At 34.9% G+C, this 144179-nt stretch overlaps 3 protein-coding genes across 30 annotated transcripts in view; 1 reads left to right on the top strand and 2 right to left on the bottom strand.

The window, feature by feature from the left end:
* Positions 1-15776, bottom strand: part of MACIR (macrophage immunometabolism regulator) — a 16508-nt gene extending 732 nt beyond the window's left edge. The window contains exons 1-4 of one of the 5 annotated variants that reach the window (XM_033110543.1): positions 15604-15776; positions 9427-9516; positions 3502-3551; positions 1-1725 (exon numbers count right to left, since the gene is read on the bottom strand). The exon at positions 1-1725 is cut by the window's left edge and continues 732 nt beyond it. In XM_033110543.1, the coding sequence (XP_032966434.1) occupies positions 1079-1702 (624 nt within the window). In that variant the 5' untranslated portion in view covers positions 1703-1725; positions 3502-3551; positions 9427-9516; positions 15604-15776 and the 3' untranslated portion in view covers positions 1-1078. Of the gene's footprint in view, positions 1726-3501; positions 3552-9426; positions 9517-10557; positions 15249-15603 lie in introns of those variants that run through there. The other 4 variants (XM_033110545.1, XM_033110542.1, XM_033110544.1 and 1 more) reach the window with 4 other exon arrangements.
* Positions 15777-50630: 34854 nt separating this feature from the next.
* On the bottom strand, positions 50631-111644 carry PPIP5K2 (diphosphoinositol pentakisphosphate kinase 2). 21 transcript variants are annotated; one of them, XM_033110287.1, is made up of 32 exons: positions 111382-111644; positions 106308-106693; positions 103844-104039; positions 101322-101412; positions 100005-100090; positions 98793-98947; positions 97462-97563; positions 96118-96279; positions 95628-95749; positions 94347-94448; positions 93150-93236; positions 92325-92400; positions 92130-92239; positions 91304-91389; positions 89146-89271; positions 88882-89003; positions 88422-88604; positions 81808-81949; positions 80830-81053; positions 75970-76097; positions 75323-75437; positions 70289-70396; positions 70084-70200; positions 67340-67507; positions 66015-66131; positions 65156-65329; positions 63783-63855; positions 62058-62177; positions 61103-61165; positions 57550-57690; positions 53817-53942; positions 50631-52346 (listed from the first exon to the last, which is right to left on the bottom strand). In XM_033110287.1, the coding sequence occupies exons 2-32, from the start codon at positions 106419-106421 to the stop codon at positions 52234-52236; spliced, it is 3849 nt and encodes a 1282-aa protein (XP_032966178.1). In that variant the 5' UTR covers positions 106422-106693; positions 111382-111644; the 3' UTR covers positions 50631-52233. The 21 variants fall into 21 exon arrangements, with proteins under 21 accessions (XP_032966178.1, XP_032966177.1, XP_032966179.1 ...); XM_033110286.1 differs by having other exon boundaries at positions 111435-111644; XM_033110288.1 differs by having other exon boundaries at positions 106308-106634; positions 111435-111644.
* An 83-nt stretch (positions 111645-111727) lies between these two features.
* On the top strand, positions 111728-141779 carry GIN1 (gypsy retrotransposon integrase 1). 4 transcript variants are annotated; one of them, XM_033110308.1, is made up of 9 exons: positions 111728-111863; positions 115988-116101; positions 121463-121608; positions 123234-123427; positions 125016-125321; positions 133296-133487; positions 133585-133761; positions 134243-134528; positions 141053-141779. In XM_033110308.1, the coding sequence occupies exons 3-9, from the start codon at positions 121470-121472 to the stop codon at positions 141325-141327; spliced, it is 1569 nt and encodes a 522-aa protein (XP_032966199.1). In that variant the 5' UTR covers positions 111728-111863; positions 115988-116101; positions 121463-121469; the 3' UTR covers positions 141328-141779. The 4 variants fall into 4 exon arrangements, with proteins under 4 accessions (XP_032966199.1, XP_032966200.1, XP_032966202.1 ...); XM_033110309.1 differs by lacking the exon at positions 115988-116101 and having other exon boundaries at positions 111729-111863; positions 141053-141414; XM_033110311.1 differs by lacking the exons at positions 111728-111863; positions 115988-116101; positions 121463-121608 and having other exon boundaries at positions 123300-123423.
* The last annotated feature ends 2400 nt before the right edge of the window (positions 141780-144179 follow it).

Genomic DNA, 144179 nt, shown 5'->3' with positions numbered 1-144179 from the left:
CCAGGATTAACCTATTAAAACTGTAGAAGCACTTTAGGCTCCTATACTAATCCTAGAAACTGGAATTTCAACGAGTGCTTGTTCTGCACCAAACTAAAACTGGAATGACCCAATGCCATGCTGACTGGAGTCACTTCATACTTCGGTTAAGCATTCAATAGTAGAAATCATGAGTTCCTCTATTAAAGTTCCATTCACTTATAGAACATTCAGATGCAAATAGTATTATGCCTAGAATCCACAACTAAAAGAATCCTTTCCATTTTAAAGTTCCAGATGAATTTTAAATTAGAAAATAAGCACGAAGGAAACTTTTTCAACTTACGAAAACTTCATGTTGGAAACTTCCTGGAAAAGCTTCCCCCGACCCATTGTAAAATAAATACTTTGTATCCCAAATTGAGTTTTATTAAGACACACGTTAATAACGCTATAAAGAAATATCTTACAGCCATAGAGATCAATAACTTTCCATGCGGAAATTAAAAAATTCATTGCTCAATAATATTATTGAGGCAAGTGAAGAAACATTATTCTCTTGTCAATCTGAAATGTTAATTTTTTTCAGTGCAAAACCAGTTATAAAATATTTAAACTCAATATTTAAAAATAAAAAGTGGTCCAATTCAGCAATGTTCAAGTTCTAAATTTCATAAAACAAATCATTACATACATTTTATAGTAAAATACAGAGATTAAAGAAGTACTTGAGGACTTAAGATATAAATTTCTAATCAACCAGACCAAGTCAGCAACAACCAAGCAGATAACATTCCCAATTCGCGCGCCAGAATCATAGATGACCCCGCGGTACCAAAGCCTTTTATCCTAGCTCAAAAGCCACATAAACTAATGGTCAACATTCTGCTTTCTTTGCAGTTGCGTGCTCTAGAATTTCCCCCCAAGTACCTGTGATTTCATTTCTGTATCCAAAATTTGACCCCAACAATTGTTATGTTCCTGGAGCACTTAGCTGATATAACCATCTATAACATGAAGAGTCCTGTACAGAGCACAACAGTGGGTTTTTCTAGCCCAGTGTAGGCTGACCTCAACTGCTTTACACTCTGCAGGGCATTCATGTGTTATTCCGAGCAAACACGCGGTCCCCTCTGAGGGTGAGGTGTTGAAGCTGGTACTGTAGCACTTCTGTGTCCGCCGGCTCCTTGATGTTCATTTTATCTAGATTGAGGTAGTCCAGAGATTTGGAGTGAGCCCTCTTACCTTTAAGAAGACAAAGAGGCAGGGGCCCATGGAGGGCCTTATAAGGTTCATACGGTAAAGATTTAGTGCACTTGTCTCCTGAGCTGGGCATCCGCCTTCGCCTCCTGCCATTGACAGCTGGAATCTCGTATGGCTGGTAGTACCTACTTCTGGTTTTATACAAACGAGAGGAACGGGCAAGTCCTGCATCCAGCTGTTTGGAGCGCAAGGAAGGCACGGCTTCGCCCTTACTCTCTTCCCCTCCTGTGCACTTCTGGGCTAACTTCAGGAGTTCCTCACCAGTTGTGAAGCCCACCAGATAGTTCGAGTCCATGTGCAGGATCTGGTAGCCTGACACAGTCCGGCGCATCGGGGAGCACGGCGTGCTGGAGCAGCGGGGCTTCTCTGCCTCCACCCTTCCCGGGGAGCTCCCCTCGGCCACGGGCAAGGGCAGGGTGCTCAGGGCACTTCTGGACTCTCCATTAACATCTACTTCCATTTTAGGCACCAGTCTGCACACTCCTAAAAGTAGACAGACAGATTAGAAGAGTGGAACGCGCAGAACCTAGGGCCAAGCTGGGTCATTTTAGGAGGCTTAGGGAGCGTGAAATAACACTGGCCTTGAAAAACAGCCAATGTACAACTGACAGATTTTTATCTATGTCTATTTAATGTTCCAGAGCAGGCATGAAATGACTACTACTTCGCTGCCTTCAAGAACTCAAAGGCAGATTAAATTAAAGTCTGGAGTATCACTCAAAGGGAGTTCAGAAGGAGAAGCCAGCAGAAAACAACACTTCTCTCAATACAGCACTCTATGCAATCATACAAAGTTCATTCCTTGATGCAATATTAAGCAAATCAAATACACTTCTTAACATTAAGCAAGTAAAAATAATCATACACATTTTCACAAGAATCCACAAAATCTTTCTGACATGAAAATTAATCTTTACATTGCCCATCATTTAATTTAAAATATGTGCTCAGCTCTTCCACCTGCAATTCTTTTCAACTGTGTTTAAGGAGCATATAATAAAAGATAAAAGCTGATCCATTTCTGCAAAGCATCCAATTTAGGCCTAAAATTTTTTTCTTACAGTATGGAAGAGTCTTTCTTAAGGGAAGTTTCCCCCGAACATTGTAAATGTTCCTACCTGAAGATCCCCAATGCATTATTTAAAGGAAACCATTTTTGTAGTTTAAAAGTGAACCCTAAATCCAATAGATCAGGTCATTTTTAATACTAAACATGAAAAATATCAGACGTTATTTTATTTGACTATTTAACCATAAATATACCATCTAAGACACTGCACTTTTGAATAGTTGAGTAAATGGCACAACAATTCATAATGAATACTAATATTATTCATTACAATGATCGCATTGCATAGTTCAGAAAGCCCCACTGACAAGAAATAACACAAATCATGGCCAGGTTCCTCGAAAGCTGCAGACAAATACAATTTTGAAATATAAAATACTAAGGGAAACTGAGTTCCAATGTCATTTTAGAAAATTTATTGCTACTTGATTCTCATCTAGAAGTAGAGAACACAGTTTTAAGTATCTCAGATCACTAAGCAAAATAATGTCAAATAACGGATTTTAAGATGAAATATTTATTGGAAATGGCTATTATATGAAAAATTCGTATGACTCCTTTGGTAAAACCTTTCCCTAACTGAAGCATGTCCTGATGTTTGGGTATTCATGTAAAATGAAGGAGCTATAGAAAAGCCACAAACTTATTCCTTCATTTACATGCTACATTTCTTTCATTAGAAAATAAACCAAGACTATGAAGTTACCAGAGACCATCCTGTCCTCGTTACAGCCCTCATCTATAGCACGAATGAAAACTAACATTAATAACGATTCCTGAAATCAAACAATTACTAAAGGGATCACTAGTTTTACTTACTTCGTACTCTAAGTCTTAGACTATTTCCAATTTTAATTTAACCAAAATACCTTAGCCCCTCAACCCTTCCAGATTTAAAGTAATTGGCTTTATTCTATTTTATGCATATAAAAATAAATTTATATTTGTGTAATTTATATGTCTATAGAGAGGATAAAAATAGTAGGTGACTACCAGCTACTTTGATATGCATACAAAAACCGAAAGATTTCTCATCTAATAAACTGTAGAGGGCTATATGACGCTTCATCAAATTTTAGGCTGAACAAACAAATGTTTAAGCCAAATGACAAACTAATCCTTCCTTTCTCACTAATTCTGTAGCCCAGAAAGAGCACAAAAGCACAGCTTATGGAAGACCTCCAACCTACCTAACCTGACAGGCAGCTACAGGCAGGAAGTGATTCTCTGACACTTCATTCTGAAAAGACAAGGAGAGAGGAGGGTCAATGAGGCCAAAGGAAGCAGAGCTGTGGAGGAAATGGAGCATACACACAGACTGGGGGCCCCACCCAAGTAGAGTTACCCAGGAGGTGACACTCAAGGAATCAGTCACATTACGTGACACACTGGTCTAGGTCTCTTCCAACTCTGGCAGTCCAAGACAGTCCATGCATTTCCAGCAGCCACCTTACTGCATTCCCATTTGCTATATTATAAACCTCCTAAAATCCATGAATTCACACCCTACCCACCCTGAACTGGGTAAAAATGAAAACAGAGGCTAGGCTGAAAGTCATCATTTTTTGCCTGTGAGGGATAAAAAGTGCTAAGCAAGCTAATAGTGTACAAAGTCACAGTAAAGAAGAGTGAGCAATAGGTCAAAAATTTGTTCCCACACTAAGCCAATCATGTTGCATCAAGGCAGGCTATCAGGATTCTTAGAATCTCTAGGGGTTGAGGATAAAGGATGGTAGAATACAAACTTTTGAGAGAAAAAAGGCAGAAATTATGTATTAGCTAGAAAATAAGGACCTAGAAAATTAGAAGAGTGAAGTGAGTGAGGCAACATATAAAGATCAAAATTTGATGTGACGTGAAATAGACACTACTGTTAGGTGAGTAAGTATCACTGGTTAAGTTTCCAGCAGGATCTTCAGGCAGCTACCTGATAGACAACCTGCATCGTTAAGTAGATGTGGTTTAAGAGCTCTGGAAATTTCAACCAAGCAGCCTGGTGTAAAAACCCTACATGCTTTGCTGATGTAAAATACACCCTATAGAAAACACTACTTAACCAGAAAGTTAACGAAATAAGCATTTCTACTGTCCTCTAACACAAATCTTTAACCTAGTAACTCAGGTTAATCCTCTACATAAAATTTCTGAATGATAGTCACTGCACTCGAACATGAAAATGCTCATTTTACATATATTGCATACATAGCTGTTACATGCGGAACTTCTAATGAGTAATTCTAAGGGTGGAAAATTGTTTGTACTTTTTAGCTATATAACATCAGCACTTCTGCTTCAAACAATAGCACAGTCTGAAAACAGATCTTTTGGATGGTTTCATTGATCTCTACAGTGTATTGTCATATGTACAAGAACATCTTCAGATCTTGATATTCAAGTAGGAATGTGAATGGTGCTACAAGGACTCTTGCAAATTGCTTAGATTTTTTTTTTCTTTTCCTTTTTACTTATATATTGCGTTTCTAAAGAACATCTATTGTGTGGAACTAAGAAACCTTGGTGGGGGCTGGCTTTCAGAGAAGAAAGAGAGCACTGATTGGCAAATATTTCAATTTCAGCTGGGTGGAATGCTGACTAAGCAGCATACCTTCCATTCTTCAACGTGACTGAAAACAAAACTTTTTATGCTGTTAAATTCCTGAGAATTTCCTGACTAGATTTAAATACTGGATTAAGGTCCTGAGAGCAGTTATAGAATTAACTTTTCCAGGATATCTTTTACAAACATTTTTATTTATTTATTCATTTATTTGTTTTTTCATTTCTTTTTTTTAAGGAGGGCGCAACTCACACCAGCCCATGCGGGTATCGAACCAGCAACCTTGGTGCTACCAGCTCAGCTTATCTTTTAAATGGGCCGAAGTGGTGCAGATACTCTCCTACGGAGGATAGTCTAGGTACTTTCTAATTCTGGAAATCTACACACAAAAAAGGATGATGCTAAAAGCAATAAAGACTGAGCGAGTCTCATAGTCAACATATTTTGATATATGGATGGTCAATATTTTGCATTGAAAAGTTTCTTACTAAAAGTCATTCATCAGGAAACTTGGCTCTCATGACTAGAACTGAAGATGGCCTGTTGTGAGCAGTACATTCTTTTTATTTTACCATGAAAAATCTGGTTGTTATTTTCAACCAACTTATTCATGACTAAACATTGTGCTCCATATCCTCAAATAAATCTTGTAACGAAAAAAGCATATTTCTAAGATAAACGACGACAAAGCACTTTCATATATATCGTAGGTATATGAAACAGGCACCATTCCCACCACATCAATAAAAAGAAATGTGAACTGAGATATCAGGTCCAGGTTAATTCAGGTCCAATGCCAACTTCCGCATTGCAGAGCACGGAAAACCAGAAACCAGCAACACCCTTACTGCTTCCATCAATGCCTTTCAGATATAGTTTAAAGCAAAACTAAAGACTGGAAGCAGAAAACAGAAAAAACAAAATGTTATAATAACAAAAGCAGCAAAATTTCAGTCGCTACAAGAGTCTAGAACAGCAAATGCAACAAGAAAAGTCAACATCTAGTTGAACAATGCTTTGAAAACTGAGTTTCTGAAACAAGTACCAGGAACAAATATAATTTTTTAAAATAACACCTCAGGGTCTTGAATATCTAATTCTCTCACAACCCAATCAGTAACACTGGCGCTGACGTATACTTAATAAAGCACATGTAAGACCTGGAAATGTCATAGGCGCCACTGTATTTCTTTGAAATACAAGAGGATTCAAATTAGACAACACCTGACAAGGTACCACTTTAATAGTCACCAGAAAAATATACACAGTGCACATTTTAAAAACACTGGGTACAGCATGCAATTATGAATTTTGGCTAAAACTAAAGCAAAAAGGCCCAAACCACAACACGCATGCAGGGGATCCCAGCGCACCAAGATGAGCATATTCAAAACACGGTGACCTATATGGAATCTGCTCAGTTTCGAACACTCTCCAGAGGCCAAACTTCTCATACATTTGGCAAAGGGAACAACATTTTGAAAATATAACCTAAATGCTTTAGCTCCTTAGACCAGCTCTGAAAATAGCTGGTAAGTTTCACAACTGCTATACAAAGAATTCTTTTGAGAAGTACTGCATTCTGGGAATTTTTTTTTAATCAAGCTTATCAAAAAAAAGTCACCCTCAGCAATCAAAACATTGCTCCATATGCTTGAACTGTTTTTAGAAACATACAGCAATACCATTTAAGAGAAAACAGATATAGCATAACTGTCTAAACAGACAGAACAAAAATGTCAAGTGAATAAAATTCTTTTCAAGAGGTACCTGAAACATACCATTCAGAACAGAGCCATTCCTTTGGAAGTAGAGTCTCCTAAGCATGGCTATTATCTGTCTAATAATATCTAGAACCACCTAATTTTAATGCAGAATCATCTTGGAGTTCACCTTCCTGGAAGCTCTGATTGTACAGAAGACGGCACTGAAGACCCCACGAAGGCAGGGGCCACGCAGGCAGTTCCTGGTCTCCTGGCTCCAAGTTCAATGCTCCTTCTATATATTTCATCATGCTACCGTGTTTCCCCGAAAATAAGACCGGGGCTTACGTTATGCTCCAAAAGACATATCTACTTAACAAGGCTATATCTACTTAGTAAGCCAAAGTGTTTGGTTTTCCCCATCGCTCCTTTGGGCTTATGTTCAGGGGATGTCCTCCTGAAAAATCATGCTAGGGCTTATTTCCCAGTTCGGTCTTATTTTCGGGGAAACACGGTATGCTTCTAGCATGTGGTGGCAAACCTGTCTACACACTGACATCATTCAAGGAGCTTCAAAAAACACTGATGTCTGCGCTCCATCCCCAGGTTTATGATTTTTTTCATTTGGGGTGTAGCCTGGGGTCTGAAACTTTTAAAAGATCCCCAGGTGACTCTAATATGCAGACATGTCTGGGAACTTGTCAGAACTTATCAGATAAAAAAATTTCACCCCTGTAAATTTCTGCCCTTTTTAAAAATCAATAATTATAGTAATATTAGTGAATATCATTCTGGGCTACTTCCAAACTTTCCCTAAAGCATTCTAGTTTACTGTTGCTACTCCACTGTGGGCTATAAAAAAAAATCTGCTAACCAAACTTGTTAAAAATGGACATAAAATAAAAATAAACCTGTGCTGAATGTGAATTGAGTTCCTTCATTTGCATACACTTTGGTATAGTTATTTTAGCTTCTTAGAAGCCTTCATCAGGTATAGCCACTTTGGGAAACAGTTTGGCAATTTCTTATAAACTTAAATGAATACTCATTAAATAATCCACCTACCCTACTTGTAGGTATTCACCTAGGAAACATGAAAATATGTTCACACAAAGACCTGAATGTGTTTATAGCAGCTTCATTCAATATCTGGAAACAATGCAAATGTCCACCAACAGGGAAATGGAAACAGAAACTGTACTCACTCCACCCATATAACAAAATACCACTCAGCAATGAAAAGGAGCAAGCTAGGATACCAAATGAAAGAAGCAGACAGAAATGCTACATACTGTGTGATTCTACTAACATGACATGGAAAAGGCAAAACTATTGGGACAGCCATCAATCAGTGACTGTCAAGGACGGGGGCTGGGAGGAGGGGACAGACTACAAGGAACACAAGGAAATTTTGGGGTGGGGGTGATGAAAATATTCTATATATTCATTGTAGTGGTCATTACACAACTAGATACATTTGTCAAACCTCAACAAACTATACACTTAAAGTGGTGAATTTTACTGTGCATAAATTGTACCTCTCACATATTTCCAAGTGTCTGATGGTCCTCCAAATTTTATATTCCTGTGGCTACAGGAATGTGTGTATCTATATCTTCCCATGTGTACATATGTATCCATACATAGTCATAGATATATATGTAAATAAAAGGACATTCTAGCAGAGCTGCAAAAAGGGAAATGAACCAACTTGAAAGGTAGTAAGTCACCTGTCATTTAAGGTGTTCGAACATAGACGGGACGACCATTAAGATTCCTTCTGATTCTGAGAACATACAATTTGAAGAATTTTAAAAATTGGAGGACCAAATTTTGTGCTTTATTTACTTGCATGAGTTAGTGACCCAGCCACATTCTTATTCAACATCCCCAAAAGTACTTTCTTTGTATTTATGGTTGCAAACTTCTTGCTCTTTTCTTCAAAACTGAAAATTTAATTAATGTTTCCATTTTTCCAATGTTTTAAAATGTATTTTCATAAGTCTGATTGGCTATATCTACTTAACAAGCAAAAGTGTTTGGTTTTCCCCATCACTCCTTTGAATCATTCTGCTGCTGACTGCTAATCTGGAAATCACTTTTCCTGAAATTTTTTCCCAAGGATTATGATCACAGTAATTCAAAGGACCTAGAAAGATATTGGCCAAGGAGAATGATATACCAAAGCATGAACTCACGCTAATCTAATTTTCAAAACGCTAGTTTTAAAGATCACAATTAAATTTTTTTTTTCCCTTTCAAAGACTTGGAGCCACATGAACAACTGTGTCAGCACAGATACAAAGATGACACACTGAAAAAAGACAACGAAAGGAAGACAACAGCACTGCATATTTTTAACAGTTTAAATTCATGGTGTGATAAAAGGCATGTCACACTTACAGTGAACTGATATTTGACTAAGTGAAAATGATGTTCCTCTCAGTCTCACCTGTTTGCCATTCTTTATGTGTGATAACACACAACTAGCACATTTTGCAAATTACTTTGCCAATCTTTGGAGATTAATGTTTTTACTAAAATGTCTCTGAAAATAGGGCAACTACCTCTTAACTACTATATTTTGAAATATCATTCCTTTATCTTACAGGAATAAACAAAGGAAAATCTACTCAATCAAAAGGTCAAAAAAATTTAAATATAATGTTAGCGTTTTGCAACAATTTGAGTTCTCATGATTAAAAATTTCATAATTGTAGTATATATATGTATATACATATTTGCAATAATATACTGACATTTGACACTTATCTGTTTATGTATTCATTAAAACACAGAATAATATTATGTTCATACTACTGGTTAACAAACAGAAAGAGCAAAATATAACTCACCAGGCTAAATCCCAGAAGATGTCACTGTACAATTTCCAAGGAGTCCCAAGGGAACACAGGCATAATAATTTTTCTGCTCTACTCCAAATACTAAACATGAAATACAAAAATAAACCTTTAATTTAACAAGTAACACAACTTAGGAAGCAATTATATCAATTCTAGCTGCAGAACAGGATGAAACTATTAGGAGGTAACGTCGGGTACAGGTTATATAGGATACAATATCAATTAATTTAATTAAAATAATTTTTTAAGTTTATGCAGCTAACTTAAACCTCAAACATTTTATCACACTTGTTCCTCTGTGTTCTGTTGTTTAAACTCTACCTGGAGACTATGAGTAGCTAACTGGGCTAAATATAGAGACAAGAAAACTTAGGGATTTAAATGTTGGTTCCACCCCGCTAGCCCTATTCATGTATCCTATGGGAAAAAATAATGCTGAGGCTGGGGTCAAAAGAACAGGTCTTAGTCCTGGCCTTGCTAAGAACTCTCCTCTCGACCTTGTATAAATAGCAATCTTTAAAATGAGGACAATGGCATCCTTCCTCCCTCATACAGTTGTTCTGTGGATCAAATGAGAAGAGGTAGGTGAACGTGTTCTGCATGCTACAAAGCCTTTACAGATGTGTGACATTATTATTATGCAATTAATTTTTGGTGTCTACTCATTTTAGCCATAAAATAGCAACAATAAAAATCCTTCGTAAGACTGCCCTGGGGCAAATGATTAGAAGGCTCTTGGGGGGAAAAAACACTTGGAAAAAAAAAAAAAACACTTCTTTAGAGTTATCACACTGCTTTATGTTTCTAGCATCTCTTCTGCCTTCCCCTCTTACCAGGGAGGTATGGTGTAAGAGAACCTATCTTTATCTCCCACCTCCCCAGTTAATTGGGTTAATTTCTTGAGATCACAAAAACTCCCCAGAGTCCTTTCCACCTGTAAAGGTTCCTTTGTTTGGTTTTCTGTTGTGTTTAACTCAGTGGTGTGGAGGTGAGGCATTCAAATGAACTGAGTGGACACATTTTATCTACATATGTGCACAGAGGCCAAAAAAGTGGCAACAGTATAACAGAATACAAAGGGCAAGGGGAAACACGAGTTTGCCACTTTATTACTTTCCTTACCAGTCCAGAAGAGTTTTTTCCAAAGGAACCGGATAATCACTGAATTAAAGGTGTTGGCTTTTATAGCTTGAGAAACTGGAAGCAGTTAATGCACCAAGAACTGTCATTCTGAGAAGCATGTTTCAGCCTTTGGAACTTCTTTAGATTTATGTAACAGATACACTCCCTTTCATTTCTTTGCCACAAACTATTTTCAAATGGAGTAAGCAAGAAACCTAGATAATTAAGACTTGGTTCTACTCCACCAATGAAGAAGCCTCTGGTTTTAACATAAAGTGAACTGCAATGTCACACAAATGTTTACCTAACAATAAAAGCTTTTATTTAATATAATCACCCCTGAGAATTTCCCAAATAACGTCATAAAGTTCAAGTTGATTTATTTAATATTTAAGTAAATGGACTTTTTCATGCAGAAGGAAAATAAAAAGAAACTAACATTTTTGAGCACTTTCTATATGTCAAAAGCTATATGCAATTTATACCATTTAATCTTTACCACTCCATGAGGAACATATCCCCACTGTAAAGTATGTGATCGACGAGTATTATCTGAAGGTCAGAGCAGGAAGCTGAGCCCCAATCCATCTGACTCCAAAGCCCACTGGCATTGCTTTATACATGAAACTTCACCCTAGATTTGAAAGCAGAGGAGTCTTAAAGAAATCATCTAACTCTTGCACGGGAGCTTATGTTGAAGTCTAGGGCATGGCTGGTAATTTCATAGTAAACAAAGTGTAGTAACTGATTATCCCTATTATGCCAGTGCCAAGGCAAAAATAGAATACAAACAAAGTCCAAGGCAGTGAGTGACACAGGGCGAAACCCAGAAGCTCTGTTCCATTTCTCATTTTTTACTATTTTTGACTCTGCTTACTATTTTGTGTATTAATTTCCTACTACCCGTGCACAAAGGTTAAGAAAATGATGAAGATGGTGAAAAAGAGAACATTTTTTTTTTAAATTAAAAGAACAAGGCCAGAAACTAGTATAAGAATATTCCCTCTTTAAAAAGGAACCCAATAAAAAATTACGGTAACCCCCATCTCCCATTAGAAATAATTAACACATTATAATATGAAAGTTCCCAAAATACACTTTTGAAATGACATTTTTAGAACACTTTAAAAAAATCTATAAATCTCTAACATTTGAAATTGATTCTGGCAAATGTTTTGAACATGAAGGCATGGCAAGATATCAATGGGTCTCCTCTCAAAAACAGCAAGAACGAAAAGAACTCACGTGAATTTCTTACAAGATGGACCAAATGCTGCATAGAAAAAGAGACCGAAGTAAACAGAGCAAAGGCTAGAGTATATATATAATGCTTCCAGCTATAAGCAGCTGAAGCAAATATAAAGCCCTGTGACAATACCCTGTAAGCAATGAAAACAAAAGTTAAGCATGGCCAAGAGCTGTCCACAGGCCTCTGGACTGGGAAACCATGAGTGACTAAGCAAAAGACACCCAACATTTGACTGCATGAAGTGTTTACAAATAGAAAAGTTTGCAAACGTTAAGGAGCAAGTATCAAATTTCTCAGGCAAGATGATAAACGTCACAAGTAAATAAAGGATGTCCTTCAGAAATGGGGTGGCTATATGTCTCAGTTCATAGCCCTCAGTGCCCTGGCATAATTATTTACAGCACTCCCTGTATGTCTCAGAAGTATCCCAGTTTGGCCACTATATTGTTATCCTACTCAAAAGTAATCTGTAACAGTGGAAAGTCAATGGATTAAGAATGGAAGGGAAAGAGGGAGGAAGGACCTCTGCTTGCATAATAGTTGCAAATACAGATTTAAGGACCATTTCTCTGGGTGTATCCACTCAGCCATTTAATTAGTCGTTTACTCATTCAGTCATTCAACAATATTTCAAGTCTTATTATGGCCCAACACTGTACAGACACTGGGGCAAATACAAAAAGTGAAGCCTGAAGCCAGGCAAGAGGAGAGGACAGACAGACATGAAAATACAAAAATTTAATACATGTAACAGTAAACCTGAATGCACTGGGAACCCAGAGAAGGGAGTGGTTTTCCAAAAACATACAAAGCTCCATATGGAAATGTTCAAGCCCACACAAAATCTCTACACACAGAAAAGCCACAAAACTCCGGCTTCAGCATAGATCTACTAACAAAATAGCAATAAGAAAAAAATTTAACAAAATCAATCACTTCCAAATCATAAGGTTATAAATACAAAGGCCAGCACATAGTTCTTGTGAATTTTGGTAAATAAAGTCCCCTAATCATCAGAGATTACATTATGGAAAGCAAGATAAATTTTAGGCAAAAAATATCAGTAGAGTGTAAGTTTTGGGCTCTAATTCTAGCTCTCAAAACACGAAGGAAAAAAAATGGAAACAGGTAGTATTTCTCAGAATGGCTATCTGAGGAGAGACCAATAATGAAAAAGCATTGGGGGGGGGCAAAAAGCAATTTTCAAAAGTCCCATTCAGAGTAATGAAAATATTTTGCAACCACTAGTCTCAAAGATTACAATAAAAACAAGTAAAAGAGAGAAGATCCAAAACATCTCTCCAGTAACATCTCTCTGAACAGAAATAAAATGGTTTAACACACACAAGGAACACAAAATGCTTAGCTGTACCTACATGCTCATCATAAGAGTTTAACATAATCTTACTTTTCCATTTGCAACTCATAAGAACTAAACCATCAATAAGTTTTAAGAAGAGTTAAGTAGGGTGTGACTTTCCTGAAACCATCCTTGATGTTACCAATGTGGTAAGACAACCTCTAATTGGCTCAGTAAGACAAACATGTGTTTCTCTTTCTAATATCAGTTCTTTTAATAGCAACTCCCTTAAAGTGCAGCATTCACTTTCTTTATACTTCCGCGAAGTAGAAATTAAAGCTAAATTATCAATGTTTTATCATTAGGTGAAATCACCTTTCTTTTAGAAAAAAATTCAGTTTCACCACAAATATGACGGAAGACAACTGGAACTGCAGGTCTACTAGCTGTCTTTACAAGAACTTTGCCTCCCTGGAAACATAACAGAAATGGGACAGGTGTACACAGAGAAATTGGCTAAACTTCCACATGGAAGCTTAAAACCAGGAACTTGTTTTGATAGAGCAGTGATGAAATCAGAGTTCTAGTTGGAGGGCAAGAGCTGACTTCCCCCCAATAGGATATATATCAGCAAAGAAAATTTAAATCCTTTATATCAAGTTTTATTACTCCCACCACACTAAATACTTTTAAAGGTTAATGTGTACAATAGCTTTCCAAAGTATACAAAATTACACAGGAAAACTAAACAAATGCACTGACCTTATGTAAGGTCAAATACATACCCTCTGTCTTATATACTGGAATAGTTACTACTAAACAGTCTCATTTGCAATAAACTGTCGGCAGGAATACATTCTATACGTTAGTTCTTATCAAATCAAGAGGTCTCTGGGCTCATTAATCCTTATATTTCATCCTGGCCATTTTTTTTTAATTTATAATGCGTACACCGAGATATCTGTGATTCATTAAACATAATTATGTAAGCACAAATTATGGTTTTGAATTAAAATACCAAAAGCTTCTGCAATAATAACCAATACTGTATTCTCAAATGATTAGGAAAATAAACTTTGGGAAGAGATCATTTCTATCTCCCCAGTGTCTAACCTGCTCTACAGCGTTAAAAGAAAAAAAGAAAAAAAAGCAACAACTCTAAATTGTAGGGTGGCTCATCTAAGAAAAACAATGTAAAAGGAAGAGTCTAGTACGTCAGAAATGTTGTGCAAGAATTGTTCTTTCGGCTAGGAGTGAAATGCTTCTGCCTCCATTTTTCCAATTCTTCAAATGATTACAAAGTTCCCAGCCCCCGTCTCACCTATGTACCACAGCCACACACATACACGCTCAGCATCTTCGCTCCACACAACCCACTGGGTGAAACTGGCGTGGGTGGAGAAACAGGGAGACCCTAAGGATGTGGAACACTTGCAAAGGGAAAAGGACAGGGCCATCATTCCCTTCGTGTTCCCTTCTCCTTTCTGGCACAGATTCGCAGATGCCACCACTAGAGTTTGGCATTTTCACAATGGGACCGCCTGCTCAAGGTCTGACTGACGCCCTCCTGGAAAGCCCTTTCCTCCGCTTCCTACCTGCCCCAAAGTCTACCCGCGACAGGTGGGGCGAGGGCGGCGATGCCCAACGACATCTGCCCCTTTCGGTTCTGGCCAGCTCCCAGCGCCCATCCACACGCGCGTTCCCGGCCAGGGCCGGCCCGTTCGCCGCCGCCGCACCCGCAGACGCGCAGCCTGCGCGAACTGCAGACTCCCGAGCGGCCTCGCCCCCCAGATTGCAGCGCGGGCAAGGAGGGCCCGCGAGATAAGGCGGCCGCGGCTCGCCGGGAGGCCCTATCTGGTCCGGCCAGTCGCACCCAGCGCGCGGCTGGGCACGCGGCCAGAGGCGCAGCAGGCCCTGGGAAGAGCCACTTCTGAACGAAGCCCCAGGCCCGCTGCCCCGCGGCGCGGGCAAGGCGTCGGGGCAGCGAGTGCGCGCGCCAACGCGCCCCGACTTCCGCACCGCAGCACCGCGGGAGGGACGCTCCGGGTCGCCGAGTCCCCGCAGCTCCCCGGCGAGCGCACGCCGCGCACACACGGGGAGCACGCCCCCGCACACGCACTCACACGCGCTGCACACTCACAGTGTCTCGGGCCCCACCCCTGTGCCAAGAAACCGCAAGCTCCCCGCACCCGGCCAGGGCCCCACCCAGTTCACCAGACCCCAACCCCTGCTCCGGCGCCCAGGGACTGGCCATCCGAGGCTGGGGGTCACTAAGGCCGCCTCTCCCGGAGGCCCGCCCGGCCGGATTCCCCAGCACCGCGCGGACACCGCGCGCCCGGCCCAGACACGAGGCAGGGAGGAAGGGGCGGCGCCGCGACTGGGGCTGGCACCCGGGATCGGTTACTGGGGCACCCCCCCACCACCACCACCCATCACCACCACCTTTCTCTGCAGCACAAAAGGTTGCAGACGGAATCGCCTTCCCCGTGCAACCTACCGGTCGTTCACGGCTTCGCTGCCTCCGCCGTTCCTGGAGCCGCGGAGCCGGAGACCAGGGCGGGAGAGGCGCAGGGCTGCGGCGCCGAGCTCCGGGCAGAGGCCGCCAGCCCAGCCAGCCGGGTACCCTCTCCTCTCCCACCGCGCTCCGCGCCAGCTACCGCCCGGCGTAGTCCCCGCCTCCTCCCCCGCCCGCCTTCCCGCCCTCCTCCCTCGGGCTGCAGAGGCGCAGCCTGTCAGTGATGAGCCCGCCTCCTGCGCCCAGCTCCGACACCCGGTGGCAGGGCGGACTGGCGAGAGCGAGGCGCTAAGAGGCCTGATGAGGTTGGCGCGCGGGGCGGAGTTGCTGACTGAGGAGGCGAAGGAGGAGTCGTAACCCCCCTCCCCAGTCCAAACGCGGCGCTCCAACTCCAGAACCTCAACAGCACCAACAGCACCAACTTGCAGGCCTGGCAACACTCAGGTTTCCCCAGTTAAGCGGTGTGATGATGTTTGTCGTTTGTGAGTCTCTGCTTAAAGGATTCAGCACTGAGCAGAAGTAGAGAAGACTAGAGCCCAGAAGCCCATGAAACTACAAATTATAAAATAAATCTCAGAAAACTGCTAAATATCTAGGCAAAGTGGGGGGGGGTGGGAGACAAAATTCAAATTGATTCTGATGGGCTGTTCTTGAATCTTCAGACTTGATCTTTTCCATTCTTGTAAGAAATTCTTTTTTTTAAAATCAAGATTTGTTATTCTCAGTTCCTGTACATCTCCTCTGCCAAACCAGTTCATAAACTCAGCACTAAGAATTTAGTACTTTAATTTAATTTAGTGCTTTAATAAAAATTTGATATTTATTCAGCTCTTACTATGTCCCAGGCCTTTTTACATGTATTTCCAAATTGACACCTGTCAACAGTTCTATGAGGGAGTGACCAATTATGATCCGTATTTTAAAGATGCATAAAGTTTAAGTAACTTCCTCGAGGTCACACACCTACATAGTTAGTGGCGGAGCTGGTTTTGAACGCAGGCAGTGCAAGTTTAGAATTATTTATAAATGTTGCTAATTTACGTTCCAGTCTCAAGCCAAGAGTTTGTTGTTCTTTTTCTTAACAAAGTGCTTTAACTGAACATAAAAGGTATAAACTTGGTGTAAATTAATAGAAATTTAGGCAAATCTTGATTCAAACTTGTTCCAAAACCGCTCTGTGCACCCTTACTTGGACAGCCTGATGCCTGGAGGCTCCTCAGCTAGAAGACATTTTTACTTCTCTGTGCCCCTAAAATAACGGCAGACAGAGGGAGACGGAAATTTTAACTAATATCCTCTAAAGAACAATTTTAGCAAACAAATCATTTTATTTCCAACGTAGATATGTATGTAACTTCTCCAATATTGAACCTGATACAACATGTGTTGAATAAGTGAATGGACTGTTTTTGCATCACTAATGTAAGAGAACACACTGAAAGTTATTCCAAATTACAATCTGTTTGATACAATAGTGTATTGTTCTGATGATCGTTCTCATAAAACCACAGGAAACATTGAATATTTGTATATTCACAAATGTACTTTCATTCTGTCCTGTCTGAAATTTTATAACCCTTTCAGAAGAATGCCTTGTACTTGCCCTTTGCTCTGAAAGTTTGGCAATATTCTTTGGCCAAAAGCAATAAAGTTCTTCTTTACCTTTAAGTTTGTTAGGCTCAAGGCTAACCCTTGACAGGGCATTGTCTCCAAATTGCCTCCCTCCGTGGGTGGTACTCCATGCTCCCATCCTAGCCTTGACTCCTCACCCAATCAAAACTTCAGTCAGTTCTTGAGTGTCACAAAGAACACCTAATAAACCAATTCACCAGGCAGTTAATGGCTGATAACAGCTTTATGTGTGGCCTCTCAGTGACGTGTCTATGCCACCTAAACTCTGAATGGGTACTGTCTTAATTTAGATCAGCTGTGACTTGCAAAAGCTGTTGCTGAGGGGTATGGAGCAGGGAGGAGGAATGCAGAAGCCTTTCCCAGAGCTTTTCTGTGTCTGTGAAAATCTAGTCAATCTATTTTTTAATGGCATGCTTATAAAGAATTAGGCACAGACACAGATAGACCTTGGGATCTGAAAGGCCTTCTAAGTCTGGAAAGTCAGACACTCCATCTCAAATGCCCCTTGTGTAAGTTACATCTATGCCTCAAGATATCCTTCCCAGAAAAATCACTTTAAAATGATGGTTTTCTGGAAAGGATTATACCTTTTTTTTTTTAATTCCCCATCTCCTCGCCCTCTCCCCTTTGGCAACTATATCTATGGGTCTATTTCTGTTTTGTTTTGTTTATTCATTTATTCCATTATTTTTAGTTTCCACATATAAGAGAAATCATACAGTACTTGTCTTTATCTGACTTATTTCACTTAGTATAATACCCCTCTAAGTCCATCCGTGTTGTTGCAAGTGGCAAGATTTCATTCTTTTTTATTACTGAATGATATTCCATTATATGTATATGTATATGTGTGTACTTATATACTACATCTTCTTCATCCATTCATCTACTGATGGACATTTAGGTTGTTTCCATATCTTAGCTATTACTACTAATTCTGCAATGAACATAGGGGTACATATATCTTTTTGAATTAGTGTTTTTGTTTTCTTCAGATAAATACCCAGAAGTGGAATTGCTAGATCATATGGCAGCTCCATTTTTAATTTCTGGGGAATATCCATACTGTTTTCCATAGCAGCTGCACTAAGTTACGATCCCTCCAACAGTGTATAACTGTTCCCTTTTCTCCACATTCGCACCAACACTCGTTACCGTATTTGTTGATTTATTGGTGGCAGCCATTCTGACACGTGTATGGTGATATCTCACTGTGGTTTTATTTTGCATTTCTCTGATGATTAGTGATGTTGAGCATGTTTTCATATGTCTGTTGGCCATCTCTATGTCATCTTGGGAGAAATGTCTATTCAGTTCCTCTGCCTATTGATGTAAACCTACCAAACAGCCAGCTAGAAAGAATAGGATTGGTAGATTTGATAACAACATAGTGAATATAAAACATAAAGTATCAAGCCAAGTGTGCAAGAAATACCACATCTCTACCTTTTCTCTAAACCCATTTGTTTCAGGCAGAGTATAACCAGGAAATTGGAGACCACTTCACATATTTACAAAGATAATTGAATGAAAGGAATTGATAACACAGGCTATGAGGAACTCAGAAGCTAAACAGGGATTGGTGAGGTAACCCAGAAATTAGCAAGCACAGTGCATAGCTGGAGTACAAAGGGGAGGAGGCAGCATTACTGGAACTTAGGGGCCAGGCAATATGGCCAACCTGGTGAGAGCCACTGCACAGAGGAGAGACAATCACTGCTAAGAAGCTGTCTATGGCAGAGAACAGGGGAACATAAACCACAAATTCTCCTCACCTCTTGCCCTCCAGTCTCCTGCCAATGCCTTCCATTTTGCCAAACCTAGACACCTGCTGCATGAGAGCCAGGGAAACAGCCAACAGGGGTCACACCCTCTGCACATAGAAGCAAATAGGGGAAGGGCATGGAACGTGAGTCTGAGGGCAAACGGGCCCCAGATCAGCACATCATTTATTTTATTTTCAAGGCATCAGTCTTTCTGAAGGTTTCTCCCTACTCTGTTGTGTAGGGTCAAAGTTCCAAGAGCATATGCCAGGCCAGGCCATGGGTAGGTGGTGATGACAGGGAGTGGGAGGAGGTCCTTTGGTTTATACTCATCTGTCCACAGAGCTTTCTATTGTCCCTTCCCAGAGCTGCCACCTACGACTACATATTGCAGTACACAACATGTGCATAGATGGGAAGGTCCTGCCCTATACACTTGGTTCCTCCCTTCGGCTATTTCCTGCTACAGCACCACACTTGGACTCAGAGAATATTTCCAAGGACTGGAGCCATCCTGCTAAGCCTCACACATTATCAGTCGTTTATATTTAGGGTCCTATCGCAAATGTAATGATATATGCAGGTAGAAAGTAAAAGGATGGCAAAAAGATATATCATACAAATACTGTTGAAAACAAAGCAAGAGTAGCTACATTAATATTAAATAAAGTGGATTTCAGAATAAAGAAAATTACCAGAAACAGAGAGGGACATTGTACAATGATAAAATGGTCAAATACCCAGAAGACCAATGTATATAAACCAAACAGCAGAGATGCAAAACATGTAAAATAAAAGCTGATAGAACTGAGCAGAGAAATAGGCAAATATACAATTAGAGCTGAAAATTTCAACACCGCTCTATTAACAATTGATAGAACAACTAGACAATAAATCAGCAAGGATCAACAACACCATCAACCTACAGGATATAATTGACATCTATGGAGCATACCACCCAAGAACAGAAGAACACACACTATTTCAAAGGCCCATGTGACATATACCAAGATAATTCACATCTTGTCTCATAAAACAAATCTCAACAAATTTAAAAGAATTGAAATCATACAGAGCATCTTCTCCATTTACAATCAAACTAGAAATAAATAACAGAAAGATAACAGGAAAATGCCCAAACACTTGGAAGAAAACAACAAACTTCTAAATAATCCATGAGTCAAAGAGCAAGTGTCAAGGAAAATTTTTAAAAATACATTTACTTAACAGAATGAAAATGAAAATACAACATGTCAAAATGTGTGGGACACAGATAAAGCAGTGCTGAGAAGGAAATTTGTACCACTAGAAGTATACATTAGAAAAGAGGAAAATCTCAGATCAACAACTTAAGCTCCTATCTCAAGAACCTAAAAAAGAAAAAGAACAAAATAAACCCAAAGCAAGCAGAAGGGAAGAAATAATAAAGATAAGAGCAGAAAAATCAATGAAATTGAAATGGAAAAACAATAAAGAACATGAACGAAAGAGAAAGCTAGTTCTTTGAAAGAATCAATAAAATTGACAAACCTCTAGGAAAACTAACAAAAAAAGAGAAAAGCCATAAATGACCAATATCAGGAATGAGACTGATGTCACTACACACACTGCAGACATTAAAAAGAAGGGGGCAATAAGGAAATATTATGAACAACTCTGTACTCATAAATTTTGCAACTTAAATGAAATGGACCCATTCCTTGAAAAATACAAACTGCCACAACTCATTCAATATGAAATAGATAATATGAACAGCAATATAACTATTAAGGGATAACTATTAATTCACAATTTTAAAACTTCCGAAAAAGCAATATCTGGGCCCAGAGAACTGTTGAACAACCCTACCATACATTTCAATAAGAATTAACACTACCTCTGCACCATCTCTTCCAGAAAGTAGGAGTGTGATACTTCTCAATTCATTTTATGAAGCTAATGTTACTCTAGTATCAAAATTAGAAAAAGACATTATTAAAAAAGGAATCTACAGACAAATATCCTTCATAAATACAGATGTAAAACTCCTCAACAAAATATTGCAAATACAATTCAATAATATATAAAAAGAAAAATGCACTATAACCAAGTGAGTTTATTCCAGGGATGTAAGGCTGGTTTGATATTCAAAAATCAATCGATGCTATCCACAATAGTAACAGACTAAAGTAGAAAATTTATATGATCTTATTAATTAATAGAGAAAAGGCATTTGACAAAACCCAACACCCATTCATGATAAAAAAAAAAAACTCATAGAAAAATAGGAATGAGGAAGTTCCACGATTTGATACAGAGCATCTATGTAAAAGCTATAGCTAACATTATACTTAATAATGAAAGAGTAAACACTTTCCCTCTAAGATTCGGGAAAAGGCAAATAGTTTTTTCTCACCACTTGTATTCAAATTCTGATAGAATTTCTAGCCAGTTCAATGAAGCTCCCCCCCCCCAAAAAAAAAAGGCAGACAAATTGGAATGGGAGAAGTAAAACTGCCCTATATTGCAGATAACCTTTCTATATAGAAAATCCCAAGAAATCTACTAAAAAAACAAAAACAAAAAACAACAAAAAAGCACTCGTAGAACTATTAAGTGAGTTCAGCAAGGTCTTAAGCTACATGATAAACATACAAAATCAAATGTATTTCTATGTACCAGTAATAAATATGTGGAAAACAAAATTAAAAATACAATATCATTTATAATCACTGAAAAAAGAAAAAGGGAAATACTTAGTGTAAATCTAACCAAAGAAGTATAGGACTTGTATGCTGGAAACTACAAAATACTGATGAAAGAAATCAAAGAAGATCTAAATGAATGGAGAAACACACTGTGTTAATGAATTGAGACTCAACCTAGTAAAGATGTCAGTTTTCTTCAAATCAGTCTATATGTTTAATGCAATCCCTATCAAAATCCCAGCAAGGTTTTTGGTAGACACAGACAAGCTTATTCTATAATTTGTCTGGAAAGGTACAGTCCCTAGAATAGCTAAAAAGAAAAAAAATCTTAACAAAAAAGAATTAAAGTGGGAAGAATCAGTCCATTCCATTCCATTGCAAGACTTATTATGGACCTATTGTAAACAAGACCAGTGGAATAGTATATAGAACCCAGAAACAGACTCACACAAATATGCCAAGCTGATTTTTGACATAAAAGCAAAAGCAATTCAATGGAGGAAATAGTCTTTACAACAATAGTGCTTGAGCAATTGGACATCTATTAAAAAAAAAAAAAAAAGATTAAACCTTAACCTATGTCTTACACTTTATGTAAAAATTAACTCGAATTGAAACATGGACTTAAATTTAAAACATAAAACTAGAATACTTTTATAAAGAGGTAAACTTCTTAGGTACAACGTGAAAAGCATGATTCATAAAAGGAAAACCTCATAAATTGGACTTCATTAAAATTAAAAATATTTGCTCTGCTAAAAACCCATTAAGAGGATCAAAAGACAAGCTGACAACTGAGAGAAATATTTGCAGACCATATAGCTAAGAACTAGTATCTAGAACATATAATAAATGTCTTAAAACTCAACAGTAAAAAAAAAAAATCAAGTCATCCAATTAGAAAATGGGCAAAAGATAGGAAGAGATATTTCACCAAAGAGAATATATGGATGGCAAATTAGCACATGTAAAGATGTTCAAGATCATTAACCATTAAGGAAATGCAAAGTAAAACCACAATGAGATATCAATTCCCAACACTCATAATGGCTGAAATAAAAAATAATGACAACACCAAATGATGGTAAGGATGCAGAGAAACTAAATCACTCATACATTGCTAGTAAGAATGTAAAATGGCAGAGCCACAAACATTTTGGAAAAACACTCTGAAAAAAATTAAATATGCAGCCACCAACAACGCAGCAATTATACTCCTGAACACTTTTTCCAAAGAAATGAAAACGTATTTTCACCCAACTACCTATGTATGAATGCTCAGAGCTTTCATTACAATCATGCTGAGCTTTATTCACCAGAGTGAAAAATAGGAAACAACGCAGAGGTCCTTCAATGGGTGCATCCACACTATGGAATACTACTCAGCAGTAAATAGGAACTAATTATTAATACACCGAGCAACCTGAATGAGTCTCCGGAGAATGAAGCTGAGACAAGAAAAGCAAATCTCAAAAGGCTACAAACTGTATGATTCCAGTTATAGAACATTCTTGAAATGACAAAATTATAGAAATGGAGAACAAATTAGTGGTTGCTAAGGATTAAGGGAGAGAGAGGGAATGGGGGAGGAAAGGAAGTGGATGTGGCTTCCTTCTGAAAAGGACAACATGAGGGATCCTTGTGGTTATGCACGTGTTCTGTATCCTGGAGGTAATACTGCACCACAGCATAGTACTATGTACTACTATGTAGTATTATACTATATTTTAAGTTACCAATGGGGAAAACTGGGTAAAGGGTTTATGGGATCTCTGTATTATTTCCTACAACTACATGTAAACATATAATTTTCTCAAAGTATCAAGTTTTTGACCATTGAAGGAGTTTATTAGGTTGGTGCAAAAGTAATTTTATGCAATTATTTTTAACCTTTTAAACTGCAATTACTTTTGCACCAACCTAATAAAAGTAGCATTATTTGCATATTTAGAACATATCTCTAGAAGCATACCAAAGAAGTGGAAAATGTTAGTTGCCACTAGGAGGAAACGATGATGGCTGGGAACAGAGGTGGGAGGTAAAAATTTCCTGTATATTCTGTTGTATATTTTGAATTTTAAACTATACAAAATTAATATCAATTCAAAAAATAAAATTTTAAATATAAATTTTAAAATTCCTCAACGAATCAAAGCTTGATGCTTTCTAATTGTTAACAGTCTTGATTAGTCTGTCATTCAGAAATTATCTGATGTGGCTTTTTTACTTTTCTAATCATTAACCTACTGCAGTATTGAAACTAATTTTTCCTAAACACTTAGCCAAAATCCTTATATGTTTTAATTATAAAGACTCACTTCTATATGTTCACTTTTTTCCAGAATAAAAGGCAGTTAATGGAAAAATCTTCGTTCCTATTAGTTACTATGGCCGTGAACTATTTGCATACTTATGGGTCAGTTGGAACAGCCTGACATCCTGCCTTGTCACTGAATTACTTTACAAGACACAGTGTGATAAAATATAGAAAGCATGGACTTTGAAATCATACAGCCCAGGATTTCTAGCCATACGACCTTGTTCAAATTATTTAACCTACGTACCCCTGTGTGTTTCTTCACCTATAAAACAAACATAATAACACCCATTTTTCCAGATTGCTTTGAATACAACTTATATACAGTACCTGAGATGTGGTAGCGGCTCAAGAGCTAAAATTACTGAAAGAAAAGTTTAGTTGCCAAAAACATAAGTCTACCAAAATAACTAAGGATGGGAATATTTTATGGACACATAAAACACAGGCAGAAAAATGAAATGCAGCCAACCTTGTGGAACTTAACAGGAGCTTAAATGTCTTTTCTTTTTACTAGAGGCCTTGTCAGAGGCAGGGTCCCGCTCCCCACATAAGAACACAGGACATGGTGAGGCCAAAAAGGAATACCCACGGAGCCATAGATAGGGGAGTCATACTATTATATTCTCGCTGGCAGCTGGGCTGGACACACAGGAAGCAGGATCCACACTATCTGCCACCCGCCGTGCTAACTGCAATCCGCACTTGCCAGCGCAGCCACCATCTTCTTGCCAGCCCCCATTTTTCTGCTAGCATGGCCACAGCAGTTATATTAGTGGCCAGTGGCTCACTGGTTACAGCTGACAGCCAACTAGCCACAGCTGATGGCCATGCAGTCACAGTTGATGGCCATTTACTACCTGAGCCAGCACCTTTCCACGTGAGGCTGAGAGCCTGGAAACTGCACTCCTGGCTCTGTCCCCACAGGCCTCATGGTCTGTGTCTCTGTTATATTCAACTTTTCCTCCAGGAACAATATTGGGGGGGTAGCGGCTCCTCCTGCAACAGGATGATATGGGAGTCTGTAGGAGGGGCAACCTATCATCACCTTGAGGAAACCACTGTTAAGGTAACACGATGATGACACTCTTCTTGTACAGAGGAGACCTCTCTAGATTATTGTTATGATATGGCAAACACATATTGTTCCATGTAGATCTTCATGCTTCTATGTATAGTCACTGCTGGCTCTTCTTTAATAAAATTGTTTTCACGGGTATCTATAAATGTATCATTTTCCAGCAGCATAGTATTTTCAAACTGCAGTTCTCTGCCATCTCCAGCAACTGCATATCTCCTTTCTTGTTTTGTTTGTCTTCAATGTATTTATGGCATTCGACTCATTCATTTCATTGATCTTGTTTAGCATTTATTTTCACCTCTAAAATGTAAGCTCCATGAAGACAGAGATTTTTATTCCTTTTATTCACTGCTGTATCTCCTAGCACCTTAAATGTTCCTGGCACACTTTGAATACTTGATAAATATTTGTTGATTAGATTAAAAAAACTCCTGGACTTTAACTCCCACTTCTCATTCATCATAAACAGAAACCTCTTCTTTTATTATACACACACACACACACACACACACACACACACACACACACATATATCAGTCCTTTAGAAATCATGTGCCATAATGTATTTCTTTGATTCTAGATTTACTTCTCAAATTTTCTTTCAGAATTGTCCTTCTGTGATCTTCAGTAGTTTCTTCTTTTTATTTGTTAACTCAGGCTATCTGATGAAAAATCACTTCCACATCTCTGAACTACAAATTATACTTTTTTATTTTTCAACTTAATGACTGCCCAGTTATTAGGCCTACGCATCTCAAGTCCAAACCCACCCTTCACCCTTTGCTCTGTGATGCGGGTAGGCTGCAGACATTTCTGCTTTGCCTGATGAGCTCTGCCAGTAGGGGGCACTAACAGGAGATTGGCAAACAAAAGGAGGCAGAGACTTGCTGCTTCCTGATTGGCTTTTGTGCCTGTCAGTATCACTGCGGCAGCAGCTCCTCACCCCAGTACCATCAGTTGTTCCAGCGTCCAGTTGTGCCCCCACACTTCCCATGAGCAGCTCTGCCAACCTCAGAGGAGTGAGTCCAGCTCCATAGGGCACCTTCTCTGAACTCCCAGGTTCCACGAACCCCAACCACCTTCTCCCTTGGTCACCCCAGTCATAGGGGTGACAGCTGCTTCCTGTAGTTGCTCTGTATTATTACCTCAAGCCTCCCTTTTTGCCTTTCCAGTCCACAGGTTGACCTATTTAAACAATTCTCCCCTTTTAAATGATCTCTGTTAAAATAAGTGGTATGATTTGTTTTCCTAATTGAACTCTTCAAAACTTAAAAAAATTAACATTTTGAAACTTCAAAAATTAGCATTTTGAATTATTACCTGCTGGCCATTTTTAGACACATGTTGAACAGATCACTGTGCTTCTGTTTGTCAAAATATTTTGAGCTACAATGTAATAACTGTATAATTGTAAGATCAAAACCTCCTCTCCTTAATGTGGGCTCAAGAAATTAAAATGACCTCAGGTTTAAAAAAATGAAACATAAAATTATAAGTTCAAAGCTGTTCCCAGAACCCTACTGCAGCAAAGAAGTGGGCCTTGAACGTTAGAAGGCTCTGTAATGCACGTGTTGAGGTACGCTAGAGGAAACTGAATGACTGCATAACAACGTAAAATGTATTTCAGCATCCTATTTTATATTACAGCCAGGAAATGTTTCTATTCCTTAATATGAATTTAGACACTTATGCTCTGAAATGTATTGTTCATCCTTCTGTGTATATGTGTGGACGTGTGTGTGTGTGTGTGTGTGTGTGTGTGTGTTCCATTAGTTACCCCTAGGAAGGATGAAAAGGCATAGCTTTACCTTAAAACCTTAGACTATTCCAAAGGCCCCCTGGACTTTCTGTTGAAGTCCCCTCGATGTTGTTTCTGATTGAATATCTCATTGAAAATATATAGTTGTAGCTGATTTCATTTTCTGAATTGCACTGTTTAGAGGAGGGGGATGGAAACTAGGGCAAGATAAGTCCCTACGGGGGCCAAGCAATAGATAGCATTCTACTAAAAAGGGGCAGGGTGAACATTGGAGGCAAGGAAAAGGAAGGCAGGAGAACAAGACAAACGGTGTGTTCCCTCCTGAGGGGGTTGTCATTTTTTTCTTCTCTTGGACTAGGGGAACAGACGTATTTGGGGTATAATATTAAAGTTGTTTCCTCTGTTGTCATTAATTTTCTTTAATTACTCCCACTTCTTCAGGGAAAGCTTTTTCACTCATACAACCTTGACTGCTGGTGCTGTGAGGGGCTTAAGATCACACAGTAATAAAAGAAAATGTGGAATTTCCATATTATAGCAACATGGAGTCCAGCCCAGAACCGGAGCCTGGAGGAGCTCTAGAAGGCGATAGCCTACAGTGGAGAAGATACAGTGTGGAGAAGCAGAAGCCAAAGGGAGGCAGCAGGAATAGGTGTGAAATGAACCTTCTCCATTGCAGACCTCAGAGAGAGAATAGTCTGTGAAATGGGAGGAGGCTGCAACATAGACTACACTTGGTAGACACAAAGTACCCTTACTCACACATGAAAACCACAGTTCCCACATTTGCCTCTCCCTTCTTACTTCGGGGGCTTTCTTGCATTACAGACAAACTTCCAGTGTCAGATAATTATCAGCTGCATAGCCACCTAACCAAATAAGACAACAAAATCAATCCGAGCTCATTTTAACAGGTGAGTTCCTATTAAATCAGAAGATTAACACCAGTAAAATGTTATCTACCTGCACGTCCATCTTAATGGATGATGGCACCAACAGAGCTGCAGTTCCCAAAGACACCAAACTAGTGTACATCAAATCAAACTTATGAATATACAAGTGACATTTTCCTTTCTGTTTCCATATTTCTGTATTGCTTCAATAGCCATATGTCAGATGTGTTTCTGAGATTGTCAGAGGTAAAGAATACATGTTTAAGATGCATCTTTTACCATAGCTTTCCAGTTGCCATTCTGAAGTCCCCAGAATAACACATAATAACTCTGACATTCACTTCTCAAAGCATTGTGCCTTTGGTTGATGTACAATTTGCATGTACTAAGTTCTTAGTTCAAACTATAATTTCGTCAAAAGGACCATCAACTCACAGAACTTTCATATACTCTTTTCAATAATGGTACACATGTTAATGTGCACCACATGGGTGATTATAATTTCTTAGTCTTTTTTTTTTAACTCTAAGAGATTTTTATATTGAAGTCATCACCGTACCTAAGTATTCAGCAGAATTCATGAAGAGAAGACTCACAGAAACAGGCTAGTATAGATCCCATTGCTCACTTATGTCAGTCTCACTACATTCGTTTATAAAAAAAGGTAGTGTTATTTATTACAAGACTGAACTTTCCTTCTGCTTTACAGGACAAAGGTTTTGAAGTGTTGCTGAGAGGTATGTAGTTACGAAGGATAAACTGGTATTCAAAAAGCATCAGACAGTTCTCTTTCTCTTATCCCATGCCACAGTATGTTTCACAGTTCTCCATCTATAAAGATCAACTTCTCCATTCCCTGGAAAAATTCACTACCCAAAGTCCCATAAGACGAATTTGGAGTAGAAAGTCCATTTAATTACTTCTCAAGGGAAATATTGTTTCCTGGTAGAGAAACCCATTAGTTATGAAAAGCCTACTTATTTAGATTTGGGTAGAGACTGCACATCCCATGGAAGGCTTGGGCTGGTTATCCAGGTCCCCTTGTTGGCCCCTTTGGACCGTTCCTGGCTGGGCAAACTTGAAGACAAGAGCCCTCAATTGTTCCGAAGCCCAGGTTTTCACTCCTCCAAACTACCCTTTTTGTTCTTTGAACATCTAAGTATTGGAAAAAACACTTGACTCTCTTATTATGGAGAGAGCCTTTCTGTATTTAACCTCTTTTAAAACATCTGACAGCTCTGGTCGCTTAAGGAAGTGGTATCTCCACCCACCACAATTTAGTGAGTGTAATCAACATGTTATCGTGTTAAGGACCATTAGCAAACAGTAGGACGATTGTGATTTCCTTCTAAGGCACTGTGATTTTACACTATCACTTCATTGATTATTTTTGAAACTCAAGCCCATCGTTTATGTCTCATCAGCCAGAAATCATAAATCTGCTCCTTGGTTCCTTGTGCCTCAGAAACATAGCCATCTCAGAGACACTATGTTTTTAACCCTATCATAGTCACCAGGCAAATGAAAGCCTTTGTTTCTCAGTGCTAAATCATCAGTCAGTTAGAAAGAGTTGGTTCTTAAAATCACAATATGTATGCTTAAGGTTGGTCCTTAAGTCCTGGCTTGTGTGTGCGTGCGTGAGAGAGAGAGAGAGAGAGAGAGAGAGAGAGAGAGAGAGAGAGAGAGAAAGGAGACATTATTACATTTCTGGAGGGGTTGCTAATCATCCTTTCTTCCCTAAAACCTAGCATATCTTTCTCATATCTCTGTAGTCACATTTTTTTTGTTCTTGCTTTTCCATTGCCACAAATCTTGGACTAGCAACTTTATTCATTCTCTCATCCTGAAAACATATTTGTGACATACAATTAGTACGTTCGTGGTCCAGATTCTCTACTTCCTCAAATCTCCTGGCCTCCGGGACATTCAGCATAGGATTGCCTAGCATGGCTCACCAAGCCTTGAGGTCTTGCAGGAAGCATAGGTCAGGGATGATAGCTTTTTTTTCTCTTTTATCACCAACATCATGTAGTTCTGGTACAAAGTAAAGGCTCAATAAATGTTAAAGGAAGGCAGGAAGGAAGGAACGAATGAAGGAAGGAAGGAAGAAAGGAAGGAAGGAAGGAAGGAAGGAAGGAAGGAAGGAAGGAAGGAAGGAAGGAAGGAAGGAAAGAAAGATTTTGCAAATGATTTGGCAAAAAACAAACCAACAGACAACTGGGCACTTACATTTTAAGGCATGGTACAGGCATTCTATTCCTTATAGGATGTTGGTAGCAAGAAAATCTCAATACTTAGACAATCAGAAACAACACTGCCATTTTATTTGTGTGGTAGAGAGGAGATGGGCAGGAAACACTAACACCTATGAGGGTGGTGATGAAAAAGATGATGACGATGACAAAAGCAATGACAATCTTACTTAAAACTTACTGATCTTTAACTGGAGGACCGAAAAATGAGAAGAGAATAAACATTTCGGTCTGCTGTAATAACATCACTTTACAATCATTTACATGAACTATTTCCTATCTAAGCCATGTTACTTTGCAATATGATAATGGTGATAAACACTATAAAATAGATAGAATTACTTTTATTATAATTTTATCCCATTAGACTAGATATATATATATACATATATATAATATTTCATCACAGTTGTCATGTAACATGATGATATATTCATTCAGAATGCTGTATACTTAAGACTAAAAGAATCAAAGGAAATAGTGCACCTATTCAAGAAATATATATTTTCCCTTGTCTTGTTGAATAGGTTGTTTTGCTCTTATATTAATTATTAATGTACTCAAACCAGGTTGGATTACCTTTATAATCAGCCTTGGCAAACAAGAGCTATTTTGTTTCAATTAACAGGCAAATTGATAGCTTATAAATATAATAATTTCTTAAGAACAATAAAAACGAGAATAATTAGAACCACACAAATTAATAGCTGTCAGTGTATAGGGGTACTTCATTTGCATTTTTCTGAAATTTACGAAAGATTTTGTCCTTGATATTTTTAAATTTTATATAATATGTCTAAATGTGTTTCTTTTCTCTCTCTCTCTCTATTTCTCATGTTTGTCACTCTATAGGTTTTTTCAAACTGAAAACATTCATGTTAAGTCTGGAAAATTTATCTCCATTATTACCTCAAATATTAACTCCTCTCTATGTTTATTTCTTTTTCTTTCCTGGATTCCTAATATCCAGATGTTAGCTCTTCTACTTATTGCCTCCACATTGCTTAACTTTTCTTTCACATTTTCTGTCATTATATTTTCCTGTTTCCTATGGGAGAGTGACTCAGTCAAATTTTCCAATGTAGTAATTAATTCCTCAGCAGTGCCAATTCTACTTTTTAGTTCATCTATTGGGCTCTTCATGTCAACTACTATAGTTTTTACACATATTTCCACTTGGTTCTTTATTTACATTATTTTATTACTATATCACATTGCTAATATTTTTCTTTATCCATTTTAGTATATTTATAATGTATATTGTGAATCCTTGTCCCATCCGTTGTAAAACTTAGTCTTTTAATGGACTCTAGTCCAATGTGCTGTTTTCTTTGGAAATAGCTGTGCTCCTCAGGTATCTCCTTATTTTAGCCCGCCAGTTACTGTTCCTTTTGGGGTATTCTTTGCTTACCCAGCAACGTGGGGGAAGCCCAAGGCTCAAACTCCAATCTGGCTCAGACCTGATGACCTCACATTGTTCATGGAGCAGGAGGGAAGTGAGAGCCTAATGGTGGAGTGTCTTACACACCAGAAAACACTCTTAGTTTGTGTCAGCAGTCCTGGAGGTTGGGTAAGGAGGCACAGGAAGACGAGAACTCACTGTTCAAGGCTTATCAATCTCCACATGTTTTTTGAAGCTCCCAACCAGCACTTGTGCTGCCATGATGTTACACCTGGGGACACCTGCGCATGTGTGGACTCTGGCATCACTGATGGTTCTGAGGCAAGGTAGAGAATAGTGGTAGCCAGAGCAAAGTGCCTTAGATCATCATCCCCTTACACAACGTTCAAAACATCCCTCAGTCTTCCTAGGAGTTTCTGAGTTCCATGTTTAGCTTGATGCTTCTCTCTAGTTCCACTAAAGTTGACATTGGAGGAGTGATCAGGTGGTACTTCATAGTACATAGTCTTGGTAGGATGGGAAGAAGTGATTAAAATTCACCTTACTTCAACTCTGTAGAAAATCATTTGTAGTGCTCTCAATGCTTCATGAAAATTGTTAAGATTTTGTGTAGGTCCACAACGGTGAGAAGATACCTATCTGCATTGTGCTGATAATTGCAATGCGGACCTTTCAGGTATGTAAATGGTGTTCCCTGATAAAATACATTAAGGATGGGAGACTGGAAATAGTAAATCTGTACATACCATCAAAAAATGTTGTTATATGCTTGTTTTAGCTCTTCGATCTGAGCTGTATAGGTAATTACGTTGTTTTTCCAATCTAGACAGAGAAAACCCTTTAAGGTAGCATCATACCTATTGTTTAACACCTACAAGTGAATTTCTCCCTCAAGTTATATGTCGTAGCAAAACACTGTTCTTCATAGGGTCACTCAAGGACATGCTGATGATTCCACCACCCCAACACATGGCAGAGGAAGAGAATGAAAGGACATCTTATATCTGCTCTTCTCTGTCTGAGCACAGAGTTGACACCTGCCACTGCTGCTCAAAGCTCATTGGCTAGAACTAGTCAAATTGCCATGACTGCCTGCAGGGGGGCTGGAAAATGTCATTCTCCACCTGCCTGAGAGGAGAGAGAGCACAGGAAATTGATGAGCAGTAGGAATGTCTACCACATGTCCAAAATGTCTGTCAATATATTAACGAAATAAACTTGACTGCCAAAACGACACAGTACTCAGATTTTCCTCTTATTCTTCTTATTCTTTTTTTTCTCTTTTTTTTTCACTGGAATACTTCTTCTATACCCCTTCTTCTACATTCCCAAGGTTCAATTTCTAGCCTTATGGTCCCTTGTTTATATACTATCTTTCCTGGAAATTTAAGAATTATCCATCATGGGGGCCGGCCCAGTGGCTCAGGCGGTTAGAGCTCCATGCTCCTAACTCAGAAGGCTGCCGGTTCGATTCCCACATGGGCCAGTGGGCTTTCAACCACAAGATTGCCGGTTCAACTCCTCAAGTCCCCCAAGGGATGGTGGGCAGCAACCCCTGCAACTAAAGATTGAACACGGCACCTTGAGCTGAGCTGCCTCCTGGATGGCTCAGTTGGTTGGAGTGCGGGCTCTCAATGACAAGGTTGCCAGTTCGATTCCTCGAGTCCAGCAAGGGATGGTGGGCAGCGCCCCCTGCAATTAAGATTGAACACCGGCACCTTGAGCTGAGCTGCCGCTGAGCTCCCGGATAGCTCAGTTGGTTGGAGTGCATCCTCTCAACCACAAGGTTGCCGGTTGGGCTCCTGCAAGGGATGGTGGGCTGTGCCCCCTGCAACTAGCAACGGTGACTGGACCTGGAGCTGAGCTGCGCCCTCCACAACTAGGACTGAAAGGACAACAACTTGAAGCTGAGCGGCACCCTCCACAACTAAGATTGAAAGAACAAAAACTTGACTTGGAAAAAAGTCCTGGAAGTACACACTGTTCCCCAATAAAAGTCCTGTTTCCCTTCCCCAATAAAATCTCAAAAAAAAAAAAAAGAATTATCCATCATGGTCTTTCATAGTTCCTTAAGTATAGAAGTTTAATAAATATTGATTGATTGATGAACTAATTAAATATTAAAGCTAACCAGTGATTTTTTTAGAAATCACATGTTTAGTGATTTTTCACACCCACATAGTAAAAATCTTCAGCATTTTTCCTTTTTCTCATACTTTTTCCCTATCCACCTTTTTTTCACCTTAACACCTTAACTCTACTATAAAAAAAATAATAATAAGTATTAACTCTACAATGAGCTCTGTCCTTTAATAAACCAGAGTTTGTAAGTAATAATAGCAGGAGGATATTCAAGTTATGAAAAAGCAGACAAGAAAAAAGATAGTATTATTTTCATTTCCTGATATTAAATCATTGCATGACTATCTTCCTTTTCTGTTGTCTCTAATTAGTGTTACAAAAATAATGCTAACTTTAATGCCAAAAAAATTTTGTTACAACATTTATTTTATTTATCATTGTCAATTAGAAACTATTTAAAAGTCGTGGGGTTTTGTTTGTTTGTTTTTATACATATAATAACAGCAAAGTTTAGGGCTACAGGATCCAAACAAACTGATTTTTTAAATATTAGAAGTTAATTTCATTAAAAGGTTTTACATGAATATGTAACTAATTAAAGGCACACTATTGTTCATTGATTCATTTTTAAAAATATGTATTCAGCACCAACTGAGCTTTAGGCGTCTTGTTAATAAACTGAAACTTCTGACGTCCAGGTACCAACAAATAGATTCCTAAAAATCTATCTAATCCCCTTAGATGTATTGAAATTTGCACATTTCTTCGTATGTAATATGTCTTTATGATTACATATGTGTGTGTGTATATATGTATCTCTAAACATATATATATAATGTATATATATATATACACACACACACATATATATACACACACACAGAGAGTGCCAAAAAATGTATACACATTTTAAGAAAGGAAAAAACTATTAAAAGTGTACTACTCAATATATACCGATAACAAAAGATGAACCCAAGTTATGTGTATATATATTTTTGGCACCCCTGGTATATGTTAAACACATACACATACACACACACAGCAGACGAGTGTGGCTGCTGTTCTTGCTATTCTGTCATTGGGTTCTATTGGCCAGGAAAACATTTTCTTGCATTTTTTTGGTTTGTTTAGTCCAAAAATATATCAAAAGGAAACTATGATTGTATATGGAATTAGAGATAAAATTTTTACACTATACCATAGAAAAAATTTTACATAACTCAGGTTTATTTTCAACTAACATAATGACTGTCTACTATAAGTGCCTACTATAGTGCTAAATGCTTTTGTATATCTTTTATATGTGTTTTAAAGAGCCAGAAAACAGTACCTGATATAAAAACAATACTATACAAGTGTATGCTGCTATGAATTGCTACAGATTTATTGAAGCATAGTTGAAATACAACAAACTGCATTAAGTTAAAAAGTACAATTTGATAAGTATTAATATATGCACATACTTGTGAAGCCATCCCAACAACCAAGATAATGAAGCTATTCGTCAGCTCCAAAAATTGTTTCGTCCCTCTGTCATCCTTTTCTCCCACACCTCCCTGCACCATTACCCCCATTCTCCCCCCATCTGGGCAACTAGTGATCTGCTTTCTGGTATTAGATTTGTTTCCATACAGCACACATTCTTTTTTGCCTGGCTTCTTACACTCATCATATTTACATGGAAACACATTCAGTGTTGCTGCGTGTATCTATAGTTTGTTCTATTTTAATGCTAAGTAGTATCCCATAGTACAGATATATCACAATTTGTTTATCTATTCACCTGTTTATAGACATTACAAATAAAACTGCTAGGAACATTTATGTTCAAGTATTTGTGTGCATATGCTTTTTTTTATCTTGGGTGAATATCCAGGAGTGGGATAACTATCTCATAAGATAAATATATGCTTAATTTTTTAAGAAGTTGTCAATTTCTTTTCCAACGTGTTCATACCATTTTACATTCCCACTAGCCGTGTATGAAGGTTCCAGTGATTCTGCTTCCTTGCTAATGCTTTGCATAATCAATATTTTAAATTTTACTCATTCTAACAAGGGTGCAGTGGTATCACTTCATGGGTTTAATTTACATTTCCCTAATGACTAATAATGTTATGCATTTTTCGTATGATTATTTACCATCCATATGTCTCTTTGGTGAATTATATATTGAAATATATTGAAACATTTTGCAAATATGAGTGAAGGTTATAGGAGTGTTTGTTCTTTATACTATTTTGATTTTGCAATATTTTGAAAGCCTGAAATTTTTCTGAATAAAAAGGTAAAAAAGAAAAAATTTGTTATAAATATGGTCACAAGAATTATTATAAATTTAACAAATCATCTCTAAACATATATTATTATATTGTTATTATATAACATATGATTACTATATTATTATTACTATTACTATATTATTATGTCATGTCATGTCATGTCATTCCATATTATAGTTTCAATCCCAGATAATGTTAACAAAGATCAAGAAGTGAAGGAGGGCAAGTATGAAGAAATAGAAATATAGAGAACCTCTCATTTATTCAAGAGGGCTGAGTCAAAAAAAGTTAGTTTCAATCTTGACTTGCATAATTAGAGATCTATTTGTTCAATGCAAATACAAACAAGAAGTGAAAACCATACAAATCACTGCAGAAGACAAAGCAAAAGAAACTATTCCTCATATTGAAAGACAGAGAACACAGGACATGGCACCAAAATACACAAAATAAAGAACTTAAAACAAGATGACAGACAGAACAAACATTATAGTTATACAGAGATTTTTTTGAGATGTGGGGAAATAGCTACATTATAATGTTAAGTAAAATGTGCAAAATGTAAAATGTATTCAGAATGACCTCAATTATGTTAAACACATACATACATATGAAACATGGAAAAAAAGAAAGGAAGCAAATACATCGAAGAACTTGTCTTGCGCCAATGAGTGAAATTATGCGTAGTTTGTATTTTCTTAATTATAATTTTCTTAATTATGTTTTTTCAAAATTGTCTGCAGTGAGCATCAATTATTTTCATACCAAAAATATGAGTTATATTTTTTAAGAAGAAAACCATAACTTTCCATCTCTCCCTGTTTCCAGAGTGAAATCTGATGAAATGGTGCATGAAATGACATCAAAACCTCCCGCCTAATGTTTTTCATGAAAAATGTAATTCTGCCCCTTGGGCAACATTGCTGAGGCAACAGGTTTTATCACTTTAGTTGTTTTACCTGGAACGCTATCTCTCACATCAATTTTAGTTTCATCTTGGGTATATAAAAGGTCATATGAAGACGTTACAGGAATAAACATTAATGTCAGTCAGTTTTGATTAAAGTGAAAAAATTTCTCCCATTTCAGAGGACCTAGATGAGAGAAAGTTTTTCCTTTATATTTGCAATTGTTGTTTGTACTAGTGAGTGATTTGGGATCACCTCCAGCAGTGTCGTGTTCTACTTTATGGATTCACAAAGACAGCATAGAGCAGAGATTAAGAGCATGGACTCTGGAGACAGATGATCTGAACGTGAGTCCTGGCCCTTGAGCAAGTTAGTAAATATCTTTGTGCCTTAGTTCCCTCATCTGTGAAATGGGGATGATATAATAGCACCTACCGTATAGCTATTTTGAGAATTTAATGAATTAATATTTGTAATAGTACCGGGCACATAGTAAGTGCTATAGAAGTTTTAATTAAATAGGTAAAATTCACCCTCACTACATTACACGCTATGGCACTTTCATCTTTCTCCAGTTTTTCGTTCCCTATAGTAACATAACATAGTATTTCTGTATTTTGTCATACACAGAATTGTGAAATATACTGTATTTCTCCACTGGGCTCCTGCTCCCTTTTGACCTCCCAATCGTCCAGAAAGTGACATTCAATCTTTTCTTGATACTCCATCACCTCAACAAAAGCTCCCTTCCCCCGGGAATCCTTCCTCCTTGCAGCCCTGCTGTCTGCTTTGCAGAATCATAACGGGGTAATTTCCACACTAACTTACTTACATGTTGTTCCTTCTACAGGGCCTCTTGGGAAACAATGCCTCCACCCTATGTATCCAGAATGGTGTGACACAGGACATGGGCCAGAGGGAGGTTAACAAGTATGCTGAGAGGAAAGTGTTCTGCACTCCTATAGAGTCAGTGAATATGCTGGGTTTAGCAACATTAACCTATGCGATTTTGAGGACTTTACAATACGCTCATATGTATGTCCTCATGGAAAGGACAAAGTGTGCAGCATTTCCAAAACGTATTTGACTAGTTAAACCTTTTATTTTCTCTCTATATTCCTATTAACTCATGAGTTGGCAGAACACCTCTGAAAAATGCTGCCTTTAAACCACTCTGTGGTTTAAACACCCCACAGTCTTGGGGGAAAGAAACGTCTCTGACGGCACCATTCAAATTACACTATTTGTTTGGGTGGCCAGAATTGGTTCACCACTCAAATCCCAGAAGTAATTCAATCCTCTTCATTGTGCTGCAGGCCTTCAGGCAAGTATTCATTCTCCGAATACTTTTGGAGGACCTATCCAAGCTTTCTTCCATGCTTCAGACAGGTATTGAGCTGAGGTTTGCCACTTTTACCACTCCTTTTGTAGGTACTGCACCAATGGTTTATTGAATACCTTGCTACGAAATGTAAAGACACTTGAACTTACTGTTTTGTTCTAGCCTTTGCGGATTCAATGAAGACTAAGGTAGAGAGTCTCCCTTTAATATCCTGGTAAACAACCAGTATCTGATTTTAAATGATAGAGGTTCGCTGATTGTTCACTAGATTCTAGTGATTTAGAGTACAAACATCATGAAGGCAACGATTTTTGTCCTTTTTAAAAAGTGCTACACTTACAGCTCCTACTGTGTTTCCCTGAAAATAAGACTTAGCCGGGAACATCAGCTCTAATGCGTCTTTTGGAGCAAAAATCAATATAAGACCCAGTCTTATTTTAACATAATATAAGACCGGGTATAATATAATATAATATAATATAATATAATATAATATAATATAATACAATACAATACAATACAATACAATACAATACAATACAATACAATACAATACAATACAATACAATACTGGGTCTAATATAATATTGGGTCTTATACTAATTTTTGCTCCAAAGGACACATTAGAGCTGATGGTCCAGCTAGGTCTTATTTTCGGGGAAACACGGTAGAATAATGCCTGATATACAGTCAAAGATCAACAAAATTTGGTTACATGTATGCATTACTTTACAGATAAGAAAACTGAGGTTTATAAAAGGTAAGTAACTTGTCCAAGGTTATTTAGCTAGTAAACCAGAAAGCAACTAATGATAATCAGAGGTGGTTTTTTAAAGCTTTTCTTTTATGGATATTACTGTGACCTTGTATATAATTATTTGCATAGAGGTTTTAAATTAATCTTATTTTCATAGAAATCCTCTACAATTTGGTTATCCTTCTAAAATTTGGTTCAGATGTATATGCTAGCTCATCGACCTGACAACACAGTGACCTAACCTTGGATGGCCACACTGCCATCTGGTGTTGGATATATGAATTGCAAGTTCAATGTCCCTAGAGCATTATAGGCCTTTAGGCCCTATAGCTTTCTAAACTTTACATTAGAAACCTATAGCTTTCTAATCATAGCTTTCTAAACTTTACATCCATTAACTTATTTAATTTGCACAACAACCCTACAAAATAGGTACTATTTGTATACCCATTTTACAAATTAATTTATACAGTAGCAGGACCAGGACTTGATCCCAGGCTATCTAGCTACAAACCATACTCTTAACTATTATATTCTACTAATTCTCTAATGTAGGAGCATTTAAGACTTTCAGGTTCAGGAACCCACTTCTGAATAAGGCCCATAAACTTTTATTATATAGCAATGGTATGTAAGAAGATAAATTTGATTAAAACATGAATCATTTAAAAGCATATAGAAGAATTATTTATGACTATTTTCTTTTGTCCTTCCGAGATTAAGGGGTCATCAGGTGTGGTTTCTTCTAAGGCCTCTCTCCTTGACTTATAAGTGACTGTCTTCTCCCTGTGCCTTCAGAGGGTTTCCTCCTGGTCTGTGCCATGGTCTGTATCCTAATCTCCTTTCCTTGTAAGATTATCAGTCATACTGGATTAGGCCCGCCCATATGACCTCATTTTAAGTTAATTACCTCTTTGAAGACCCTATCTCCAAATACAGTCACATTCTGAGGTACTGGGGGTTGGGGATTCAACATATGAATTTGTGAGGGGATCCAAGTCAGCCCATAACAACTATCTTTCGTTTTAAGGGAATATTATCTATCAACTCACTCTATTTCAGTAATGCTAAATGTCTTAGGACTTCTGCTTCCTCACTCTTCTACAACCTGCTTATTGTTAATTTATGGGGTTATTAATATCTCCACTAGGCACCTGGTTGATACGAGGAGGATGAAACACAAAATCATTTTATTATTAACTCATATAATTTTTCTTCCTAGTTTCTTAATGTTTTGCTGCTAATCCAAGTGAGAAAAATGATAGTCTGGTATTTCAACCAACCATAATGAAGCCTACTCTTTAACATTTATCATCTCTAGTTCAATAAGCACTATGCAAGAATTCACATGATATTGTTATAAAATAATGAACCACATGGAAACATTGGCCTCAAATAACTCTATAGTTATTTCTTCTAAAGTTAATATCTTACTAACTGAATGGTTTGGAAGAGAACAGCTCTCCTTTGCTGAATCAGGATATCTGATTATTACACATCATTAATCTAATGTCAAAGCCCATTTGGAAAAAAAAAGAGTAGGTCAAACTTCTTAGTGAGACCAACTTTTAATGCTGTACCCATTATTTTCACAATGCTTATATCTTTAAAATGCCTTGTAATTTACAGGGCATAGTCACAAAGTTTCTGCGTGTTTTTTTTTTAATTCTCACAATTACTATTTGAATTCTCATTCTTATTCTCGCTTACAGATGAGGAAATTGAGACTCAGAAAGCTTTTTGTGACACATCAGTGACATAGTTAATAAGTAGCAGAGCCAGGACTAGAACCTCTAATTCTAATCCAGAGCCAGCCTATAGTAAAGGCTTTTCTAATATCCATACTAATGTCAATTTCTAAATTATCTTTCTTTCCCAAGAGATGTCTTCATGAGAAAAGGATTTCATGATCAAATACATTTGGAGAATACTGTCCATTAAATTCCTCACTGGAAGAATCACAGACTCGTTATCATTTCTAAAGGCTGTGAGGATTCCTGCATTAATGAAGCCCCCTTAACTTTGTTTAATCTAAGCTTATTCTCAGATTTAATTCATCATTGAACTTTTTTCCGCAAGTAATTGCTACAACCATTCAGAAGATCTGCATTAAGAACTATTCTAAAGGAACAGTTTATTATCAACCATTTAAACAGAAGTGCTTACCAGTACGTCATGTGGACAGGCCATATTTTGGATGAGAGTTTAGCAAAGATTAAAGCAAGAAGGTGGTCTTAAAAGAACAAGAAGTATATACTTTGTTTTTTAGTTTTTAGTCAAAAGGACTTGCTACACTATAAATGCCATGAAAGTAAAAACCATTTCTAAACTTTTTGTGAAATGTGTAAATCAATCCATTATCAAAAATATGTGTTTGATGGAGAAAAATGGCATTAATTTCTCAAGTCAGTTTTCTTAACCATAAACAATTATATATCAGACAATTGAAGAAATGAAGCCTATGTTTCTGCTTAGCAAGTGGCATAGCACCAAGGTATTTTGATGTCGAAAGATCATTTGAAAAACTGGCATATGTTTAAAAGACTTTAATAGACTTCTCAACATCATCACTTGATGACGTGACCAATGATGTCCCATATAGAATTTTCATAAAGGGCCACGTTGATGCCAATATATACTAGAGGGTCATCAAATACCGTATATTAAAAATATAAGTTATCTTGCAATTGGAAAAAGGACTAAGTATTTTTTTATGGTACTTTTTTGAATTAAAGACAATCAATTCCCTATCCTTCCCCCGCCCTTTTCTATTTACCCTCATTCGTCTACTTTCATTGATCCAACTTCCTTATGTCAGAACTACACAGTAAAGGGATTTCAAAAGTCGCATGGAGTCAGTAGAAATGGGTAGGGTGATGTACAGTGATGTGTATCTTCTTCAGTGCAACAAAAACACTGGGACATTTGGACAACCACAACTACAATCCACCACACAGATGCATGTTAATTTGGCAGATTCTGCTCCCCTCTCCCTCCACCAAAATGGAACAGAAAACTTACATCTAAATCTTCTAAGATACCGCATTTCCGTCAGGCCTTTTACGTGAGCAGTCTGTGCTGGACAGCAGACTATAGTCTTAGCTCCATGAATCTTCCATGAGTGATAACTCTTGTGTCAAAAGGTCAACAACAACTTTGAACCATTCAGTTTTTCTCTAAACATTTAGTTCTTGCCTGAATGAGTACCCATGTGTACACACACACACACACACACACACACACAGTTTACTAATTTCTCTTTCAAAAAATGCTGTTCATTGGTAAGAGAATTTGAAAACTCCGAAGCCAGAAAAAAAGTCTGAAAACAACTAGTAAGCTATGAAGTCATGGTGAACTTGGATTTAATCCTACAGCCTAGTACTGATCTCTGAAGACTAGGGATTTCATCTTGCTCTAACTGGTGTGCTTTTGTACTTTGAAAAGAGACCCCTTGCCTATTGTAAACTGCCACCCTTGAATTGCTTTCAGAGTGGAAATTTTCACTAAAGGTCAACAACTTGTATCATTCACTCGGGCAAATAAATCCTAAGAACACCTGAGGCTGACATGTCTTAGGTGGCCTGTCATTTTCTCCCTTATATTAGCTGAAGAGGTATCTCTTTACCTGGTCCGTGGTATTGGGGAAATAATAGTATCTTACCTTGGCGGTATGCTTCACAACTTACCAAGCACTCTCCCATGTTATCTTATTGTTGTTTATCACAAAAAGCCTGGTAAAGCAGGAAAATGAGATGTTGTTCTCAGTGTTACCTATCAGACAAGACAGAAGAGGGTGACCAATTTGCCGAGGGTCATGTACCAGTAGAGGACAGGGCTAAGACAGACAGACCTGCCAGATTTTCATCCTCTTCTCTCCCCATGATCGCACTACAAAGAGTGGAGACATAGGCTGAATAAATAAAATACAAAATTGAGCGATATTTCTTGAATGAAGACTCCTGGAACCCAGTCAAGAGGCCAGAATTTCTATGCACTAACTAAAATACTTCTTCTGATTTGGAACATAGAGGTTTCAATAACTGCATCATGAATTACAAAAACCAAATGATATTCTCTGAGAGCTACAGCCACTCAGCAAGGCTAGATAGTAAATAGTGAACACTGACAGAGCTAATCCTTGAGAGATGGTTCCATGAGAAACAAATGCACCAAGAGTTGGGACACCTGAATTCCTTTTCTAGCTTCATCACTGACTTGCTGTTTCCTCTGGCAAACTCTAATGTCAACTTTCTTATCTGTCAAGCAAGAATAATAATTCATGCTCTGCTCACCTCCCAGGGCTCTTGGAAGAACTCAACGAGATAATTTATGATGAAGTTGGAAAGAAAATGTCTCCATACAAATGAAGGGCCTGTAGTGGAACTACTTGACTAGAACTTCAGCTGTTTAAAATTATGTGAATAATAAATAGGCTTAGCATGCTTTAATTGTGTATTTTAATTCTGATAAAATGTATAACATTCAAAAAAATATAATTAAATTATTTCATGTTCCTTTCTGATGTCCTAACGACTACTCCCATCTACTCTGATTTCACTTATATTCTTTTTTTAAATAAAGGTGCCCTAGAAGGTGAGATGTATACTCAAGAGACTATTTAATGGCTCATCTTCAGTTTGAGGGAAGTAAAGCAGAAATCAAAAATTGGGCAGGATTCAGTCCAAACAGATTTTGTAGTAAATTAGTCTCGTCAAACTGAAAACAGAAACAGAAATGCTAGGGATCTATTCTGTGCAGTTTTTAGAATCCTGTTTATAGGAATACACGTAGGACAAAAAGGCAAGGACACCATCCTCCCATTAGTACTAGTCATTATCTAAAAGCTGGCAAGATTCCAGAAAGATATAATAATGCCGTATATGGATTACAAAAAACTGTTAGAGAACTCGTTTTTATTATAATAGTACTTGCTAAGCTCTAATTACGTGCAAAAGTCACTGTTCAACCTTCAGATGCCTACCCTAGAAAGCCTTGAGGGTGTGAATAGTGATGACACATAACATTCAGAAAATGTGATACACCTTAGAAGTGATTTGATACACAGACATTTTCAAAACTAGAGACTTTGTCAGGGTGGAATATGGTAAATAATAAAACTAAATCTGTGACAGAGGCTACCACCACAAATCTGTGACAGAAGAGACACCAGGGGGTCTATTTTACTTTTTATGTTTAAGCCATATTTATAACTACTTTAAATTTTATTTATTTACCTTTATTGTACTTTATTTACTTTGCAGATTATTTTGATTTTTGAAAGCAAAATTATGTCTCAATCTGAATCTGGGTATTGAGACTCAGGTAGATAAAAAATAAGTAAATAAATAAATTGATTACCACACAGAATTAAGAGTTGAAATGTACACCAGAGGCCACACTCTTTCTAGCCCACACTGTACGTTTCTATGACTTTTTACCCCATCATTCCACTTCTTGTAACTTACTGCAAGAAAATAATTTATCATAAAAAAAAAACCAAACTGATAGGACAGAAACAGAAGGAATTTAAGTGCTCTACCATAAGGGACATTTGAACAAATTATGGCAGATCAATTAATAGACTATATTACACATATCTTTAAAATGATGAGAATTCCCACTAATGAACGTTGAAATCATGCAATTTATATACACCTCTTACCCAAACCACTCTAAAATGACAAGAAAGGAAGAATAAAAAATAATAAACCATGAAGAGTATGAATGAAAAGAACATCAGATAAGGGGTGTCAACAGACTTTTGCATAGTAGAAAGCATACAACATTGTGTCACTGGATTTAAAGAGCAGAGACACCTGCAGCCGAAGGCACTGAAGATGGGGACACCAAAGCAAAGCAAACCAGTCACCCCAGAAAGTACCGAAGGCTTGGGGCATTTGGTACTAGCAGAGGCAGGACAGGATGAGTCTCGGCAGGAGTGGGGTGGGGTCGGGGAGCAGGGAAGGGTGGATGCTAGGTAACAGACACCAGTGGTGTTCTAGTCAACCTCTATTCCTCACCCAGCCCCTTACATGCTCTTCCTTCCCCCTTCCTGGAAGAACACTGGGTCCTTCTCTGAGACTGACCTGTGGCCATGATTCAGAGGAGAACTTGGGCATACACTCTGGGAAAGTCGGAGCTAACGCAGGGGAAGCAGGCTTACCCAGCAGTAGACCCAGACCGGAGCAGAAGGGCAGGAGATTCTGTTAAGTGGAAGAGTGCTGTGATGCCCTCAGGCAGCCTGGAGGCACAAAACCATTATTCAGAGAGCACTTTGTTTTTAAAATGCTCAATTTAATAAAGCTACAAATTCAAAATTCCTAAGCACTTAAATTGACTTAAAGATAACATTATTTTATTTGTAAATCTAGCAAATTTTAATCATTTTGAGTGGTCTTTTTATATGTAGTTCCATTTGCAAGTTGTTTGTTGATTGCAAGATTTTCTTTACTGTGACTTTCTATTGTGAGAGTGCCCTGTGTGTGCCCTGGATTGTGAAAGTGTCCCCATGGTATGTTTTAACATATGCTTCTTTTTGTGGATCTCCGGGGCTTATCAAGAGAATGAGGAGGCATAAGGTTTGCCTCCTCTGGTTGCCAGTTCTGGTTGCAGAGGCTTTGGGGCTCTCTCCTTCATGAATGGAGCCCAGCTCCAGCAAGCTGCCATACATACCGTCTGCAACCTCAACCCATTACACCTCCTGAAGAGTGAGTACCCTCAGCAACAGCTCACGCTGACCAAATAAACTATCTCTGAAAAATCAGGGACTGAGCTACCCTTCGAATCCTTTGGAAAGAAAGCCCGTAAGCTTCATTTAGCTGTTGATTACTTTTACGTTTCTGATACCTTCTGGTTTTGATTTCTTTGCTTTGAAGCTGTTACCTGTATTTCCAAAATAAATATTTTATCCAGAATTTTTCAGCGTTTGGAATGGAAGACTGCCATGGACTCTATGATTGCTTTAGAGCACTTGGACCCTATAAGAAAGTAAATTCCTTTGAATGGAAGCAGGGCTTTTCACAATTGTATTTTCACCAGGGCTTAGCACAGAGACTGGTTTATAATTGGCACTCAGCACACATCTGCTGAAGGAATGCCTGATCTCCAACTGTGAGAAAAGCATTTGATTAATTATGGGGTTTATGGCCGGGTTAATGAGGTAAGCCTTCCAAGGGCATTTGCATTTTAAAAGGGGCTATCTATATCTCCTGACAGGGAGTTCTCTAAGGTTCCTTAATGACTTTTTCCCCCCTTAGGATCGCCAGTGTTGACATTTGAGACACTAGATCTAGCAAATAGGTGAGATATTTTGAGCAGCTAAATTCCTCCCAAATTCCACACCTGATTGGCCATCATCGTTTCTGCTTATGACTCCTGGCCCAGCCCGGTAATATGAGGATTCCTATGGATCACCCTGTTTTTCTAGGGATAATTCTTTTTTTTTTGGTCAAAATGAGTTATAAGCAAGTGCTACTAAACCATAATATCAGGCCTAATCTTACTCATAAAGCAAGATAAATACTTTTGGTTTGCAGCATTGGTCAGAATGCAGAGGGCAGAAGATAACAAGAACTTTCTTAGAAGCAGAACATCATAGACTGTAAGAGAGAGGTCAGAACCTAGATGTTCAATATACAGATTAATTTTACAGATGTCAGTTTAAACAACCAAAGAGACAAGGGTAATAATGCATATGTAGTAGGAATATGAAACATATTCTATATATTCAAAAATTTCTCCTCACAGTCAACTGCTTTTACACAAGTCTATAGGACTACATTACCCGTATGGATACTGGGTGTAAATAATTTTTCATTGCTGTAAAAACATGTTCATTTAGGCTAAATGAAAAACAGTTTGCACTTACAACATGAACTACATTCAGAACTAAACACATTCTGGGTAATAAAGAGAAGATATTACATAAATATTCCTATGTTGATAATTTTCAGAGGTATCATTGTAGAAATTGTAGCATTGACTGTATTAACAGTAAATTCCTCGGCAGAGACTCCGGAGAGCAAAAGGGAGTAGTCATCAGACTCAGGACCACTAATCCTTCCTTCAGTATCGCTATCTATCTACATCCGTGTTCAAAAAGCACTTGCTGACTACTATGAGGGAAGAAGGAGCTAGTGATAGAAGGAATGGTTCAAGTTCTAGAATTCTGAGGAAAAAGGGAAGAACAAGCAAGTTTCTACAAACTTTGAAATGAAGTGGCCAGTGGATGCAGAGATTAGGAAAGTGGGGCCCAGCAAAGTCTGGAGCTTCATAGTCACCGAGACAGCCAGTAGCAGAACTGAAATTCAAACCCAGGTCTCCTTTCTCCCAATCCCTTCTCATGCCATTTACAGCAATCACTTTGCTTTCCTGAAGAGGCTGTGAAAAGTGTAGAGAAAACCCACTAGAATCAGGCAACTGAATAGCAGGTTTTCACATGCACAAATTTAATTGCCAAAAATGGAATTAAAGCATCTATCTGCTCAGTGCTCTCTTCCCTAGCCCCGCCTGTGTAATGAGCACATGGCGGCATTTCAGTCACATTCCACACTGGACATTCACCATTTCTTACAGGGCTTCTGAAAGGACTCCATACTTCCCGTAAGCTGTGACTCATTCAATTTGCATATTTTAAAAAGTGATTGCATTTCCAACAGGTGGAGCACACTGTTCTCTTCCAATATGAGTACTATTGTGTGGCTAATTCTTTCTTTGTGGCTTTTCTGTCTATCCCACTGGGAGGTAGGTATGACATATGGGACTTTCAAAAATGTTTCCAAATGACCGATAAAGAATCAGTTATATAAAATTGTGGTGAGTTATAACATTTGGGTCTCCCAGGTCTCATTTTATTATCATGAATTTTGAGCCAGGCATTATAGGACAAATGAGCATTTTTGTGTGTAGTGAAAAGGACAGTCTAATTATTTGGCTTCCAATTTCTTCACATCAGCAATGATGGTGTTTGTTTTTTTTTGATAATAGTAGAGCCTGTATTCTTTTATTTTCTCTGCCCCACCTCTCCCTCACTTTCTTTTATCTTCATTTTTCCATCCATCCATCCATCCATCCAACCATTTTTATCACTGAGTTTTCTATTCAGCACTGCACTGACAAGTTTGAGAAAAATCTATGGTTTCTAAACGCAGCAAACACTTTCAGAAGGCACATTGGTTTTTCTTTAAAAAAAATCATCCTTCCACATACCAAGTAATCGTGAAGCACCTTACATAAAATGATAAATAGCCCCCTTTCTTCATCAAGATACATTATTAAAAGTGCTTTAAAATGGGTATCTAAACTGCCTATCCATTGTCACACAACTGTGTCATTCACATCACACACAATATGAGATGTATGGGTGGGAGGGCAGGCATGATTTTGTTAACCATGTTGTTGTTTTTAACCCTACTTTAAGAAGTGCTGTATTAATGCCTTTCTTTAAATTTGTTTTAAAGGAGAAAAATGCCAGAATAACCTTGACTTTTTTTTTTTTTTTTTTTTTTTTTTTTTAGTTTGTCAGGTTGTTACTAGGCAGGCCGTTCTCATGGCAACAAGAGCAACCACAAAAGAGTATTGGGAGCTGTCTAGGACATCCTTGACAGCAAAAATGCTGAATTGCCATTGACAACAGAGGTCTCGTTGACATTTGAACTACATACAACTCTATCCCAACAACAAAATATAAAAAATGCTTTAAATTTGTTCTTCCTTTTACAGTTTTCCAAATTATCACTGCATTTGATCCTAACATTTTACTGGAGGCAGGACTGGCATTATTAATTTCATTAAAAAAATAACTGTGATGAGAAACATGGGCTTCTCCTTTTCTTCTTCCTTCTCTTCCTTCTTCTTGTTAAAACATAACAAAAAAAGAAGTGATGCCCAGTTTGAAAATGAAGGAGAAATCATGTCTCAATTAAAAAAATTAACCTCATATATGAAACTGAAATACAAATTGTCTTCAACCAAACTAGAAGACACTGGTAACCTTAACCACAATAAATGAGAAGCTGAAAATGGAGTAAAGGTCAGACAGGAAGATACCTGGAGAGAAGGCTTACAGCTCCAGATCTGTCATTAGACCAAAAGACTCCAAAATAGGTGGAATAATCTGAGGAACAAAATCAATTCTTTGTCTGAAACAATAGAAGTGGGGTGCATGCCAGCAGTAGTGACTTTCTGGATACTGCCTGTACCATAGAGTAATAGAAAGGGCAAAGCCAAAGGAGGAAATGCAGACTGTGCAACTACAACAAGCAAGTCGGTAGATGAAACAGGGGAGACTCCCAGGTGAGCAGCTCTGCAGTTGCCAATGTTTGCTGGATAGAGAGAATAAAAGGTTATAACACCTCTCTCAGACACCATCCTGTCCTAAGTGGTTTCTCTATAACCCAAGAACTGTGTCAACCCAAAATGCTGCGCTACCCACCATATGAATTTATGTCAAATAAGTGAACCAGAAAGAAATTTGCCTCAGGGCCAATAAGTTCATGGAATTCTCATGGAGAATGTTATTCATCCAGGAGTAGAGAGATGACCAAATAGATTAGCTCAATCACAATGAAGTAAAAAACTTACTATTCATGGTTGAGGGAGAATTTCCCTTAATTTTTGTTGTGTTGGGCATGAACAAGGAAACACACTGGGAGCCATCTTGTGAACAGGAGGGAAAACAACTTTGGGGTGAAGTTTATACCACTCTAGAGGAGAGAGAAGAGAACCTGGGTCCTTGATGACATTATGACTGATGGAACTGTGGCCAGAGCCCACCCCACACTTTTGGACCTTCAGAAACGTGTAATAATAAATTTCCTTATGATTTTAACCCAGAATCAACTGGAATTTTTCTTCCTTGCAAAGTATTCTCTCACAAAAAAGATTTAAAAAAATAAAAAAAAACTAAAAAAGCAATAAAAACAGAAAGCATAACCTAAGAACAAAGATATATTACATATAAACTACACTAGTGTATGAAATAAGAGAAATCACAAAGCAAAACCCACTATCTATTAAAATACCTAAACAAAGTGACACATGTATTATAAAAAAAATAAAAGCACCTTGCCACAAGTTCTCTGTCCCTTTATTGTCTCCTTCCTGCTTCCACTTCCCGCTCAAAGGGAACATGAGGTAAGGTGTTCAGCACATTTTTCTACTTAAACGAAGTCTAGTATAACCCCTAAAACATTTGATATAGTTGAGAATGAACTACAAGAACTCATTAGTACCAGAGCAGCAGAATCTGCTGGAGTTAGACTTCAAGGGCCAAGTTAGGTCTGAGCTCAGGTGTAGGGTTCTTAAGCGTGAAAAGACTGAATAACGCACTATGAAGATTAACATGCCAGGACAGTGGGGCAGTTCAAGCTGGGCTTTCTCATCTCTTTGCTGGATGGAGGACTAGGCCGCAAGAAGTATCTTCTAGTATTTAAAAGAAAAAGAAAACAAAATACGCATCTTCAGAATCAAGTGAGAAACAGATGCTTCAGCCAAACTTCCACTAAATAGTGATGACGGTAATTTCTTGCTCTGATATAGAAGACGTTTTGTTGTTTTGGAAAATGTAAGATTTTTACAAATAAGACTGCCCAGTCCACAAAGCAATATTACTGAGTTTAGTAATTACAGTGAAAATAGTTCTTCTATAACAATGGAAAAAGTGAATCGTACTGAACTTTCTAGATAATTTCTAGGAAATTAATGTGTGATGTGTGTAGCCAATAATAATAAATTTTATTTAATATACAAGGTAAGCATTGTTTAATATTAAAAGTTTTCCTTACTCTTTCTACTTTGAAAGCAAAAAAGGAAAGAGATAAATAATAGAAATAATTAGCCATTTAAGTCACTGATTCTGGAAATAAAATATTTTAATTCAGTTACACTTAAAAAAAAATAAAAGTAGCTTCCTTCCTCCCACTATGAGCACATTAACTACATTTTCACGTACAGAAAACTTAGGAGCATTCAACTGTTTGCAAGACATGTCTCCACATAATACATTTACATTCATGTGACGTATATGAACTTACATAATTGTATATATTTGTGACTTTCACATCTGGTACCTTTTAAAACTAACATGTAATAAGCTTATTTTCTAAAAGTCAGTTCATATATGATGATTTAAGGGTAGGAGAGTCTCTTTTGAAGAGTTTTAATAGTTGTATTCATATGAGAATTTAATACTTTTTAAAACATGAGCTTCAAACAAAAGCTTTAGCAACTTAAGTTATCTGACTGGCAATGCATGGAATTCTTATCAGGTTGTACTATTTGGTTTATAGTTTAAGTCATTTCCAGTGGTACATAATTAATTATCTACGCAGAGAAAAAAAAGCACCAAGGATAATGTTTTTTCACATCATAGGTGAAATCACAACACAATGATGATCTCAATTTCCCTTCAAAATCTAATCATCTGACAAATGCATTTATTTCAAACATTCAATCTTTAAGCTTCCTTAGTGAGATCAACTGAAACACTATAGATGGAAATGGTAAAAACAGGCACTACACATAACATCTACTAACTACAGGATTCAGATATTCTTCTCACATTGATGATTTCTATTTTTGAACTGAGTTCCTTAGATCTAAAAAGAACTCTGAAAATAAGTGTTACATTTATAAACTTGTCAACTATATCTCTTAAAAAGAAACTGTAAGGATGCCTTTCTTGCCAATATATGAAGCAAAATTTTCCTGATGAACAAAAGCACCTTATGGTAAGGAAATATATAAAGAAAATATTTTCTACAGATTAATATACAAATTTACGTACGTAAAGGTAGTTATCCCAGCTGTATATGTAACATTTTAAATAACACAATAAAAATTCTAAAGCACAGATTGAAAAATAACTCATATGCTAAAACTCCAGTTATTAAATATTGCAGCATATATGTAATTGTAACAATTGGGGGGAAAAGTTTCTAATCTAAATAGTCAATGAAGTTTCTTTGGAAATATACTTTTTATAAGTCCCCAATATGTAATCCTGACCATCAAATTTCAACCCAAACTATAGGTTTTTACAGCCAAGATGCAATCTCCTGAAAATGAATGTGTGTTACAGAGGCCACCTCACAGATTCTTCATTAAACAGCATCGTGTGACATTGGAACAGCAAGCTGGGCCTTTGTGTTCCTTTTCTTTACTACAGACACATGGTAAACGCTAGACCTTTATCACCATAAGTTTTGCTACTCATAAAATGCTAATAAACATTGTTTTCAACATTTCCAGATCATGGCAAAGGTTCCTTAACTGAGTATATATATATACAAAGAATTCTCTAGACTTAACGTATTTTTAAATGAATACAGACATGAGTAAGGAGGAACATAAACTATTTGCTTTGACAGGTTTTAGCCAAGGCTTAGAATGTGTCTTTTTCTAATAAAGACATGATTTTCCCAAATATAAGGAGTTCGAGTTCCTGCTAAGAAGATTTCATTTCTTTTTCCCAGTGTTTTTTTTGTGTTCATGCATTTCTGTTTTGCTAGTTATAGTCTTTTTCCGAGATGAGGTATTAGGAACAACTGCACCAGAAGGTCCGCTGGTAGCTATACAAAAAAAAGAAAAACCATTGCTTAAATATTCACAAGCAAGCCAAGTTCAAATAACACTGTTGAGTGTCAAAATATCATTTTCTCTATAAACATCTATTTTCTCCTGTATCTCCTATCTCGTCACTATCTAAAAATCTAAAGGGTTAGAAAACTAGAAACATTCTTGACTTAAGACTCATCTTTCTACATCCAAGTGAACAACAAGCCCTAATGAGTTATCAGCAAGTTAGCTATGAAGCCAAGTTCCACTCCTGGCATAGATGGGTAAGCTCCTGTCAGACCAACCCTCCCATATGTAACAAGTATTAACTCTGGATATAGTATGAAAACAACTGCCTATAGACACTGAAGCGTGAACAAAGGCAGGCATATACTGGAAAAGAACCAACATTCAGAAGGGAACATGAGATGAGTGTGTGTCTCCTTTCCCCCCCAAACTTTATTTTTAAGCCTTTGACCTCAGGAGAGGATCCAGTCTGCACCAAGTGGAATGACTAGAACTCCAACATTAAACTCAGTCTTATTAGCACAAAGAACCAAAAGACAAGCACTGGGGCAACTGTAGCTGCTGAAGTCAGGCGAGAATTCCAGAAATAGAGAGGCCCCAATACTTTGTATAAACCCTGATCCAATTTATGGCACGAGCAGAGTAAACTCCAAGTAGTCCAGCTAAGGCTAAAAGAAGTGAGGTGACAGTTGAGCTGCTAGCAACTTCAAGGGACACAGTTTTGCTACCTGAATTCAACCAAGGTTAAATCTTTGCTTTAAAAAAACCCAAAACAACCCAATACTCTTTGGAGGAACATAACAAATAATAAAGTCCAAAGTTTCTACTACATATCATTAATAATGTCTAGGATACAATCCAAAATTACTCAATATATGACAAAACAGGAGAATGTCTTTCCTCTTGAGAACAGGTAAATTGATAGAGATTAATCCTGAGATCAGCTAGATTAATACACAAGAACTTTAAAGGAACTATTTTAACATGCTCAAGAACAAAGGAAAATATACTTATAATCAATACAAATATAATAAATCTCGGAAGAAGGAAAACTTATAAAGAAGAATCAAAAAGAATGTTTAAAACTAAAGAATAAATATCTGAGATAAAAATTCACTGGATGAGTTTAAAAAAAAAAGGAAAAGGAAACCTTCATATAAATGATACCTAGGTTCAACAGAAAAGCAAAAGAAGACAGTCCATAAATTAGTTTGGTGAAAAGTATGAGTATGAAATATATTTTATTAATAGATGTGGGGGAAGGAGGAGATAATTAACAGAGGAAAAAAATACAAATATATCAATAGGCTAACAGTAACAGATTTTTAACTCTTAGGCTCAAGTAACTTACTAGAGTGTAATGACCCACTTAAAAAAAGATTTCACACTTAAAACGCGAATTGTCACTATTCCTCTAACTGCTATACAGAATGCACTAATTCACACTCACTCCTAACCTGGTTTGCTGCTTGCTTTAGTACCCTTTAAGGTAGCTGGTGGTGTTGGGAGGATCTTTGCAGGTGTGTATGTATTTAAAGATACTTTTCTTCTCATTACTGGACTGGAACGTGAAGCTGTAGAGGCTGGAAAAAAAAATAAACAAACATGGTAATTCAATAATTTCCTGCCAATTCTATCTTTACATTTTAGAAAATTTCTTATGACATATTTAGTGAATATACACAATAACGGGAAAATACACAAGGTAAAGTTTGCAGAGTAAGTTCAGCAAAGCCATCTTCTCTATAAAAAGTTCTCTCATGTTCTTAGCCAAACCGATGTTCTGTTTATGTGTAAATAATAAGCATTTAACAGTACTCACCAAAAGAATGCCAATAATAGAGCACAGACTTAATTTAATCCTGCCCTAACAGAAACTCAGATTCTTAAGGGATGGCAGAGAGAGGATGGCACAGTTTTATTGCTTGGTAACAGAAGACAAAGAATCCCAAACTGTTTTTCTCTCAAAAATATCAAGTAGAGATTCAGGTCTAGTTCATCTATAAACATAATGGACTACTAAACTATCATGTTTAAGAATAAACTAACTAGATTACAAGTAAATAAACCAGATTGTCTTCCTATATTACCCAGCCAAGATTTATCTTCGTGCAAAGAAATTTTAAAGGATTTTTTTCTCTTTCTAATGAAGGTGGGGAGATTGAGAGGTGTGAAAAGGAAAGGCAGAGATAATTCTTAAGTATGGAGTCCTCTGGGGAAGGACAAGCCCGAGTTGGGGAGCTACTGGCATGAGCTTCTGGGATTCCAAGCAAAGGGAAGTGTGAAGATAACAACAACAACAACAAAAAAGATTTGCTTATTTTTGCAATTTTTGAGGAGGACTTGATAGAAATAAACAATGTGTCTCTGAAAAATCAATATGTGGGCCAATTATAGCAAATGTGCCTTAGGTGGTTGGTATCTACACTGAATGAATACAAATTCCACTGGCAGAAGTTCAAAGTAGTCACTATGAAATAATATACAAGTGACATAAAAGTCCCTAAAACACACAAAGCACTATACCATTAGTTAGCTCTTTTCTGCTTGCATTTTTTTATCCTATTCTGCTAACTTCCACCTCTAACTTACCCAGTTAGTATTCCCACACCTTTCCCCCCAATCTGATATTTTCAGTGCTCCATTAGAAGCTATCTACTATTTACCAAAAATTAATTAATTTTGTCCTACGTGAGGAAAAATAACTTTGGGGATGACAGAGGATTAACAATGTCTTCTACCTTGTAAAACTACCAAATGAATATAGTTCTATATTGTGATGCTAATTCCTTGATAATTTAGGGAATCAAGTATAATGTAAATACACTGTGATTACTAAATATTAATTCTGCAGTTACACTATAAAATACAGGATTCAGATATTTGTATTATAATTGGTACCCTATGTTCTTTAATATTCAAAAATAATTTTAAAATCCCATACATTTTAGAATACCTGGGTTTTGGTCTTGTTTGACCACTAACTAGCTGATTTCCTCAGCAGTGCCTTTTTAAGTTTTTCCCTTGAAACAATAAACTTTTCTCAAATGAAGTCTTAAATAAAATGGATCAAAGCAAATTTTGGTTGAAGCAGCTATGAAAGACACAAGGCCTATTCAGCACACTTCTCTTCCTCTGAAATTTCCAAAAGCTCTTGGGAGTATATAGTTTGAAGTACAATGAACTAGATTAATTCTAAGGTTCACCCAATTTTATGAACTGCATTAACTATACTTACTTTCTTATCTAGTTCCTTTAGCAAGGAATGACATGAAATTTTAAGAGAACCAGAGGGATTGAGGGATTGGGGTACAATCTGTACCCATGATATAGAGAAGAGCTAATTAGAACTGGAGAAGAAATTTAATATCCTTCACTCCATTAATACACCTCAATAATACATTCTGATGAACTGAATTCGCTAACCACAGAAATGAAGCCATCATAAAATAATAGCACAGATAAACCTTCAAAGATCATCTTTTTGTAAATATTCCACCAAAATTCTCTTTCAAAAATCAGTTATTACTGCTGCTATTATAGCTTTAGGTCAATTCATAGAAAATCTTCTAAATTCTAAATAGCACTGATATCTACCCTCAATTCTTAATTATTAATTAGACTCTTCCTTTAATCTCTATATTAAGATTGCAAACCCTTGCCCCAGGGAAGCAGTAAAACATCAAGTATAAAGAAGGGTAAAACAGGAAATGAGAATTTATTCAGGTTCTTTACTGCATTCTGAGGAGCAACATTGTCCATGTTTTCACCTAACAGAGCATAAAAGGAGATGAATGTCTTTATTTTCCTGATTTTGACTTTATGGTTTGGAGAAGTCATTTCATTTGGAGTACTATTAATTCTCAGAGTCAGACTCATTCCATATGAAAAAATTTGAAATTAAAACCTACTTCCCAAAACCATTCCTAAAGTGAAATATTTTTAGAACATTCATATCAATTGTATTATAATTGTATTATAACCTATTATAATTAATAATTGACCTCTACTGCCAGAAGTGGAAGAAAAGGAAAAGGCTACTATACTGCAGAAATGCAGGGGTGCTGGGGGCACCATTTCAATAGAATACAATGTGAACAGAACTCTCTTGAATTATATAATGTGGTAGCCCAGGAAAGGAAAGAGAATAAAGTATTTTCATTCCAAGACCTCCAGTTTTATTCTTGGGAGAAACATTTATAGCTTTTTCTTTACAAAAAGGAGAATGTATACAGTTTGTAGCTTTTCTAAGTTATGACTAGGACTAGCAAGATTCTTCACTCTAGGCAGAGCACTCTCTACCAAAACTAATGCTTCCTAAACTGGAAATTCCAACGTGCCAAAGGATCTCAGAGAGCTGAAAACGACAACAGCCAGCTGACTTCTCACACCTAAAAAGGCAGCCCTGAACATTTCCCAAAATGATGTCCCTCAGAATAGTGCTTCATAATATTTAAATGTGGTACGAAAAAAGTGTTTTCTCAAAAACAAGTTTTGGAAAATCTGCATACATAGCTTTTTTTACAGAAGAATCTTAGCTATTCACACATTAATGTAACTATACCTCTTTGAAAGGAGGTAGGGTATAACATAGTTTCCAAAACTTACTTAGACATGAACCCCTTTTCTTCACACACACACACACACACACACACACACACACACACGTATTAACCTCTTCAGACTGTTTTCTGAAGAACACAATTTCGAAAACTGTTGTCCTAATTTTCTCCCTTTATTTAAGAGCTCTTTCTGAATCAATGTGATTCCTTACCAAAAGGGAGGCGATGGGCTGTGTGCACGTGTGGGTTAATGTAGACTGTATTTTGTAATGTTTAAAGAGTTTATTATAAAATGACATACAACAGCAATGTGAAAAAAAGACCATGACTCCATGACTTTATATTATGTTGTTGACTTCTATGGCTGGGTCTTAGATTGTTTTTCTTAACTTTTTGGAAAAAAAAAAAGAATTTTTTGGAGATGTTCAAGAGAAGTGGTACATTACATATTAAACGAAATATTTCCAAATAATGTTGCTTTACACCCCTTTATCTCCTAAAATTATATTCAGTACTTGAGTTTGTATTTTTATAATTCTTTTTATATTCAGATAATATCTACTTCCCCCAAATGAAATACTAATACTAATAATATTAATAATATTAATAATAATAATAATTTTCCTACAAGTTTCAGGGGTCTTCTGTGGAGTTTCACTTGATGGAGAAGCAATGGAAGCAAGAAATTCATCCACCTGCTTTAAAGACAGGGCGTTATGAAGAGTTTCTAGAGGACAAATAGATGGCACCATGGAATACAATTCAAAGCCTGGAAAACAAAAACAAAACAAAAATAAAAGTTGGATATTGAAAAAAAATCATTATAAAAGGAAGAAGACCATTGCTTAGAACTGGACAGTTCAGGTCTTTTAAATCTATCACATGCAAACACACGAGATCTCTGAAGTCATGACACCAGATGCTATGCAATATGGGGTTGGAACAAGATGTGACAAAGATTTCATTTTAAATGTAATTGCACATAGTACAGCATGCACACAATTTCATTCTATATTTTCGTAAAATCTAAAAATAATACTTAAAGAAAAAAACCTAGGGGGGAAAAAACAGAAAAAAATACAATTTTTTAGTTTTTGACTTTTAAAAATCAGGTCTATTTGATAGGTGAATAAGCTGATGCCATGATGTGTCCCTGGTGCCAGGAAGTTACAGGTAACTTCTTGTTGAAAAACAATTGTGTAATTACATGTGAAGAGTGATTTTACATACTTTTCTAATCTTACCAAAGCCAGCGATACTCTCTAGTGTGATCCCAAAAGAACATTCATTCATTTATGCTGAAATTAAAATTACAAACCACATTTCACCTACCTTTATTGAATTAACACAATAATTCTATTGTTGGAAATTGCTAGCTGAGTAAAGTTAGGCCAGGTAAAAAGGAATACAAAATACATATATGTTTGCATTCAACAATGGCACAGAAATACAAAAATTTCATGAAACAAACCATGCAGATATGTATTAATACCATCAGTGAAACAATATACAGTTTTTTAAAGAAACAAACAAGATATAAGTTATTCACCTTTTATAAAAACGGCTTGTTTATTTAAACTTTATTCAACTGAATGGCTTTTAAAATTGCTTTCATATACAATTAAGCAAGTCTTTCTGCATCAACTCTTTCAAAATTCAAATTAATTTTCCTCCAAAAACACTTTTAATACTTAAAGTTTTATTTAAAGTCTAATAATATTATAAAAGTAAAAATTAAACAGATTGAAAAACTGTCTGTTTCAGTAGGCATGTGCTCATTTTAACACTGAATTTATTTAATCTTGAGAGGAAATATTGACCCGAGAACTGCCTAATTCTTAACTTCAACAGAAAATCTTTGGTTAAAAGGGAATCTAATCTTCCTATGAAAATAACCAAAGGATTTATAAAACTGATATGTTTGATTATCAGGTACAAACCAAAACATGACAGAACATTACATATACTTAAAAGGAAAAAGAAAAAAAAGAAAAACAACTGTAACAATATAATAGCAGCTAAAGCACCTAATCTAAGCACTAAAGAAATTAGGCTTGCACAAGTATTACATTTTTTTTAAAAGTACAAGATCCATGCAAATAAGCGCAAACCCTTTCTTTGCTATACACTAAAATTAACAATTTGGTTTCTCTTCCTTTCCTCAGAATGTATATAAGTCTTTGGTAACAACTATTTTCTTGCAATTGCCAGTTAGACTTTATAAGAGGCCAATGACAATATACTCAAGTTCCTTTGGACTACACATTTTTCCCATTGATCTTCATAAACATTTTCTTTGATGCACAATGAAAGGGTTAGCGCAGCAATTTAAAAAGCCACCCTGCTGTCATGTTTAGAAGCTATAAAAACATACCACTGGAGCCTAGAAATTCCACAGAGGAAACGGACCAGCACCTATAGAGGTGTAGGTGTTCTGCACAGAGGCCCAGAAAATAAGGTAAAGCACTGTCAGAAGATACTTGTTTCACCATGTTCCTCCAACTAAAGATGAAGGGAGGGGTAAGTCCATGATGTGTGTTAAGATGGAAATAACATGAAAGTCAGGGGAAAATAAAAAGTGAAAGAGTCAAATGACAATTCATAGGACAGATAAGACAACACAATATAAAAAAGAAAAGACCCAAAAGAAATATTTCTAGAGTTGAAAGGAATGCATTTCATATGCATTAAGTTTCACAAAGTCTGGAAAATTCACATTTTAAAAGCCTAAACCAAAGAAATATGAAATTATTCTATTTTTCTGTTAAATTTAAAAAAAGTTTTGTTTGTTTGTTTGTTTTTTTAGCTACAGGAAACAGATTTCTCCTACACAAAACTTATAATACTGGCTATAAACACATAAGCATTCTGCACAAAAAACTATAGTCAGTCTTAAACCTGCAGTGTCTCCTCTTAGAATTTTATGATTTCTGTTTTCCTTGTGTCTTCGGTTCTTAAGCATGTGGGCTCCTTAGAAGCTGCGCTGTATCAAAGGATCTTTTTCTCCAAAAAGTAGCATTTAAACAGCTACAATGGAGGGAAAGCACATTAAGCTTTAAGGCTTAATTTTCAATTGTTGAGGATGAGACCTTCTTACTTCACCTTCAAGAAGTACCAGTGCATTGTTATTTAGGTGTGCCGTTAAAGGACCTGGAAGGGGAGAATGACTATGAACATGTGCTCAATCCTTTAGTTTCACAGAAGTTTCTGAAAGACCTGACTTGAGTTTATGAAGACTTATTTGCAGTTAAAGAGAAAAAAATAGTTTCAGGAATAAAAATACCTTTTCCGGGATAACAGTAAAAACTTGTATGTTTTCTTTCAAATTCTTTGATCCAAAATTATTTCAAAATGATCAGTAAATACTCCTTCTTGCACCACAAGAATGAGCTCTATGTAAGACAGCTGTAATAGTGTAAAAATTCAGTTGACAAATGGCCACAAAACATTTTCCTGTTCAGCCTCAAAAACTGAATTTAATCAAATTGGCTTTTTTGGAGTTTTAGCTTAGTCTTCTTCCCATCAGAAGTTCTCCACAATGTACCAAAGGGACTGGCTGCTTGACAACAGCAAACCATACGAGGATGAAGTGAATGCTGGATGAAATTTTCAGAGTGCTCCAGACCAAGTCGGGTTTTGCTTTAGACAGAGAGCCAGGGATAAACGATGCCACACAGTGAAATCTGCATCCCCTGGTTACGAAGAACTTGTCAAAGACATGTATCATTTGGCTATTTGACGAATGTAGCTCTGTATTTTTGTTAAATAGCTCAATAAAACAACCATGTGATCAGAAAAGAAATTTGGAACAAAAAAATACATTAAAATTAAGAATTAAGAATAAACTAAAGAATGCTAATTGTTGTATTTTTAAAATTTGTTTAGACTGATCACTTGAGAAATTAGAAGGAATTTTTAGGTGTTAATTTAGTATTAAAACTCATCATCATTGTGTTCATTTAAAAGTTTGATGAGTACTGTTAAATTACTGTGTAAATTACAGCTGAAAAAGGGAGCTAGACAGTATCAATACTTTGGGTAAATTATAAATTGGAATTGTATGCCAATTGAAATTAAGGATGGACAAATGAATGATACTGTATACCCCAAATTTTGAAATAAAAGAAAAATAAAAAAGGATGAAGCAGGGGAGTATCTTTTAAAATAAAAGCAAAACGTACCATTGGTTGGGTGTCGAGCAAATGAGATAGAAAACCTTTTAACAGCAGAACCGCGTGTGGCGTCTGAGAAAGAGAAAAACAGGTACCTGAAATTCATAACAGCTACCAAAAGGACACTTAAAAAAAGGGGGAAAACAAATATATAAGGACGTTAGTATTAGGTGACATGCAAAAGGGACAATGAGAGAAGGTAATAAGCCAAATATGGGTTAAAAGAAGTAAAATGGCTTGATGACAGAGGCAAAGTGTTTCATGAAATATACAAAAGAAAAAAAAGCAGGATGAGCTGGCAATTCTGAAAATCCATGTTCTACTGACTAAAGTAAATTTGTGGATACATGAGAAAAAGTTTTAAATAAAGGTAATCCTGAAAAGACTAATAAACACTGCTATTAACAAAAGGGACAAGCCTCCATAGACCTCAAAAGACATTCTGAATATTAAAACTTAAGGTATATTAACAACAATGAGAGGATTTCCTCAACCAGGGATCCTAAAATATTCTCATCCTGTTTATTTTTATAAAAATATTGCCAATATGGTATTTTCTTCTATTTATAAGCATTCCGTTCATTTTATTTTATTTAGATCTGTATCAGTATGTAACATTAGGATTAACAACGAACAAAGTTTAAAAGAACAAAGAAACATTTCTTCTTTATAATATGGCTTACCAACTATCTAAAAGAAGAATATACATGATGCAGTTCTAAATTTCACTCATTGAACTAACTACTCATTGAACTGGTACTGTACTTCTAACTACAATGAACTGCTTGATGAAACATGAATCCAAGCTGTGGATAACAGAGTATTGATAGTCATTTAGGAAAAGGGTGCTAGGGTTCCACTTGACTCAATCAGTGGCCTGAGGTTTGCCTTTGAGAACTACTGTATGCTCATGGGTGTGTGCGTGGGTGTAGGTATGAATCTGTGTGTGCATGTGTGCACATACCATCTATGCAGCCAGAAGAGGTCAGCTTTTTACGATGCGTACGAGCATAATCCTGTAGGTTAGGTGCGCTTGAAGAACCCCCGAGCACCGAGGTGCTAAACAGGCCCGCACAGTGAGACCCTGATGGGAGTTAGAGAAAATACATACAACAACGGGTGTTCTTCCATTCACATTGGGAATTCATGCAGCATGCAATAACATGGTTCTTACCACACGTATTGGCAGTGCCTTGAACAGGCTCACAATTTGCTTGTAATGCCAACTTTAATACAATCAACTATGTACCATTATTTAGCATATGTACAAATGAGGGTATTTAACACTGGACAAAATGTGGTCTTTGAGGAAAATAATATGCCAACACAATATTTAGACATATACATTTTAAAACACTACAATGAAAATTAATTTAGGATAAGGGATTCTGTCAATTTGCATGAGCAAGCCATATGAAAAAAACCTCTTCTAGCACAAATTAAGTCATATTAAATCAATATTTTTGAATGTATGTCTGTAAATAAAGAATCTTTTCTGATGCCCCTAAATTAAAAACGATCAATATTTGTTATAAAATAAAGCAAATCAAAGCTTATTTATTTATGAGAAGACCAGCTGAAAACAATTCCTTTTAGGTAATCTAGGCCTAAATCAGTTTAAATTCTAATACTTAAATGACTTAAGATCTTAATTAGTAAGACCCCAATGAAATACATTATTAGCAAATAAAACAAAGCCAGTATAAAGTGATACTTAATTTGTAGCAAAAGTTTTTACACCCAAGCAAAACTTTTACCACTGAGGAAGGATTAAATAAATTTCTATCTAATACATCATGATACATAAAGGAAAGAGATATATATGTATATATAACACACATACATACATACATATATATATTTCTGGCAAGATACCATGGAAATATTAAAAGCTATAAACATTAGCTATACGTAATTAACTAAAGAAACATCTTCAAGTAGGTAGGCATCATCAGGTAGTTCATATACTTAGTATAGAGATCATCGTACATACATAGTTGAAACTTATTTATGCTTCTATTAAACCTATTTAGACAACTATTTACAAAAAATAATATGCCATTACCTCATATAGCTTATCAACAATGAGCTTAAAACCAAATAAGTTTAGAAAGATCTTTTTCCATGTTGCTTTGCTTGAGTGTTAGCAAAGAACTAATTATGTTCATAGGTCAATAAGATAATAACACTGCCACTGTGTATTAGTTTTGCTTTGGTTTTCCTCAAGAGATGATCAAAAGAAAAATTAATATACCCAGATAGGGTCTGAAACTCTCCCCACTTAATTTTTTTTTTAATCAGAAAAGTAGAAGGTTCTTGTTTGTATGCCATAGCATATTTTCACCTTTATCAACTGGGGAAAACAAAGTTTCTTTCCTAAATTGAAAAATGTTGGGATTTTAACTTATAAAATACAAGACTAAAAGCTAGCATTGATAATTGGACTACATAGTTTAGACTGTGGGCATTCGAAAGGGTTATAAAACAAAATTAAAGGCATTTCTTGTTCATTTTATCAAAACTTTGTTGTATATTTTGAATAGTACAACTGAACACTTCCGAATTAGTGTACATTAAATAGAAACTAAAGCATAGCATTTGGTCATGCTTTCACCACTGAAGAATTTTACATGTGTGAAAAATAGTGAGTTTAAGAAAATATGGAATGCAATTTTTTTAGACCACATACCTACAGTAGGGTTCTGCTTCTGTTCCACAAGAGTTCTTGGTGTTCGCAGGTAATTAGCATTTTCAGATACAACCTACACAAGGAAAGCAAAATAGATGAGGTAAAACAGTAAAATAAATTAGAAGTCCATACTTCATTTGCAGCCTGTTCCAGACAGACAAAGGTTAATAAGCTGTATGATAAATATTAGTAGAAATACATAAAACATGAAAGATCATGCAAGATCCCCTTCTGAAGGGAGTCCATTTCATGAGGTCCTTGCAATGAAGTGGTGCGAAGCAGGCATTCAGAATGAAATACCATGTATGAAGCAAGACAGATGAAAAGAAATAATTAATAGATTGATATAATTTCACTTTCTCTTAAAAGAAGCCAAATGCCCACTCTTAAACAGCTCCTGTATTCGAAGGGGGGAAAAACAATCACAAACAAAAGAAAAGACAGACAGAGACTGTTGAGATCACCATACAATTACTGATCCATGCACAGGCTTTATCAGAGTAACCTTTAAGTATTCACAGCCTTAATGGATACCATAATCCCTTTTCCTATAATCAAAAGCATTATATTTCCAAAAGGAAATTGCTGAAATTCTCGGAAAAGTCATGTGTAACAGCAGACCTTCCATTATTTAAAAAAAAAAAAAAAAAAAAAAAAAAAAAGTAGTATTTTAAGCTTCCAAATGTCATCACAGAAAGTCCTTCTGAAGTCATTTTATTTGACCCATATTGTTGATGGGCACATATACATTGTCCCCTCATATCTTAAAGAGAACATTAAAGTTTTATACAACTAAAAAAATCATACTGTATGTGACCTTAAATTAGATACTTCCAGATATGGAATACTGAGGGAGAGAATGATACATATCAGATGTATCCTGCTAATTAACACAGGGCCACTTAAATTTTGATATCTAAAAAAATGTTTACATTCTTAGCAAATTCCAAATGGAATCTAATTTTTTAATTAAATTATTTAAAAAATAATTAAAGGGGGGTAAAGTTATTTTTCTTACCATCAACTTATGTAATTTTGTTTCTGAATGTTTCAAAGGACAACTGAGTCAAAGAAAGATTTCTTTCCTTTTTAAAAAATTTTACTAAAAAAGTACCAAGAGTGTAAAATTCATTTATTTTTAAATCCTGAATATTTAAAACCCTCCCAGTAAAACGATAAACACATGCAATTTAAGTGGTTTCTTTCCCTCACATATTGTCAGCTATCACAAGCATTTTTAAATGAAATCAAAATAAAAAAACAGAAGGATTTACTCTGATGTAAAATATAAGGGATTAGATGTCCTCAAAGACAGCTGTTTGTTGCTCTGAATGCGGGGAGGAAAAATGTTTAATGAAGTAAAGTTTAAAAACCTGTTGCCATGAGCCAAAAATACTGGATGTGAAAGCCAATGATTTGGGGGAGACAGGGGAAGAAGTGATTTGTTCCCCTGATCTGCGTCTTCGACGCCCAGTACCCACACCACTGGTATAATGCAGCCAGGTACCAGTACCCTCTGGGCTAGACACACTCAGGGGGCTCTCTTCCTGGAAGTGAGAAAGGGGGCAAAAAAAAAAAAAAAAAAAAAGCAGAGCATGCAAAGTTAGATACAACAGAGCCAATGATCAGAAAGAAAAAAAAATACAGTTTGTTTGCATTTGCTTATAATTTTTAAAAACCTATTCAATAGTAATTTGGGAGCCAAATATTGCAATATTTGAGAAATTGATAGGAATGACAGAACTCTAATTGTATGTACAACAATTATGAAAATTACCTTATTTTAAATATGCAAGATGTATTTCTACTGCTTAATAGTTGTTCCTTCCCTCTTAAAACTGGAGCGATTTTTAACACTTTTTTATCTTAGCAATTTTTAAAATACAAAAGCATTCTGCTTAATCTTAAATATTCAAGAGGTTTAGTGCTATACTGGGCGAAGTTTTCAACCCAAAGCACAAAAGAATCATGCAAAGGGTTAGAGATTTCAGTGTATATAATGTAGAAAAGAAAATCTGTCTGCCAGACACTAAAAAAAAAAAAAAAAGGAAATTAACCATAAGATGGATTCAAATTGCACTTGTTTATTTACACTTTCAAGCTATCTATTTATTTACACCTTCCAAAGATTATTTATAGAGTTCAGGAGGCAAAACATGCAGCAAACATTCTCATTTTACATGTTTGCATGTTCAGATTCCAGACAGTGAGGACACAATAAAATCTACTTGCACAAAATGAAGAGAATAGTCTTTTTCTCTGTGTGTCATTTGGAAGTACAAACTTCTGATATCCATGGAGATGGTAGACGCTGGAAAGAGTCTTCAAGGTTTTACTTGAATAATTTACCTTATGGAAGTAAAAGTTTAGCATGGCACAGAAATAATCTCTTGAAAGCAACTATTTAAGTATTTATGAGAAAAAAGGTTTATAAATGTGTTCTGTTTTAAGAGTTAACAAAGGGCAGTGATTTTGTTGAAGATTTTACAAATACAGTTGAATGCTCTATCAGTTATAGGCTTTTTGGAGTGCAGGAGAAAATTTAATGGTGAAATTCTGAACAATCTGGTTAATTACAGATTGGTTTGTTCAACAATATCAAAATCACTGCCCTCACACAAAGGTAGTCTAGGTTATTTTCTGAAATTAAAGATACCTAAACATAACCCCAGGGTTCATATTTTTTAATTAAGTTATAATAAACAACCCAAGTTCTACAATTGTTAATCATCCTCCTTTATAATTAACTTAAAATATCACCTTTGCAGGAACCCTGACTAGTATACAATTTCCATTATAAAATTATAAAAATCTATTTTATTGATGGATTTTTTTCCTATACATAATTGTCAAATTGAGGCATGTATATTTAAAATTTAAGAATCAATAAATATAATTTGTTGTTGTTTATATTCTTACTCCCCAATTGCAAGAAAATGTTATACTCTTAAGACTTGGTATATTTAATTAGCAACAAAAAATATTTTCTAGCTTAGAAGCTGATGGCTCCTCTGTCTTAAATTCTTGCTTTAGATTCAAGCATTTAGAAAATATTTATAATCACTGATTTCAATCAATGCTTGGAGAATCATCCTTTAGAGACTATAGATAACCCAAAATAAAGGCATTTAAAGTATAAAGTTGTTAAAGATTTACTTAAGCTTCATTCCAACTGTTCAACTTTCCTTTTAAATGTTATTTTAGTAGCAATTTAAAGGTTATTTTATTAGTAAGCATAAGAATTAGACTTAGCCTTAATTGTAGATCTTCATACAAAGATACATTTTTTAACTATATCATCAAATTTTCAAATTCCTATATTGATTTCTGCAATCAGGCTAGCAATTTTGAATTTCATACCTTAATCTACAATGTCGTTAGAATCAGTTGTTGTTGAAGCATCTCTGGCAATTTCTCTTTACTTTTAACCAAAAACTGTTCCTGATCCATTATTAGAAAGTATATCCTGCTCCATAATTAAAGCTGTATTTTCTTTTCTGTTTTATTAAAATAGTTAGTATACTTTAGGAAAAACATGCTCTGACAAATGCACTTACTTCATTGGTAGCCATCTTCCTAGATCTTGGAAGTGGAGACTTCCTGTGTATATGAATTGGCTCTGATACCATAGGTTTGAACAATAGCACACCCCGATCAACCTCATCCTTTTTAGAAGTATGTGGTTCATCATCATTATCAATTTTAAAAGATCGTTTGCCTTCATTCTGTGGGCAAAAAGTACAACATATAAAACTCAGATAAAACAAAAATCTCTTCTGATGAACAAAATGAACCACCAACTGGTATAAGTCACTTGAAGTATATATATATACACACTTGAAGTTTGTTTATTCAAATGAATTAGTATTAATTAAATTCTTAATAACATCCTAGTATTATTCTGGGTATTGTGAGACAGATGAGAGTCCCTGACTTCAAGAAATGTATATACTCTACGAAGAAATTAACAATAAAATAATAAAAAGCCATATTAAACAAATTGCCTAATAAAATTTCATCAAGTGCCTCAATAACTAAATAAACAACAATAATAGAGTAAAAAAGAGCAGAGATCAGTTTTGTTATAAACAAATGTTATCAACCAGAGCACAAACTAAAACATTTGAATTTATAGATTTTACAATATTTAAATTTTATTCCAAATATTTCCAAAAAATGTGATGATCACATACATAAATAACAATCATCTGATGACTCACTAAATATTTACTGAGTGGGTACCATGTGCCAGGACACAGATGAATAATATACAGTCCCAGATTGCAAGAATTTCACAGTATAGTATAGGAGAGAGACAAGTAAAAAAATTTATACCAAATACCCATCTATAATCGAATAGATAAATTGGGGCATAGTCACACAGTAAAGCACATATTTTAAAGCAATAAGAATGGACAAACTAAAACTAAACACAATTACATCAATGAATCTCATAACCATAACATTAGACAAACGAAGCCAAGCAGAAATATGATACATAAAAAACCCTCATCAAAGTAAGTGGTACAGAAAATAAAGAGGAACTTCTTTAACTGGATAAGGGATGTCTAAAAACCTGAAACAATCAATACAGTTAATAATAAATCACTGAGAGACAAGAGTGACACCATCACTGAATCTATTCAACATTTTAGTGGACATTTGTCATCATTCACAGATACAATCATAGAAAATCCAAATGATTCCACAGATAAATGATCAGAATGAATAACAGCATGTAGTAAGGTTGCTAGTTATAAAATATTTGTACAAAAATGAGTCAAAATTCAGTATGACAATAACAGAAAATGAAATTTAAATAAGCCATTTATGGAAGCATAAAAATATAAAGAACTTAGGAATTAATCTGACAAAGAAGGTAAAACACATACAAAAACCTTAATTTTATCAAAAAGATACAGAAAAAAAAGCTAAATAAATTCAGAGCAATCCCATGTCCTTGCACTAGAAGATCCAATATGCACTATAAAAGTGTTCTCTCAAAATTGATCTGCAGAGTTTATGTAATTCTCAATCAAAATCCCAAACAGTTCTCTCTGGAACACTGCCCTTCACTTTAGTTTAAGAATGAACAAGGATTCTTAGTATCAACTTCTATTCAACACCATAGTGGTGGTCCTAGCCAGTTGCACTTCTCCAAAAGCATATCCAGATGGCCAGTATACATATGAAAAGGTGCTAATCCTTCCTGGTCATGAGGATAATGTACATTGAAACCACAGTGAGATAGCACTACGTGCCCCTCAAAACAGCTACATTAAAAACACTGATCATACCAAGTGCTGACAAGAATATGGCAGTATTTTTAGAAAACAACTGGGAAAACTATTTGACTGTATCCTCTCAAATTGAACATATGCATACCCTAAGACCCAACAATTTACTTGTATATACAATTTAGATGTATATACAAAAGAAATTTAGATGTATATACAAAAGAAAAGTGTATTATTTGTTCACCAAAAGACCTGTAAAAAAATGTTCATAAAAACATTCATCTTCATAACTTGAACTGGAAACAAATCACATGATCATCAAAATGGAATGATTAACACATTCCACTGTATTTATTTAATGGAATCCTACATGGCAACAAAAATGAAGAACAGAATCTCACAAACATAAAAGAAAAAAGCCAAACTCACTCCCCACACACAAAGCATATATTTTGTGATTTCATTTATATAAAGTTCAGAATTAGGCAAAATTAATCTATGATAGTAGGTACCTTTGGGGAGAAAACAGGGAGGGTGTGATAGGCAGGGGGCACATGGGATGTTCTGGAATAATGATATTGTTCTATTTATGACCTGGCTGTTTCACAATTGTGTTCATTTTACAATACATCACTAAGTTATACACTTATGTTTAGGTACTTTCATCAGTATTATAATTTAGTAAAAAAGCTTTAAACAGCACATATTTAACTTTGTAAGGTTATTGTAAGGATTAAAACACACTAATTCATGCCAAGTGCTTAGCACAGTGTTTAGCATGGATTAATCCTCAAGTAAAACAGCAACCAAAACCAAAACATTAACTATATTTTTTCATCCACTCTAAGTATGGGTCTTAAAAATCCAAAATAATCTAAATAAAAGATAAAATTCTAATATGCCTAAAAATGTTGTCCATCCAAATCATACTTAAAAAAATGTAAACCATTTTGCTACTAAGTAGTTGAGATAAGAATTATAGTACATAATAGACAATTCCTATAGAAACTTTGTGAAAAGCTAAAAGTGTAGTAACCGAGTACTGATAGTCTCATCTTTATTACCTCTCTTGAAGCTGGTCTATATCCATAGCCAGATGGTAAATTTTTGTCTTCTTCACATCCTTTGGCTCCTGGACTAAAGTGTAACTCAACATGAAAGCGTTCCTCTGAGGTAAGATCCTAAAAAATATTACAGAACATTTTTAAAATAAGCAACTTCAAGCTATTTATTTACCTCTGGTAACACAAGCAAATCAAGAGCTCTCACCTTGTTAGGATCCTCATAAAGCATGATAACAATCTGAGTCATGTAGTTGAGTTCATTGACAACCTTTAGATAATCCATAGCTCGTTTCCATTGTTCATCTTTTGATTCCTGAACAAAAAATACATGGACAGCATTTTTCTCATATTGCATTACTCGAAAGTCACTTTATTTTCATTATGGTAGTATGCTTAATCCTGAGTGATACCACAAAGTAAGGTGAATATTTTACATGCACAAATCTTTCAAAATTACTTGACTATATTTAAAGTCTCAATAAATTATTTAAACTTAAGTAAATTATTTTAGAAATCTCTTACCAGGAGCACTATAAACTCCTGTGGTAACTCTTTAAAAAAAAAAAAAAGCTTATAAATGGTAAAAATAAAGAATCTCTTGAACTATGATACCCACAGTTGAATTCTGAGGGTAAGTGGCAGTTGTTAACCTTAAGTCCCATAGTGCCCAGTATAGCATCATGCTTCATAAACAGAATTCTATCCCATAAAAGTAGTGCTATTTTCCCCACCATCATATAGTTCGTATATGTAATACACGCCTATCACAGTAAATACTCCTCATTGTACTGCAGTGGATATTTAGAAACAATCAGCAGGAAGACGCATATGAAGATTCTATTAATATTACCATATCCACCACTCCTTCACCTTCATTTAAAGAATCACTGGTCTTTAAACATGTAATCATAAAGCATCAGAACTCAGAGGGATCTGAGAAAACATGTACAAGATTCCAGTAGAAAATTCTATCTGAAAAGATAAAACTACTCAAAGTACAAAGTTTACATTTAACAGTCACATGGTCTGCTTAGAACTTACGTACATCACAGATAACTTTCCTTCATCTATGTCATAAACATTACAAATATATAAAAACATCCAACATTTTTGTATACAATAATCTGTACTTTGGTACAGAATGTGCTTTCTTTTGAAAACAAAATTTGAACTGCAAAGCCAAAACTTAAGAGACCACATGCTGACTACCTACTTCTTAAAACATCAGCATATATTTGCTTTTTAAATTTAGACATTACACATTTGTGAGGAAGCACTGCCCTTTTGAAGTTTTTGGAAGCGTCACGTTAAAAACAACATAATGTAATTTGTGTAATTAAATGTATTCTTAGCTTCATTTCAATAAATGACTATTCACACCTCTAAATGCTCTCAGGCCAAGTCACCAGAGCAGCTCCTCCCAACCTACACAACACTCCAGAGCAAAAATAGCAACTGTGTATGTTTGTGTGTTTTCTGTGTTTGGGGAGGGCATATGTGCAAAGATGTATATATGTTTTCAAAGTTCGTAAGAGAAAACAAATTAGCATAGCATTACTAAGTTTTATTAGATATGAATTACTATAAATGATAGGTTTAAATTAAATATTAAAAATTTTCAATAAGTAAAAAGATCTATTAGACCTTCTGACACTACATTATTAATAGGAACACCATCTACTATCTAATTCAGTGCTGCAGTTACAGATTTTGCTAGGTCTGTTTCAATGAACAGATAAAATTAAATAATATTTAGAAGCATCCTTCTGAACACAATTAATATGCAAGAACCCATAAAAATATTTTTAAAAATTATATCTCATTAAATATAGTCCCTGAAATCTTGCTTATAATCTTATTCCTTAACAAACCCTTTTTAAAAAATCTATTATGGAGAGAGACATTTTACCCAGTACATACTGAAAATTTAAAACTTTCAACTGGGAAGAAACTGGACAAGTTTTTAAGTATATTAGTCACAGGGTCTTAAAAGCATAATATGAGTTGGGATAATGATTATAGTTCAAATATATTAACTTTTAAAAACTAGAAAACAGGACATCATTTTGGTATAGACTTTAATTTTTACTTTAATAAATACAGGTAATTTTTCTTTTTTTTTATCCTGGAAGCACAGATTTTTTTTTTTTTAAAAGAATGGAGTTGTTCAGCTTTTGTTTTTAGAAATGCAGCCAAATAAATGTATACTCAACAAGCTCTAGTTCTACTGCTTCTACCCTAATCCAAACTACCACCTTTCTTTAATTTTTATGTGTAAAAAAAATTCTTGTATTTTGCTAGTTTAGAGATGGCGGAAAAGATATTTTTGACACATAACAGAAATGACATGGGATTCTCGGTAATCTATGGTTTGAGTTTACTGAGAAAGAAGGGGGATATCAAAATTTATACCTTTTTAGTACAGATCACTTCCATTGTCAATCCCTAAAATGTCATTTTCTTTATCTTTTCAAATAAAAACTCCATGGGCATCTTATCAACAGCCACTATGTCAGCTGTCATAAAGATGCTGGCTTCCCAACTCTATACCTTTAACCCCAACCTCTGTCCTCACATAGGAACATACTATTGGTCAGTTTTACTTGACTGGACTACTAGTCCCTCACACTCCATCTGTCTAAAACTAAACTCATTACTTGCTTTCTAATATCTGATCTTCTTCCCAAGTGTTACTCATCTCAGTGAATGGTAAGATCATCTACCAAGTTACCCACATCAGAAATATGGGAATCTTTCTTGACTCTCTTCTTTCTTGTCTTTGATACCTGTAAGCAGTAGGAGGTCTTAAGGGGCGCGTTGGTGAAAGTTTAAGAGTCTCACAAAGAGAGTGTTAGTAAAAGTCTACAGGGCATTGAGGAGGTTGCTGGTGAGGGATTCAAAGAAGGTAAGAAAAATGTTATTAGAAGCTATAGGAAAAAGGACCCTTTCTACGTAGGTGGCATAAAGTATAGAAACACTGTAGCCTGTAGACAGTGGAAAATAAGAAGTGCATCTAACGAACTCAATGAGCTAGCTATAAAGATTTCCAGGAAAAACACCAAAAATGCCACCAAGATTCCTCTCACTGCCTGTGATAAACTATGAGAGGAGAGATACGCTACAAAGAACTTGTTAATTAGAAAGGAGCAAAGACTTACTGGGTTAAAAAATAAAACTGTTTCTCAGTCCCAGCCTGTCCAGAGAGCAAAGAATGCTATAATTAAAAAGCAGCTTCTAGGAAGAAAGGAAACACAGGAATCTGTCATGAAAACAGGGGTGTGATAGTAAAAACAGAAAGATTTAAGAGGTACTTCACAGATGTTTCAAAGACACAAGAGACTTTCTCAGGATTGTATAAGCGTGTGTCTCAGATGCTCACTACTTAAGCAATAAGCACTGCTGAGTGCTCTCCCCCAGCAGCCACACGAGGAGCCCAATGTAGAAACGGGCTTAACCTTAAGAAATCTGTGAATATGTTTAACGAAGATTATAAATTACTGTTTTATTTTTTTAACTTACAGAATCTTGAACTAAAATCAAATAGCCCTTTGCATCTCAAATGTCTTTGAGCAGGAAGCAAGTTGAAGAAAACTACTTAGCTGCAAACATGAGGTACTTTTTATGAAAAAAGAATGACCCAGCTGAAGCGATCAAGAACCCACAGCATGGAGCCATGAGTCATTGTATACACACAGCTCCCTCCCTACGTAGCAGTATGACAAAGCCCTATAATTAAGGAATGGGCAACATATACACCGAGGCAGATTTCAAAATTGCTACGGACCAGTGACTACGGTGTACCTTCTGTTTTCCCCTCTTTTGAAAAGGTTATGTACAGCAGTTATTCTATGCCCAAGCCCTGTATGTTGGGTATTTCAAGGACAGATAATTAATTGGTCTCTTCAGTTCACAGGTCTTTGAATTAAGACTGAATGCTCTTGAGCACTCAAGGACCTGTCTGTGTCCAGGGAGCCCCATTCCCATCTGGACCTCATTTACATGAGATCCTTGACGTCAAGCTTATGCTGTAATAGAATAAGACTGGGGCAATACTGGAAAGGTTAAGTGAATTTTGCAGGTGCGAGAAATATGCATTCTGTGGCCAATGGACATACTGTGATAGACTCTGGTTTCCAAAGATGGCCAAAATATATCCAATCCCAGTTATTCATTTTACTCCATTCATCTAGTAATGTGTGTCTATTTCTCGTCCGCTTTAACTGGGATGAACCTGTGGACTGCCTCAACCAATAAAGCTCAGCAGAAATGATGCTGGGTCATAAAAAAGCCTTGCACTTTCACCCTGTTCTCTTAGGAAGCTTACTCTTGGAACTCAGTTGCTATGTTTTGAGGAAGCAGGTCACCTGCAGAGGCCAAGTGTAAGTATTCTGGTCAAATAACCCCAGCCAAGGTCCTAGCTGACAGCCAGCGGCAAGCACCAGACATGTGAGGAAAGCTGTGAGGTGATTCACAGTCACTCAGTCACTGTCTGACTGCAACTTCAGGAGAGACCCAAAGTGAAACTGCCTAAGTGATCCCAGCTGGCCCTTTAAACTTTGAGAGAGAAAAATAAAATGACGTAGATGTTTTTAAGCCAATAAGCTTTGGTATGATTCATTACATAACAGTAGATAAGAAGTACAATGTCCACCCAAACACCAAGTCTTACCAACTCTAACCCCCAAAACAACTGAAATTCATCAGCAAACACTAAGTCTTGTCAATTCTAATCCCTAAATAACTCACATTCATCAGCTTCTCTTTATCTTACTGCCACCAGCCTATAACATCACCTGAAATACTGTATATTATTGTTGGTTTAAATCAGGGGTGTCCAAACTTTTTTCAACGTTTTTCACCAAGGGCCATATGTGGTAAAATACACAAACAGCCGGGCCACTCACTCGAGGTAAAGTACGTATTGCCTCACCTGGTTTATTTAAGTCAACTAAATATATTTTTGGAATTTGCTGCGGGCCAATTAACAATGGATTGTGGACCGCAGTTGGCCCGCGGGCCGCAGTGTGGACACCCCTGGCTTAAATGGATCTTCTCTAAGGGAAGAGAACCTATCTTTATCCCCAACATCTAGCACAGTGCTTGGTAGATAGCAGACCCTTGACAATGGGAAATCAGGAATTATTAAAATTGCACAGTAAAAAACAGGTGTTATTGATTTGATTACAAAATTCAAGGAAACATATTTGTTACGTAGATTGGAATAACTTACTCCACTTACATTGCATAAGGCACCATAGCGAAGGATAGATAGTAAAGAATGTACATGACTTTCACTGGTGAAATATAATCTGGTACGGACATGACGTTCAGGAGACAGAACACCCCTGGAATACCTAAAGTGAGAGGCAGACAGTGTTAAAACATAACCTTATAGTGAAAGCTTATTAAATGTTGAAATTATTTTGTAAAATGGAATTTAATCTTACTAGAAGTAAAATACCATCGTAAGTAAATCTATCACTCTTCCAACCACAATTGAGGAATTAGGAGATATTCCTTTAACTTGAAGATAACTGGAACTAACTGGGGCCTCTAAGATTAGTCAGAGTTAATATTAGTTAAGTTCACTATTATAGTTCATTGTAACTCCTCTACTAACAATGACAGAAGAAGCTCACACTTTATGTTGCCGAATAGGGTACATGCTAAATAATGTGAATAATGACACATATTATTCACCCCGGTTCTTCTCCAATTTGGCCCCAAAAAGAACCCTGGTTGGAGTTAACTATTAGGAATAATGATGCAATTCTTATTTCCCCAGTGTGAAATAAGATTTCTTCATAGGAACATTAAAAAGTAATTTAGATTTGAAGTATGCAAAAATAGATGTCTGTAGATTTAAATAACAGTACAGTCTCTTACACAGGATGGAGTTTATTTACAGTGTCATCATCTTGTGTCCTCTGAAGGTCTGAGCGAATTTTTCTAACTAGAGGAGTACAGTAGCCTTTGGCAATCTCCAGTTTTTCAGCTTTGGTTATACCATATTCCTGAGCAGAGAATACATGACATTAGAAAAAGGGTATAATGCCAAAGAACTCTAACAAATGCACCGCTAAAGAATTCTAGTAAGCCTTATTTGAACACTATACAACTCCTAGTTTACATTTCTGCAACTGCAAGTATACCATTCAAATATATGCAAGTATGTTCAACAATATTCAAGTAAATGCAAGTATAGTTTTTGGTGGATTGAAAGAGCAAGTAATTTCTAAAGAAAGAAGGACAAATGGATAAATGTAATCTTTATGGATAGTTCAACTCCATTGGTAGTTTTAAATGTAGAAACAGCCCTAAAAGAAAGATGGATTAAGGACACAAATACTAAAGCACAGAACAAATAGTCAATAAACATATGAAAAAAACATAAATTGAAATCATGGGATTTTTGTCTATTCAAATGTTAAAGATTAAAAAGGCAAACAAATTATTTTAAAGCATTTGGCCAATACTTTTAAAGTTTTAATTAGTGGTGAGCAAAAAATGCCATGAAATTACCTAATTTCATGATGTCTATAATTATTATGGGTTAATTAAATTTATGAGAAGTATCAAGAAAGTATCAAGAAAATATATTAATTGCAATAATTGTAATAAAAATTACAGTTCAAAGAGGTAGATAGAAAATAACCTTATACCAGAAGAGGAAAATCTGTGATGTGCGCGCAGATGGAATGGAGGGAGGGGGGAAGGGTCGGATAAAGGAAAAGGGCAAAAAGTGATGTGGGGCGGACGGAGAGGAAAAAAAGGGAAACTAGAGAGAAGGAAGGAAGGAATAGGCATATCCTCTCTCTCTCCACGTACATTCTGGGATACCTGAATTTAAAGGCTACCTCCTGCTATCAGGTATTTCCAGATGGTCAAACATGAGTATGGATAATAGATCTCAATACTGCCTAATAAAGAAAAGACTGATTGATTACAGATGGAAGATTTATGAAAATGGAACTTTTTGAGGTCATTTACCTTACACTAAAGCTTGGTTGGTTTAATAATCTTGCCAACATAGGTAACTACGAATTAGATATGCAAAAGGGGATATAAATGCAATTGTGTATGTATGACTAAACAAAAGGGAAATGCTGGAATTAAAAATCATCAGGGAAAATTTCTGTTGTTAGCAAGGTGTGATAAAATACATACTCTCATACACTGCTCATTTGGAAGAAAACCAGTAAAAGATTTCTGGAGCTACAGAAATAGTTTTGAGTACATGTGAAGACACACACGAAGACACACACACACACACACACACACAAACAGAATGAAAAATATTAAAAGAATCCAGATTTCCAAATGCAAGAAAGTGATTAAATAAGTTATTATTACATCACACTATTCAGCCATCAGGAATAATGATGTACATATAGCTTTACTGACATGGAAAGAGGTTCTTGATGCTAAGTGAAAGAAAAAAATCAGGTTATAAGACATGCTTTTTCTGGTTCTATTTTTACAAAGAATACAATAATTAATAATAAAATAAACAATTTTAACAATATACAAGTTGTGTGAATATGGTCTCTCTCTGTCGCAAAATATCTAATTGTACTGTACTCACCTTTTTACTTAAAGGAAGCACTTTATGCTGCTCTGTGGCATATCTGAATTGCCAGCATCATTCCTCTCGTGCTTTGGGACCATTGTTAAGTAAAATAAGGGTTGCTTGCACACAAGCACCATTGACTACAAGAGTTGATCTGGTAATCAGTATGGCTACTAACTCACTAACGGGAGGGTGTGCATGCTGGACAAAGGGATGACTCATGTCCCGGGCAGGAGAGAGGGTTCACCGTGCTGCTCAGAACAGCGCACAACTTAAAACTTATGAGTTGTTCATTTCTGAAATTTTGTTTAATATTTTCGGACTGCTGTTGACCATGAGTAATTGAAACCACAGAAAGCAAACCACAGGTGAAGGGTGCCCACTCTATGTAAAATTTTCATTTTTTCCCATTAAAAACTACAGTTTCATTGTAAGTACTATAAATGCAGTTAGAATTTTTAGTTATTTGTTCAGGGATTGCAAAGGCCTAAATTTTGTCCATGGTTTTGGATTTATGAAGGCTAAAGGAACAAAGCAAAATATTTACTGAACTGAATTCGATGCTCATTTAAAAGAAATCCCAAGTTTTGGCTACAATAAGGAATATCAAGTAAAAAAGTTACAAAGGTAAATCCCAAGTTGTCTTCTCCTCCCTCAATTTATAATCTCAAAACTCCAAGAAAGCATATAAAAAAAACCTCTGATTTTAAACTTATAAATTTACCAACATTTAATTATGTTTTTAACCAAAATAAGACTTTGATTTCTGGAAGTGGGGGCATAATATTGTCTGAAGAGTCCCAAGAGTTCAAAGATAAATAATTTGTCCAAGAAAGATAATTTTGGAGATGGCTTCAGATTGTTACTGTGAAAATCTAACCTAATTACATCAAAAAACAATTACTGTAATAGAGACTGAGAACAACTAAGCATTATGAATTACTTTAAAAGATACAAATGATGTCTCAAATCTTTGCTAACTATTCTAATTTTTAGTGCTTCTTCTAATTACAATATGTTAAAAAAATTCATTATAAATATTTAAGGAGATGGTGAGAAATTTCTTTGTCTGAGCAATATAAACAAGATACATACACAAAAAGTAGGAGAAATTATCATCTAAAACCCCATTAATACTTGAGTACTCTTTCAATCCCAACTCTTAGAAACAAATTTTTCATTCCCAATTCTAAAATGTTTATTATACATGACTGAGAAAGAGGCTTGAGATTAAGTATAACAAATCATTTGTGCATTTATTAAGGCACTGAGTAGGTAATACATTTAGATATATTGAAAGCCTACCTTGAAAAAAAGCATACAGCCAAATTAATACTTAAAAGGGTCTTGTATTTACAGCTTATCTGTTAAAAAATGTACTTTTAAATAATCTCCATTGTAGGAATAAGTATAACTAAAATGTACTGAGCATAGACTAATGTCAATGCAATCCAAAATAAAGAAAAAAATCAGGTCTTATTTATACTTCCAATGCAAATTAATAATGTTTACCAGAATTAATAGTAACCATTCTTCTCAGAATCTTTAAGAAAAATTTGAATGAATTCTCTATCTTGAATTTTGTAACAAAGATGTATGCTGATTTAGTAACTTTACTGAATGAATTATATTCAAATTAGTGTTAGAACAACGATCATCTGTCTATACCTAGCTAAAACTGAGTTTTACAGAATACAGTATATTCACTTTGATGGTAATCTTAAAATATCTTAATTATAAAAATAAAACCTTTTATTCTGTAAAATAAAGCTTCTCTTCCATTTAGTAAACAAAAGTTGTTAGTAAATTAAGTCCTTGTTTTCTAAGTCAGTGTTTCTTAAAGTAGGCCCTAAGACATATTCTTCCGGTTTGAGATATTTTTATCCTTTCTTTTAAAAATAATTCATGTTTGCAAATCACTTATTCACACAACATACCTAAAACTGTCTTTATTATGTATTTGACCAAATAAACAGTTGCTCTTTCATGCTGAAATAAGCTAATCTTTAATATTTACACAAATAACTATAGGTAAATTGCATACTGTCTGAATTCCCAGGTTTTCAGTCTTTAATTTTTCCTGGACTTTCTTTGAATATTAGGGAAAAAACATTATTTTAGCCATTTTTTATATATGAATATTTTTAAGTGAGGCTACTTTTATTGAGAATCTTTATACTTTTCACATATTTCATTTTTTCTGTTTCTTAACTTTGGTTCACAACTAGAATGCCTGATCTACTCCCTTTATAATACCCAAATAATCTTTTAGTAATTGAGCTGAAAAAAGTTCCAGAAAGGGCATCGTGAACTATTTTCTTCTAACATATCTGTTATCTCAACTTGTCTTGTCACTATGTCTTTAGTATCAATCTGATTCTCCACTTAATTGTATTTCAGTTACTTGAATTCTTGTTTTACCTTTATTTTATTTTCCTATAATAAAAAGACCCATGAACATTCCTCCCTACCAATAACTACTTATATATTGACCTCTAAATAATATTTTCAAAATACTTGCACATAAAGTAAAAAGAATTATAAAATCCATCATATTTCCCTTAAAATAAGACATAGCTGGACCATCAGCTCTAATGCATCTTTTGGAGCAAAAATTAATATAAGACCTGGTATTATATACTATATTATATTATATATCATATTGTATTATATTAAGGACTTGTTCTTATATTATAGTAAAATAAGACCAGATCTTATATTAAGTTTTGCTTCAAAAGATGCATTACAGCTGATGGTCTGGCTAGGTATTAATTTGGGGGAAAACACAGTATATAGGGCCACAACTACCTTTTTCTCCCACTCCCCACACATTTCCACAGCATACAGCTGGTTGGTGTACAATAAGTGCCCAATAAATACTTAAATAATTTAATCCATCCTGTTTTCAGTTGTCTTGTTTTGTTAGTACATTATTATTTTTTGGGAGTATCAATTCTTAAATTTTCAAAAGTTAGTACAATCAAACTGAGAAAATCAAGTAGTTATTTAATATAACAAATACAAAGTTTAAAATATAAATACAAAATTACTTACTTTCCTTTTTAAAGTTATGGGTTTTATATGGACATGAAAATCAGCTATCTTTTATATACTGACAGACATTTGTAAAGTATCTATATAACACATAAGAAAAATGATTCCTAGGAATTACTTACCTGAGGGATAACAATGTCTGCTAATGCCTTCGAAAGCCTATATAATTCCATTGTGTTTTCTAATTTCAAGGAACCATTATGCTGGACATCGTATTTTATACAGTCATATATGTCAGGGATTTTACTAATGTCATATCTTCCATTTTTTGTTTTAAAGTCTTTCTCCAACTTGGACCATCTACGTAGCATAAGCTCTAATGTCTCACTATGGTAAAGCTGAATATCTAAAACAACATAACATTTTTAGTATATTAATTAAAAATCAAATTAAGGCCATACTAAAAAGTTGATAATTAGAACTTTTTAAAATGTCAAAGATAAAATTGTTAAGCTAGGAAATGTTACCATAGGCATATACTATTAGTAATCAGATATTTTGTTGACTTAAATAAAGGTATAAATACATAAGTTAGGAACATGTTACATGTTACATATTTCAATAAGAAAAAAACAATAATTATAACGAAATTCATTTTAGCTAATACATTTTCAATTCTGAATTTTAAACTACTTTGATTAGATTATTATTTATTATTTTCATTAGATTCACATCACTAACAGAATAGACAGTCATTACCAGAAAGGGACCCTAAAAATTAAACAGCTCAAAGGATCCATTTTCACCAGTAAGCAATCTAAGATGTCAATGTTGCCCAAGTTATTAACCAAGCTAGTCTTAGAATCAAAGCCCACATCACCTTCCTACTGCTTGCTTTTTCTTATTATTCTGCCTATTTCCTGCTTAGCTATATGGTAATTCTACATAATTAATCATAGAAGAATGTTTTATTATCTTTTTCATGGAAAAAAGCAACTATAACTGAGTTATTTTTTTGCTGGATATATATTAACTCATATTATACCTAGATTTAGTATGACAGGGTTGATTTCTTAATATTGGTGCATCATATTTTAAAATATTTATAGTAACTGGATAGCAATTTTTGTTTTATGCTCTAAGAAAAACATAGTATTTACCTGATGATTTGGGATCTTCCATGCGATGTCTGATTTGAGAAGTCAAACTTTGTATCAAGGAATAAACTTTGTCACAAGTCTTCACAGGATTTTTAATTAAATGCATTGATTTGATAAGAGAAATGCTTCCAGATGGAGTAAGCTACAAATAAGTAAAGTATACATTTTATATCTGGTTATGCCCAATTGCCCAAGAGAACAATATACAAAATTTTCCAGCAGCTAGAGAATAATTCCACACCATAAATTAAGATGACCCCCCAAAATATAGTAATAAAATCAAACAAAAGCAAAAACCTCAGAATTTCATGTTAAAAAACTACTAAACTTTAGCTATTATTAGGTTATTCACAGAGAAAATGTAGCAGAAGTAATCTAACTTACAATGACATTTTATTCTAACTTACGGTGACAATTTGCTGACTCACTTAATATGAGCAAATAAGGTTCTAACCATTTCACATATATTTACATGCAATAACCTAAGACTCTATTATCATCATCATTTATTTTTCCAGATGAGGTATTTAACAGAGGTTAAGCAAACTGCCCAAGATCAAACCACTAGTATGTGAAGAGTAGGATAAAAAAAGCGCTGGCGTTTAAAAAAAAAGTCTGGCTATAGAGCTGGTGCCCTTAAACATCATGCTCTTAAACACCCTTGGTGATGAGATTTTTCCCAAATTTACAAAAGCCATTAATGAGAACAGTTTCAAATTCCAGTTTTGACACTTAGCTTGGCAAGTTATTTAACCCCATCAAACAAGTTTCTACAAAAATAAAAAATGTAAAGTGGATGTAAAATGTAAAATGTTATGGTGAAATAGGTAGTTTGCATCAATCTAATCATCAAATATAAGCAATAATCTTGGGCAAACAATTTCTATACTTCTGCTTTAAGGTATATGAGAGATACAATAATAAATTATAGAACCAAACTCATAGGTCAGTGATGTAGAGAGTGATTCTGGCATTTAAGGCTGTTTCTGCACTGGAGACATTTGTTGATCCTGTATAGACAACAGAAAAGTGGAGTAGAACTTTAATAGCCTTGTTAGGTTAAGGGGACAAAAGTGAAGTGAGGGTTCTCAAAGGTGGAACACTGGTAAACTCTCTGTATTTAGGGTTCAGAAAAGTGAGGGTGAATCAGAAACAAACCAACCCATCAACAAACTGCAGACAAAGTTTAGGTGAACTGTTGGCCCAGAAAGATCTGCTCTGAAACAGGATTAAAGCAATCCTAGATTGCAGTGTCCACAGGCACATAGTAGAAACAAATAAAAAATCTTATTGGAATATGATGATATAATCTTAAGCTCAATTTATTTCCACAAATGAATAAAAAAAATCCATCCATAATTAAAGATATTCAGCTACACAAGAAAACAGAACGGTATGGATGCCAATCAGCAGAATAGGCAACACAAACAGAACCAAGAAGACTCCAGGTAATAAAATTATCAAACAGTAAAAAAAGAAACTTCCTCTGTTCAAGAAGATAAAAGGAAACACTGAAAATCATCAAAGAACTGCAAATTATTGAAAAAAGAAATGACAATAAATTATATTTTTAAAAGAGCAAATGGAAATTCTGGAATTGAAAAATATACTGGCTGAATTTATAGCACATTTGATACAGCCAGAGATACATTCAGTAAATTGGAGACAGGGTAGAAGATTTTATCCAGAATAAAGCATACAGATAAAAGGATGAAAAAAAATCAAAAGAAAGGGTAAGAGTAAGTTCTGGCAAATATATTTAGAGACCCAGAAGCAATATTTAGAAAAACAACAAACAAACAAAAAAAAACTTAAGACAACTTTCCAAAACTGAAACCAAAGATCCAAGAATCCTAACAAACTATTAGGATAAGTTAAAAAGCAATTTACATTTAGAAACACAATAGAAAAACTACTGAAAACCAAAGATAAAAATAAAATGTTAAAACTGGCCAGAAGAACTTATTAAGAAGAAGAAATTATCTTCAAAAGGTGCAATAATAAGATCAACAGCTAACTTCTCAAGGTAAACATTGGCAGCTAGAAGATGATAGTGAAACAACATCTTCAATGCAATTGAAAAAAGTGCCATTCTAGAATTCTATACCTAGTAAAAAATATCCAAGAGTAAAGTTAAAATGAAAACATCTTCAGACAAAAAAGAATTAATCACGAGTAGACTAACAGAATTACTGCATTGTCCTTCAAACAGAAAGAGAATTATCTTAAATGCGAACTGTGAAATTCAGAAAAAATTCAATGTAATTAAAAGGGTAAATTCATAGATAAATCTAAATGAATACTGCTTGTATAAATAATAACAGTGATATATTGTGGGGTTTAAAAAGTACAGAATAAAAATAAACAATATTGGGCAGACGGGTGGCTCAGTTGTTTAGAGCGCAAGCTCTGGACAACGGGACTGCCGGTTCGATTCCCACATGGGCCAGTGAGCTACACCCTTCACAACTAGAATGAAGTCAATGAGCTGCTGCTCAGCTCCTGGGTGGCCAGATGGCTCAGTTGGTTGGAGCACGGGCTCTCAACCACAGGTTGCTGGTTCGACTCCTCCACTCCTGCAAGGGATGGTGGGCCACACCCCCGCAACTAACAATGGCAACTGGACCTGGAGCTGAGCTGCGCCCTCCACAACTAAAGATTGAAAGAACAACAACTTGACTTGGAAAAGTTCCGGAAGTACACTGTTCCTCAATAAAGTCCTATTTCCCTCCTTGCCCAGAAAAACATACTATTATAAAAACAAACAAACAATAAACAATATTAATAGCATGCAAATTACAAGCTCGGCAAATGTTATAATGATTTTAGGCCTTGAGCTAAATGTATAGTTCAAGGACTAGCAGCACTGGCATCAATTGGAAGCTTATTAAAAATGCAGAATCCCAGTCCCCACTCCAGATGTGATGAACCAGAATTTGCATTTTTTACAAAACCCCAGATGACTCTTATGCAAGTTAAAGTTTGAAAAGTACTCTCCTCTATTCTAGAGTCCTTGCATTGTCCAAGGAAAGAGTGAAAGCATGATGTAAACATTCAAGTTTTAGATGTCATAGAAGCCTATTGTTATCTCTGGGGTAATGACAAAACAAATAGTAAAATCTAATAAAAATTGCAAACTAACAGAGAATCAAATAAAGTATTACTTCCAGCAAAGCAAGAAAGGAAAGAAAAACAGGCAGTACAAATATAAAGCGCTTAAAAGGAAAACAGATTTATATATAAATTTATAATATAAATGGAATGACTGCCCTCAACAAAGATTTTCAAAATTGTTTAAGAAACAACCATATGCAGATTTTAAGAGATACAGTTAAGAAATAGTTTCAGAAATATTGAAAGTAAAAAGATATACTATGCAAACACCAAATTAAAAAAAAAACTGTTGTAGCCATATTAATCTCAGAGAAAGTAAACTCTGAGTCAAAGAAGTACTGATTGAAATATACTAATCCAAAATCTAATAACATGGCATCAAAATATGTAAAGCAAGGGTAAAGAGAACTAACAAGACAAGAAAAATGCACAATTATAGTGGAAAATTTTAAGATACAACAATAAAAAACAAAAAACAGATGAAAAAAATCAAGAATTTTTGCTTTATCTAAAATGGTACAGTTAAAAACAACAAAGGTATAACTTAAAAATGCCATAGATTTAGAAACTTTAAAAACACACTTTTAAATAACCTATGATCTAAGCAAAAAATCAAATTAGAAAATGCACCAAATTGCATAAAACTCAAAATTTATAAATACTGTCAAAACAGTGCATAAAGGGAAACGTATGGCCTAGTGTATTTATTTTAGAAAAGATTCATGAGTTAATAAGCATTCATCTAGTGACATTAGTTTCTGAGAATTAGAAAAAGAGCAAAATAAAATTATAGAAGGAATAAAATATTAAACAATAAAAGTTAATCAAATAGAAGAGAAACACATAATTCAGAAGGCCAACAAATCTGACAAATTTGAAAGATAGTTCGTTGAACGAATAAAACTGATCAACCATGGTAAAACTGATCAAGAAAAAAATGGTATAATGTCATGAAACAAAAAGGGATGTCTCTACAGATCCTAAAGACATTACAAATAACGTAAAGAGGATATTATGAACAAACTTCTGGAAGAATGTAACTTAATACTGACACGAGACATAATAACTGAAAACTACTAAATTACTCTGGAATCCATAATTACAAACTTTCCCACAAAGAAAATGCCCATAGAATGTATCACAGGCTTTACCAGTAAATTTTACCAAACATTTAATGTAACATAAGTACACAGATTATTCCCCCCAAAGAGGACTCACTAATTTTATGATACTAGCATAAGCCTGGTATTGAAAGCTGACAAAGACATAACAAGAATAAAAAAGTCAATCTAACTCATGAGCATAGATGTAAAACTCCTAACAAAAAATACTGGGAAACCCAAACCAGTCATATATATTTTAAAAAAATACATAAAAAGGGTTGAGCTTATTCTAGGAACCACGGTAGCTGCACATCCCAAAAAATCATATGATACAATAGATGAAAAGAAAATATGATAAAATTCAATAACTTTTCATGAGAAAAATCTTAGCCAAATAGGAACAGAGAGCTTCCTTATATTTAAAAGAGTAGCTATAAAAAAAATCTACAGAAAATATCATAGTTAATGAACAAGTATTAAAAGCTTTTCCTTTGCGATCACAGACAAGAAACGCCACTTCTATTTATCACTGTTTCGAAGGCGCTAGCTATTAAAGTAAGACAAGAAAAATAATAAAAAACATAAGAATTGGAAAAGAAAACCTGTGGATATGCTTTTAAAGGGTCAAAAGAAAAACCCAAAACCATAAATTATTAAATTAATAAATGAGTTCAATAAGGTTGATGCATATAAAGTCAATATTAAAAATTTTTCTACATAGCAGCAACAATTAGAAAATAAAATTTTGAGACACCATTTAAAATTGCATGAAAAAATTGTAAAAAGATATAAATTTTCGTAAACTACAGATTTAATGCAATCTAAATCAATATCCTAACAGGATTTTTGACCAGCTTATTTTACAATTTATATGGAAATGTAAAAAAAAGCCAAAAACAACTTGAAGAAGGAACCACGTAGGATTTGGGAGCTCTTATTAAATGGAACAAAGATTCACAAAAGAATATAGTCTAAAAAACAGACCACACAAATATGATAAAGACAGTACTACAAAGTAGTGGGGAAAGGACGGTCTTTGCAGTATGTGGTACTGAGACACCAGGATGTACATATAGTTGGGGGGAAAATATCAGTTTTGACATCCTTACCTTATAGCACATACAAAAGCCAATTTTAGCTGGATTGCAGATAAATATGAAGGGCAAAACAGTAAAGATATTATAAACAATATGTTAAAAATGCACTGATCATAGAGGAAAAAACTGAACTTTATGAAAAATAGGAACTTCTGCTTAACAAAAGACATCATTAAGGTTCAGAATAGGTGGTAGTATTTATGAAATTTATAAAAAAGACTCATATCCAGAATATACAGAGAACTTGCACCACTCAAAAAGAAAAACACAGACAACTAGTAGAAAGAAAGGACGGAGACTTGAAAAGAAGTCCTCATGAAAGACAATTATCAAAAACATTAAACAACAATGAGGTACTACTATACATCTACCTTCCAAATGGCCAAAATTGAATAGTCTGAGAATAACATGAATAGAGACTATGCAGAACAATGACAATTCTCATGGGGGGACTTGAAATGGTTCAATGACTTTGGAAAACAGTTTGACATTATCTAGTAATAGTGAAATACAGGCATATTGTGGGTCACAATTCCACTCCTAGAATATAACCAAGAGAAACATATACTCATATGTACTAGGAGGCATCCAGGATACTCATAGTAATATTAATAATAATAGCCCCAAACTGTAACAACAGTAGAAGCATATATAAACTGTAGTATATTCATTAAATAGAACATGGGTCAAACTATGGCCTGCAGGCTGAATGTTGCCTGTGGCAAAGCCCATGAGCTAGGAATGGTTTTTACATTTTTAAAAGGTGGTTAGAAAAGAGACACAATGAGAGAGAATATGTGATCTGCAAAGCCTAAAATATTTACTATCTGGTTTTTACAGGAAAAATTTGCCAAGCCCTGAAATAAAATACTACAGAGATGATTATTAAATATTGAAATTCTCGAAAAATATGGATGAATTGCATGAACATAATATTGAGCAAAAGAAGCCAGACATAAAAGAAAACAAGTTTTATTATACAAGGCTTAAAAAATAGCCAAAACTGAGACTACAGTAGATGCACACTTATCCAAATAAGTGTTCTGGTTGTGACAAGACCATAAAAAAGAGCCATGTAAAAAGTCAGGATAGTAATTATTTCTAAGAGTTATTTCTAGGGAAAGGGTTGCAATTGGGGAGGGGTACACAGGGGCTAAAGTTGTTCCAATGTTCTAGTTCTCTATCTGGATGGAAATGATTATGAGTATTTGCTTTATAATACAATAAAGACTAAGTTTATGTTTTAAGCACTTTTCTGTGTGTGCATATTTCACATGTAAAAGAGTTTGCTAAGACCCACCTTTTCATAATCTTCAGCAGTAAAATCTCTGTCTTTCTGAAGTATTTCATGAAGTCTTGCTTTCACACGTTGCTGACAACTGCTCAGAGAGTCACTATCACTATCCAAAAGACCATTCATATTTGCACTTTTTACCATCTGAACCAGAATGGGTGTCAGCTCTCCTTCTAGAGCTAATAGCCCCTAAACATATTAAATAAAGCCAACACAGATTTAAAAATTAGCACGCAAAACAATAGAAAAGTATTGCAATTATTGTGTTACATGTTGAATTTTATAAGGTATAAGCTAACTATTTACAATAAGTAAACTTTATCAATAATACGGTTTATCACTGCTATTTCAGGGCTGTAGTTGGAATTTTCAAATTTAGAATTTTAAAATATTGCCTTAGTAAAAATCTTTTTAAAATGCAATATTAGATGAACATTCTAGTAATTCTAAAAGCATTCATTCATACCTTTGCAAAAGCGGCTGCAGTCATCTGCACTCGTCCTTCATCAGAGGCATATATTTTGAGGTCATGTCGGTAGGTACTATGCAATCTAAGTAAACCACAACCAGGAAATCCTGCATAATCTCCTGAAAATAAATCCTCAAATCACTTAAGCTATATTTTTATCTCACTGTATTTCTATAAATATTTAATAACATCTCAAAATAAACGAGGATTTGAAAACGCAGTGTATAAATTTAACCAAATTAGAGAAACTTCAAGATTTACCTTGACCTCCAGGATACATACACCTGAAAGCTCTTCCAAGTTCTTCAGCTTGGACCCTGCCTGCAGGGGTTAGTTCTCCTCCCCATTTTAGAACCAAAAGTAAGGATGGTTCTTCTCTTCGGCTGTCTAAGGTACATGAGAATGGATAAAGCAAGTGTCAAATTTGTTTCTTTTAAATAGACATGTTTCAAGATTAATTTTCTCTTTGTCCTCTCTTTTGCAGTAGAGTATAGCCCTTATATATTATTTTATTCCTTAAATGTACTCGTATCTATCTTTGTAGGCTGTTGCTTTTGTCAAGAATACCCCTTGGTCCACTTGTTAAGATCTTACTAAAATTTCAAAATCTCCATATTTTAGGAAGAAGGCTCTTTCCCAGTTTTCTGAAAGGAGGTATTGCGTCTCCTTTCACTGCTATCATAGTAGTACGACAGCAATGGTATTTGCCCAATGTATTTAATTGTGCTAAATATGCTAGATTAAGAGCTCCTTGATGACAGGATCCGGATCTTGTCTTTACATCAAGAGCCTTCTGCAGTGCTGTCACACAGAAGGTAATGTTAACTGAAGTGAAGATACATTCTTTTTTCGTGATAAGGAATTAGTGATTTGCATAATCTTTAGGAAGATGGGAGATGATAGAGCCTAATACATATTACAATTTAAATTTATGGGTGAGATACACAATAAAATGTAGCTAAGAGCAGCTTTTAAAATTGGAATTGTGAAATGTCTAATCACTATGTTATACACCTGAAACTAATATAATATTGTATGTCAACAGCAATGAAAAAATAAATTAATAACTAAAACTTGGAATTGTGGAATCACTATATGTTCCAGACCAAGTGTTTTCTCAGACACAGGGGAGGTGGCATAAGTGAATGAGTTTCAGTACTTAATTCTGAGCTGCCCTTTATCATGTCCTAAGACTGTGTTACAGAAACAAAGGTAATTTAAAAATAAACAATATAAGTGCAAAAGAAATTAATGATGATTCATTAAAAGTGATAGAAAATCATCCTTTCCTCTGGGGCTAGTTAGTAGTTGCATGTGCTTTACCATGCAGACCAATATTAATTTATGGAAGGACAGTTAAATGACTTTTTTATTATAGTTATTTATAAAATGTTTTGATCCTAAATATTAAGATATAGGAAATTAAGCTTACTGCTATTAATCACAAAGTGTGACAAGAGAGCAACACATCAAATTTTTAAATAAATAGTTGAAGACCAACATAATCAAACTTGTCTTTGCATGTATTACTACTTCAACTTTTGCAAGTATAAATAATGCCATTGTGAATATTCTGACAGATCAATCTTTTTCTGAATATCTGATTACTTCCTTGGGACAAATTTGTGTAAGCAGAATTAAGATCAAAGCATATGAACATTTTTTGAAGTTTTTGATATACATATATTGGCAAATTACTGTTCAAAGAGTTATGCCGCTTTATACTCCGACCATTAGACTGAAATCCTGCTGCACTATATTTTCATTAGCATTTTTTTTACCAGTTTGAAAACGAATAAAATAAGAAAACCTTATCTGAAACTAGCATTATTAAAAAAAAAACCCTTTGTCAGTGTGATAGGGAAGAGTAATTGTTACTATTATATTATTTTATTGGGCATCTGAATTTCTACATAAAATTGTTTCTCTAACCCCTGCCCATTTTTCTTCTGAAAAATAAATGAATTTATGGACTTTTGTGCTGACTGCTCTTAGAAGACTAATTTTATTTAAATGCTTATTCTGATTTACTGTGTGGAGGAAAAGATCTATTTTAGAACACGTTAATTGTATATTTTTTCAAATAGTCTTTTTGAGCTTTCATCCTGTATACTCTGCCCTTTTCTACCAAAAGAGGAAGAGGCCCATTAAGTAACATTTAATTATAAATAAATAAGCTTTCTGAAACAACCCCAGAGTAAAAGGGAAGTCCTACGGAGTTTTCAAAATAATAAAATCTACCCTTTAAGGATAAAGAATAAAATCTATACTTTAAACAGAAGGCATAGTTAACAAAACTCCATTGAATAGCATGCTAGTCCCTATACTATTAGACAGAGAGTCCAAAGGCAATCAATCAAAAATGAGTACTAAGTCCCTACATCTAATTAAAACACAATAGGCATTAATAATAACATACCTTCCTCTTCACTAGATGTTTTAGGACAACCATGAGGGAGATAGGTTAATTGGACCTTACGATTTATTCCAGAAAAATGGCCATACCTGAAAAGTAAAATGGCAAGCAGAATGGAAAATACTCAGTAAGCGTTCAAGGTGAGCTCCTAGAGAAAAATTTAAAATCCATCTACAGAAAAACAACCTTACACTTTGAGGCCCCCTTCTATTTGTAAAACCTTGTTGAATTCTTCAAAATATGCTAGTAGAAAATCTGTACCATAGATAGTCATTCTAACCACATCAAAAATGAAAATACGAAAAAGTTTCTCTACAAAAAGCTAGACAATTTGAAGAGACGAAAAAGTATAGGTATATATAAAAACCTAAAACTATATGTGTCTTAAAAAAATAAAGGAAATATTAACAAGATTATAAGTGGTCAAAACTATAAGCCTTATAACAGGAATATTGGTGGTACCAATTTCACTTGATTAAAGCACAGTTTAAAATTGTTTTTTTATTTAAACGGCACTGAGGCTGTGGTCAAGTTAGCAATGTAGCTTTCATTCTAAGCAGTACTTCACTAAAGATCCAAATTTGATGTCCTCTTTTGATCTTTTTATAAAATTAAGGGTAAAGCTAAAACAGTAACTTTCAATACAACAATCTATTTTCTCACTGGTAAAAATAAAAATCTCATTAGACTTTCACTAATTTCACCTCAGCTATAGTGATAAAGAGCAAAAGATCAAACTCTGAAGGACACTAACATGGAAAGCCACACATATTAAAGAAAGAGCACTATAAGTCGTTATCAAAATTAAGGGTTTCCAAAAGATACTCACATCTCTAACACTGTCTTGAGTTGTTCAAGTTTTGGCTTGTTTTCTTCAATGTCAGAATCATTATTTTGCCCCAGCTCCATAAGAAGTTGTCGTGCAATATCCAGCACCTCCTATAAAATAAATTAAGAGGAAACTGAATTTTTATGTCTTTGCTATTAGCAACTTAAAACTCAACAAGAAATCAAATGCACTTGCCTGTAACTGTTTTGGCTTTTTGAGTTTTAATTTCCCAGATTTATATCCATCACACTTTTCAAAAAGATCAAAAAATCTTATAAAAAAGAAAGAGCACTATTAGTCACTCGCAATAATTAACATTACCACCATATACTAAAATCAATGATAACAGATATGGAACTAAAACGATAATAATAGAAATGGGACTTGTGGTCTTTGGATTTCAAATACTGTGTGTCTTCTTCACTAGTACTTCACTATACCATGTTGCTTCTCTACTTTGATTGCTAAAACTTCGTATTTTCCTAAATCATATCAAACTAATAATCACTAGATTATTTTTAAAAGTTTTCTCATGATTGAAACTATGATTATAATACAAAAATACCATATATTCTCTGAAGTCACTGTATACATATATATATTAAAAAAATGTTTCAACACATATATAATGGTTTGGGTTTTCAAATTTTATTATTTTCAAATCAAATACTGAATGGAAAAAACATAAACTTTCATTCTACTAATTTTCTTCTATAAGGTTGAGAGGTCAGAAAGCAATGTAAGAGTACAATAAACCAAAATTATGTAGAACACCTTTACAACAATAACTGAAAGCCAGGTCAGACTGATGGGCATTTGTGGATATAGCCACAATTAATTTTCAGATGCAGACAAATATAATTATTTTAAGTGAATTTTGTTTGCATCCAGGGGTTTAAATATAATGGTCAAGAAACGATGGTACAGTTTTCTATATGATATATTAGTCAAAACAGCTAATCACCTATCAGGAATTTTAAATTATCTCCTGAGTGTTAAATTATTCCCCTTAAAACATACTTTTGATGCCTCACTTCCATTTTCATTTTTTGTTTTGGTGTTCGATCCCCATGACGTATGACAGCTATAACACATCTAAGTTCCATCCTAAAATTAAAAAAAAAAAAAGTTATCAATTTTCTAACAAAGATTTGTATTGTATAATGCAGAAAAACACAACATCTAATTATTTATTTAGAGCCATCTTTTACCACTTCAAGATCTTCCCTAAGAGAATAGTACTTCTAACAATGAGTCTTAATTTTATCAGATCAAACCCTAAAAAGACTAAGAAACTAGAGGTGGAATAATATTAAGCTATAAAATATTTGCTTCGTCTCAGGAGATAACTACACTAACGCTGGGAAAAAAGTAAATGGACTGCAATTCTGGAACTTCGTTAAACCCCTGCCCTAAAGCATAAGTCATTATAGACTGAGATTTCATTAAATCAAAATAAAATAAAACTTTCCTTGATAGCTGCTATATTTATTTTGCCCATGTAAGAAGAATAAATATTTCAAAGTCAAATTACTGGAAAATATGACTGTCTTAGGAAAAATGCTAGGGTATAATTTAGTGTTTGCCAAACTGTGAGCCACAGAACACAATCCTGCAGGATTTTAAATGTTACTTGGAAAAATTCTATGTTAAATAAGTTTGAAAATACAGGCTTAACAGCAAAATTAAATATTTTTGTTTTTTTCCCCTAAGTCAGTATTTCTCAGAATATTTAATAGGCTAATGTAAATCTCTAAGCTGTGAATATGAAGAATTTGGTCAATTCACCTGAGTAATAGGTAAGTTTCAAGCAGTAACTTTCACTAGTAGAATTTGGCAATATTGGTCTAATTAATTTACCTCAGGATACAACTGTATATTTTTTCTTTACATACCGAGAGCACCAACATTGTATGACCACTGACTATAAACCTGTAAGTAATGTACCTGTTGGCACCTTCTTTATTTTTATGTTTAATTCAACAGTTCTATAATTATCCAAACATTTCTCAGAATTTTATTGGTAACAATATAACGCACTTTTAGTCTAGGTGGACTCTTGTAAAAGCATATAATTTATTTCTCGATCTGCAAAGTGAATCATATGAAAATATAGTAAGGTGTCTAATAATCATTCAGAAATTGAATCTAGATTGCAATAGAACAGACTGATGGGGAAAACCCAAAGAATTTCTAAATGAGCATATTCAAACTTACATAGTTCCAGATGTAGTTGGAACAATTGGGATATCTTCAGCTTCTAAAGGTATCGACCAAGGGATATGAAATTGTGGAGCAAGCTCTCGCATCACAGTATTACTTCGAGACAAAGAAAAAAATTAAAAATTAGTTCATTTTAAGACAAAACTGGATCCTTAATGATAAATAAGAGAATCACGGGAATTAAAGTCAAACTGTCTAGTGATTGTGGTAAGAGCACATACTTGTAACAACTAACCCAAAGAATCAATCCTGATAAAGCAAAACTAGATCAGGAGTTCTAAACTGCTGTATCAGAACACACTAAACGGATGCCATGAATTTGGAATTATTTACTTACATACGTTAGTTTTAAAAATATAAATCACAAAGATTCCAATAATTCACTATAACTGTATCATATCTACTTTACATAGGTTCTGAAATCCAAGACTGTCTCTTCTGTGTGGCCACTAATTATTTCTCACCAGCTTACTGATCGTCTACAAAGCTATTCTAAATACCATGCCCATTTTAAACAAATTTCTGTCATTTTACTAATAGTGCTAACAATGGAAACATGTTTAAGTCATAAAATATTTTTGGTTTTGTTTAAACTTAGCGTTTATTCATGCTAAAATTTAGTAAGCTCCCCCAAACTTCACTTTAAGGGTAAGTTCACAACTCTCTAAAATATACTATGAAAGCTGACTCCAATTATTGAAATACATTTTAAAGTGTAAGTTTCTTATGGCTTTGTGATATATACTTTGAAATGGTTTAAAAAGCTGTCTCACGAATCTTCAAAATCAAGGTATAAGAAAACAGGTCATAGAACATAAAAATGGCATTTCTATATGCAATAATTTCTTTTACATTCACTTGATAATCTCATGAAATTATCTTTAAGTAACACAGGCTTGTAGAAAGCAGCATCATTCAAAAGAATCCTGAATTCCAAATATTTGTATTTTACTCTGGTTACTTTTTTCATGAATGCTAATTTTGTGCCATAAATAAGAGAATAGAAATATAGCATTTCTAAATCTATGAAGTTAAACTGCCGTTAAGCCTTTACCTCTACTGGTCATAAATTAATCTGTTTTCGATAACCCAAAGTACAAGTCATGATTTGGCATTATCATTGGGGATGTCATTTTATGAACACTGATTTTTATTCTAGTGTGCTTACAAAATCCTAATCATTTGATGTTTAGAATTATTTAGTTTCTGAATAACCAGCATGCTTTAGCTATAACAAAGGTAAAGAGGAAGAAATATGAAGGAGAAAATTCTTACCCAAGTATTTTTGCACAATCATCATAATACTTCATGGAATTCTTCACAAAACTGAAGCCATTGACATCACAGACATAGGACTGTCCATTGGCCCGTAATAAGTCAAAGCCACAAACTGTTTGCTATTTAAAATAAATTATAAACTTTAAAGTTTGCGTTGAATTAAGATTTACAGTTTTCCAGAATTAGAACATATCAAATTTTACAAATGCCTAAAAGTGCATTATTATTAGTTTACTGCATAGTAAGTAAAAAAAAAAAAAAAATGAAAGAAATTACTTATGCATATATAACACAGAAAGGGTATAGGTAATCAAAGGCCTTCATTTATTATATTTTTACTGGCACTACAAGAATCCCTTGAAAAGTACATACATCATTCAGATGTAACAGTTTTTAAATTATAAACCGAAATAACATCTCTTTAATTCAAAAAAAGAAAATTAGAAATCTTTTTATAAGGATCTATGTGGCCTGTATAACATCTCACCTTAAATGCAAGGCAGACTTTCCAAGCAATTAATTTCTCTCGTGCATTGAGAATAACAGGGTATCTTACTTCTTTTCCCTCACTATCTCGTTCCACCTTGCCATCGAGTGCTGGAGATTTTCGAGCTTCAGCATGGGCATAATCTGGACCCACTGTATAAACCTTTCGTGAATGTTAAAGTACATATTTTATTTAAAAACTACACATACACACACACGCACGCGTGCGCGCTGATAAGTTCAAAGAAAAAAATAATAGAAAATACTTCAGTGTCCTGACCATTCTTTCACATATCTTTTAATTTACATGCCAAAATTTTTAATACATTGGAAGAGGTTATAAATAATTAATTATATGTCAGAATTGGCAAAGTGCACTTCTACTCTATAGAAAAAGATTGTACTGAGCATTGTGAGGGAATGAAAAGTATGATGTGTATGATACGATCCTTCTTAAATTGTTTTAGTTTAACAAACGAGAGGTACGAATAACTATAAAAATATTACAGAAGGAAGTAACTGCCCAAAGAAAGGTTTAAAAAAGGGAGGGGGTGAGAGCGAGCATGAATTTGAAGGCAGAACAAGAGAGGGAAGGGCACTCTAATGAAAGGCAATAAACACAGAGGGCAGAGCCATGAAATAGCATGATGTAGTCAGGTCAGAGCAAGTTATTTGGTACGGTTGATACTGCAAGAAATAAGGTCCACAGGACAGACAGAGGGCAGAGTGGGATATGTCTTGTATATCAGAATCTGATTATTCTCCTGTGATCAATGAGGTTCCACAAGAGAAATTTTTAAGAAGTTCATGATTAGCTTTAAGAAAAAGCACTTTGGTTAGACAGAGACTGGCTGAAGATAAAGCAATTAAGACCTTATTTGCACCAAGAGAAATCACACATATTTTTATATCATATGACAGTGGTGATATACTACTCAAAACATCACTTACATTAATCAACACTTGGAAACTGTGGTGGCTATTAGACCCTTACACACTATATTTTGATTTAATATCCTTTTAAAGAGGCATACATGTTATTGTATCACAAAGTTGGTTTTTAAATATTTTGATAACTATATTTCAATAAAATGTGTCTTCTTTTTAATCCTGTACGTTTTATCTTAAGCATTTACGAACATTATTCTAAAACAATAATTATTTTTTCAAAAAGGCCATACGCTTCAGACCGCCAAAGGCATTCATAGTACAAAACACATTAAGAATTCCTAATCAAAAAGAAAGAGAACAGAGGTTAGATATAGCTAATTACAGGGTAATACATTTTTCTGATATCATTCAAAATTCTAAATACAAAGTTAAAATATACTTTAGTCAATCCTACCTTAACATCAGTACCATCTGTAGGCATAAACTCTTCATATATATATGAGCCTGTTTTTCGTACATTGCTTTCTGGGGAATAAACACTACTTCTACTGCCAATCTGAAAACAAAAGACGTCCATCAACATAACAACTAAATTATTCCCCTCATTTTTATAATATAATCCTTTTAACATCTATTTTCAGCTAAGATATTTCCAAAATAATTTTTTAACCCACAAATTTAACAACACTTACTATGAAGGTGACACTCTAATATTTTCTGCCATAATAGTAACTTACAGGTAAGTTAAATAACATTAAAAATACAATGAACCCTAAGAACAATGTTTCTAAGATTCAACCATGTTGCTGCATTAACTCTAGTTTGTTCATTTTTACTACTATAGAATTTTCCACTGTATAAGTACACCATAATTTATTCATTGTCCTAGCAATGTATATTTAGTTTGTTTCTTAAGCTTTAGCTAGTAGAACATTCTTACAAGTGTCTCTGTGGCACATATGTGCAAAAGAGTTTCTAAGGTATATATTAGAAATGGAATTGCTAGGTGATAAAATAAGCTCATATTCAACTTACATAGATGTCAAAAATCTGTTTTATAAACTGTTTTAACAATTCATAGTCTCTCCAGCAATGTGTAAGAGTTCCCACTGCTCAATATCCTTATCTACACTTGGAATTATCAGACTTAAGATTTGTCACTCGAATGAATATAAAATAGTATCTCACTTTGTTCTTGCTTTGCATTTCCTTGATTATTTATAAGGGTACGTGGATTTTTAATCCTGACATATTACTAAATTGTGTTGCTAAGAGGCAACACCAAACGCATTCCTGCCAACAACGTTTGGACTTGTTTTCCAACTACCTCAAGCTTTCTGATCTCTGCCAATACAAAAAGTAATTCAATGTCATTATATTTTAGACTGGATTTGCACTTATTTATTATGGGTCCAATTTTGAGAATACTTTCATATATGTAAAAGTTACTGGTATTACTTTGTCTACGAACTATCCATTTTGGAGGCTATTTTTCTAAAAGACTACTCATCTTTACCTAAACTTGTTATATGACCAATATGTTAATGGAAGACAAGGAAAATCAAGTAACTTCATGGTATTCTATAGGTAGAAATTTTGCGTAAACAACGTTAAGTAACAAAATAATGCCTTGATTTTTCTAACAAGTTATGGTATCAGTTTTATTCATTTATGTCTAAATGATACATTCTCATTTAATCATAGTTTTATTAAGTACTCGATTATTTTTAGTAAAATTTATACAACGTATGAAGAACAGCATTCACTAGGATAACAATGGTTTACCTTTCGAAAAAGCCTTTGACTTCCACCACCAGCAGACGTTGGATAATAAATGTAAACATTATGATCTTCTGCACTGACTGGCTTTTCTACAAATGGCTTTTGGAAAACTTCCCCGTTCACTTCTACATGATCCTCCCCTTCAATCAGACTGCATTCTATAAATCAAACAGAAGAGCCAGAAAATTACATATTGTATACTATCTAGATATTGACAACTTTTTTTCTCAAATATAGATTACAAAGAAAAGTAACCTTGGATAAAGTACTGATTTGATTTTAATTAAAAATGTTTATGCAAACATATACCCATGTTTATGATACATGGCATTAGGAACTATAGTTCTTTAAAATCTTATGGAACCTGCCATTTCACCCCACTGTCCCTTAGAATTCAAAGACAGATACGAAATGATGCCAACAAGAAAGACTGAGAAATAACTCCAGAATGCCAGCATTTTCTGAAAAATGTATGGGATCATTCCTATCACAGAAACCACAAAACATGAAATTACTTCAGTTAGAAAAGCAACCAATATACAGAGTAAGCAAGTGATCCAATAAGGAAGTAAATTTTCACCTTTAGACAAACAAGCAATGTTCCCTCTTACAGATAACAAATGCTATAACTTTTTTTTAATATAAATTGTTTTAAGGTACAATAAAGTTATCAAAATTCCTTAAAACACTGTTATCAGAATATCAAACCTTAAGACAGATAAACAGTTATGTTGCCTTTTTAGACTAAGTTATGTATAGCTTCATACTGTTTTAGATAACCAAAATGAAGCAAAGGATACTTAAAAATATTAATAAATAGAAATATTTCAAAATTCCTAGTCATCAGAAATTTGATTGTGCCTAGCATGAAGTTTCTAATACTTAATTCAACAGTCACAGATGGATCACTTGTGTATCCCTAATCAATACTAATTTATTGAAGCATGTAATTTAAAAAGTCTTTATGATTCTCAGAGATGTGTCGTACACAGACCAAAGAAAAATAGAATGTATAATTCCTAAATTATTAATGATTAGCCTTTTAGTTCATAGTGTCACATTTTAACTGAATGTAATGCTTTTTTATTCATATCTTTGAAAACAACGAATAGAATACTATGAGTTCTTTATATTCCTTCCACTTAACTATAGAAGAGAAGTGGCTCAAATATGCTGAATGACAGAAAGTAGCTTGCTTAAAATCTCTTACTCTACCTTTGGGATTATTTGGGTCACGGTTCAAAATTGCATAACGAGGAAGTAAAATACCTTCAGCTTGAAGAATACTATATACTTCTCTCCTGAAGAAAAAGGGAAACATTTATTGTGTTATAGCTCTATTTCACAATGAGTATATTATTGTACTGTTCATAAAGGATATTACTACTGTTCTACTAAAAAAGGAATGTATATCATCTTTGTTTTTTAAATAAATATATAATTTAAAATATAGAAAACATATATTCTAAATGTGTAGCAATTAGAACAAAAATATTCATAATACATTTTGTGGCATATTAAAATATTAATTTTTAAAATTGAGAATGTAAATGTATAAAAAGAAATGGTAAAACAAAGTTGCAATATTGTAATGACAGAGCATTACATAACCATTAAAAATCTTATACTCTATAAATGTAATGATATGGAAAAATGTTCACAATATTATAAGAGAATAGTGATACCAATTTTGTAAACTCTGAGTGTATGTATGTACTGCTTTCTATCTGAACAAATATGGTAGATGTAGTGGCAGGGTAAAATGCTTTTCTTTTCCAAACTTCTTAAAATTAATTTGTATTTACACACACACACAGACACACACACACACACACACACATTTATAATGTATAAACATGCATTAATATGTAAACCCACGAAAAATGTTTTAAAATTTTAGATATTAATGTTACTATCTGAAATAATAGGAAAAAAACAAAAATAGAAAAACAAAAAATCTATAGGGCGATATACTTTATAAAGCATTTTCGTATATAATCTCATATTGTAATGCTAACACAAAAGGAAACAGAATGCTAGTGAAATTATAAGGGTAGCCATCAGAGTGAAACACCAACTAAATGTAATACATAAATACATTCATATTTTACAATTTCTCTTAGAAATCCATGCTTTTGGCCTGTTAAATGAATGCTAGGATATATAGTGAAATCTTCTGGTTACCACTAAAAAGAATCTAATTATGTGTACAGCCCTAAGTGATGAGTCACATGATAGAATAATCATTCTTAATTTTCAAAGGTCTAGTAGGCTTTGGAAATTAAACAAACTGATGTAAGTCCCTGTCCCTTACTTGTAGAACTACTTGTGACTTGGGGCAAATTAACTGATATCCCTGGTTCTGAAGACTCTTCATCTGGGAAATTGGATATAAATACCTATTTCTAAGTATTATTTCAAGGATACCACAAATTAATGTATATGAAAACACCTGATACCATGTCTGCTTATAGTAGATACTAAATAAATGTTAATTTTCCTTCCCTTAATTCAGCCAACTTCACCACTCACCTATCTTGTATGAGATACTGCATATTCAAGTCATTGATTACAAACGGATTCCTGAGTTTTGCATAGGCAACTGCTTTGTCCAGTGGAAATCCTAAGAACACATATTATTAACATACTCTGTATAATCTCAAGATAAATTGGCATCTATAACTTTATCAACTTGAATTTATGCCACTTCCCATAGAAGTTTAATTTCATTATGTATATAACTGCTTTCTATATAAGGCATGGAAAAATAAGCACATAAAACTTGATTTAGTGTGCACTATTAAATAAATCTTATTTTTTCCTAGTGTATTTGATTGATAAGGCACAACAAGCCAGTGGTTATGTTAGTCACTGCCTGACTACTCAAAGTTACCTGATAAAAGGTAAGATTACCTCATATACAAACAGAAATCTATATATATAAATAAGTATGTCACAATCACCTGGTGATTTTTAAATATACACAACTCCTTTTCTCACTTAAAATATTTTGATGTTTATATATATAAATTAGCTGATAGTTCAAAGAAGTTATGTATCTTTAAAAAATAGCAGCAAAACCAAAAATTGATTCACATATGCTTGAAATATGAAATATATGAACAGAATCATGCTTGCTGTTACTAGGTCAATGTTAAAATATCAGACATTAACTCCCAGAAATTTTCCAAACTTTGCTAAAATTACTAATTACAATAAATCAAATGGCAGATATAGTAAGAAATCTAGAAATAAAATCTAATGAATTTTAATGATTATATTTCACTTCATATTGGCTGTAAAAGTCTGCAACTTTATGCATCAACACACATTATTAAGAAAGTACACCACAGAGGTTAAGGGCATAAACCAGGGTTCAAATCTTGGTTCCATCTTTCACTCGCTATGTGGTCTTCAGCAAATTTATTTAGCATTTCTAAGCCTCTGATTTCTGACTGTAGATGAGTATTATACCAGTCTTACATAGTAAGGTTTTTGAGGAATTAAATAAGAGTGTACATAAAACACTTAGTGCAATACCTGACGTAGCAAGTGCTCAATAAATGTTAACTATTATTATTCCTTAGACGACAATATTTTAATGAGTATCTTATCTAAAGAAAAGAGTAAAAATCAGCAAGCATGCATAGCTTAAGCATTTCACTATAGTATATGCTGGTATACCTGTGAAGACACTGTATTTTGTAGCATTATCAGACTAGTTAGTAGAGGAAGAAAATGTTAAAGAATACGGAACTTAAAGAGCTACAGTCAGTCTAAAGAAGACTTATTCCAAAATTCCTTAGTTTTAAAAACTTAAATAGAAGTACTCTACACCAGGAATCACCAGGCCACAAATTACAAACACTTCAAGTTTTAAAAAGACTCTCAGAAAAACTCTTCATTTGTTAAGATGTCTCAATGTCTATGATTTTGAAGTCTAACAGAATTCAGCGACAGTTTCCTGTTTTTGTTATTGTTAACGAGGAACTTTTTCCTTAAAAAAAGACAGCATATGGGATATGATCTTAGATAGCACCTAGTTTTTATAGGCAAATACGTTTTGTAGAAAGAACTATGTGGTAGTAAGGGAAGAACACCTTACCCTCAATGATAAGCAAATTTTAAGATTCTCTGAAATGATGAACTTCAGTCTATAAAGATCAGGGCCTTGGCTTCTCTATGAAATAACGAAAATCAGTACAGGCTAAGGGAGCATGAAAGGTCCCAACCATGGTCCATCTCCTTCTTGCTGAAGGAGATGCTTCTTGAACACCTGACTAAAGTGAGATAATTTTTTTAACACAGCTAGGAACTACATATTTGGTAACAAGAACAATTTATATAAACATTAGATTTAATTGAGTGAACATCCTTTAAATTATAGTTCTTAGTGAGAAATTCACTTAATTCAGAGTCATAGGTTATAAAGTTTCAGATATACATTTAACAATAATTTTGATTAGCAGACTTTACTATGAAGTACTACTTTATTATGAAGTAACATTAGGTTTAATTGATATTCCTGTTTGCTTTATAAAAGACAACAAGTAAAATCTAAAACTGAAATATTAAGTTCCTAAGAAATAAAGTATGAATACATATATGACTGGCAGATCATTTCCTATATGCAAAAGCACAAGGATTAAAATAGTCACTAATTTAATGTACATTTGAGGAGTTCATCAAAACCTTATATTTAATAGTGAAAACTGAAACCATATAATTGTTAGGATGCTGGTTAAATCCACATGTTATACACTATAACACCATTTAAAATCTGGTTTTTGAAGAATGATATGGAGAAAAAAACTTCATATAGTTAGTGAAAAATTTAAATACAAAATTACATATACGCTATTAATACTAAATGTTTCTAAAAATACACACAGAAAAAAAGACTGGAAAGAAATATATTAAAGTGTTAACATCACCTATCTGTGAGAGTGGATGAGTTTAATTTTATTTTTCTATTTTATCTAATATTCTACAATTAATATGTATTAGTTTTATAATCAGAGGATAAAGGGGTTTCCTTCCCCGTTCTTTAATACCTTTAGAATGGAAAGAAATAAGACAATCACATAAAGGCCAGTTTTCCACTGGTTCATTCAAAATAACATCCTCTTCAAATACTACTACTGTGATATATTTAAATAAGGAGATCCGTTCAAGAATTTCCTTCATTGGTTTGGATTTGGATTTCTTTGCCATGGAACATATTCCAACCACAATCTGCCTTTCTGGTGGCTAAAAACAGAAAAGAAACAAAAAAATCAGGTTGACTTAATAAGAACTCCAAAGTACAGCTATGTTAAGTCTTTTTAACAGGTAGATGAGGCATTTGATCAATCAATAAAAGTTACACATTAACCAAAAAAGGCATTTTTTTCCCAAAATTACATTGTTGTTATACTACATACGTAACAAAATGAGTTTCCTACAAAGGTCTGATAAAAATTTTAAAACAAAAAACTTTCAGAACATTGTTACTATTTTTATTCAGATTTCAAACTTAAACAAATACTTATTTGTCCCTAGCATTTATTTATGTTGCTTACACCTGAAGGGGCAAATAAAAGCCAAAACCTATCTAATCCAACTAGAAAGGCCAATGGGAGTGAGTTAAGAATTCCCTTGCGTAAAATAAAATGTTCTGAGTACAAAGCTATACTAACTACAAAGTATTAAACTAATTTTGTAGATTGAGCTTGAATATTAGTTGGTCACCTATGACAACCTGGAAGGAAATTTTGGGGAAAACCACACTGCTCACAAAGGCGTCGATGATCTTTGAAACCCAGCCCCCATACTCTAATATCCCTCTTCCATGGTGTTGTCCATGTCTGCACCCTTACTACAGTTCAAAGGCCATGATTTGGCCTGAAATTTAACAAGCAGGATATGGAAATAATAACTTACAAGTAGCTCACATTTATAAAATCACTCAAGATTCATTCTGAGGTCTTTGCATTCAGGTGCTTAGAGTTTTATCAAATATATAAAGCTGTGTCCAGTTTTTCATTTCAATTCTCTATTCCATGATAATTTATATATTTCATATGACATTATAATTCGCACTCAAACTATATTAGAGCTAGAAAGTTTTACTAGATTTTTCCTTATTATAAATCTGACATCAGAATTAAATTGTAATTCTTTTTTAGCCTAGGATTATATTTCTTTATTGCCTCCTCTGACTCACATAAAATTCAAACTGGTATTGGATTTGATTGTAAATCCTAATCTCCCTGGGATCTGCTATCTTTCCCACTCTGATTATCCATTTTTATGTTCCCTTATTCAGTTTTTTCCTGATTAAAAGCCTCAACATAGCTCCTGATGATGGTTCTAAAGTAGATTTCCTCAGATAACAAAAGTACTCCACCTAACATTTCATACTGCTTTACAGTTAAAAAACAAAAAACAAAAAACTAATATGCTACGTTTTGTTTACTTATTATAGATCTACTTAATGAACATCTGGTCATTGGCTAAGATGAATTGGAAGCACTCAAGTTTAACATGTACAAACAAACCTACATTAAGACAAACTACAGAATTTTCCTATTAGTCAAAAACTTAGAAGCATGAAAATGATTTTTTTAAATAGATCTAAGTTACTTTGTTAGATTTAATGTCTAAATGAAATACACATCTTTGAAATCTTAAAAACAGAAGACTGATCTGGAATAAATTGTTTTATCAATTTATAGGTCAAATGAACCGTATGTAATGGTTCATGAATGTAGACTCAATTTACTTAGTACCAATATTCCAAGAACTATATTAAGCACTCAAGAGTCATATATATATATAGAAACTACTTGTTCTTAAAGCACTTTTGGACTAGTGGGGAACATAGCAATAATACAGTACATTATGATACATGGATTAGAAGTATATATGTCAAGGTACAGAAATGATACTGAGGAAGTATTCCAGTTTCTCAAGGAGAAAAGGGCAAGGGTAGTGAACAACATGAAATCTGAAGAGGGTTTTGAAGAACGAAAAACAATTCACAAGGTAATCCGAAATAAGGCTAGTTGGTAGAGATAAAGCAGTGCATACAACAGCAAAGAGACGTGATATCACATGAACTATGTGGGAACTGAATATTCGCTATACGTAACAGGTAGAAGGGATAAGAGACAAATACTATTTTAGATATAGGTGACAGAACAAAGTCCTTACATGTAAGAAGACTGGATTTGATCTATCAGTGGTGTTCAGTGTATTCAGAAGAACTAAAGACAAAAGGTAAGGGTAGGAGAGGCAAGTCAGTAGTACTTTCTAGTTTATGTCAGCCAGACAATCTCTGCTTTTCTGTTTTAGTTCCTGGACTTCTAGATAAGACTTCAGATGAAGAAAACTTTTGGCTGTAAAGAGAAGCTTGAAAGTAATTTTTTCTGGGGTGGATTGAGGGGTGGAATAATAATATTAATTCACTTTTAACAGCGATCAGTAAAAAGCCTATTCTGTATTGGTCTTCTCTCATCAGAAAAACAAACAACTTACAGACTCATCCTCCTCTTCATCATCTTCGTCTGCATGGTGGAAGAAACGTCTGTAATTTCCAGGGTTGATTTCTGTATCTTCGGGCCCAACAAAGAATCTGGGGACTTCACTCATTTTTATTTCATTTGATATAGAGTATAATTTAAATGTGCTATACTAAAACTGCTTCTAAACAAACAGCCTCAGAAGAAAGCATTCTCTCTATACTAGCTGACACATAGGTCTGTTGCAGCTTGTTTCTGCTTCTTTAGTCACTCGAATTGCGATGACAGTTAGTTGGCAAATGTTCTTTTGTTCTCAGATATCATTGCTTCGTGTTGATGAAGTCTAAAACACAAAGATAGTGAGTCTATTGCTTCAGTGAGGTGATACAGCAATCTTTTCACCTAAAATGCAATGAAAATATTAATTTTAGAGACTATATTTCAAAAACATTGATGTAAAAATAATTTTAAATGATTTTAAAATCAGTACCAATAGTTTGATATGTACCTTAAAACTGAAGACAGTTTCTTCCATAAAATTAAGAAATTAAGACTCCGATTTTTAATAATATACATCTTAGCAATTTGACAAACTGATACAGAATAACCAAAAGGCTAAACACTAAAGTCCTCAAGTCCAAACTTATCCAACAAATTAGAAGAAAATTATTCAAGTTATAACAAAAGAACATTAAAGGCTAAATCCTTCCACACGTAGTTCAGTAATATCTGAATGGAATGGAAAAGAATAGACAAAATGTAATGTTGGTTTAAAAACCATTGACAACTATACATCAATCTGAAATTGCATTAAATCAATTTTTGAAAGGCTTCAATTTATAAAAGTTTAGTTTGTAAAAAGATTTTTTTTTTAGAGAAAATAACCATTCTGGTCTCATGTGTAAATCAGCAAGATTAGACTGAGTATAATATTTCATTATGACAACAGCTCTTAAACTTTTAGAAGTCAAAAAATCTTTGGCAAATATGATACAATCTATGGATCCTCTCCTCAGAAAAAAAGTGTACACGTGCAGCAAATACTGCATGCACTGCTATGTGACTGACATGCAAACTCTTCCACATACACAGATGCTCACAAACATCGGTTTAAGAACGATCACATAACAGTGACATAACCTCAAAGTTGTTACATGTACTTATTCCTTGGTCATATTAAAACTATCATAATTACCTACCAAGATGAAACTATAGGTCAAATGCTTCATTTGATTACTGATGAGAAATTACTTGATCAAATATTCTTAAGAAGAGTTGAATATGCTAGATAGAACTGCAAAGCAAAACTCTGCAAGTCCTGTTCCCAAAGATCTACGAGTAATTCCAGTAAAATGGGGTGATAAATCTGATTGTTTTGAAGACACCATAGCAATTAGCCTATGGTAAGCACTAAGTAAATGCTAGCTGTTTTCATATTCTGTTTGCTGTTATAATTAAGACAGATTTCTGACCTAAACTTAACTAGCACAGAATACATACAATTCAACTTCTCTCATGTGCAATGAAACCACAGACATTCCTCTTTCCCCCTGCTACTGCTGGAGACCTCATTACATCTTTTCCAGTCTTACCACACTGCTTGAGACTACAGCGTTTTTTTTCGGGGAAACACGGTATCATGCACACTACTGCCTGGAATAAACATCATCTTCTCATCTTCACTGGTCAGGGTCAGAGCTACTTACCGTATATCCTTAAATGACACCTTGTATCATCCATCACTCCCAGGCAGTATTCAGAAACCCCTCATCTGACCTTAAAATCTTTCCAAGCCATCAATGTAGCCCTTTTTATAGGTTCCCTCAAGGATCCTGACTATGAACCAGTAAATCTCTGCTCCCCAAATCAGAGAAAATAGGAGCCCCAGCTTCTGCTGCTCATCTTCAAGACAGACACGTAACCAGTTTTCCTGAAATCCTAAAAGCAGTTTCCAATGGAAATACTGCTATAAATGGTGACTCACTGCAGGGCACTATTACGAAAGCTCCACCATAGGTTATTCTGCAGGCTGGCAAAGGCAGGCTAGTATCATTTATAAGATTACTTATACAAGTAACATGCCAAGTTCCACACAACCTTCACATTGATTTGTTTCCTTCTTCAAATGTTCATTCAGTACCTTTTTGCTGAGCTTGCCTTCCCCTCTGCCTGGAATTCACTCTCCTTGACAGTTCTATTTCTCCTTCAATAACCAACTGGAAAGTCCTCAATGAATGTTTTTCTGACAACTCTCATGCCTCTGACAGCCCTCAAATACATACCAGCATCCTCTCCCATCCTCCATGCTCCATAACATTTCAGATCTATTTTTACAATTATCTGTTTCCCAACACCTTTGATATGGAGTTAATACCTAAACTATAAAAAGAACTCATACAACTCAACATCAAAAAAACAAACAATCCAATTGAAAAATGGGCAGAGGACCTGAACAGATACTTCTTTCAAGAAGACATACAAACGGCCAACAGGTACATATATGAAAAGATGCTCAACTTCCCTAGCTATTAGGGAAATGCAAATCAAAACCACAAAGAGATACCAGCCTACACCTGTTAGAATGGCTATCATCAACAAGACAAGCAATAACAAGTGTTAGAGAGGTTGTGGAGAAAAAGGAACTCTCATACACTTTTGGTGGGAAAATAAATCGGTACAGCACCAATGGAAAACAGGATGGAGGTTCCTCAAAAAATTAAGAATAGAATTACCATGTGACCCAGCAATCCCTCTCCTGTGTATCTACCCAAAAAATTTGAAAACATTTATCCGTAAAGATATGTGTACCCCTATGCTCACCGCAGCATTATTCATGATGGCCAAGACATGAAAACAACTGAAGTGTCCTTTGATAGATGACTAGATGAAAAATATGTGGTACATATATAAAGTGGAATACAACTCAGCCATAAGAAAGGATAAAATACTGCCATTTGCAACAACATGGCTGAATCTTGAGACTATCACGCTACGCAAAATAAGTGAGACAGAAAAAGTCAAGAACCATATGATCTCACCGTATGTAGGATATAAAACTGAAAGCAACAAACAAACAAGTAACAAAAACAAACAAAAGCTCAAACACACAGACAACAGTATGGCGGTAACAGTAGAGGGTGAATGGGGGGGTGGAGGAAGATAGACAAGGGTATAGGGGTCAAATATATGATGACATGAGATCTGACTTTGGGTAGTGAACACAGTGCAATATACAGATGATTCATTATAGGACTGTACACTTGAAACCTATATAATTTTATTAATCAGTCACCCAAATAAAATTAATAAAATTAAAATAAAATAATGTTTCCGTTAGAGTTAGGGTTTTCCTCCTCAATTTTTTATTATGAAAAATTTCAAATATTGAAAAAAGAAAGAATAGTTCACTATAAACACCCATATACCCACCACTAGACTCAAAAATTGCTAACATTTTGCCATATTTACTTTCTATTTATATACACATATACTACTGTACCATTTGAAAGCAAGTTGTAGACATCAACACACTCAGTTCACCTCTAAATACTTCAGCATGCATCTCCAAAAATAAGGACATCCTCCTACATAACCACGATATCATTTCTACTTAAGAAAATTAATTGTTCCAGAATACTATTTTTATGTAGTTGCATGGGAGCTTTTGGAGAACAAGGACTTCATCTATATTCTCTGTAGTTAATTGGTGCATAGTACTTATGTAGGTGATCAATAAATGTTCTACCAATTGTTCAGTGTAATACCCTCACAATAACTACCATACAAGTAGTAGGAGTTTAAAACTTAAATAATAAGGTTTGATTGTACATCTCTGAACTTTCTGCACATCAGTTTAAGCACTGCTTTAAACAAGCCTAAGCTACAGTAAATATAGCATTTTGGTTTCTGAGTTACTTAATTCTGCATCACAATACTGAAGCTTCATGAAGACAAATGTCTGTCTTTCATTAGACATATAAGTAGGCATATCAAATATTTTTTTTAGTGAATGAATACTTTCAGCCACTGCCAATGATAGTAAAAAAATAGGGAAAAAATGAAGCATAATGGTATGACAATGGCAGTATAATAAATAGTTAATACAGATTTTGGAGTTTGAAAAAAATCTGGTTTCTAATAGAGATTCAAATGTTCAATACTATCACAAGTTTATTAGGGAGAGTCACGTGGCCTCTCTAAGCCTCAGTTCCTAACTCCTGTAAAATGAGCATAATAATCTAATATACCTCATGGGATTGTTGAAGAGTGTATGAGAAAAACATGTGAAGCACTTGGCACACAGAAGAATTCAGTTAATGGTAGCTATCGTTATTATTTTATCTGCCTGAAACAAAATCTTTATTTATCATTGAAGCATTTTCCATAGTAAAACAAAAGCCTATCCCAGTGTAGAACAAGGATGGTAGTAGGTGCTCAAGTCAGCCATGCTTCTTACTTCCACAGCTACACCTTCCAATACGCTGAAGCAAAGCAAGTGTTAGCCACCAGACTCCAAAGGTCGCAAACTGCCAGGAAGTCGTCGAGAACATAGTAAATAAGAGCCCTGGGTCACCACCCTCGCCCCTTCTGCCTCAAAGCGCGAGGATGCCACACTCTCCAAGTGATTAGTGCGGCAGTGACCGTCAGCCTCGGTCCTCGCTCTGGAAAGCTGCAACGCCTGGAGCTTTTCATTCTTTTCAGGTGCGGTAGCAGCCGGCGAGGAGCAAAGGGATCAAGACCGCGGAATGAAAATAAAAATAGCCATCTCTCCCCACAGCAGTCCCCAAACTCGAGGCTGCCTACTTTGGTGGAGCGAGACTGCAGTCCGGAGTACCAGCTAGAAGCTCGGCTGGTCCTTTCTAGTTGAGCTGCAACCTCTGGTATCTCACACCCAAGAAATGAAAAGGGAAGCAAGGGAGGAGGAGGAGAAATTAAGCCGCGAAACGACCCCCAGGGCTGTACTGTTACTCCTCCACGCCCACGCTGCCTTTCGCTCTGCCACTTGCCCTCCCACCCCGCGAGGAGCGCGCGTTTAAAGCTCCGCAGAGCTCAGCAGGAGACAAAGCAATTGCCCAGAAGCGGCCGCCAACCTTTGGTGACCGGGTTCCGCACCCCGGTTCTCCTTCGGTCTTGGGGCTCTCACCTGCCACCGCTGCGGTTGTCAAGCGAGCAGTTGGAGAGAGCCGAGCCCATTCAGGTCTCGGTTTCCCTTGTAATCCCGGGGCAGGGGTGAGGTGTTGGCAAAGAGACTCCAGCTGTTGGCGTGGACGTGGGATTCTCTCTGTAGTAGCAGCCCAAGAGCCACATCGAGGTACTGCAAGGCACTAACTACCACGCTAGCGCGTTTCAGCCACGCCTCCTGCTCGCCCGCTTCGGGTCTTACACGGAAATATCCCCGGGCGGAACAATTTCCGGCAAGAACCCAACGATCCTTCCTAACCTTCTCTCTCCGAGGCTCCACCGCCTCCGTTAGCACCTTCTCTTAACGACACGGATAGTCCCGCTTCCGGCAGCGCCAGATAAGTCGCGAGAGGAAGCTTAAATCCTGTCGCTTGCATTTAGGACCACTTCGGTGAGTGGTCGTTCTGGTGTGCTTTTCATCCCTAATGATTTTTAAAGGGAGGCGTGACCTGACAGTAACTTCAAAACCATTCGCGTTGAATAGCCTAGCAAGGGTGTAACTGACTGTGGATATCGCGCAGGCGCCCTTGGGGCGGGAGGGCCTTGCTTGGGCGTTGGGATGTCCACCGCCTGCAGAGCTGAAACGGCGATTTCCGTCGTCGGGCCTAGGGAGGTGCCTGATCGGTGGAATCGAGTTTTACTTAATGGTAGTTTTTCTGCTTGTGCTAAATTTAGCTGGACCTTGCCCTTAAGATTTAGTTAACGAGCTGCTTAAGCTCTGGAAATGCGCCTTCGCAATTCAAGTAGCGTCCGAGATGCCGAGGAAATTCAAAAGTTGAGTGCGGTACATGGTTGACATTAAATAATTCTCTCCCTTTATCATAGTTGTTATTTAATCAGAAATATTATCCTTTTGCCCCAAATTAAAATCTCTTGTGCGGGGAGAAACGCGAGCTCAAGGGAGAATCTTGTCCCGCAGTTTTGAAGGAAAAGTACGCATTTGATCTCAGTGTGGGTTTTCCTTAAATGGGCGTTTCTGAGCGAGCGTGGAGAATTTTCCAAAGGGAAATTCATGTATCACATGTGGCTTCATGTATCACATGCGTATGCATTTGAAGATGACGTTTCTGTTACACGAATTTGTACATTGAAATGAAGCAGATTATAGAGAAATGTCTGGTGTACTTAGATGTCCCTGTCTTTGACATTTCATAAAATTGTGCTCTTAACATTTTTCAGAGGTTAAAATAGAATAATTCAGAAGTAATATTCTGATCTCAGTTAACATGTTTATTGAAACATGACAGGTTTTAAGTTTTTAGATTGGAACATATGCATAACACAACCTTTTAGAGGCTTTAATTGGTAGACTTGATGAGTTTTGTCCTTGGTGAAACACTTAAATCCTAATTTTATTTAAAGTGATACTTAACTGCCTTTATTACACACACAAGATAAAATTATTAAACAAATTAAGTAATAAATATTTACACATGTATTTACTGATTTTATATGATGTTGTACAAGGGACATAGTATAAAAGTTCAACCAAATGTGATCCTGACATTTTCCTCTTGAAGAATTAGAAGTTGTAATAAACCACCTTCACTGCCTTTTCTTATTCCTGCATGTTTTAATACATAAGCAATTATTTTAACAAAAATTCTTGAAACTATGAGCATATCCAAAGAAGGCCTAATATTAAATTATTATTTGTTTAATTAAAGTTTATTGGGGGTGACAGTGGTTAGTAAAGTTACATAGGTTTCAAGTGTACAATTCTCTAATACATCATCTATATATCACATTGTGTTCACCACCCAGAGTCAGTTCTCTTTCCATCACCAGATATTTGATCCCCTTTACCCACTTCTACTACTTACTCCCCACCTCCTTACCCTCTGGTAACCACTAAACTATTGTCTGTGTCTGAGAGTTTTTGTTTATTTGTTTGTCTTGTTCCTTTGTTGTTTTCAGTTTTATATACCACATATCAGTGAAATCATATGGTTCTCGACTTTTTTCTGTCTGATTCATTTCGCTTAGCATTATAATCTTAATATCCATCCATGTTATCGCAAATGGCACTATTTCATCTTTTCTTATGGCAGAATAGTATTCCATTGTGTATATATACCACAACTTCTTTATCTATCTAAGGACACTGGTTTTTTCCATGTCTTGGCCACCGTAAATAAAACTGCAGTGAACATCGGAGGACATATATCTTTATGGATAAATGTTTTCAGATTTGGGAATTATTTTTATAACTCAGACCTCTTAACTCACTCTCTTGTATATGATACTTTGGTTAGAAATATTTGGCCATTGGAAAATTATGTTTGTGCTGAATATTACAGGTTAAAGCCATTTTCTCGTTAACTCATCAAATGGATGGTTTCTGGGGACCAAATGGTGAATATACTTTGAAAAATAACTACGTTATTGCTCTATGTAAATACCAAATGTTAACAGCAAACTTTTAACCATATTACTTAAAACACTACTTTTCGTGAACTTATTTTTCTTTCTTATGCATTTTCTGTTTGTCCTTGTCATCTGTCTTTACTGGTAGAAGTAGAAGCTTCCCCATTAGACCATAATCTCATTATAAAATATACAACTGTTTAGTCTTCTGAGTTTCATTGTTAGTAAAACATTATAAACATTGCTAGAAAACATTAAACGCCATTAATGAAAGGAATGAGATTTTAAAATATTTTTCTTGTAAATAAAGATTTTGAGAAAAAGGTTTCTCTTTTACTTTGAACAGCTTGATATGGATAATAATACATAAATATTTAAACAATAATTATATATTGATTTACCATTTGCAAAGGACTTTTGAAATCTGTTATCTCGTTTATCCACATAATTATGAAAAAGGAGGGATAAGTATTATGTTCTTTTTCCAAATATGGATATTAAGGCTTAGGTAATGCACACACTAGAAATTGACTCCTAGGGTAAAAGCCTTACCTTCTTAGGCATACCCTATTTGCAGTGCCATACATATGTAAGTGAAATAATGTTTTCGCCAAGTGAAATAATAGTTACCTTGGAATGTGTGCCTTCTTAATTCAGTGATACCTCTCCTGTCAGGAAATGCAGGTAATTCTTTATTCATTCACAGATAGTTGAATGTCCACTGTGCCCCACTGTGTGAAACAATGTAAACATTAAGAATTAATAAGATCTTCTTATTTCTTATTTATAATCTAAATTATTTATTACAGAAGCACATTATAACTTTTTTAGCAGAGGCCTGAACCAAGGATGAAAGCTGAGGATGACAAATAATTACTAGTGTAGCAGGGGGAAAAAACAACAACCTGAAATTTGAAGCAACAGAGACCAAGGTTGCCTGGAGTAAACTGGATAATCTCTCTGATCTCCATTTTCTTACTATAAGATGGATATAAAACTAGTATCTACTCCGTAGGATGTTGTGAGGATCACCACAATAAAGTACCTCATAAATGTTTGCAAAATTATTTTTAAAAATTGCTCCTGTAGTTGTTTAAAATTCTTCTCTTTGAATTTAAAAAACAAATATTTTCTCTCCCTATAGTTTTGTTTTTTCCAGGTATCGTATAAATTGTAGCATATAGTATGTCGCCTTTTGTGTCTGGCTTCTTTCACTTAGCATAGTGATTTTGAGATTCATCCATATTGTTAGGTATATTCATAGTTTATTCCCTATCAATGTTGAGTAGTATTCCACTGTGTGGATCTATCACAATTTGTTTATCCATTCACCAGTTTATAAACATTTGGATTGTTTTCAGGTTTGGGCTCTTATGAATAAAGCTTCTAGAAACATTCACATGTAGATTTTTGTGTGGACGTATACCTTCATTTCTCTTGGGTCAAAACTGTTTTCAGAATGTTTACATTATTTTGTACTCTCATCAGCAATGATCTGCATCCTTGGCAGTACTTAGTATTGTAGGTTTGTTTTGATGTTGTTTGCCATTTAGGTGGCTATGTAGTGGTATCTTATAATAGTTTTAATTTGCATTTTTCCTTGTCTAATGATGTTGAGTATATTTCATGTGTATATTTGCCACCCACATCTTTGATGAAGTGTCTGCTCAAATCTTTTGCCCATTTTTTAAATTGGATTGTTTGTTTTCTTATTGTTGAGCTTTGAGAATTCTTTATAAATTCTGGACACAAGGTCTTTATTATATATATGGACTGCAGATATTTTCTTCCAACTGTGATTTCTCTTTTTATTTTCTTAATAGTATCTTTATAAGAACAAATTTTTTAACTTTTTTCTTCTATGGATGGTTATTTTTGTTTGCTATCTGGGAACCTAAGCTCCCAAAGATTTTCTTTTTTGTTATCTTCTGGAAGTTCTATAGTTTCAGGTTTTACATTTAAGTCTATGACCCATCCTGAGTTAATTTTTACAGATTGTGCAAGGTATGTGTAGAGGTTTATGTTTTCTCACATGGATGTTGTTCCAGCTTCATTTCTTGTAAATATTATTCCCTTGGCGCTTTTTAAAAAGATCAATGTATTATTGCTGTGTAGCTCTGTTTCTGGACACTCTATTCTGTTCCATAGGCCAATGGCTATCATTTTGCCAATACCGCACAGTTGTGATTACTACAGACATACCTCGGAGATATTGCAGGTTCAGTTCCAGACCACAACAGTAAAGTGAATCATTATAATAAAGTAAGTCACATAAATTTTTTGGTTTCTCAGTACATGTAAAAGTTATGATTATACTATGCTGTAGTCTATTAAGTGCAATAGCACTATGTCTAAAAAATAGTACATACTTTAATAAAAAATATTGCTAAAAAATGCTAGCCATCATCTGAGCCTACAGCAATTCATAAACTTTTTGCTGGCGGAGGGTCTTGCCTCGAGGTTGATGACTGCTGACTGATTTAGGGTGGTGGTTGCTGAAGGTTGGGGTGGCTGTGGCAGTTTCTTAAAATGAGACAACAATGAAGTTTTCTGCATCAATGGACTCTTCCTTTCCTGAACAATTTCTCTGTAGCATGGGATGCTATTGGATAGTATTTACCCACAGTAGAACTTCTTTCAAAATTGGAGTCATTCCACTTAAACCCTGCCACTGCTTTATGCACTAAGTTTATGTAATATTCTTAATTCTTTGTCATTTCAATAGTCTTCACAGCATTTTTACCAGGAGTAGATTCTATCTCAAGAAACCACTTTCTTTGCTCATCCATAAGAAGCAACTCCTCATCCGTTAAAATTTTATCATGAGATGGTAGCAAATCAGAGACATCTTCAGGCTCCACTTCTAATTCTAATTCTCTTGCTATTTTCACCACATCTTCAGTTACGTCCTCCACTGAAGCCTGGCACCCCTCAAAGTCATCCCTGAGGGCTAGAATCAGCTTCTTCCAATACCTGTTAATAATTGCCATTTTGACTTCTTCATACAAATCACGAATGTTCTTAATGGCGTCTAGAATGGTGACTCCTTTCCAGAAGGTTTTCAGTTTACCCAGATCCATCAGTGGAGTCACTGTGGCACCTATAGTCTTATGAAATACGAGGTGTGATAAGAAAAAATATGGTGAATGTTTAAATTTAAAAAATGTATTATAGTAAAAGACACATTGCCGTTAATCCTTCTCAAACACTCCCCCTCACTTCAACCACACTTATCCCATCATTTTTACCACTTTCTGAAGCAGTTCTGGAAGACTTTCATGTCTTTAGTTGTGCTGTTGTGGCTGCCTGGGTGTCCTGAATCCATTCAAAACGTTTACCTTTCATGGTCATTTTGACTTTGGGGAAGAGTCAGAAGTCTCTTGGTGCCAGATCCAATGAATAAGAGAATGAGGACTCACCATAATGTTTTTATTTGACAGAAATTGCCGTACCAGAAGCGATGTGTGACATGGAGCCTTTTCCATTGTGATCAAAACATATGGTGAATGCTGCTGCCAAGTGCCATCCAATAGAAAGGCAGGGATCTTTGACATGGGAGGCAATGTGTTGAACCTTAGTAACAGCGTGTGACAAGTTTCAACTTATTTGGTGTAATCAGTTGGGTGTAAGCTATGGTTGAGAGAAGGTGTGTTTTAAAGTGTGCCTAAAATCATCCTCCATCATGACAATGCTCCTGTGTCACACATCGCTTTTGGTACGGCAATTTCTGTCAAATAAAAACATTACAGGATGTCGTCATCCACCTTATTCACTGGCTCTGGCATTGTGCGAATTCTGGCTCTTCCCCAAAGTCAAAATGATTCAGGATATCGAGGCAGCCACAACAGCACAACTGAAGAACTAAAGACACGAAAGAGGACTTCCGGAACTGCTTCAGAAAGTGGCAAGAATGATGGGATAAGTGTGTTCGAAGTGAAGGGGAGTATTTTGAGAGGAATTAATGGCAATGTGTCTTTTACTATAATGATATTTTTTTATTTAAACATTTACTGTATTGTTTGATCACACCTTGTGTATTATTTTTAAATAATAGTCATGTGCCGCAAAATGACTTTTTGGTCAACGATGGACTACATATGACAGTGGTCCCATAAGATTATAATGTAGCTGAAAAATTCCTGTCTCCTAATGACATTGCAGCCACCTCGATATTCTAGTGCAACGCATTACTCACATGTTTACGGTGATGCTGTGTGAACAAAACTGCACTGCCAGTCATATAAAAGGATAGCACATACAATTATGTACAGTATATAATACTTTATAATGATAATAAAGACTGTATCACTGGTCTATATATTTACTATACTTTTTATTGTTATTTTAGAGTATACTCTTTCTACTTATATAAAAAATGTTTACTATTAAACAGTATGCCATTTTACACCAGCAGCAGCCTCGTACATTTTGTGTTTCCTGCGTTTCTTGATTACATCATTTTCTCTTGTGCTTGATTTAATCTTGTTTTGCATGGGAGCATGCTGTATAGGCGTGTAGCCTCGAAGCAATAGGCTGTCCCGTGCAGCTTAGGTGTGTAGTAGGCTATATCATCCAGCTTGCTGTAAGTGCTATGATGTTAGCATAACGGTGAACAATGTATTTCTCAGAACTATCCCCATTGTTAAGTGGCAAATGTCCGTAATAAGACTCCTTGATCCATGGGCTGCAGAATGGATGTTGTGTTGGCAGGCATGAAAACAACATTAATCTCATTGTACGTCTTCATCAGAGTTCTTGGGTGACCAGGTGCATTGTCAATGAGCAGTAATCTTTGGGGAAAAAAAAAGGTAAGAATTTTTTTTTTTTGGAGCAGTAGGTCTCAACAGTGGGCTAAAAATATTCAGGAAACCCATGTTGTAAAAAGATGTGCTGTCATCCAGGCTTTGTGGTTCCACTTATATAACGCAGGCACAGTAGATTTAGTATACCGTGTTTCCCCAAAAATAAGACCTAGCCAGACAATCAGCATTCTTGTTTTATTATAAGACCGGTCTTATGTAATATAATATAATACCAGATCTTATATTAATTTTTGCTCCAAAAGATGCATTAGAGCTGATTGTCTGACTAGGTCTTATTTTCAGGGAAACATCGTAATTCTTAAGGACTCTGGGATTTTTGGAATGGTATATGAGCATTGGCATCACCTTAAAGTCAGCTGCCTTCACCAGCTGCATTAGCCCCTAACAAGAGAGTCCACCTATCCTGTGAAGCTTTGCAGCCAGTTATTGACTTCTCTTCTTTAGCTATAAAAGTCCTAGATGACATCTTTGTCATCTTAACTATTTTCAAGTGTACTGTTCAGGGGCATTAAGTACATTTACATTCTTGTGCAACCATCATCACCATCTCTGGAACTCTTTTTTTCCTTGCATAACTGAAACTCTGTATCCTTTAAACAATTACTCCCCCATTACTCCCAACTCCCACCCCAACAACCACCATTCTATTTTCTGTCTCTATAACTGTAACCTCATATGTGTAGAATCATAGTATTTGTGTTTTTGTGACAGGCTTATGTCACATAGCATAATGCCCTCAAGGTTCATCCATGTTTTAATATGTGTCAGAATTTCCTTACTTTTTAAGGCTGAAAAATTATTCCATTGTATGCATATATCCCATTTTGTTTATCCATTCATCCAGCAATGGAAAATTGGGTTGCTTCCACCTTTTGGCTATTGTGAATAGCGCTGCTATGAACATGGAGGTCAAAACAATCTCTTAACCCTAATAGAATGTAAACTCCGTAAGAGTCAATAGGATATATATCTTGTTCATTATTTTATCTCCAGGGTTGTATGTGACACATACCATAGCAGGTGCCCAATATTTTTTCGATCGGTGAATGAACCTCATATTTTTCTTTAGCAACTGTCTTGTAGTTACTTGCCTTCATAACAAAATTTAAGATTACTAAATCCACTTACTCAATGTCCATTTATTCCTTAGGTGGTTGCAGTGTTTTCTACCTGCCCTGCTCTACTGTAACTATTGCCAAAACCACTAGACACATTTTACTTCTGATATCACTTAATTTCTCCCCTACTTGGCACTTAAGAACTCTTTATTCCCTATGTTTCTATGACTAGAACCTCTTCTGACTTTTTTCCTATTTCTCTGGTTATTCTCATGTCCCTGAGGGATTTACAATATATTTAGGAGAGAAACATGTATACTACTAGTAAGTTCAGTGAAGTGTTGCAGAGTTTATAAAAGTTGGTATATGTATTGTGGGTGTACCAAGGAAGGTGTGCACAATTCTACCTGAGAGGAAATAGATGTGGTCAGGAAGGATTCATAGATGAGTGAACTCATTAATGTGAATGTTGAAAGATAAGGATATATCTACTGCTCTTCTCACTCAGTGCACTTTCCATGAAATCCTTCTTCCCCTGCCTTAACTTCATCTACCATCCATGCTCAGTTCATCCATGAGCTGAATACGTGTTCAATACTATCATCTTTCTCCCTAAGCCAGAACTTCAGAAGTGATCCCAGACAGGTTTTATTCACTCCACACATCCACTCAGTCACAGTTCTTACAAAATGTGTCTATCCATTTCCACTGACACTGCTGTGACTCAGCATTTTATCATTTCTTGCTTTAATTATGCAATAGTCCCTTAACTGACTGGTACTGACCTTTCTATCTCTCCACCTCAGTCTATCTTTCATATTGGTGCAGAATGGACTTCGTGGAATAGAAAACTATAACTACAGTCTGTAAGGGTCAGTCTCCTAGGGCACAGTGGCAGGGAGAGAAAGGTCAAAATGCTTCTGGATGGATAGGGATGCTGGCAAATAGAATAGCCGGCACAGGATAGTTCCTGTCAACTGAAAACATGAAAAAAGATGGGTTTTTTTCCTTTTTAATGTAGTGGTTTCCCATATTATTTGGGGTTTAAAATAGAGAAATTTTGCTTTGTTTTGGATAGTGCAGCCAAAACAAAGGTTCAAAAATCATTTCTATTTATAATGTAGAGAAGGTATGCACAGGACCAAAAATCATTTCTGTTTAAAAAAAGCAGCTTCCATGTATGTAGTTCAGAAGAGTGGAAGAGACCTAGAATAGCTACATATCTTCTCTGGCAGTTATCATTTGAACATTTCTAAAATACATCTTTCTCATAAATGATTTGAATGTGTTTTTTTTGCATTTTGCAATGACCATGAATATAATTAGAAGTAATAATGAGCTATATTTCTCTCCTTATAAGCTAACATTTATTTAAATGTCTAATAACAGAACCATCCCATATAAGTAACATTTCAATTAATGATAATGAGAGACTTTAAACAAACTTTTTGAAGTATACTTGTTCATTTCCTTTTTTCCCAGTATGTGGAAAATTTCCAGCATTTCTTATCACGTGGAAAGAGACAAGATAATTTGTCATGATGTATCTCAAAAATAGCATTGGAATATTTTAGTTCATATACATCACACTGTTCCTTTTCTGTGTTAGTTATCTCTGTCATAGATAATATTCCGGGGATGTTCAATTCATATGTAAGCAGAAATACGACAGAAGCCTCAACTGAAATAGCAACTGAGTTAGATTATCATTTAAATTATACCTTTAAATACCTTTTACCTAGGTTCACAATGGTGCGTAGTGGGAAAAATGGTGAACTTCATCTTAAACAGATTGCATATTATAAACGAACTGGTGAATATCATCCAACTACACTGCCAAGTGAGAGAAGTGGCATAAGAAGAGCGGCCAAAAAATTTGTCTTCAAAGGTAAAAGGAAGGCCCCAAATCTTGAATGTAAAATTAATATAGACGCTCTCCATATGGGTTCTTCGTGGAATCCTGAGAATTTCTGCGGTAATTGTTTGTTGCTAAACATTTACCAGTTGAATTGATGATGCCACTCATTCAAAAGCTAAGGAAAAACCACACTGAAGCTCACTGAAGGGCACTAAGCATGATGAGAACATTTAAAATCATAGACAGAAAATGATACCATGAAAAAAACAAAACTTGCCTAAATTAACCTCTCCTGCTTTTTGCCTCTAATGGAGTGCTTTGAAGCACTCATGTCACTGTCAATGAAGAATTTATTTGATGCTTAACATGAAAATGTTAACAAAGTTAACTTGTCTGTTTATTACATTTATTTCTGTGGTCCCTCCCCCACTGCCATTAAATAATTTCAGGATTACGTTTATTTTTGGACCCCCGAATCCTCCTAAATGGATTATATATTTGAAAGGTGATGATATATTTATCTTGAAAGATTATGATAATTTTTAGCTTTCTCTTCTTCCAAAGGGAAAGGGAAGAGAAGTTTAGAATGAGATAAGCAAGAAGTAGTCACCAGATAATTAAATGAATGTTGGTGCTAATAATGGGAGGTTTGCCTGGAGCTACAGAATTAGGCTTTTCTCAAAGCAAGTCAAGAAATTTCTAAGATGATAAGTAAATATCTGCTCATTTCTCCTTATGTACACCCCTTCAGATAACTCCCTTAAACACTTAAGAATAGGCATATCTATTACCTCTTAGGCTAAAGTGAGTATTCATTGATTAATTTATTTAATCATTTATGCAACAAATATTTACCGAGTTCCTACTGTGTGCAAATCACATTTTAGTTATTTGGGATACATTGATGAATATGATAAAGTTCCTGCCCTCAAATTGCTTACCTTCTAATTCAAGTAAGGACTGTTCCATGCAGCATGTGCTTAATTAAGCACATTAGTAGCTTAATGCTCTGTTCTGGAGTTTGAACAGTTAGTTACCTTATCCACACTGGAGAGGCGGTGGTTTTCTCCCGGCCCTGGTTGCTTCCTAGCTGTAGATTGTTCTCAGGTGTCTGTCCTCTAGAGGAGAACAGAGAACTGTCTCAGAATTAAGGTTCTCCCACTTTCTGGCTTTACCAACCCTAACTCCTACTCAAATCCAAAAATTTAGGAGAGGTGGATGCTTATAAAAATGCAATTATGATGACATACTGTTTTGGAAAATTCTGTTCCTGAAGTTGCTTATCTACAATTCATTTGCTAATTCATGCCATTTTTAGGAGCTGCCTGCAAGTATTTTTCTAGTTTGAGTACTCCCATGGAAAGATAATTGCATGCTCCCATAGTTACCATGTGCTTTGGTGAACAAGCTAGCTTTGCCTGTATTGCTAGATACAAAATTACAGCTGCTAGTGTTCCTCTTATGTGTCTAGTAGATGTTTAATGGCTGAGGACCTTTCAGATTGTATGCTAATCTCATTACAAATAAATATTCTGTTTTAGAGGGAAAAAGCTTTTAAACACCCACCATGGTTTAAAGAATAAACTATGATTATCTTAAAACTATATAGATCTCTAAACATTGCAATTATATCTTTTTGGTATCGTTTATTCCAGAAAAAAAGCTGTTTTATGTTGGAAAAGACAGAAAACAAAATCGTTTGGTAATTGTTTCAGAAGAAGAAAAAAAGAAAGTCCTAAGAGAATGCCATGAAAATGACACTGGAGCCCATCATGGCATATCCAGAACCCTTACTCTAGTGGAATCCAATTACTATTGGACTGCTGTGACCAATGATGTCAAACAGTGGGTATGGCTTACGTATTTAGAATATTTTGAATAATGTCTTTGTAATAGATATCCAAAATTCATTATTGCTCTAGATTTACTCTTAGTAGCCCTTCTCATTACATACTTTTTGTGTGGTAGTTTCTGTACAAAAACATTTAAAGGGAGTTTTATTTCCCTTCAAAATTCTTTAAAATCACTAAAGTATAATTTGAACTAGAAAAAAGCATTATTTAAACGTTATATTTAGATAGATTTTTTTTGTTTGTTTGTTTAGAACCAGATTTTCATCATTGAACTCTTTTGTACAAGCAAAATATAAATAGAGCCGAAATTCCTTTGACTAAATCATTACCTCTTGGATGGCAGTCATCCAGTCTTTTCTTGAGTGGTGAATATGTTCGTAAGTCAGGCCCAGTGTGTGTGCTCTCATCTTTTGTGCCTATTGACAGAAAATGTCAAATATAGAAGAAACCCAAAACCAACTAAATGCAAAATCGAGTTGTAAAGATAATGAAATTAGTGTGAGTTTTGTAACTTTATAACCCACTAGGACCTTCAACTTCTTATGATAGAAAATTCACCTAGGAATTCTGGGATTCTTGCTGGTAGATCAAGTGATCTCTACTCTTCCTAGTATACTCAATTTATAAATGGTAGGAATTCCTTGGTATGTATGTGAGATCCCTTTAATAATTATAATAGTGCATCAAAAAGACTATCATTTCAGGCATAAAAAAATTAAACCAACATTTAACAAAGTATCATTTGTGAGTTATCAGTTTATGAGTTTGAGAAGGTATTCCAAAGACCTCAATATTTGTATTTGCCTTTAGAATCTGCTACAAATTCCTTTACAAACATTTGAGGAAACCTTTGTCAAATCTTTGTCCTTTGAGAATGGAAATGATTTTTGGAAATAACCAGAGGTTATTTGTGCGTAAGTTGGAAAATAAAATTTTGGATCAAAAATAACTATAATGTAACAAGATCGTTTTTAAAACTTTGTTCAGGAGTTGGTTTGAAAGTAGTTTCCAAAGTGGAATTCCAGAAATATGTTGAGCAATGGCACCATCCATAAGTTGATCGATTGACTTCATCTCATTCGGATGAAAGCCCCATGACAGCATGAGCTTTATTTCTGTCTATTCTCTTTTCTCAGAACCTAACGGAATTTCTGGTATCTATAAATACTGTTTGAATAAAATTATGTATAATAAATATCTATTTAGATGAAAGAATGAACTTATTAGAGTGGTAACTTTGAAAGAAAAAATCTTTTCTTATAGAAATTTTTAAATATGATTTAAAAATTAGAGCAAACTTGTTTTAAAGATCTATTCACTTAATAAATATTTGTTGACTGTAAACCAGAATTATGTTCCATGTAAGACTCCTTAAGATGGTCATTGAATAGCGGTAGCAATTGATACTTGCTTAGTATCCTAAAGAGGAGTTTTTATTATGTTCTAGAATATTCCAAAATTTTCTTCTTTAAAACACAAATTTCCTACTAACCATTTTAAAGTTCAGATTTATAAGACTGCTTTTGTTATGTTGAATATATTAACATTTGTCTGTCTTTTCTTTATTGTGTGCCTGTTTTGTAGGTATATGCTTGTCAGCATTGTCAAGTGGCAAAAAATACAGTTATCCTAGCACCTAAACAGCACCTTCTCAAGGTGGAAAATCCGTGGAGTATTGTTACTGTTGATCTGATGGGCCCATTTCATACAAGCAACAGAAGTCATGAATATGCTATAGTTATGACAGATTTGTTCACAAAATGGGTTGTGATTTTGCCTCTACGTGATGTTTCAGCGTCAGAAATTTCGAAAGCTATTGTCAATATATTTTTCTTATATGGACCTCCTCAGAAAATAATAATGGACCAAAGAGAGGAGTTCATTCATCAGGTAAGACAAATGAGCTGCTTAGGTCTAAGATCGTATTTTGCTCCCTTTCAGTGCCCAGCACACCTGTAGATTGTAGGGTGTTTAATGAGTTTAGATAAATTGCTGCGGGCATAGAGGTTTAATTTTGCATAGTACAAAGGTAGTTGGACTGGAAATCAAGAGACCAGGATTTTAGTATTTATTGTGCCACATAGTAGTTGTAAATCTATCTTCAGGTTTCCTTAAACTGAAACGAGTTGGTTGGACCAAATAATCTTTCTTTACTTCTAGCTTAAAAATTGATTGATATGCACAGGGCGAATTGACTAAATGATGAAATACATCAATGTGCATGAATGAGAATATTCAATATAGAAAGGTATTGATTTTTCCCATATCAAAATTAATTTATGTAATTAATGAATTTCCAATCAGCCTTAAAAAGGAGGGAGGTTTCCCCCTTATCCTGGCCTTTTTCCAGATTAAAGTTAATCTGAAAGAATAAGCAGGCAAGAATATACATGAAAAATCTAAAAAGGAATATAATAATTACTAAACTTAAGGCATATTTAAAATCTTTTATAATTGACAGGGTACTGGTTTAAGAAAAATATCAGAACTAGCCAGACTGTCGCGGTTCACAGCACCTTTGATATCTCAGTCCAAAAGAAATACCTAAAGTTGTATTTATTAATAGTTATGTCCTGTGTCAGGGATCCCTAAGATATCTCCAGGTATTATGATTTATTGGAAAGACTCAGCAGGTGGTCATACTTATGGCTAAGATTTATTAAAACAGAAGAATATGAAGTGAAATAAGCAGAGAAAAAGCTCATGGGGAAAGTCTAGGGGAAACCAGTTACAAGCTTCCAAGATGTCCTATCCCATGAGAATCACACAGGGCATGTTTGATTCTCCCAGGAAGGAGCTGTAGCAACACATGTAAAATGTTGTCTACTATGGAAGCTCATTAGAGACTCAGTGTCTAAGATTTTTATTGAGAGCTGGTCACATAAGTACCCTCTGCTTGGTACGTGCCAAATTCTAGACTCCCAAAGAAAAAGAAGATGTTCAACATAAACCACCTTGTTTATATAAACCGCTTAGGCACATTGAGCCACGTTTATCATTTAGGAAATGGTGGAAATCCTCCCCAAATCCAAGTTCCTACACACTAATCCTACACACTAGTCCAGGGCCAACCTTATAATTAGGCCTTTCAAAGGTCTGCTATATGTTAACTCTTTTCTGCACAGGTCCTAACCACTTAACCATTTAAAAGATATACTCATAATTGAAAGAAAAAGTATTTTTATTTTATTCTTAAATAACCACAGTTGCTTACTAATGGGATGTGTGTACCTATTGACCACTGCTCAACTTCTCAAACCTTGGCATCAGATTGGACAGTGCCATCCTTATTTTCTGTTTCACATTGATTTTTACACAATAATTGCTTTTTATCATAACATCTACGCAAAAACCAGTTCTATAAAGATATGACATCATTGAAAAGAATATAGTCTTACCTACTGCTGAAATCATAAACCACCGTAAGCTAATAGTTTTCAACGTATCCAACAAAACCCTTGGCATAGAGTTTGGTAACCATGGTTAAAATTATAGAGGTGGCATCACATGAGTAGAATAGAGAAGGATTATTTAATTAATAGTATAGGTAACAATTTTCTAATTATTTCTATAATATGATTTTAGAGTTACATACCGCGTACCAAAATTACCTTGTTTTCAAGTAAATTAAAGAATTTATATTTTTAATTGAAACAAAAAATACAACTGACTTTTTTTTTTAATCTCTAGCGATTAAATCTCTCATTTTAGCAACAAAGGTAAAAATGTCAATGGAAAACATCACCAAATTTGGCTACATAAAAATTAGAAACTTATGTGTGGTAAAATAACCAAAACATAAAAGCCAAGAAGTAGGCCAACAAAAGTAAAGCAAATTCATGCAGGAAAAGGCTAATGTCTTTATAGAGATTCAAACAAATTTAAAAATTTAGTCAGTGGCAAAAACATAATTTACAAGACGGAATAAAAATAGTAAACATGGGAAAATATACAAACTCAGTATTAATGAGTAATGCAAGGTAAGACCACTTTCTGCTTATGTAATCAACAAAAATAGTAATAATGCCAAATAGACTACAGGTAGAAGAATATAGCTTTACATTACTGATAGCTTTGCAATTTGAAACTAGCTCTTTTTGTAAAGTAGTTTGCCAACTGTCCATTAAGAGATATAGATATATTTTTGTCTTCTGGTTAGCAGTCCTGTATTTAAGAATTTATTACAAGGCAATTATTTAAAGTATAGAAATGGCTCTTACTATTTATTATAAACACCACAATGCTATTTATTTTAGTGAAAGAATATCCTGAATATCCAAAATAACGGAAATGTTTCCAAAAAGTATGTGTAATCAGATGATGAAATATTTTGTAGCCATTAAAAATGATATTTACAGACTCCCATTTACAATTGCATCAAAGAAAATAAAAAAAGACCTAGAAATAAATTTAACCAAAGAGGTAAAAGACTGTAATCGGAAAATTGTAAGACATTAAAGAAGATACAAAAAACTGGAAGCATGTACCGTGCTCATGGATAGAAAGAATTGACATTGTTAAAAATCTCCATATTATTCAAATATCATATTATCTCCAATCTATACATTCAATGCAATTCCTATCAAAATACCAATAGCATTTTTCACAGAACTAGAAAATATATTCCTAAAATTTATATGGAATGTAAAATACTCCGAATAGCCACAGTAATTTTGAGAAAGAAAAACAAAGTTGGAGGTATCATGATACCTATTATCAAACTATACTATAAGGTTACAGTAATCAAACAGCACGGTACTGGCATAAAAACAGACACATAGATCAATGGAACAGAATACAGAGCCCAGAAATAAACCCACGTCTATATAGTCAATTAATCTGTGACAAAAGAAGGCAAAAATATACAATCGGGTAAAGATAGTCTATTCAATAGTGTTGGGAAAACTGGACAGACACATACAAAAAATGAAACTGGATCACCTTCTTACACCATATGCAAGAATAAACTCAAAATGGATTAAAGACTTAGAAAACCCGAACCCCAAAACTCCTAGAAGAAAACGTAGGTAGTAAACTCTCTGACATTGCTCTTAGTAATGTTGTTTCTGATATTATGCATTGGACAAGCAAATCAAAAGAAAAGAAAACAAATGGGACTAAATCAAACTAAAAAGTTTTTGCCCAGCAAAGGAAACCATTAAGAAAATGGAAATAGCCAGCCGAATGGGAGAAGATAATTTGCCAATGATATATCTGATAAAGGGTTAATATCCAAAATTTATAAAGAACTCAATACAACTTAACACTAAAAAAACTAACAATCCAATTAAAAAATGGACAGAGGACCTGAATAGACATTTCTCCAAAGAGGACAATGCAGATGGCCAATAGACATATGAAACAATGCTCAATCTCACCAATTAGAGAAGTGCAAATTAAAATCACAATGAAATATCATCTCACACCAGTCAGAATGGCTATCAATAAATCAACAACAAAAAAAGTGTTGGCGAGGATATGCAGAAAAGGGAACCCTCAGGCACTGTTGGTGGGATTGCAACTTGGTATGGCCACTATAGAAAACAGTATGGAGTTTCCTCAAAAAATTGAAACTATGACCCAGCAATTCCACTCCTGAGTATTTATCCAGAGAAATCCAAAACACTAATTAAAAGACATATATGCACCCCTATGTTCATTGTAGCATTATTTACAATAGCCAAGATATGGAAGCAACCTAAGTACCCATCAACAGATGACTCGATAAAGAAGATGTGGTACATATATACAATGGGATATTAGTCATAAAAAAAGAATGAAATGTTACGATTTACGACAACATGGATGGACCTGGAAGGTATGCTAAGTGAAATAAGCCAGAGAAAGACAAATACCATATGATCTTATATGTGTAATCTAAAGAACAAAATAAACTCAGAGATATAGGGAACAAACTAATGATTGCCAGTGGGGAGTGGGGTTGGGAGGACGAGGTGAAAAAGGGGAAGGAATTAAGCACAAATTGGTAGTTACAAAATAGTCACAGGGATGTAAAGTATAGTGAATATAGTCAATAATATGGTAATAACTATGTATGATGTCAGGTGGGTACTAGAAAAGTCAGGGGAGTTACTTCATAATGTATATAAATGTCTAACCACTATGCTGTACATCTGAAACTAATATAATATTGAATGTCAACTGAAATTGAAAATATTTTAAAAGGGGGGGACAGGTGAAGGGGAATAAGAGGCTCACATTTCCAGATATAAAACAAGTCATGGGGATGTAATGTACAACCTGGGGAATATAGTCAATATTGTGATAGCATGGTACAGTGTCAGATGATTGCTGGACTTACCATGGTGATCACTTCTTTAGGTGTAGAATAACTGTGTGGAATGACTGTGGTGTATACTTGAAACTAATAGTGTATGTTAGCAATATTTTAATAAAAATCTTTTAAAAATGATGTTTACAAAGAAAAGGAAATGACATGAACAGTGTTTACAACATGTTAAAAACCTGGATAAAGAATTTTATTACATATATATTGCATATTCACATATTTACATAGGTAATTATGTAAAAAAATAGATAAATAAAAAACTAAAATGAAAATCTATAAGGTTAACTCATGGAGTTTTTTTTTTAGAGTGATTAAATTTTATAGATTCTTTTCTTAATTTTTCAGTTTATATGTATTATGTTTTTATAATTTTTAGTGATTAAAATATACATAATTATATATTGCTTTTGTGATATAAATTACTAGTGCTCAAGCAATACCTAGTTGTCCTAGTCTTTCTAACATAGACGGCTCCTTCTAGCCTCTTACAGGTAGCCAAGCCCAAGTAACTGCTAGATCTGGCCAAAGAAATCAAGTGGATAGATGTGTGCCACTTTCAGCCTGAGGTAGTGAAAACTTCATGCCCAACTCTTCAGTCTCCCAATCTTACTCTTTCTCTGGAGAATCGACAGAATATTTCAGATATTCTGTGATGGAATTTCTCTCATCCAGAATTGCTGAGGCACCTAATGGAGAATAGTTGCTTTAGAGAGACAGTGACCTACAGCTGACTTTGAATGAGCAAGCAGCAAAACTGCTGAGTTAAGCCACTGAGACTTGAATGTGTTTTGTGACTACCTGGCTGACACAGCAGTGGTCTGCAAAATAGTGTAAGACAATCGGTTTTGTGGGATTACAGTATTAGAACTTCTGTTTATATTTCTTTTGATGTAATAAATAAGAAAGAAATGAAGCTTTACGAATGTATACAAATTGATAATAGCATTCTGAATCAATAAGGCAGATGATTGTGTGTCACACCTAGTAATACGAAGGTATCCTAGAGAAAAGTGAGAATCCACAACATGTAGGAGTCTACAGTGGTTCCCTGACTCATTCTTTTGCTTTCAGCAATAATTGAATTTATGGCTGTCGTCTAGTTTTCACTAAACTACTCCTCATAGAATAGCCACGTGGCTTAAGTTTTTTGCAATAAATCTAGATTATATTAACAATGCAGTCACCTATCCACCGTAAGAAAATGATAGAGCTGGCACTTCTTCTTAACTTGTACTAGCTCGTTAGTGAATAGACACATTAATGAAATGAAAACAAATATAAACTAATCTGATTTAATAGGAAATTAACCACCAAAATTGAAAATTGTCAAGAACACTATTTGATATATTAATTTGCTTCCACCTTTATTAATGAAGAGCCTCAACCTAAGTGCTTTAAAATATTAGATAATGACTGTTTAAAGCCAACATGTGATAATCAATCCAGGACTTTGAAAAATTTACCAAAGTTAACAATAAATGTTTATAAGCCTCTTATGAGGTTTAATAATGAAAAACTAAACACATATGATTGGGAAAATGTGTTCTTTTTGCTGTGATTTAAATGGCTTAAATATTATACAGAAAGCTTAATGGTGACAAAATAAATTCATTTTGTCAGCAAATACTGACAGAAAACATTGCTAAAGTGTTGAAATAAGATTAGAACATTACACAAAGTGGGAGGTTTATTACACAGTTGGATGAAAATGCAGATGTTTGTAACATTACTTGGCTTGAAGTATTTGCTAAATTGTTTCAATAAAATTTACAAAGAACTTTTTGTAAACCTCTGAAAGAAACAAAACATTTTCAAATGGAAAATTACTTATTTAATTTTAAAAATACTTCTTGTGGAAAACCAAAATTGTAATCACTAATGGAATGTCTGGTTTGAGGGGGAGAAAAAGGCTATTGGGTAAGGATATCAAGATAGCATTTCACAAACTGGATCATTCCTAGGCAACTTCTTGAAACAAAGAAGTTGAAGCCTTTTCCAAAGGTCAGTCATTTAAAACCATTGATTATGACCTCAGATCGAAGCTGACCCAAATACACCTATTACCTGGGATTTCTTTTTAATGACTTGAATTAAAAGAAGACAGCTTAAATTAGTACATATATTAGCTAGGAACTGTATTCAGCTGCAAGTAACAGAGAATGCCTCTCTTCCCCCTAGTACATAAACTACAATATCAGGTTATTTTGTACTTAAGTAAAAGAAGGCCAGGCTGTTCCAGGTTGGAAGGGTAACTGAATGTCATTGGGAACTGATGCTTCTAGCTTTCTGTTCCACCATCTTGAAGATGTGACTCTCAATCTTATGGTTCCAATATGGCTGTCAGAGCCCATGCCACAAAGTACATTTCAGACAGAAAGTGGAGGGCAATGGACACAAAAAGCTGAGTCTGCCCAACAACTGTTAAAAGCCCAAGGTAAGGGGCAGCTGGTTAGCTCAGTTGGTTAGAGCGTGGTGCTCCTAACAACAAGGTTGCTGGTTCAATCCCCACACGGGTCCCTGTGAGCTGCACCCTCCACAACTAGATTGAAACAACTACTTGACTTGGAGCTGATGGGTCCTGGAAAAACACATTTAAAATAAATAAAAGTTAAAAAAATAAAATAAAAAGCCCAAGGTATAACTTTCACTTACATCTTTTTGGCCAAAACTGTATCACATGACTGCACCATCTGCAAGGGAGCTTGGGAAATGTAGTTTTGTTTTGGTCAGGCTTTTTCCCTCATTTATTTGCTTTATATTTTTAGTTACTCTGATACTTTTCTTCTTATAATTAAGCAACAAAAAATATAATATTCTTTAAAAAAAACAAGTTTATCAGCCAAAAGTTGACTTAATTAAAAATAATAAAAGTAGTCTGAGGCGTAAGGTAGGAGAAACAAGTTATTTTACATTTAACAGGCTTACTGTTAGAAATTTTCTAACCTCATTTTGGCTTCTTTTAGGCCCTGCATATAATAAATATAACAATAATAATAGTGACATTGAGTTATAAAGTGCTTACTACTTGCCAATAACTGTTGTAAGTCTTTAGAAACGTTTACTCATTTAATCCTCAAAAGAGTCCAGGATAGGAATTTCCTTATTTTACAGATGGGGAAACTGAGTACATAGAGGTTTGGTGACTTGGCCAAGGTTACAAAGCTATTAATTGGATTATGTGACCTAGTGTTTTTATTTTTTGTTTGTTTTTAAGAAGCTGTCTACTGAATGTTATTTGAACTGAGTTGATGTTAAATTCTGTTCCACTTCCTTGCTATATATGTGTCTCTGTCAAGGCACTTAACTTCCCAAAGCTTCAGCTTCTTATCTTTAAAATGGGGTTAATAATAACCCATAACATTGTCATGAGTTATTATGACAATAACGTAAGTTATTGTCAATGAATGGTAATTACTATTTTAAACAAAATATATATGTTTGTATAGAATGGCTGTCGTCAATGAAAAGGGCAAGAGTCAAATTCTTTTGAAAACTTTGAAGGGAAAAATAAAATACAAATTTTAAAGTCAGCTTTGTTTTATATATTTTTTCAGATCAATGTTGAACTGTGTGGACTGTTTGGCGCAAAGCAAATTGTAATTTCCCACGCCTCTCAAACTGTTAACCAAACTGAAAGTATACCGAGCACAATCAAAACGTTTCTTTCCAAACACTGTGCTGAACATCCAAACAACTGGGATGATCACCTGCCAGCCATTTCATTTGCCTTCAATATAACTCATTTGGTATGTGCCTCTTTGTAGTTCTATCTTTTGAGTTAGGGCTATTTCTTGCCTAGATAAATGCTTTATTACAAATTGTTGTTTATTTTCCTTCAAATAGGAGCCTTCTAAAAATATACCATACTTTCAAATGTTTAATCGAAATCCTTGTATGCCAGAGATTTCAGATGTTCTCCATGAAGTGGATGGTAATAATACAAGTATGTTTGCCAAAATTCTGGGTGCAATTAAAGAAGCCGATAAAATAATGGAGAATAAGATAACTTCAGTGGTCAAGGTGATTCTATTTAACACACAACTCTATAATAGAAAAATCTATAAAGTGATTTTTAAAAAAATTGTAGCATATGTACACACAGGGACAGACAAACACAATATACCTTTAAACCAAAATCTTTTTCTACCAAATGCTGCTTGTCTTGATTAAACAATATCTTTATTAGCTGTGAAATTCTGAGAGACATTTATGGGAAGGAAAAACAGGCATTTTGGAATCAAGCAGAGCAGAATTCAAATCCCTGGTCTTATTGCTTTCCAGGTGTTTGACTTGGGAAAATTACTTAAGCTATCTCTGTATACCTTATTTATAAAGTTGGGGTGATTCTGACTTTGAAATATTGTTTGAAGAGTTAAATGGGATTCATGCCTACCTTTTAAGTGGCATCTCAATAAATAACCATTTTGTTATATTATCTGTATTTACCTTCAGGAAACTAGAGTTCTTTCATCCCTTTGTTCTCTTTTTTTTGCACTTGTAGATGGAGAATAACAATGTTGATGAACTAAGTAAAAGCAAAATCATTGTTAAAAAGAAACCAAAGCAGTTAAATCCATTTCATCTCAAAGTGGGTCATGAAGTTTTAAGACAAAGGAAAAATTGGTGGAAGGATGGCCGTTTCCAGTCCGAATGGGTTGGGCCTTGTGTCATAGACTATATCACAGAAAGTGGATGTGCTGTTCTGAGAGACAACACTGGGGCTCGTCTTAAAAGACCTATCAAAATGTCTCACCTTAAGCCCTATGTAAGAGAACCCAGTGAACAAGGTAAATATCTGTCACTTTTCTACATTTTTACTTCTTTTGAATGAGGAGAGAAGTTAAAAATACAACCCCTTCCCCCCTTGGTTAGGTTTTCCTTTCAGTAAACTTTGGTATAGTTTTAGATCCTAAGTAGTCTCTTTTATTAGAGTGTCTCTTCTAAAACTGTCATGCTTATAAGAGATTTTTAAATTTTATTTCTAGTGTACTTTTTACACACTTTCTCACAGTTCAGGTGGGAGATACTGAACATGTTTCACAAGAAAGAGCTATGTGTTCTGTTTTCACTTTTTCAATATTTTATGAGTAACTTTGTGCCTCATTTTAGCATTAAAAAACAGCAGCTAAGATAATTAATGCCAAAAACAAATATACTGTCCAGAATCCTGTTGTGAGATAAACATATTAGGGGACTTAAAAATGTGATTAATTTTTAACATTGCATCATAGTCAAGTTATGGTGGGTGCAATGGAGGGTGCAGAGTGGCTTGTATTCAGAATGTTATAGGTGCTATAAGAAGAGGTGATTGCACCCTAAACAACGCTATACTTGCCCCCAAATATGGTTATAAACAATCAAGATAATCCTGATTTCTTTAACGCTTTCTTTCATAGACTAGAGCTACATTATATTTTTGCCATAGCTTTCAGATTAAATCCCACTTTTATTGATACTTTTATTTTGTCCTAGTGTATCTGCTTCCTAGAGTTTCTCTGAGGTGGATAACTGAGAGGGAGTTAATTTTTACCTTAGCCAGTTCATTTTGTTTTTTCTATAAAGAAAGATAAAGCATCAATATTATTTGAATATGAATAACAATTAATGGGAGATACCATTTAGTATATTTTTAAACAATGTAAACAATTGAGTTATTTAACAGGCTTAAGTAAATAATAATTATAAGAGCAACAGCAATAGATAACCTATGCTTTTTAGGATATGAAGCCCTTGGGGGCTGCTCCATAACAGCTCAACTCTGCTTCTAATCCAGGTCACAACTCTCATGTTAAAAGCTCAGTACCTTTCCATCTGCTTGTGACAGATCCAGTTGCTCTACTGGTAAACTTATCTTGGACTGTTCTAATTCTAAACAGTACCTTCATTCTTTCTGTTAGAAGATAAGCACAGCACTTCTTGTGCCTCTTAATTCTGAGCTACCTTTATATTTCTCCCTCCTGCAATTTAAGTAGAGAAGATTATACAGGTACATGTTGTCCTTCCTTCGTCAGAATGATTTTTCTCCTTAACCTTTGACATTCAGGACTTGCCCCCATCTAATGTGTTAACCTTCCTTAGTTAATACAAAATTTATGTTTAAAATGTTGCTGTGTCAGGATCTGTTTCAACATTTTGTAATTTGCTCTTGCCAAAGAAAGGAGGCCAAACATTTTGCTGCTCCTGAATATTTCAGAGTCCAGTTGAGTAGAACGTTTTCTAAACAGAGGAAGTATACTTTTTGCCTCATGCTTGAATTCTCTGCAGATATTTCTTCTAGTAATATAAAGGAAATTGCAATTTTAGTACTAGTGTATAATAACGAACCTGTGATTGATGGATAAATTTGTTTTTTCTTGTTAAGCAAGAAAGTGATGATCCAGCCATCCTGGAACCTGGTTCTTGAGTGCTACCGTGTTTCCCCAAAAATAAGTCCTAGCTGAACAGTCAGCTCTAATGCATCTTTTGGAGCAAAAATTAATATAAGACCTTGTCTTATATAATGTAATATAAGACTGGGTCTTATTTTACTATAAGACCGGGTATAATATAATTAATATAATATAATATAATATAACATACTGGGTCTTATATTAATATGTTCAGTCCTAGAACTGAAATTAAAGCAAATAAAATGGCTTTGAATAAACACCCTATTCTTTCATTTGACATAAATGTTCTTTTCTACACAATCAATTAGAACTGATTGTCTGGCTAGGTCTTATTTTTGGGGAAATGGTCCTTTTTGTGTGTTTTTCTTATTTGCAGAAATTAATGTGATTTCTGCAGTCTTTTTTTTTCAATATCACATATTTTCCTGAAAACCTTTACCTCAAAAGCTGATTTTTAAACAGTCCTAGAACTGAAATTAAAACAAAATGGCTTTGAACAAACACCATATTCTTTCATGTGACATAAATGTGGGCGAGCTGTAGCCAAAAGAACTACGAGTTTGTCTTAAACTGTACTTGTCATTGCAATTTTTGCCAGCCTTGAGATTTTGTAGCTATATTAAAGATTCATTGCCCAAAGCAGATATGCTTCTGTTGCCAACTTCTTATCCCTTCTTATCTAGAACATAGTGTAGAGAGAACACATTCCATACTAGGTCTACAATATTTCTCACTGCTATTTTCAGCAAGCCTATTTGTCATTTTGTCTAGTTCAGTGCCAGCTACCTTCTCAAGACTAATTATTTTAACAACAAATGTTATGATATGCCATAGTGTGTCCCTGTAATCATAATGTGCCCTTTGAAAGGAAAAATGTTATTGACTCATTATTTTGTCCAACATAGATTTTTAAGTACTTTCATTTGTTTTGTTTTGTTCTGGGCAGGAGTTATTGTGATAAATTTGTGTCTGCCTCCTCCAAAGGTTTTAGTGTGATTGCCCTTCACAGTTTGTGAGATGCTTTCCATTATATTGTAAGTTTCTTATTGCTGCCACAGTTAATTATCACAAGTTTAGTGGCATAAAACAACACAAGTTTATTATCTTACAGTTCAGTAATTTAGAAGTCCAACCTAGGTCTCACTGGGCTAAAATCAGTACATTGGCAGGTCTGTGTTCCCTTCTGTAGGCTTTAGACAAGTTCGTTTCTTTGCCTTTTCCCCCTTCTACCCACATTGCTTGGCTGATGGCTCCCTTCCTGTATCTTCAAAGCCAACAATGGCAGGTGGTACTTCTCACATCAAGTCACTCCAACCTCCTACTCTTCCACATTTAAGGACCCTAATCCTTGCACCCACCCACATAAACCAGGATAATCTCCCTATTTTAAGATCAGCAGGTTATTAACTTTAATCCTATCATTATCCCAATTCTCCTTTGCCATGTAAGATAACATATTCACAGGTCCCACAGATTGTGGACATCTTTAGGGACCCATTATTCTGCCCACCACACCATGGTTTACACTCATGAAACAGAACAAAGCTTAGTCCCTATATTATCAAGCCCATGATCTTGACTTCATTATTTTTGCAAAGAGCATAACTCTAAACGTTATGTAATCTCTAAACTCAGAGTACTTCTGTTAGTATTAGTAATTTATTATAATAACAATTATGTAGTATCAGATTATAGTTATTGTTATTTTTGTCATGAGAAGATGTACTTGTATGGCAACACATTCTAATAGTTTTGGATTGTCTGGCCATATATAGGATTAACCTAGTCACTTCTCTTCAGAATAAGAAAATTAAGTAATCTGAAACCTTGTACTTTCTATTTGAAGAAATAAATTAATCCAAATCACTCAGACTTTTCTGAGGCTTTGATTTTCACTTATTTTTCTCCTTAGGGAAATTTAAAAATGTGTTTCCTAATCTCATTTTTCACTCCTTAAAACTACACAAGTAGAAGTATGTCAGAAATGCTGTTAGTACCTTCCTAGAATGTGTTGAAAATAGTTCTGTTTCTAAAACTAAAGACAATTATTCAGTCTTGTCAAAACTGAAATATTGCTTTTCATCCAACAGATGTCATAATCATAACTAAATCAATAGATTGAGAAGAGAAAAATACTTTAAGTCTATTGTGTAATGTGACTTAGTGGAAAAGCCCTTTAAAATGGTACTCTTGTTTACCTCTCTATAAATAATGAGAGTTTACCTCTCTATATAATGAGGGCAAAAACTCACCTTGTTCTTTTCTATGTCCCTAACTCAGGATTATTCCAGGTCAGTATTGTCCATTAGATATATAATGCAAAAATTATGTAATAAATAACTTTAAATTTTCTAGTAGCCACATTAAAAAAGTACAAATAAGTGAAAATAATTTTAATAATATATTTTAAATAATCCAGTGTATGTAAAATATTATTTCAACATGTACATAAGGTCTCAAGAGTCTCTTTTCTGATAATTTTTGGTAATCTTTTTTTGAAATTAAAGAGCATTTGTATTGGTTCTTTATGGATGTAGACCATAGTAGGAGTTGAAACATATTTGACCTTTCTGAATGAATGAGAATTTTGTTCTTTTCTACAGAAACAGGGCTTGAAATCTCCAGAGTAGTTTTCCATTGCATATAAAGTGATATGTGTAGAATTTGCTGACTATAATCCTTGTTCTCTACAGTTTTATTACAATAAGTTACTTTAAAGTTATCACTTATTTAAAAGAAAATATATACATATATCACCTAATAAAACCTATCTATCTATCTATATCTATATCTATATCTATATCTATATATATATATATATATATGTATGTATGTGTATATCACTTACTCATGTGTAGAACCTCTCTTCTTACAAACAGATGAGTTTCATAAAGTCCATTTGTTTCTAAGTCCAGTATAACTAGGAAGTACTTAAGCTCAAGAATGTATTTCTAGCAAATCAGAGTGGTATTTTCTATGAGCTTTACATCTATGAATATTTTCCCTGTTGATACATGTTTACTCGACATATTTTTCTAAATAGACCTACTTTATCTGTATGGGAAATCGTTTTTGAGACAGAAAACTTCATCAAAATGTCTCTAAGGATCTCTGGAAATACCTTAAAAGCTGTGGTTTCTTCTGTCACTTCTGATACTTTTTCTGTCACTTCTTCTGATACTTTGCAGCATTGTATGGGCATGGAATTCTCCATGAGTTATTAGGAAAATTTCATCAGTTAACACTTGTACCATACCTCACCTTTATAAGTTCTCTTATAAACCACTACCTAGCCTTCTCCAGTATTAACAGGCTCATACTGAACTTTGATTTTGAACCTCTTAAGTAACATATTCTAAAAATGGTTCAATTTCACTGATCATTTTTTCTTCTTTCTTGCTTCTCTTGGACATAGCACTTCTCATGGGTTGCATGATTCTTTTATTATCTTTTAGAATTGTACCTCTTGTCTAGCAATTCGGCCCATACTAACTACAAAAGTCGTTTCTTGCCACCTTTAATTATCCACACTTTTTTTCCCATCATAAATATGTATATCTTCTTAACAGCATTTTCAATCTCATTACTACTTTTGTATTAAGAATTGGAGGGGGTTAAACTTGGAAAACCTCTCAAAACTAAAATACCAGATACACTTCGCCTAATGAAGAACTGAATGGGCAAAACTAAATGTCTATACAAATCCAAGACCACTTAATACCATCTGTTGGTAGAAAGCATAGATTTGTTTGATCAATTGAAGTTTGTAAATTGAAAGTTCTTAACATGTCAACTTACGGAGTTGAGATAGGGCCCGTGAGCTTTTCACATATTAATATGAGGGTGGGTAGAGTGGGATTGTGTTCCAGGCTATCCTAGCAACTTTATCTGCTCTGAGAAACCTTCATTGATCTCTAATCTAAATGGGCAGTTAATCTTCCTTTTGCTATTTCTCGAACTTAAAATTTGAGGGCTCTTTAAGCTATTGAAATCTTCAAGAGAATCTGTTAATGTTTTGGGAGAAAATCCAGAGAGAGAAGGCAGGGGTCCAGGGAGTTTATCAGCTATGGTAGAAGAATTCCTTGTTGTAATGAATTAAAATATCAGGTGGGGAGGAATCCTTTTATATATATATTAACCTTTATTTATAAAGATGCTACTGCTGTGCCATCAGTTGAACATTCATTTTTCCTGATAGAGATGATAAATTTGCTGAAAATAGAATAAAATGCTAGTAACAAGGAAAATTCCTTGTCAATATTTCAGTATGGATTTAGCAACACCTTAAAAGTTCATGAACATTTTGATATTTAAGCTCAGCTTTCTAAACTACTGCATTGCAGTCTGTCTACTTACACGTTCCTGTCACATAAGTCTTATTCTAGGAACTTTATCTTCATTTTCATTGATAACTTCATGATGTAACAATTTGATATTACTATCCTAATATGGGTTCTATAAAGATTGGAGAATTATCTAAAATAAGGATTCAGTAATTTTATCTTTAAAAATATCTTTCAAGACCCCATTAATTCACCCAGAAATGTTTTGCAGAAGCATTGTAAAGATATTATCAACATCAAAAATTAGTTTTATAACTTTGGTTTTAATTTATACTATAATCCCCAGCCTTTTCCACCCCTTGCCCACACCTACCAAAGACAAGTCAGGGAACAGGAAAACTTGGCGCTTTTTAAATCCTTAGTCTTTTGTGAACTCTATATGAACTGTCCAAATTTATACATCATTTTATTCATTCTTTGACATGTCTATTTAGTAGTTAGGAGAACCCACCAGAAGTTAATCTAATCTTGATAGTTAATTATTATTTGGGATTTTGTTCCTCATTTAACATTGTTCAGTTTAAAAATGATGTTTAATTATAATTCTAAAAGGCAAACTTATGATGTTTCTTCTTTCAGACAGTTTTTATATCTTACAAGGTTCAGTAGTTGCAGATCATGACTACATTGGATTGCCTGGAATTCCAGTTGGAGCATACCAAGCAAATATTCTGGTAGAAGATGCAACTATTGGTGTCATTGATAATGAATTGCTGACATCAAGCAAGGATCGTGAACTACTAGAATATAGGAATGCCAAACTCTCTCCATTGATAGAAGATAATAGTACTCTTGAAAAGCAGACTTTCAGCCTGTTGGACTCTTCAAACCAAGTCCTTGAGTACTTAAGTTAGTAAATACCAAAATTCATTTAAAGTGCTTGTTTAGAATGTAGAATTTCTTGAATTTTGCTCTTTTCCATCAAAATAGGTTGTATAGAAGGTATCTTAACTCACTCTTAATGACTAAATCCCGAAGATTTTTTTATAACTATTTATTTATCTAAAGTTGTACCATGTTTTAATGTCAGTATGTGTGTGTGTATATATATATATATATATATATATATATATATATATATGCATGCAAAGGAAGCATATAATATATAGAATTCACTTTTTCTTCTAAAAAGAGAACAGCAAAGAATGCTTGTTTCTTAGGAAGTAAACTAAAATTCCAGCTCAGAACTCTCAAATCTTTATCTCGTGCGGTACCATGTTTTCAGTTTTCATTTGTTTTTAGAATATTTCTCCTTTTAAAAAATAAGTTTGAATTTCCTACCATTTTCCCAAAAATAAGACCTAACCCAACAATCAGCTCTAATGCGTCTTTTGGAACAAAAATTAATATAAGACCCGATATTATATTATTATATTATATTATAGACCAGTCTTATAGTAAAATAAGACTGGGTCTTATATTAATTTTTTTTGCTCCAAAAGACACATTAGAGCTGATTGTCCGGCTAGGTCTTATTTGCAGGGAAATACAGTAGAATGGAATTAATAGATATTTATTCAACCACAACAATGAATTAAGTGAAACTTCTTTCTGTGTCACTGGAACTTCTAAAAACAATATTGTAAGAAAATATTTAGAGTTATTCAATAGGCTCTTACAGGATATTGGCAATTTCATCTTGTTAGATAGACTCAGGATTAGGATCTGAAACTATATGATATATTGGTTTGAAAAACATTTGTACACTTCATAACGTATATTAAAGCTAAAGTCATTCATTAATAAGATTTTTTTCTGCAATCTTAAAGAAGTAAATACTAATGATAAAATAATTAATATCAGATTTTAAATATAATTTCTATATTTATAACTTTGTTCAACAAATATTTGTTATGAAGCACTTTGAAGAATGCTGTGGAAAAATTAAAAGATGATTCTGGCAGGTATGTATGTGCCTGGCCCTCATCAGGGACTTGCCGTCTGGTAAGGGATATAGACCCTATATGCCTCGTACAACACAAGCACTAGCTCTGAAAAAATTGGCTGTGAAGTTACGCGAATGCTTCCTCCTCACATTCCAGTGGTCAGACCTGGTGACACACTGCCAATGGTTATGGTTTTCTTTTTGTGGTGATGACAGTGTTCTGACGTTAGTGGTGATGGTTTCATATCTCTGAAAATACTAACATTCATTGAATTGTACATTTTAAAAGGGTGAATTTTATAGTATGAGAATTATCTCTCAATAAAATTGTTATAGAGTTTAAACCAAAGTTAAAAAAAAACACACAAAAAAAACTTAACCACGTCTAATACCAAAGGATAGGTAAGTACAGTCCTGCTACTATATCCCTGGAAGGAGGAAAACCGGATTATTGGTGCAGAGCTATAATAGCTGCCATACTCATCTTTGTTTGCAGATTCTATTGTAGGCCATTTACAATGAAAGTTATTTTTACTTCCTGATAAATAGCCAATACAGGCTATTCAAACAAAATGCTAATTGTATTACTAAAGTCTCAGGATTCTAATACAGAGATTCCAAGTATAGATTTTCAGTAAGCAAATACAAACAAAACATGCCCAGAAATTAGATACACACACGTGTCTCTAATGTTTGTAGGATCCTGTCAAGAGTGAAAATAGAGGTCCACATGCCATATACATAAATATTAGAAGTTATTCATCCAGCTAACATACTGTTTGTACCTTGTCAAATACGCCTTCCTAAGGTTCCTAGAAGTCTTAGCCTCCATGAGCCCTGCACTGAGTGCCAAGGTAGAGAAACCTGGTCGCCAAGTGTCTTTTTCCCAACCCCACCATCTCCCAAGGAAAGTCCACCCTGGCTTCAGCAGACACGCCCCTTGACCAGACAGATCTTTGGAATGTGCTCTCCAGCTGTGCATCCACCTTCCTGGAACAGACCAGGAAGGCCTTGGAAGAGGAGAGGAGAGCACATCTCTAAGCCCTGTGGTCTCACCCTGCAGGGAGGGACATAACTGAGCAGGGCAGAACCTAGCCTTCAAGCACAGGGCCCAGCGTCGGGTCCCTCGCGCCCGGATTTAAGGGAGGTTTTCTATAGAATGAGTTTATAGTAACTTTTTAACCAAAAAGTCCAGAAATATCTTTATGAGGCTTTGTATGCCACCTTGTGGTATTTTTATGAACACTTAAAAACAAGATATAGAAGGAACTGGAGATGCTGAGTTAAAATAAAGAAAAATGTATTCTGAATGAGAATAATTGCCTGATTTGAAAAGTTGTTTTTAGATATGATTAACATTTCAAGTGTAAAATTTTCTTACACTGCCATCTAAAAAAAGTAACACTGAGACACAAAACTTACTATATGTTTAGCTATGGGATTAAAGACTCAAAAAAGATATGTATTAAATGCCTACTATGTTCCAGGTACTGGTCTGGCAGTGAGATTATATCAGTGAGAAACAAATGTCCCTGTCATCCTAGAGTTTACATTCCAGTAGGGTAGTGAAATAGTGATCCGCAGTTCTTAATATATTTCTTTACTTAGAGCCAATCTTAAAACCTTATTGATAACCTTTTGTGCAGACATCTTGTTGGGATCCCTACCTTAAGCCTTAAAAAGCATTAAGTGTTCTGTTCCACTTATTTGGGACAGTGTAGTAAGTTGTAACAATGTTTTGTTAGAGGTCTGAAAGCACCGGGCCTTATATTTTGGCAAAAAGTTAAAAAGTAATGAGCGACACATGGAATTTAAGGTGGT

Source organism: Rhinolophus ferrumequinum, chromosome 7, assembly GCF_004115265.2.
Source record: "Rhinolophus ferrumequinum isolate MPI-CBG mRhiFer1 chromosome 7, mRhiFer1_v1.p, whole genome shotgun sequence".
Taxonomy (NCBI): Eukaryota; Metazoa; Chordata; class Mammalia; order Chiroptera; family Rhinolophidae; genus Rhinolophus; species Rhinolophus ferrumequinum.
The sequence above is the reverse complement of the archived record's forward strand: the minus strand, read 5'-3'. Positions and strand labels throughout refer to the sequence as shown.

What these genes read in the sequence shown, in the direction of transcription:
- GIN1 (XM_033110308.1), top strand. Translation starts at nt 121,470, where the DNA reads ATGGTGCGTAGTGGGAAAAATGGTGAACTTCATCTTAAACAGATTGCA. An exon ending in GAGAGGAGTTCATTCATCAG is followed by an intron (nt 125,322 to 133,295) that starts GTAAGACAAATG and finishes ATATTTTTTCAG; the next exon opens with ATCAATGTTGAACTGTGTGG. An exon ending in CCTTCAATATAACTCATTTG is followed by an intron (nt 133,488 to 133,584) that starts GTATGTGCCTCT and finishes TCCTTCAAATAG; the next exon opens with GAGCCTTCTAAAAATATACC.
- PPIP5K2 (XM_033110287.1), bottom strand. Translation starts at nt 106,421, where the DNA reads ATGAGTGAAGTCCCCAGATTCTTTGTTGGGCCCGAAGATACAGAAATC. An exon ending in GCTATGGTGCCTTATGCAAT is followed by an intron (nt 70,397 to 75,322) that starts GTAAGTGGAGTA and finishes TTTTTTGTTCAG; the next exon opens with GAATCAAAAGATGAACAATG. An exon ending in ATAGACCAGCTTCAAGAGAG is followed by an intron (nt 67,508 to 70,083) that starts GTAATAAAGATG and finishes TTTTGCCCACAG; the next exon opens with AATGAAGGCAAACGATCTTT.